At 40.2% G+C, this 144,179-nt stretch overlaps 1 protein-coding gene across 3 annotated transcripts; it reads left to right on the top strand.

Annotated features, from left to right (window-relative positions):
* Positions 1-24,472: 24,472 nt before the first annotated feature.
* SLC7A11 (solute carrier family 7 member 11) lies at positions 24,473-109,234 on the top strand. Of its 3 annotated transcripts, none has more exons than XM_018074187.2 (15): positions 24,473-24,601; positions 37,756-37,897; positions 37,995-38,092; positions 50,935-51,009; positions 53,616-53,742; positions 57,713-57,828; positions 65,477-65,602; positions 67,670-67,769; positions 71,079-71,123; positions 95,428-95,551; positions 96,682-96,785; positions 97,267-97,363; positions 100,653-100,802; positions 102,253-102,430; positions 107,437-109,234. In XM_018074187.2, the coding sequence occupies exons 4-15, from the start codon at positions 50,964-50,966 to the stop codon at positions 107,502-107,504; spliced, it is 1,281 nt and encodes a 426-aa protein (XP_017929676.1). In that variant the 5' UTR covers positions 24,473-24,601; positions 37,756-37,897; positions 37,995-38,092; positions 50,935-50,963; the 3' UTR covers positions 107,505-109,234. The 3 variants fall into 3 exon arrangements, with proteins under 3 accessions (XP_017929676.1, XP_017929667.1, XP_017929662.1); XM_018074178.2 differs by lacking the exons at positions 24,473-24,601; positions 37,756-37,897; positions 37,995-38,092 and adding exons at positions 45,589-45,685; positions 46,156-46,251; positions 47,037-47,134 and having other exon boundaries at positions 50,784-51,009; XM_018074173.3 differs by lacking the exons at positions 24,473-24,601; positions 37,756-37,897; positions 37,995-38,092 and having other exon boundaries at positions 49,925-51,009.
* The last annotated feature ends 34,945 nt before the right edge of the window (positions 109,235-144,179 follow it).

The following is a 144,179-nucleotide window of genomic DNA, read 5'->3' on the forward strand; positions in this document are numbered from 1 at the left end:
ATGTCCCATACTTTAGGAAGTGATGCAAATAAACTGGAGCATAGGAAAAGACAATTCAAAATTGTGGAACAGAAATAACTATGACCCTCGCCCCAGCAGGCATCAAAAGACAGATGTAACCTAGTTCTTGGGAACATGTATGTTCGGAAGTACTTGCCTGGGCAGAGTCTGGGTTTCCAGTGTCTGCAGGGTGAAGTAACAGCCTTTGTGTGGTGATGTCCAGGGACCACAGCCATGGGCTCTCTGAGGGTGGAGTGGTACAACATGAGGTGCAGGAGACAGAACTGGAGTGTTTTGTTCAGTTTTCATCTCTTGACTGAATTCACTAAAATACATTGACTTACTGAAGTGTGACATGGGATATGAGGCAGCTAGGCTTAGCTCAGTAAGGGTGGGGACAGGGTTTGCAGTAGCAATGAGAGCAAGTGAAGTAGTGGGATATATTAGACAGTGACACAAAACAACATGGGAAATATTTAACTGCCATTATCAAAACAGATCTTTCTCTTAGCTTTGAATGCTACACTCAATTCCAGTTGCATTACAGCAGCAGGACCTGGCAGAAATAGAAGCAATGCAGAAGGCTGTGGAAATTATTAGAGGCTAAGGGACTACCAGAGATTTCTAGGGCTTGCCTGACCTAGTTAAGGAAGGAGGATGCAATAAAAGACATTGGAAGTGTATGAAAAATGAACTGGTATGGAGAGGCTCAATCAAATGCTCAGCTTTTGCTCTTTCTCACAACAAAAGAACAAAGGGATATTGAAATTAAAAGGCAACAAATTTAAAACAGATAAAGAGAAAAACATCTTCATGCAACATTTATTTAATCTATAGAAATTGCCAAGGCAGGACGATGCTGTTGCCAATAGCTCGGTTTAGGTAATAAAAATGATGAGACACACATGAAAAGGAGTTCAGTTACACAGGCCAGGAAAAAAGTTACATTATATGAACAATTAATCAGGCTTCAAGGGAAAAATAATGATCAATTGCTGGGTGTAGGAAAAAGTATCTGAGTCTTGAGTTTTAAAGAGACAAACTTCCTCTTAAATTCAGGAGAATTTGGTCTAATTAAGGCTTGTGTGTTTGGCTTCATGGCCCCACCCTCCCCACAGGATGGTATAATTATGAACAAAAGCATATTTAAATAAATACTGCTTGGTGCCTAAACACAGGATTTGATGCTAAAATCTGCCTCTTTTTCTTCCATTGTTTAGGAAAATATTCTTATGAAAAAGTCAGCTAATGCTTGGCTTGACATGCCAGAGTTATGCTGCCCTGTGATGTTAAAGCCAGTTTACAGTCACAGCTTCAGGACAGTTTTGGGCAAGGATCTGGATATAAAGTCCAGTGTTGATTCCTGCTGCTAGATGAGGCTTCCTGCAGGAATGCAAAGACACAGGGATTGTGTGGTAGAAGGAGAGTATTTATGAGCATATTTTTGCTCCTGGGCTGCACAAGCTCTGTCATGTTGATATGAAACCAACATTTTAATTACAAAATCTCAGAACGGAGGCTTTTAGCAGTTATACACTGTTGTACTATGCTTTTATTAATATATAAAAAAAATACATTTACAATTACCTACCCATGATGTAAAATACAGTGAAATTACATTGGAAGAATATAGACCTGCCTGCAATATGTTATTAATAGCTAGTGTTAAAAATTATTTTGAATGGAAAGCTTCAATATTCCAGTTTTTCACAATATGATTGGAACAAGCCACTAAGTCAAAAAGACTGTCTCTTACTGTCTCAGATCTCCTTTATATTACCCTGCCTAATACATGTTTAAAATGTAATTCCTTCATATGGTAGAGTATTTTTGAATTCAAGCTTACATCTGTAAATCATCTTGAAAGTTTTTAAGCATTTTTCTCAAGAGGATATCATTCTGGCTGTTTTGTATGCCGTAATGGTCAGTAGCAATTTAGCTTTCTTCCTTTAAAAAGATTTTTCAGGACCTCATTTTGCCTATACTTGTGAAATGAATGGATATGAAAGTTGTTTTGATTGCTTGTGTGTGAATATATCTCAAAGATAAAACAGTCACCACTGGATTTTCTGTGTCTGTAAAACAAGAAGTCTCACATTTGACAGGCTGCTTATTTGCATCTGATAACTGGCAGTTTCTTCTCCCAGCTCAGTCGTGTCCTGAAGCCTTTATTATCCTGCTATTGTCTTGCAGGTCAGAGGCTATGGAACAAATTATTGTGATAAATGTCAATAGTTAATTTAACTTCCATTAAAATTTTCTGTGTCGTAAACCTTAAATTAAAGACTAATGGCTTCTCTTTTATTATTCTCCATGGCAGTAAAAACAGGATTATATCTGGCTTTGGCTCACAGGGAGAGAATGATGTGACCTGAAAAACTCCTGCAAAAATATAATGGCAGGGCATGGTGGCCTTCTGCTTTTTCATGATTACCTGATGCTCTGCCCAAACTCGAATTCATATTGGAGTCACTTAATTCCTACTGGAATTCTAACTCATTCACTGAGGCTGGACTGGAATCAATGTTTTAAATCGTTATTATCCATTGCCTCTGTGCAGTACCTGCCTCTGTTTGTAAGAACTCTTCAAGCTCTTTCATTCTTTAAAGGAAATGTGCTCTAAAAGAGCAATCCACAAAAACTGTGCAGAAGGAGGAAAGGAATCTATAAAAAACCCCCACCTAAATTAAGGGAGCTTGAGGAGGTGGACAGGGAGCATGTTTTCCCATTGACACCTCTGATTTTGTGACCTCCCAGTAACTATAGAAAATTAGGAGTTTCCCAGAGAATGGGAGGTGCTTTTCTCAGTTGAGTAGGTAATGTGTTAAATAACAACATTAGGGTCTATCTGGTTTTATTGTTACTCACTTAGAAAACGTGAATTTAAGTATGTGAGCAAGTCATTGTCTAAAAAAGTGCTTATTTTTCACTAAGTTTCCCTCACAGTAGGTACTATGGATTCAGTCCATGATTCAGACTGATCATGAAGTGTGGTCACAGGGCACTTTCTTTGATTAAGAAAGTGTTGTATGCTACTGGGAATGCAAGCATACAAAGGTGGATATTTGATGATCATCAGCTTACGAATTAAAGGACCAAATGGCTGGTACAAGTAATGCAAATATTTCTCTATCATCTTTTGATTAGGGTAGAGGTGAAAAGGCTTGTAATTAAGTTTCTGGGAAGTTATATTCACTTACTATTAATTGTTGACAGATGCAGGTATTTTTTTTAGCAATTAACTGTCATCCAAAAGGAAATTTAAAGTTATCTATTTCAAGTTCTCTATTTTTCTAATGTGAAAGTAATTTTAGGATTTTATTTTTGTAATTAAAGGTTTCAGGTTGCCTACATTGACTTAAGGTCTTACTGGTTATGTTGTGCTTTATTTTTTCTGCCTATCTTGATAAATAAATACTAGGCATAGACAAATATGCTATACCTAATATGTTTATGTGTTTAATGTTAATCTCACTAAAAATTTTGAGAATCCTTTGAGGCTTTACTTTTTTAGAAGATAATAATTAAAACAAATGGATGAAAGCTAAGCAATGTTCTGCATTAAACCATCTGTCATATTAGCCTTTAAAGTGAATATTATTTTTTAGCAGGAAGATTATTTTGGTAGAACTATCTCTCTGTACTAATAATGTTTTTACAAACTTTGATTAGCTTCTTGAGGAAATCATACATATTTGATGTTACTGGGTTCAACTCAGTGCCATACAATCTTGAATTTTCTTCTCTGTTGAGAAAGCTCACTTGTTAAATCACTGAAGTTCAGAGATAAAGGTCAGCAAAAAGGAAAGAATACTGTTGTGAATGGTTTTAATGCCGCAAATTTGCTATAGCTGATGATCTGTTGTTTTCTTGTTGCCTCTGCAAATGCCCTGTGACAATGCAAGGTTTCATTTTTCTATTCTCCATACCCACACATTCATTTTTTGTCAGACTGCAGCACACTGGTGAAATGAGGATGAAGCTCTCGGTGGGGTATTGAAGCAAATTCATTTTGTGAACCCAAAAGGTCTGAAAGAGAGGAGCTTTATTTGGCTCCTTCCAGCATGTCTCTATTGAGTTGCCAACAGGTCTTTAGTCAGTGTTTTTCCATGTCTTTTTCCACCTTCAGTCTGTTCAGAAGTTCGGGGTAACCAGAGTACTCCAATTGATTCATCGTAGAGTCCAGGAAGGGTTGAAGAAAACATGAGCAGAAATCCATCCAAGAAAAATAATTACGGGATTTGGAGGAGACAGGTAGGGGGACCTTGTTTCCTGTATGTGTCCATCCCTATGCCTGCATCCCATTACCACCTTGGCTTTCTGCATTCTCCCTGCTCTACATGGAAAGGCTTATTAGTTGAGTCTCTTCAACTCTGGAAAGATTTTATTCTTAACCTTATTACATGTGTAGCCCCTGTGTCACAAAGCCAAACTGATCTCAAACTGGTAACCTGGTCAGCTGTCTGCGGTTTGGATTTCATTTTGTTTTATTGGCATACAGGAAGAATTCTTACAAGGTGGAAAAAACATCAGTGGACTCAATGATATTTTTTTCTCTGTGTTTTAAAATGCAGCATTACAGTGCTATTAAATTTTCAGGATGCTTTAAATGTTTGATCTGAAAAGGGGAAAAACTCATAGGCTTCGGAATGAAAGTAACTGATACTGGAAGGGAATGAAAAAATAAATACTGCAGAAATTTTGTAATACATTTTAATATTCTGGATGAAATATATGTATGAGTAATAAGTAGGACTATAGGTATCTTGGGGTTTGAGCCTTTCATTTATAATGCATCAATTCTTTCTTCTTTTGAAATATACAGGGAAAGTGCTAAGGTAGCCACCTTCCTCCACAATCTATTATTTGAAAATAGGCAATTAGGAGAGCAAATAATTTAATATTAGTTGACAGATCATTAGCCTGTAAGACGAAAAGTAAGACAAGGCAGGAGCCTAAGGAAGCAGTAGTTATATTTGGAGTTGAGGAAGAAAAAAGGTCTTAATAGTGAAGCATGGTAATAGCTAGAGGATAGGCATAAGAAAGCAGAAAATTGCTGGTACACAAAAAATTTGGATTCTGTCTTGTCCCTGAAGCTGAGTCAGCTGCAATCTGAACACTAATTGGCACTCGTAGGCTGCTCTCTCTGCTATTCCTTCATGACCTGGACCTGTCTCGGGTGATGGTGTGTGCTGAGTACCTGAGTGAATGACAGCTGCAATGGGCAAATTTGAGCCTCATTTCCCAGAGGGCTGGGTCTTCATCAGGAAAAACGTGTTTTGAATGGTTGAAAATAGGGTCAAGTCCTGGTAAAGATAAAATAGCTGGAAGATTTAATATGCGAAGATTGGATTTATATGTTCTCCCATTTCAGGAGGGAGGAACTGGGGGAATATGTTGCAGTGAGCCAGGTACAGACTGGAGCTTGAGGTTGAAATGACAATTTCATGGAACTGAAATAGGAAGCTGGACAGCCTCATGAGCCTCTTTTTAAAATTGAGGTTTTCTTTTAGAGAGTGACTTAGGGTGGGTTGTCACACCATCACAAACCTACAGTCAAACTTTTGGGGCTTTCTGGATCACGTAATTTATAGTATGAGACAAATCTTATTACAGATCTTTCATAACAAAGAAAAAAGGTGTAAGAAACACCTGTCCTGCATGTCAAACTACTGCCAGACCCCTGTATGTTAACACCTACCACCTGTGTGAAAAACATTCCAGTAGGTAAGAGCACTAGCAGCAAGGGGATGGGTCTCCTAGGACAGGGAAGAGCAAATTCAGCAGGAAAAAAAGGGGTTTATGTCCTTCTTTCAGGATTTATAATGAGATCCCAGCAAAGACTGATCTGGAACTAACATGTCAGTCTAGGCAAATCAGTACAGTGTATTCTGCTGTTAATTTTAGGAGGGTTAATATTATGTACGATAAATCCCCAGCTAAACAGTCACTACCTGAAATGCAGTTCACTAAATAATACCTTGTGGCTTTGGATGGCTTTTAATTATAATTAACTATAGTTAGAATAATAATTTTTCAAAGTTGGGTGTTTTGTACTTCCCCCCCGTTTTTTTTTAAGGAAAAGGCAAAAAACTTTTTAATGAAATTAAACAGAAGAAAAGTTTGTTCTTCCCTTTTTAATGTTCATTCATTTAATGCTTACCTTTGTCAGATTTTCTTTTCTTCTCTCCCAGTACTAAAGGTTGTCTTTAATTACTTTCCATTTCTTCATGGGAAATTATTAGGAAGTAGAATCTGTAGTGGTGATTAAAACAAATGTAAAGTTTTCTGTATTCCCTAAGAAACCTGGATTCTGAATAGTTTAGAATAATATGCAGTTCTTGAATATTATCTAATTATATGTGTTGGGGTTTTTTTTTAACAAATCCCTAGGAGAATAAAATCACTGCTCTCTTTCTTTATCATTTAAAGTCCCCATTCTGCAAAGACATTTGCATAACAGTTTAATAGCTGCTCACAATTTATGAACTATATACCCTTCTGAGTTTGAAGTGCATTTTTAGACAGGCCATTTAAGATATCTTTTAGATTGCTGGTTAGATATCTAGTTCTGTGAGATCATTTTATAGGACACGGTTTAGCATAGATCTCCTAAAAAATTATAACGCACATCCTTCATTTAAAAATAAGGATATAGAATTTCAATGACATGCTTAGATGACTTTGAATTGAAAAATGGAGGTAAATAATAAACAGATTTATGGAGGAAAGACATCTTTCCTGCTGGAGAACAAGTAAAACAAACTTGATTAAGTTTTGGAGGGAGCCTGTCCCTCTAAAATCAGAATGTATTGTAAATATACTAAAGTATTTGTAAAAAAAAATGAGGCTGATCTTTTAAGTCAAATGACAGCTGACAAGGCTAGGAGCTCTCAGCAACACTATTCCATCTGGTTATTCTGATTTTTTTCCTTTGTTTTATCTTCTCTGTGTATATGTTTATGATTTCTGGAATCTGGGACTTCTCTCATACAAGTCTGTGATTCCCCTGATCTGTTTTCAGTTCCTTCTGACCTGTGCCCTGTTTCTATCCATCAACTCTAACTTTAAAGTCCAGGAGCATATGGGATACCAGATATAGGTATATCCTTCTAGCCAGAGGAATGATGTATTGCTGTATAGCAATTGACATTTTTAAAGGCTATTGTCCATGCATATTTCACAAACTGCTTTCTTTCACTAATAGGAGAGCGGAGTAGAGGAGGAGAGATCTTGTAATGCTGGTTTTGGAAGAAATGAAATAATCTAAATAAATAGGTAAAGCAATAGTTTCCCCAAGATTTTAATTTGAAATTGAACTTTTAACACAATTAACTTGGATTGTGCTGCTTCTCAGTGGAGTGTTGCTTCTGTACACATGTACAAACATATTAATGTATACAAAAATGGCATAAAAGATAAAATCCTACAAGTTCAATTTTTATGTGTTTCTGTTGGCCAGATTTTCTGCATTATTTTGGGTTTTCTCAGCTGCAAAGTATGGGTTGAGAGAAGTTCTGAAGTTCAGGGTATGAACTGTAGCCACAAAACAGGGAACTGAGTTGGGATGGCTGAAATTTTCTAGTGAATGCAAATGAACAGAGATGCTCTGTACTTTTTAGTTTCAATTAAGGGTACTCCAAACTTCTTTGCCTGTTAATTTGTGAGCTGTAGAACTATCTTATTTTTTTTTTTCTGTAAAGAAAGGGTAAATCAGACAACTTTGCTGAAACACTGTCTCAGTGCTGAAACTTCCTGACTTAATCTAAATCCTAAATATTAATCATGTGAGTTTTTTAATTTATAAAATTGATATTTCAGGTGACAGATATTTACCTTTTGCGCCTGCAATGAGCCCTGTAGTTTGTATTGAACTTAAAGACCCCTGGATGGTACTAAAATTGTGGCTGGTTCTGGATGGCTTATGGCAGACTCCCTCAGAGATGCAGTTCTCTACGGTTCTCCACTTTTTTTTTTCCTGTTGTACAGAATAACCAATTTCTCATGTTTTAAACATGGATTCATATAAAACTAAGAAACTATAGGCTAATTAAGGCTTATTGTAAATATCATTCATAGTGGCATCTTGTGTCCAAAGTAGCTTCACCACTGGTTTCTCTCTACCACATCAGAGAATTTCCTGGGCTGTTGACTAGTCCCAACATTTCATCAGAAACCTTTGCAGCTTTCTGCAAGCCCTGACTTCTGGAGGGAAGACACTCATTTTTGGTTAAAAAAAAAGAGAAGAATGTGTTTTAGATCTCTTGGCTCATCTGATCTGCATGGAAAAGCCTGAAAATATGAGCTTAATTCCTCCCCAGTGCCTAGACTACACAAATCAAAGGGATCTATCATGAGAAAAAGATGTTTTTAAAAGGCATGTGAGGAAGGGGATTGTTTCAGGAGAGTTAAAGGCTGACTAATGAATTTATAACGCCAGGAACTGGCAAGACTGTCTGTGTTCTGGAACTGAACTCAACCTGTGCAGCTGGAGGCACAGAAATGACTTCTCCCTTTTATCTTGCCTTTGACAGCTAACAATTTAATCTTCTCTGTTTGCTGTGCAGGTCTGATGCTTTTCCTGGTTAGTGGATTATGGGAACAGAAAGCTCCTGTGCTTGCAAGACAATTACTCTGATCCTCCTATTGTTTGTGTGTTATGAATCAAGATAACCTTTCAGATATTAAACATATGCATTTAGATACTGAATAATTTGATGCTGTTTTAATAATTGTGTGCTGTTCTAATCACTCAGTTGTGCACCCACGTTTCGTTTGGAGGTCACCTTAACACAAGGAGGTGTCATTTGAACAATAATTCGGTGTGCCTCTTTGATCAGTCAGTTATGCAAAGTTTCTTTATTTCCTTTTTCAAAGAAAATTCAAGATATGAGAGGTTTGCAGGAGTCTTGGCTGATTCAGGGCTGGCTAATGTGTAAAACAGCCTTGGGCACAACCATAGTCTCTTCTGATTCTTGTCTCTCTTATACCAGCATGAAAAACTTGGGCAGGAATGCGTGAGAGGGGAGGAGTGGACTGGGAGGGATGGTATCTGCATTTTCTTCAGTGCCTACTTGTCCCTGGATGACTGTTTGCAAAATGAGCGTTATCTTCTCCCCTTTGACAAAGTGGAGATGGTAACTCCTTCTGTAATAAACACTTGTTTGTTTATTCACAATGACATTCTCTTTGTCGCTTCAGTTGCCCCTTTCTCATCACATCTGTTGTTTTACAGGAGCTTCTTTTTCCAGTTTGGTGGTTAGTGGATAGAGGAGAGGAAATGACCTCTCATATCAGGGAGGGAGGCCCAGGCTGGCAGATGTGCAGCACCACCGGCAGTGCAGATTGTCCAGGCACCATCAGATACTGCTTGAACTGCTGGAAGGTTTGGAGAGGCTGGTCCTGCTGAGAAGGACTTGTGGGTGCTGGTGGGTGAGAGGCTGGACAGGAGCTGCAATGTGCACTCACAGCCCAGAAACCAAATGTGTCCTGGGCTGCATCAAAAGCATCCTGGGCAGCAGGTGGAGGGAGGTGATTCTGCCCCTCTGCTCCCCTCTGGTGAGACCCCCCCTGCAGTGCTGCATCCAGCAATGGGGTCCCAGCACAGGAAGGCCCCCGACCTGTTGGAGGAGGGTGACCACATTGATCAGAGGGATGGAGCACCTCTCCTATGAGGAAAGGCTGAGAGAACTGGGATTGTTCAGCCTGGAAAAGAGAAGGCTTCAGGGTGACCTAATTGCAACCTTCCCGTATCTGAAGGGAACTTACAGGAAAGATGGGACACGACTGTTTGCAAGAGCATTTAGTGACAGGGCAAGGTGGAATGGGTTCAAATTGAAAGAGTAGGTTTAGATCAGATAGTATGAAAAAAACCTTTTCAGAGGGTGGTGAGGCACTAGAACATGTTGCCCAGAGAAGCTGTGGATCCCCCATCCCTGGGAGTGTTCAAGGCCAGACTGGGTGGGGCTCTGAGCAACCAGGTCTGGTTGAAGCTGTCCCTGCCCATGGCAGGGGGGTTGGAACTAAATGATCTTCAAGGTCCCCTTCCAACCCAAACCATTTTATGTTTCTATGATGATTCCATGGTGGTGTTTTACTTTAGTCCAGATGAAGGCTTAATATTCAGCGAGATGTGTGTTGGGGTGGTAGCTGAGGCTGTTCCTGGCCTGCCCTTCTGCTACCTGAAGAGCCCTCAGGGCTGCTGTCACATGTCCCCAGTTTCCCCCACTACTCCCTGGTCCCTACAGAACACCTGCTCACATTGACTTGCACAGATGTGTGCTTGTGAAGGAGTGCAGGCCTCCTTTGTACCCCATCACCCTCTTTGTTTGGATTAGGTGCTTTAAAGGTAGGTGCGTTAGTATTCATTCACTGGCTTGTCCTCTCTGCATCTCATTTTCTTGCTTTTCTAAGGGTATCAACTTCTATGAGAAGAGGAAGTAGACAACTGGCCCCACTAGAATTGCTACACAAATTGGCACCATATAATTTCCTTGTTTATGCTCAGATAAACTTTGATTTCTTTCAGTCTTATTGCTCAGATTGTGTGAGTAAAATCTGACAGTGTAACAGAGCACTCAAGACACAAATAGTATGCTTTAACCTAGCTCGAATTCACTTGTCTGTTAAATAAAGGATCAAAAGAGCATGCCAGTCCAAAATCGAATTGCCATGTTTGTAGACCCTTGGTTGCTCTGTTGCTTATCTCTCTGTGTCCTTTAAGTCACAGGAAAACCACTTTTACTTGCACACAGCTTGGCTTCCTCATTGCTTTGGATTTCTAACCCCAAGGTAGTGGAGCTCGTACACACCAAGTCTAGGAAAACTCATTGTCTTTGTACCCTTGTTTATTCTCATTAGTATGTCTCTGATACAGAGATCAAATACTCAGATGGTTAGAAAGAGGCTCAGCTTTATGCAGAACTGTTCCTTGTTCTTGAAGGATAATGGATTAATATTGTCTAGCTCCTTGACTGGAACTATCTCTTTCTCCATCTTTTCTGCTCTGATATTGCACTGTCAGAAGAAAGAGTGCAGTGGGAACATCATCGATAGAGAATACTTAGTCCAGATAATTTTGGTTTTGTGGCTTAACATACAGTGGTTTTAAGTCTCTGTATAAAACCAGTGAGGTATATAGACTGTTAGAGATTCCCAAGGTCTTGGGGTACAGCTTAATTATTTTAGAAAAGAATCAGTTTGAGTATGAGTGTAAATCTCATCGGTCTCTTTGGTGTAGTTCTTGTCCTTCCAAGGAAAAAGGTCTGACATTTCAGAGAAGAAAAAAGTAATAGGAAATGCAGGAAAGCTGTGTCTGCATATCATCTAGAGGATGTTGCAGATAAAGTAGCAACACAATCTATTTATATGTGTATGTTGTCATATTCATGTTAATTTTTTATCACTTTTGAAGTGGTTATATCCTTAAAACAAGTATAGTTGTTTCCAATCTGTTTGTGTTTTTTTTTTAAACTGTGTTCAGTTCTTCTCTTCAGCTTTCATGCTTACACCTCAGACACGTTGCAGTGAAGAAACTTCCTTTGCCTTTGTTCTTCAGTTATGGTCAATTCAACATCAATTACAGCCAGGATAGGCTTCTGACCTCACACAGCATATATGATAGCTCTTGAAAAAGTACATAACACTCAGCTGCTTTTAGGAAGTCCCACTTATAGTTCCATTAAGTCTTTATTTCGGTAGCCTGCAATGAAGATCAACAGAAATCATAAGACTGGGATCAGCATTAGAAAGAATATTAGGAAATGGAAACTTTTGTTGTCTCTCTCAGTTGTACAGAGCTTTCAGGGAAGGATACCTTGCTGAGGCTGCTTTTCCTACCTACCTCACCAAAAGCAGTTCTAAAATAATTTTAATTGTTGTTGTACTTGGAGAGAGTGATTGAAAGCCTCTTAGCAAGTATATTTTTGTTAAGCAGGCAAAAGACAAGGCAAAGACACTCTGAAACTGCTTTCCATTTTACCATGGTAGGAGGTGGAGTTGTTTAGCAATAAAGACTACTAAACAGGCAGCTTACCTTCACACTGTCTCTGTCTTAGATGGCTGCAACTCATGGGAATTCACTGAAGTTATTCCAGGTTTACAGTACTGTAAGAGAAGAGTCAGAGAATACTTAGCTTTAAGAAAATGGAACAGGTTTGCAGTGCTCTAATACCTGGCATTATGTATTCCTAGAACCTTAAAATTATGTGTGTCTTGTAGGAAGGCATTTTCTTGGTCAGAATGCTGCTAATGAAATTCGTTTTAGAAATCAGGAATCCACACCATTCATAGAATCATAGAATTAACTGGGTTAGAAGGGACCTCTGAGATCATCAAGTCGAACCCTTGATCCAGTATTGCTGTGGTTACTAGACCATGGCACTGAGTGCCACCTCCAGTCTTATCTTAAAAACCTCCAGAGATGGTGAATCCACCACCTCCCTGGGCAACCCATTCCAATGCCTGATTACCCTCTCTGTAAATAATTTCTTTCTAATATCTAACCTAAACCTCCCCTGGCACAGCTGAAGACCATGCCCTCTTGTCTTACTGAGAGCTGCCTGGGAGAAGAGACCAACCCCCACCTGGCTACAACCTCCTGTCAGGGAGTTGTGGAGAGTGATGAGGTCTTCCCTGAGCCTCCTCTTCTCCAGGCTGAACAACCCCAGCTCCCTCAGCCTCTCCTCATAGGACTTGGTAAGCTTCCAAGTCTCTGCCACATAAGTGCAGTGATGTCTGGACAAGAGTACATTTTTTTTTTCCAGCCTGTACTGTTTGCTTTTGGAGCTTTTGGATTTCCACTGCCATGGCTTCCATGACACTGTTCATAGAAAGGAAACAGAGACATGCAGATGACATCCAAACTAGATGCAAAGTTGTTATGTACCAATACTACTTATGAGAATGAAACTGTATGTGTTTTGTACAGTACTCAGTTCTTTATAGGTCTGGAAATGGTGGGATATAGTCTTTTCTCAGCTACCATTAAAGCTGACTTTGTTAGTGGACATAAGCTTCCTTCAGAAATCCTTTATGAATCTTTTTGGTAATATCAGTATATATCTGGTAAACCAAAGATTGAATCAGATTGGAAAAAAGCTGTTTGGGATTACTGCATGGGCTGGGCGGAATCATCTGCTGACCTGCCACTGCTTGTGCTGTTACTACCTCAGACAGAGAATCCTCTGCTCCAGATCTGCCTGAGCAACACAGTACAGATGCTCCATTTACTTTTCTCTTTTCCTTTTTCTCAGGTTGTCTGTTTTGATTGCACAAGTTGGGGGGCCTTAAGGAAAGTTACCTGGCGAGATCATCAAAGCTCTGACTTACATTAATAACAAAGTAAGAACATTAGAAGATCTGTATTTTCTACCTCTGAAGGAAATGCATAGGGAGCAGAAGTTACTGAACACTCGGAAGGACATTTAGCTGACAAAATTGCATCCTTTTCAGAAACTTGCTTCTCTGACTAGCATCTAGTAATTTCTTGCATGTCCCCAGGGTCCTACTGGTCATCTTGGTGTGTTTTTCCTACATTACTTGTCCACACAGTGCTCTTCTGTTGCACTGTTAATGGAAACCTTTTCCCTGTATGCTCTCTTGTTAGCCAGCATTAGTTTTTACCTCCTGGTCTGGGTTATCCAGGAGGAAATTGTCAGTGGACAAACTTGTAGCTTGTTTGGTGCCCCTTGGAGAATGCTGCTGTTGTTTTCTGATTATTTTGTTTTTCTACCTGTGGTAATTTACAACAACTGCTGCCCTTGAAAGTAGAGAGCACAAAGGTGAGCCTATAATTATGGCTAAAGGCAGATCCCTGGAATGTTGAGCTTTGGCATAGTGCTGTGGTTTGCATCAGAATTTCAAACGAGGTAAGCTCATGATATAGGAGAAACAAGGCAGGGCCAGGAGCCCATAACCAATCGACTAACCAGCACAAACCCCTGCTTGATCCAAGAAGGGTTCAGAGAAATGCAAACACAAAAGCTTTCTCTGGAAAAATATTTGTGGATGACAGCTAGAAATTTTCTTGTGCCATTGTATCTAAGCATAACTGGTTGATTGAAGTTTGCTTTTTTTTCTGTAGGAAGTGTATGACTACCTGTTCACCAGCGTTTCTTGAAAGGTAGCTGTCAACCTGCTGGGAATTACAGATCAGAATAATAATTTCAGAATTATCTGATCTTTGCTGGATGATGTTCCTTTCCTAATGTTTCCCCTGAGCTTTGTTTGAAGTCTTTTGTGAGTCTTTTTCTTAGATGGAGAAAGGGAAAGAAATACTTGTTTTGCTCTTCGAGCAATCCCTAGATAGGAAAAGGGTTATGAGTATTAAATGTTCTATCTGGACATATTTTCACTCGTTTACTGTTGCTGTTTTCCAATAAACACTTCATTGTAATGACTGTTATTGAAAGCTCTGGCGTGGGATCTCTAGAATTGGCAATAAATATTTGGAGCTTAATGTTAAGCCAGTCTAATGGAAGACAGTGTTTCTTGTTGACTCCAGGAAGTACTGTCTCAGACTTTTGATATCTGCTCATCTTTCCAATGAAATCTGATGATCTCAGTGTAACTTAGATGCTGAAAGTGTTTGAAAAGTGAGAATAAAAGTGGGAACTGGGTTATTTGACAGTAGATCTGATAGAGAAGGAAAAGAGTAATGTTGTAGGAAAGAAGATGTAATCTTAAATATTTACTGCTTTGTCATCATTGTCTCTGGAGTGATTTAATATGGCATAAAAAATAAAATAAAAAAGGTGGGCCAGACACTTCCATTTTATATGAAAGAATAAATTCAGTTGCAATCTAGTAAATGTTTTGGAAAGTAACAGATATTGTCTTGTATAAAAAATCTAAGCTCAATATTACTAACTTTTTATAAGGACCTAAATTTGTACTTTTATTGTATGTTATAAATAATTTTGTCCTTAGTATTGGGTCCACATACAAACAGAAGAGGAACACTTTAAGGAGCAGAATTTGAGATCAGTGTGCTCAGGGTATCAGTTCCACATACTTCCATATCCTTACTGTGTTTGAGTTTTTCCTCCCTAAAATGTTTACTTCCCTTTTTTTGGGATGTCTGTCTTTTCTAGGGTTACTTCTTTGGCTCTCATTCAGATAGATATAACTAAAGAACAGTCTATTGCCTTCAGAATATTCCTTTTAGAGCTCAGCAAGGATACAGTACCTGGGATACCTACAAAAGTTGTTCAGTTGTTTTGGTGGAAGAACAAAGTGTAAAATAATTCTTGTAATTTTATGTGTAAATGATATTATTCTGTGAGTGAAATCACATTGCAGTCCAGCCTTTTCCTGCTAAGCACACAGCTGTAGAAATGAATGGGTAGGTTGTAGTTTCTGTACTGCTCATGTACAATTGGAAGCATGTTTGTGTTCCAGCATTCTCTGTAGTTCAGTACAGAATTCATACTGAGGTAGAAGTGGGTCCTGAGCGGTTTTACAGCCACCAAGACTGTAAAACCAAGAGTTTTAGTTCTGGCCAGTGAGTGGTGAAGAGCCCACGATTCTTACCACCTCCTTGGACCTGGGATTAGAAATTTTGGGCAAATAGTACCAGCCTGCCCACTATTTTTTTGGCAGGACAGAAGTGAAGAAGCTATGATTTATTCCCACATAAACCTGTTTCAGATGTTGAAACTTTTCACAAGGCAGTGGCCAGTCTAATTCAGAGTGCTGTCCCAAGAGCTACCACTGTCCAAGGCACCCACCAAAGCCACTCTACCACTCCCCTCAGCAACTAGACAGACGAGAGATAATATAACAAAAGGTTCATGATTTGAGATAAGGCTGGGAGAGATCACAAACCAGTTGCTATCAAGGGCAAACCACACTGAATTAGGGGATATTGACTGAATATATTACCAATCAAAATCAGAGCAGGATAATGAGAAGTAAAATAAATCTTAAAAAAACACCTTCCCCCCACCCCTCCTTCCTTCTCAGGCTCTACCTCCTCCCCCCGAGTGGCACAGGGGAGACAAGGAAGTGGAGTTATGGTCAGTTAGTTCATCACATGTTGTTTCTGCTGCTGCTCAGGGAGAGGAGTCCTTCACCTATTCCAGTGTGGGGTGTCTCCCAAGGGAAAGAGTGCTCCATGAACTTCTCCAGGGTGAGTCCTTCCTATGGGCTACAGTTCTTCATGAACTGCTCTGGTGTGGGTCGCTTTTCCATGGGATGCAGTCCTTCAAGAAGAGCCTGCTCCAACATGGGTCCCCAAGAGGGACACAAGTCGTACCAGAAAACCTACTCTAGTGTGGGTTCCACTCTTGATGGGTCCAGAGGTCCCTGCCAGGAGCCTGTTCCAGCATGGGCTTCCCATGGGTTCACAGCCTTCTTTCAGGCATCCACCTGCTCCAGTGTGGGCTCCTCCCTGGTCTGCAGGTGGATCTCTGCATCCCCGTGGTCTTCATGGGCTCCAGGGGCACAGCTGCCTCACCGTGGGCTGCACCATGGGCTGAAGGGGAACCTCAGCCCTGGCGCCTGGAGCACCTCCTCCCCTTCCTTCTCCACTGACCTTGGTGTCTGCAGAGGAAAGGAGTGTAATGTTTTTTGCCAACTTTTGTTTCCATTTTGTTCCAAAGCATATTACTGTGCAAACTTTGCCCAAGCTCCTGCACATGTAAAGAAGACCTCATGTGTGTACATAGAGGGAGATACAAATTGAGGGGGGGAAAAGAGCCCCTACTGTACTTATTTTGAATAGCCTAATAATAACATAAATAATCTGTGAATTTGTAGTAGAAATATAAAAAAAGAACTATTAATATCTCTAAGATGCTTTTTGAGACTCTACTTGATGTGTGGATATAGATAGTAAACATTAAATTTATTATTTCTGGTTAGACTTAGAAACACACCAAAACACTGCTATTGCATAAAATGACTTATGTTTAGGGGTGAGTTTGTGCTTGAAGGAAGGACTCAGCCTTTGTGTGAAGCTTAAATCTCCCTGTGCCCATGAATTTTCCCCCAAATCTCTGACCTTTTTGAAGGCTGGAGGAAATTTGCAGGTGAGACACAAATTGGACCTTAGACAGAGAGAGCCAAACCACCCCACTCTGCTGGGGCTTGCTTCCAGGATGGACCACTGCCATCCTGGTCCTTCAGCTGGCAGCTCAGGCTTTGTCAGGAATGCAGAGGTGAATTAGCATCGTACCCCTAAAGCTGCTACTGCCTGTATCTATCTGCCCCATCCTGATTTTATAAACTAACTTTGATGTCAGGCTACCTTAAGTGCGGGGCTGGAAAGTGGGATGAGTTAGGAGTTGATTCATGAGTGGATCAGACATCCCTGCCTTGGGGGCAGCAACATCTGTGAGGCAGGTGGGGAGGAAGGCGGGGAGTGGTAGCAGCTTCAGCTGTCTAATTTTCATCTGCTGCTGCATGTCTTGTTGGAGCCCTGCGGTCACAGGTTGCCCTTCATTAAAATGTCCTTCCCAGACTGAGAGTTGCTGCTCGTTGTTCTCAATGAGGTTGAGGTTTACAGGATCAAAGGTTCTGGCTTTGCTTGACATGTGGCCACAGGCCATATTTGCTTATTGCAAAAGCAGACTCTTCCTACTAGATGAGCTTGAGCTGGGTGACGCTTTCTTCAGCCCTCAGCACATGAAACTCCAACAGCTGCCTTTTCCTCCTGCATTTTCGGTTTTTCTGACATCTTCCCCACCTTACTGGGTTAGTACTACAGTTTTCTAACATGTTTCAGGAAATCTTTTCCCTGTTCATATCTTGAAGACAGCGCTCATTCAGCTGCAGGCAGCAGTGACCCATCCAAATGCTACAAGATTAGCCTGGTCACCTCTTTTAGGGTATCCCTATTGTTCTCAATGTAAGGATCAACTATCATGGACAAAAATCCACTGTATGCCAAATAGCTAACTTAAAAGAATTTAGCTGTAATTTGAATTTGTCTGGTGACTGGCTTCTATTTGTAGGAGTCTCTATGTGGTTTTATTAAAAATGATAACTGCCATTTATGAATGATTTCCTGATGTCCTGCAGTCTACAGGCTGAGGAATGCCAATCATCTGAAAAGTCTTGCCAGCCTCTTAGAAATTTCAGTCACAGCCAAAGTCTTTATTGGTAAGGGAGAAGTTGCTGAACTTTGTGAGTTGTGCTTGTATTTTTCTTGATCAACTTCCCAAATTCAAGTAAGATTGAAGTTGATTTGCCTGATGAAATTTATCTGGTGGCACACTTCAGGACTTTACCTCAACTACATCTAGACTGTGTGCTGGGGTCAACTATGGTATCCTTTGTACAGAAGCTAGATTTTTGGGAGTAAAAGATGGCTTGGGACACATGCAAATGCAGAACTGGGAGAGGGCATGCACTCCTGCCAGGCCTGGTAATACAGATGTAGCTCAAACCTCTTCTGTTTCTGCTTATGATGACAAAAATAGCAGTGCTAAATAGTACTGCCTGTCCTCCTGGTATGAAATCCATTAAAAAGAAAAGACAGATGCTTGTTCTTGTCTTTTATGCTGAAGAAGCTAGTTGTATTGGAAGTGGACCTGAAAGAACCTTGCTGTAGAATGTTGTGGCAGTACATACTCAGCAAACATGAATACTGAGAAAGAACATCAGAAAATGGAGGAGATATGGGTAAGTGGGACAAACTATATTGTGAAAGGTTTTATCAGAAACTGAAATTTTTCTCCTTGGTTCTCTTCATATTTTTTTATTGTTTTCCAACCATTGCATCTTATTTTTATGTATTAGCTAGTGAGAAGCACAGAGGTAGTACTGCTGGTACTCAGCTCCTGCCAGAGAGTAAAATCTGGAGTGCAGCTCCTGTTAACTCCCAGTCACTCTGAGCACTGGAAAAATAAAGATGTAGATGGCCAGAATGGTGCAAGGGGTGGAGAGGTGGGTAGGGGAACAGCAGCAGTGCCAGTGAAGCACATCTAAAACTTTATCCCATCAAAATCCCCATGCTTTTCTTACAGCTAATTCATATCCCAATATTTTAAAGTTATGAGATGCCATAAAGTTCTAAGTTCTAAGATGCCAGATCTAAAGTTCTAAGATGCCAAATCAGATATTCCTTGGCACAGAAAAATATTAGCCCTGATGTATCTCTTCACTCATTTTAGTCTGCTGAGAATGAGCCAAGTGGAAGTACAGGGCTAGATTCAGATTAATTATGCACTAAGTACACTTGCACGATAGTTGGGAAAAATCTGTTCAAATCCCCCAGAAGAATTTGCTAATCTCTGAAATAAAATGTTCCACTTCTCTATTTGGATCTGCTCACTTTCTCTTTTTTCTTTTGTAGAACCCCCTGAAGGAATAAGGGGTTGTTTGTTGTCAGTTAATTTAAACTATTAGCTAGATTATTTCATTATCTCAAATTTATTCAATCACTTGACTTTTAGAGTAAGAAATATTTGATCATGTTAGTAACTCAGGAAAGTCTCCATTTAATGTAGGAGTTGGCGTGAGTTTGGGCCAAATTTTATTTTAGATTGCTTTTTTTTTTTTAGTATGACAGATGTGAATATAGGTCATCAGATATTCAGTCTGTTTCTCTCTCTGAAGTGAGTGTTAGACACTGCATTAGTCAGGTGTGGTGTTGGGGGTGTTCTTACTCCTTCCAGTACTTTCCTTATTCCTATCCTTCCAACTAGAGTGTCTCTTTCTTGTTCTGCCTAAGATTAATGGATGAAGATAACCAAAACATCTGGTGCCTCCCATGGGCTTGCATAGTGTTTAGGGTGGAAAAGGCACCACAGCCATGGACAGGCTTGCACTAGACTCCCAGCAGACTCCTCCAAACCTCTTTTCCACATAACCCTTGTTACACAGCGAGTCCCAGCGTGTCTAATTACTGTACCAAGGGATTACAATCCACAATAATGACCTGCCTTGGAAGGAGAGTGGGGAAGAGGGAAGGCATTGCTATTCCCAAGTCCTGAACTGCCCAGCAATTCTGACTCGTTTTCTCCTATCAGTGTTCCCCAACTTTTGTTTTCATACATTCAGCTTTATATTTTTTCATCTTCTTCTGTAAGAACTGAGGGGCTGCAAGTGAAGTTGTCAACTAAATGTTTTCTTTATCACCTCTGAAGCTTTGTTATTTCTGTGCTCCATCCTTTTCCCCATTCAGATCTGTTATTCTGAGCACGTGCCTCAGGGAAGCGTTACAATAACATATTGACTTCTGCAGCTCCTGCCTCTCTCCTTTCTCTAACAAGCACGTACATAAGTGTGAGACCCAGAGCTGTCAAATTTTTGGCTGTAAACTGAAAGAGGTCTGGTTTTCAGTTAGATACTGCGAAGAGGGTGGTAAAACACTGGCACAGGTTGCCCAGAGAAGTTGTGGATGACCCAGCTCTGGAAGTGTTCAAGTCCAGGTTGGATGGGGCTTTGAGTAACCTTATATATTTGAAGATGTCCCAGCTCATTGCAGGGGAGTTGGACTAGGTGACCTTTAAACCCACCTTTCTAACCCAGACTATTCTCTGATTCCAATATGATTAAGCAGGAGGAATTTGGATTGTGTTTGTCTTATTCAGGAAAGAAGTTGTGAGTGTAGTGCTTTCAAAAGTCATAGAGGAACAATTATATCCTGTGCAGGCAGAATAGCAAAACTGTTCAGTCTCTGATGGTTTAGTCTCTGTTGTGGTGTTTTGGAAATAGCATGGGTATTTCTGCTAAGCACTTTGCATCCTTAAATACTGTAAGCTCTTTGCGTTATTAATTGTCCTCACATTCCGTAAAGCAGGAAAGCAGCCAAAGGTGCATAATCTTAATTCCCAGTCCTTTTATATAATTTAAATAGTATTCAGTGACCTTTAGCTGGAGAATGATTTTTCAAAAGCCTTTTCAAAGTCTATTTTTACATGACATCCATACTTTCAGCTGAGATTTTGCCAAGCTTAGGGGAAGGTCAGGACATTAAATAAAAGAGATCATCTTGCTTCGAGCCACACTCCAATAAAGAAATAAAGTAGATCAATAAAGCATGTTGAAACCATTATAATCCAGATTTTGGAAATTCCTGTTAGCAGAGCACTTGTGGGTATTAACAGAAAATATGTTTTCTTTAAGGATGAGTGGCTGCAATATCTGCTGTCACTCAGTGACTGAGAGCTTCCTCTGAATGCAGATATCATGCCCAACTCAAAAATGTGTCGTTCAGGTGGCAGCCTTGATATGTGCTGTGTTATGGACACACTGGTAAAGGGAGAAATGTCAAAACTCCAGTTACCCTTCAACTAAGCTAACCCTGTTTTGGAAGCTTGGAGATTTTTCACTCAACTGTTTGTATCTATGTAGTCCTGATTAGAAAAACACATTTTCCCCTCTCTTAAGATAAAATGGCAAATTATTTAAACTCTATTTGCTTGAACATACTGATGGACAATAGGGGATACATAAATAAGAATAAAATCATCAAATTTGGTAATATGTTTTCAGTGATCCAAACAACAAAAACAACTTCTCTTCTTAATAAAAACAAAATCCTTTGTGTATTCCCGGAGCAAGGGAATTACCCAGGGAAAAAGAAAATCCATAAAGTGCTTAATGCTTGACTTGTTGTGGTGTATTTCCTATTATAATAATAAAAAAATTCCAATTTCCACCTGCTGTATTTTCTAGCTGTTCACCTTTTATAGACATAAATCTTCAAGAGTAACTTCAGGAAATTGATAGAAGCAACAAAAAGACATCAATATTTGCTTGCTTTTTTTTTTTTTTTTAAGTTTTACTGAGTTTGAGTGGATCCTGTATAAAATATGGTCCATAAGTTGGACATATTGAACTACATCCTAGGCTGATCATCCATATTTCAAAGAAATGGAGAAGAGCATAGAAATGTGGATAAAAGTAATTGATTTACTATTTTTTAGGAAAACTGTTCTATCATGCATTACTCAGTAAGAAAGAAAATCCCAGGTGTGAAACAGTTGCAATACAGTGAAATTTCTTATCTAAAATAATTTTCAGGTTTTAAATGAGCTTAATTTTTTCCATAGAAGGTACTCTTTAAATTCCTCCCCTTGAGATGCTCACAGAAGCAAAACAAATGACTAATATGTGATTAATTCTAAAGTAGGTAGACAAAGCTGTTATAGCACTATACATTTATTTGTTTACAATGTTACTAGCCCAAAGTGTTTTGCTGAGCACTGGCCTGTTGGGTACCTTGTGTTGTAGGACAGGTATTAGCTTCCTATAGCTCTGATAATTATAAGGGCACGAGGTCTATAAAGCAATAAAATTACTCCTCCTGCCAGGTGGGGTTTTTTTCTCCAGGGCAGATGTTACAGTTTGTTATGGTATTTAATAGCTGAAGGATGGAAGCTTCCAGAAGAGACCATTGGAAGTCTGTGAGTGGGGTCTCTGTGAGAACAGAAGGAACTCAGCAAAATGAAGTCAGCCAGCCCCACCTGAGCAGGTGGGCTGTGGGCAGGAAGTTTAATGTATTTTTCTCTTCTCCAATTCATCCCATTATTCTCTCTCATTTTTCATTACTTCTTGAAATTTAACCATTACACGTAGGAGTAGTTAATCCTAGTGGACATCTCAAGGGTCAGGCATTATATGATGTGCAATGTCAGACCTTGACAAGTGTCATTCTGTCCTTCCTCAGGAGACAAGAAGCACACGCAGTCCTTCTCTCTTTGGTGGTGTGCTGGGAACAAAATACATGACCTGTATGTTTGAGTTCTAATGCTAAATTTACAGGACTGACAGTTATTATGGAAGTAGTGCTGTTTGCAGAGTGATCAGACTTGCTCTGGAAACTACTGTCATGGATCTCTAGCTCAACAGTTTCTGAAGTTAATTTTCTGAGTAAAGTCTCAACATAACTGCAGGAACCATTAACTTCTGAGGGGATTTTAACTGCCAGTGAATTTGTTACAGCTTGGAGACATTCCTAAAGTAAATGCAGTCTGATTTCACATGATGTCACATCCAAAATATATTCCCCGAAAATGCTCAGACTCTAAGTAGAGGAAACAAATACAGAGAACTGTTTTTGTTCATCATTTATTAATAATTTTAAACTCAAATCTCAGGTACTTAAAAAAAAAAATCTGTTGAAGATCTCCAACAAAGATCCTCAAATAAGTATTTCTTAATAACTATTGTTCCTACCCCCATTAGCACCTAAAGGAGACAGAAATTAAGCTCGTAAATGCCACAGAGAGAAGATCAGCAAAACCTTTCCTGTTTAAGTCACCAGTTATAAAATGTTTCCCTTTGAAATCGCATCCAAGCATGACAGCAGTTCCTTTCTCAATGGGTTAAGTAATCTTTTGTTATTTGAAAGACTTTATTTCACTGCATACTGTTAGAGGGTGATTTGTTACTTTTCACTATTCGTTTATAGGGACTCCTACTGCAGGAAAGTTTTTAGTTGGATTTTTTTGGATTGGATTTTGGTTTTTTTGTATTCTTTTTTAAAATTCATTTCCAGAAATCTTTAAATGTGAGGTCTTGTAAATTAACCTGTGTTTTCATAAACTGATATTTAGGATTGCAGACCTCTGTTTTAGAAGTGAGGTATAATGATCTATACCTGTGAAGTTAACAAGCTACCAAGCTTGTTAAAAAAATGAAACAGTAATTTACCTTTAAGTATCCAGAGATACCAAAATACAAGCTTTGCACCAGGTTTTAAAAAGTGCAATTCTGCAATCCAAGGGACATTTATCTGCTTTTTATTGTAGAATATTTTTTTAACGTTATGAATAATATCTTTTTTTCTAGGCATTTAAAATATAATTGAAACTCAAATATACACCTGTAAGCATTCTGACAGCAATTAGTCACTATAAATAGTACATTAGTGGCCCTCACTTGAAGTTGAACAGTACGAGATTATTTATGTTCAACAAGTAGGAATAAGACGTTATTTTTTTCCTCCGGAGGAGTATTCCTTGTGATGGTGGCTTTGCAAGCAGAGCTGTCTGGAAAGGAGAATTTACTGTCCTGAGTGCAGCACTCTGCTGCTCTTGGGTCCCAGACTAATTTTGCTCTATGTCTCTCTGTCCAGCTTGGTAACTACTGGCTCAGGAACCTCCACCCAGCCCTCCATGGGGCAGTGGAAGTTTGCCCTTTGCCTCTTTGGCTGCGATTGATTTGCTCAAACACAGAGCTTGCTGTGTACCTGAGTAAACCAAGAGACTCCATTTGCCGGCAGCAGAAAAAAGGATGAATGTCTGGGGCATGACTGATCTCATTGTAAAGGTAGATGTGTGAAAAAGATCAAATGGCCATGGCCCTAAAAAGGTCTTTTTTTCTCTGCTGTCTGTTTGACAGAGCCTATGATGCAATCTACAGTTGAATATTACGAAGCCTACCTTTTGTGACCCGCCAAAGCTTAGTCATCTAAACTGAAATGTTGACAGATAAATACATGTTTTGGGGAAATTCAGAATGGTCATAAGCCCAGGAGAAATACTAACCTGAGGAACCAAAAGATGTGAATATGAACATTCACTTACTTGATGTCCAGGCTTGCTTGAAAATGCTGGCCTTTCTTGGCTTGTTGTATTGCAAACAATTTGTGCTCTCCATAAGAAAAAACAGGTTTACAGCCACAGTCCTGTAAGAAGCAAACATGAAGGTATGGAATTAAAGGTAATTGGATACAAAACCTGACATATCCCAATTTTCCTGTGTGTCACTGCCTATACCTAGGAGTCAAGTGAATATTAATTACTACGATAGCTATTTCTGAATATACTCTATTCTTTAAAAAGCATATTTGGTCCCTCTTTCCCTTCACTCTCTTTGAAAGCATGTGTGTGTATTAGTCATAAATAGCTCCAACTAAAGAAAAAGGCAGTGGGATACTCTGTTTCAGGATGCATCTGTGGAATAGGATTTACCTCTGTGTGTTATTTGTGTTATAATGCAGCTCCAATGTATTGACCTTTTGGCTCTAGGCAAGGTTAAAGATGTCTAAGAGGCTGAAATAAAAGAGGCATAAAAATGTCTAGGAGGCTGAATTGCCTCTTAGGTGCAAAACAGCAGCAGTGTCTCAAGCTGAAAGCACATCACTAATAAATGATCAACTGTTCCCTGTTAATAGAAGCAGTTTGAAGCCCTTCATCCAATTTGATACCTGTAATAGAAGTTCTCAGTTTGGCCCTTGGTATCTAGATCGTGCAGGATGAAAACATGTTAAAAAATGGTGAACTAATACAGCTGCTTGGGATGGTGAGAAGGAAAAATTAATAAGAGAGTATGGGATCAAGGCTGCCTCGCTGTGATTGAAAATTAGAAGTGTTGAGCACTGTGATTTCTTTGGTGGAAATGGAACAAAAGCAATTTTGAAATCTTAACAAATCTGTCTCCCTGATGCTCTTTGTAATTCAAAGCAAATGTCTTTGCTGGTAATTTCTGCTAGTCTCTCGAAACCCCAATAGTTAGGGAGAATAATTTTGTTTGTTTTCTAAATTCTAATCTTTCTTTCTTCTCACTTCTTCTGTACACAGGAGTCAGGGATAATTTGAGGCAGGAAATGCACTTTGAATGTTATAAGCAGTGGCATCTAGGTAACTTGCAGAGGAACTTTGCAGTGTGCCTTGGAGTCATGGATCTCCTTTCCAGATGCCTGGGGGAACATGCCACAGCTGCTGTCTAGTCCAGGTGCCTGGATTTCCTTTTGTTGGACATGAGATGCAGTTGGAACATTGCCATGGAAGCTGCAATTCAGTTCTTTATATTATGCCTTGTTCTGAAGCACTTTGCAATGAGATCTGTCCTTTTGATTCATAAATTTGAGGAACAAATACACTTACCTCAAGGACACTGCTGAAATGCTGTGTGCCCTTTTGGTAATACTGCATTATACAAGTGGAAGAAGAGGAAATCTCATATTTTTCTGAGACAAAATATTGAGTGTCCCAGTGCCAATGGACTGTGATGGATGATGCAGTATCAGGAGTAGTACTGCCACAAGGAATGTTTTTACAAGCTTGCAGTTTGCAGGCAGTGAAAGAGATAAAAGGGAAGTGATTCAGGTACTTAACTGTAGTAGACACCTGTACTTGCTGATAAAAGCTCTGTATGGTTGGCAGATGTGATACAGGATCTATGGGATACCCATGCACAGCTGGAACATCAGCTGAGGCAGAAAGATACCTGAAAGCATTGCATATGGATGAGACATTAGTGTCTAGGCCCCTCTTAAAGCTGTGAGAATTTAACAGTGACCTCCTGGCCCTTCTTCTGCTTTATTAAGATCTTTTGTATGACAGGTTCTGATCTCCTCTTCTCTTACTGAAAGAGTAGTCCTTTATGTCTGCTAGCGCTTTTGAAAAAGTTTTAAAACATCAGCAAGGCCAAATTTGGGGATAACATTTTGGCTATCACCATTATAAGGGAGGAATATCTCAGTTAACACATTTTAACTGTAGCCCTCTTCAAACTCAGAACTTTAATTTCTGTAATAAATAGAAGATATTCATTTTGTATTGGTTTTCAGTTTACAAAGAGGGGCTATGTGTTCTTTAAATTGTTACGTGGGTTTTCTTAAGATGAGCCTAAGTGAATAAATAGGAAAAAATTACAGTAAGGTTTTGAGAAGTTGTTTAAATGGGCATCTCTTTGGTTCCATGTTGTATCAAAACTGTCTTAAAATATGACAGCTGCTACAGCTGATAAAAATAGCAAAAACTATGGTACAGAAAAAGGATGATAAGTTACCTTAGTACCTATACAGTAGTTAACTACTGGCCAAGAGGTACTGTCTGCCACAGGTGAGTAATAGATTAAGTGCATGGCCAACACAATCATTTATGCCTTTGTGTAGTCAAAGCAAATAATTCCATTTTATTTTCAGAAAAAAAAATGCACACATTTATGCCAGTTTTCAAATTAATTGTTTCACATTGAAATAAAAACTAATGTATTGTTTCCCTGGATACAACACATTTTTCCCTCTTAGGACATCAGGATTTAGTCTTGCAAGACTGTAAAGCTGGGTGAAATTTTTCCATGAAAATGGGGGAATAGAGGGAATATGTGACAGAAATAATTCCTGGTTTTGAACAAACTCTTCATGTGAGGACTCCTGTTAGGCACAATGTAACCTAAAGTTATCACACAGGAAATTTAGATGTGTGAGGGCCTGATGAAAATACGGTAAGAACTCTCTTCCAGACCAAGTCAGGAAAGGCAGAATTACTCAGGTAAGCAAATACTGCTTGGAATAATACCTCAATAACTCTGCTTGCTGATGAGGTGTAAGTTTATTGGCAATTATTGTTGTTGTACTCTCAACCCCCCCATTTCGAATCTTCTTTGTACTTCCCAGTTTTTCTTTTTAATTACTTCTGTTCTTTGGTCCTAACATGTAGAAGAATTAAACTAGGCTCTCCAGGCTGCTAGTAAGATCAAAATCTCTAAAATGAAATGGAAGATGGAAACAAAACTCAGTTTGAACAAAAAAAAAAGAAAAATAATTATGAAGAAGATCATACGAAGAAGATGAATCCTCAATTACCACAGCGGGCTGGCCACGAAACTGTAATAACGGGAGGGAAATCCACCCTAGCATCTCATATTTTAATTAAACTGTGCCATTTTTAAGTGCTGCCATAAATTTTACAACCAGATTTGTAAGTCCTGACTTTGTGCCTAAGTCTGATTCCAGATTAGGTGGTGCTGTGTCCTCACAAGTTTCTGTGGATTTATTCAGAATAATTTTGATGTAGGAAAGGACTTTTTTCTCTTGTACAAACCAAACCAAATATAATACAAAAAAGCGCTGCAGTTGAAAGAAAGCAACTGCAGAACAGAGTATCAGTGAGTATCACAGGTGCTACTTTTTCACTTTATGCACCTTTCTTTAGTGTGTCTGTGGTGATGTTTTGTTGGTAGGTAGGAGGAGGTATGTAGACATGAGTAATTTATGCTGCCTCCTGGAACTGGGATGTTCCAACTAGGAGCTCATGAGCTCTTCTGTCTGGAGCCCAAGAAAGGCTATTTGTAAAATTAGAATATTTTATTTATCTAATATTACATTACATATTCTATTAGAATATTAGAAAAAAAACACACAGTAAAAATTTATGCAAGTTATCCTATTGGGAAATTGTCTTAGTTTACTGAAAGCTTTGATTTTAGAAAGAGAACAGGACAGTCTGAAGATAATAAAGTGCCTTCTGAGAGAAAAAACTCATATTGATGTGCTTACTTTAACTTAATGAGTCTCCACAGCACAGGGAAAGACCGAGCTGTACAAAGTCAACTTTGCCCACCCCTGAAATGCAACAGTCTCTTAAGAGTGTGTTAAGAAACTTGCATTGGCAAGTTTCACAGAAGAAATGGAGAAGGGAGGGAGGAAGGTGGGGGAGCAGGGGGCCTGCAGGAACTGCTGGTCATTGAGCCACAATTATCTTAGCAGAAACATAATTATGATGCTGTCACTGACACAGTTAATTTTATGAAGTTGCTACCTGATCTTTAGTGATCCTAACTGGACTTTGAATTTATTGTTTTTTTGAAAGAATCATAGAATCATTTAAGTTGCAAAAAGACCTTTAAGATCATAGAATTCAACTATTAACCTAACACTGCCTTCTACGTTATTAAACCACACTGTTTTATCCTGAGATCTGCTTTCAGGATGACAGAACACGAATAGTCAAGGAGATTTCTAGAGGGCATCAAGAATAACTTCTTGCTCCAAGCACTGGAATGATCTGCCAGGGTGATGCACAGATGGATCTGCTCACCATTAACATGGAAGACGTGGCTTTGGGACATGGTAATCAATCATAGAAGGGTTTGGATTGGAAGGGACTTTAAAAATCACCTAGTTCCACCCCTCCTGCCACAGGCAGGGACACCTTCCACTAGACCAGATTGCTTAAAGCCCCATCCAAGCTGGTCTTGAACAGTTCCAGGGATGGGGCATCCAAAACTTCTCTGGACCATAGCTGTGGGGTCCACAAAACAGTGGCATTCAAGATCTTGAAAAGTGGGAGGAAGGAAAGCAGCAGAGAACAGATCTTGGACTCTGTATTAGCTTTTTAATCAATGACTTGGATGAGGGGGTAGATTCCTTCTCAGCAAGTTGCTGATGACACAAAGCTGAGAGGAGTGCCTGGTACCCCAGAGAGCTGTGCTGCCCTTCAGAAGGACCTCAACGGGTTGGAGAGATGGGCAGAGAATTGTCTGAAATTCAACAAAGGCAAATGCAGGGTCCTGCACCCGGGGAAGAATAAACTCATGCACCAGGACAGGCTAGGGGGGGATGTGCTGGAAAGCAGCTCTGTGGAGAAGGACTTGGGGGTCCTTGTGGACAACGAGCCGTCTGTGAGCCAGCAGTGTGCCCTTGTGGCCAAGAAAGCCAATGGTATCCTGGGGTGCATTAGGAAGAGCATTGCCAGCAGGTCGAGGGTGGTGATCCTGCCCCTCTACTCAGCCCTGGTGAGGTGCATCTGGAGTGTTGTGTCCAGTTCTGGGCTCCTCAGTACAAGGGAGACATGGAGCTCCTGGAGCAGGTCCAGCACAAGACAACAAAGATAATTAAGAGACTGGAGCATTTCTCTTATAAGGAAAGGTTGAGAGAGTTGGGCCTGTTCAGCCTTGAAAAGAGATGACTGAGAGGGAACCTCATCAGTGTCTATAAGTATCTGAAGGGAGGGTGCCAAGAAGATGGAACCAGGCTAATCTCGGGGGTGCCAAGCAAAAGGACGAGAGGCAAAGAGCAAAAACCGATACACTGGAAGTTTCATCTGAACATGAAGAAGAACTTCTTTCCTGTGAGGGTGATCACGCACTGGAATGGATTGCCCAGACAGGTTGTGGAGTCTCCCTCGCTGGAGATACTCAAGGACAGTCTGGATACAATACTGTGCCATGTACTCTGGGCTGACCCTGCTTCAGGAGGGAGGTTGGACCAGATATCCCACTATGGTCACTTCCAACCTTACCCATTCTGTGATTATGTGACTTCAGGAAAGCACCCAGCTTCTGCAGGAAAATGACAGCTGGGATGCCTTGGGAAGTAGCTAGAGGGGCAGAGGAGGTCAGGAAGAGAAGCAGAACCTGTCAGGAGATGTGTTTGTGGAGACATGCAACCCAACACTACTTCTCTTACGTTTTTGCTCACGGATGAATGCACTGAATTGATACAGAGCAAACAGAGCTGGATGTCCAGTCTGTTCCTCCAGAGATTTGAAAAGGACATGATGTACCAGCAACTGCCCCAGGACTGGGATCTAGATGTTTCCATAACAGACAGGGCTGTACATGTCTCTTCCAAAGTGGTGCCTTGCCTGGACGAGGGAGGCAAGACAGCAGACAGGTTGAGGGCAGGCAGCTGGAGCCAGAGCTGTGATGCCCAGAGCATGCCCAGGGCTGGATTTGTGGTGAATCAGGTCTTTGCAGAGCTATGCTGGCTGTGGCTCCCAAAGCAACTAGCTGTACATGGTGGAAATTTTCCATCTTTCTCCATTGGATTTGAAAAGTGACACCATCTCTCCCTTGCATCAGTGATGAAAAAGCATGTTATAACTGAAGTGCAACTGCAGACTTGAGCAATGACTTAATGAGCCACCCTCATCTCCTGTTATATTCTTATTATTCTTCTCCAGAAGAATAATATAATTGAACTATAACATAATTTTGGAAACTTATCAATGGGATTAAAGGGAAACCAGACATATTTTGGCTAGCGTGTGACTTTCAGAGATACTCCACACATTGCAGAAAGTTCTTCACAGGTTGTAGCAGCTATGGAATGCATTTTGAAGGAAAGCTGACTGTATAATTACTTGGCTTTCATGAAACTGCTGCTGCTGTGAACTGTCTCACAGTAATCTCGACACTGCATTGAAACAGAATGTAAATGGCTTTACAGTCCTACATCTTGAAATAGTGGTGCCAGTATTGCCTGATATTACTCTTAATACAAAAAAATTGCTGCCTGACGTGGTTAAAAAAAGGCTGAATGTGTTAGACACTTAATTGTCAAAAGCTATCCACAGGATACAAGATTAGAAGTGCTTATTGCCATGCCCTCGTTGCAATGGTCATGCCTTAGCAGTTTCCTGTTCAGCCAAAAACCTAGCCTTGGCATCCCCTGCCAGAGCAGCAAGGTGACTGCACAGCTTAGCCTTTACTCTGCTTGCTCATGTGTAGCTATTCCCTTGTACGGTGGATTTTTCTGTATCTTTTCTCACTGTATTTATTACACTTTTAGAAGTTGCTGAATGTTTTGACCTCAGTTGCAGCCTAAGCTGATCCTCTTTCTTTACATTCAGTTCTGGTAATATTTACTCTTATTTTGGTGTACTTTTGGGTTGAGGGAGACAGTTTTAAGTACCAAAGGATCAAGAGCTGGGAATGTGACAGTGACAATTAAATGTTCTTTAGATTTTTTCTCCTACTATTCTTTAAACTATCAAAGACATTTTTTTGAAATTGAAAATATTAATCCTAACATGACATGGAAGTAAAACTAAAAACTGCATGTACAATATTGTTTAGTTATCCATAAAGATGATGAATAACTCTGTAACATCATCTTTTTGATTTTAAGTATATTTGAGTGTGTGATGGACAAAGCACTGCTAGAAGCAAAGCTGGAAGAGGTAGAAATGCTTGCTCATGGACCTCAAATCTTTTTGACCTGGCATTCATGACATGCAGTGATAAGCAATTTCCAGAAAGAGGACCCGAGTATGAGGCAGTTAGGGGAAAGTGAGGAATGTATCATGTTATTCTCCCACCTTACAAAATGTCTGTCTCCCATACTTATTCATTTATAGAGTTTTCAGCAGAGGAGCAGTACAGAAGCTATGCAGTGAACAGTAGACTTTAGAAGAGAAATGTTAACTGCTGGTCTGTTTTATGTGTATTTTTGAAAGCAGACTTTAAACACAGGATGAACCAAGCTTTTAGCAGAAGATCTGTTCTGCAAAGTCATTCTTTAAAATCCTGAGGAATATGGTGCAAAGTTGTCTCAGTTTCTGTTAGTGTGTGATTGTGTATTCAAGATCAAAAGTAGGTGTGGAGTAGACATGGAGCGTCACATCTTCATAAAGCTGCAAATGGTAATAAAAAGTGTATTTTTGGAGATGTTCAGTAATGACATTTTAAAGTGTGTTATTGAATATTCTTCCTCTGACCTCTTTTATGCATTGAGTAGAAGTTCCACTACTGCTCATCTGCAGTAACAGTGCAATTTTTCTCATGTATTTTGTCCTGAGGTGTTGAAAACATGGTAATTCATAAGAGAGCTGTGTTCATAGATGGCTTTCACTTAGATAGGTTTTATCTGACACTGTAATGTCTCCTACTTTAGTACTACTGTGACTTTGGAATTTGTTTTTTCTTATAATTTGTACTACTTCTGTGCTGTCAGCAATTTCCCCATTTTACTCCATTTCTCAATTCACCAGTAAAGACAGCAAAGAGCATCAGTGCTATTCCAACTCTATTGAGTTTATTGTAACTCAGTGATCTTCTGCCTTAAAAAGTACTCTTTTTCAATTTTTCATCTATGGCAGAACTTTCCTTTTATTTTTCTTAATTACTGAACTTACTTTATTGCATTGAATGGACAAAATCTGTAAAAGTCTTTTGGAAACTGAATCTCTATTCCAGCTTCTGCTTCTGTTTTAGGAATTTCTTGCAGTTTTCTAGTGGAGAAGGACAAATCTTATGCTCAGAAATTTCTAGTGAGAATTCTCACATAGGAATTTTCGTACTGTCTACAGCTAAAATGGTTGTCATCCTACTAATTTCAAGTAGTGTACAGTTGTGTTTTTATGTATATGTATATATCCTATATTAAATACCAAGGATAGAGAGTTTGGATAGAATTTTGTGCACATGCTGGGTTCATACTCTAAAAAGAAAACATAGAGGATTCATTGCAACAAATTAATTGTCTCAACATCTACCCACAGGTGAAAACCCTGCAGTTTTCTGATACACTGCAAGTTTTCTCACTGTCACCTCTTGTTTTTCTGAATACATCTATGGCTGTTGTGAAACTAGCAGTGCTTATATGGGTAATGATGTTTTGGGGTTTTATTCCTTAAACAAGATCTGCCAAATTTTGTCCATCACAGTGTCATAGTAATACACAGTGATACTTTTGTGTTGCTAGAGGAGCTTGCCATAGACTTGATCTAGCATAACAGTGTCTTGACATACTCTAGAGTACACACAATTACTTCCACTGATAGTTAACAAACCAAAGCTTTTCCTAGAGAGGTGGAGCTTAAAAACAACCAATGACTTCTGACTGTCCATATGGATGTACTTGGTTTAAAGCTGGGCTGTGTAACGATAGATAAGCAGAGGAACTGCACCACCTTTTGTTGTGAGAGCTTTCTGTGGCCCAGAAGGATTGTACAGATGTGTCTGAAAAGCAGAGGAGCTCAGGGATAGGTCAGAAAGACAAGCACAAGAGGGGAAAATGATGACATTTTTCCAAGTTCCTCTTTTCCCTGGATTAGGTGTGCCCTCCAAACTCTCCACTTCTTCCAGTGTCTGTTTCTTCGGTTATCAATATTCTCTCCACCCAGAGATAGGTCCGTGCCAGTCTGTTTGCCAGACTACTGGATTCATTTTAAAGTTAGGAGTTCTTATGTGGATTGGTGGTTCTGTTTCTTGTTTTTCCATTATCTGATGCTGAAGCTTTGCAGTGGGTATACTTTACTTTTACCCTCCTTGAAGTGTTAAGGGGTAGTTCATCTGGCAAAAACCTCATTCTGCTGCCTCTTCTTCTGGAGCTTGCAATTTTATCCCTCTCACTGATGCACATACACGAGTCTTAAATGGGTTGCTAACTAATTGTTATCTTGAAGTGGCAGGTGGTAATTGCTGTATTAAAATTCTGTGTAACTTATTTGCCATGCAGGACTGCAGCAGAATTGTATGTACCTCACCATCAAGTTGATTAGAGATGCCTTAGGCATCATCTTTTCCAAGTTTTAAAAAATTAATCACACGTAGTTTTCATATTAAATTAGAAGAGGGCAAAGGTTGAAAATGAGACAGTTCTTGCAGCACGCTCTACAAGTTCTGCCTCTTTTTATGAACCCAGTGTAACCTCTGTCTGCCTCTGGTGACCCATACCTGAAAGAAGAAAAGGAGAAATATTGTAATGAATCCACTTTCTCCAGGCAGGGTTTCTATTTCTTGTAAAAAAGATGCAAATGAAAAAAATATATACTGGAGTTGCTGTGCGTTCATGCTGACCTTGCCAGCACTGGAGTGACTTAGGTAACATATGCTGGCATGTGTCATGGTTTGAACATGGTGGAGGTGGCGATGCTGTCTAGCAGAGGTGCAGAGTATCTGCATAGTACAAAAAATGACAAATGACATGACCTAAACCTGCAAAAGCACTCGCCTGTTAGTGAATCTCTTTCTACACCAGAGAGTTTGCTATCTGTATTTGGGCTGACAAAGTGATATATTCTGCCCTCCACTGCCAATGGGTGTGGTTGTAACGAAAAAACCTTTTTGTATAGACAGTGTCCTCTCAAAAGAACTGGAATACCTCTCAGAAGTACACAAATTACAGTGGACTAAAGACTGCTTTTGTACATTAGTAATCATCACTCTTTACATAGCTGGTTGCACCAATTTCAGTGAAGATGTGGTGGTCTCACTCAGCTTCCCATGTTATTGAGGAAGTCTTTGGTTCAGGTCCCTCAATAGAGCTGGACAAGAAAGCGTGTTGTACCATGTGGCTTTGTTTTCCATAGTGTTGGGTCCAGCTGGGTTGTGAGAACTGACCAAGTCTTGTTGATGTGCTTACATCATCTTTGGGAAAGGTGCTTTCCACATTGGCAAACAGCTGTGGATGGACACTGGCACTGGAGCAGCCACAGAAGCACGTGTATCCGGGATGAGAAGGTGCCCGGGTGTGCCCATGTACAGAGCGCTCTGAGGAATCTCTGTTGTGTTTGGTTGATTTATATTAGTAAATTAAAGACCTAATCTGTGCTTTAAAGGGCTTGCAGCCTCGAATTCTGTGTTCAGTTTTGGGCCCCTCACTGCAAGAAAGACATTGAGGTGCTGGAGCATGTCCAGAGAAGGGCAACGAAGATGGTGAAGGGCATGAGTCTGCTGAGGAGCATCTGAGGGAGCTGGGATTGCTTAGTCTGGAGAAAAGGAGGCTGAGAGAGGAGACCTTATTGCTCTCTAGAACTAACTGAAAGGAGGCTGTAGCCTGATGGGAGTTGGTCTCTTCTCCCAGGTAACAGGAGATAGGACAAGAGGCAAATGACTCAAGTTGCACCAGGGGAGGTTTATATTGGGTATTAGGAAAAATTTCTTCGTGGAAAGTGTTGTCAAGCATTGGAACAGGCTGCACAGGGGTGTGGTTAAGTCACCATCCCTGGAAGTGTTCGAAAAGCATCTAGGTGTGGTGCTTGGTGACATGGTTTAGAGATGAAGATGGCAGTGCTGGGCTAACAGTTGGACTGGTGATCTTAGAGGTCTTTTCCAAGATAAATGATTTTATGATTCTTAATACTGCTGAAATATATGGGACTACCTAGGGGATTTAAGCTAAGCGAATACAAGAAAGGGGATGTGGCAGGTGCTGAAAACAGAAGTTGCAGGATCCTCCTATGATCCACAGTCATTTGAAGGCTAATAATTGTTTTCCTTATTTTAAAAGCAGAGTGAAAAAAATCCCTTTTTTTGTTACTTACATGAGGGAGGTTTTGAGAAAATTACAAAAATTTTGCATTAGAAAACCTGACGTAGTCTGAAAGAAGCCTCTTTTACTGTTTATAATTCACTAATATGTAATGATTTTCATAGCAAACAGTGATGCCACAAGCACAAGATTATGATGAAAGTTATGAGAAAAGCAATCAATATAAGCAAATTACTTATTAATAATGAGTATGCTGAACCCAACAGACAAAGGAGGATGGACTGTTTCTGTTTAAAACAAAATAAATTGCTTGATAGTCATGTAAAAACAGTGATCAGTGCCATCAGTGTCTCTGCAGCTACATGCTGAGATTAGTCAGTGATTATTTCACAGGATGAGATTTTGGAGTAATCATAGTTAAATCACATAGACTCAGACATGCATTTCTTTCTGCACTGCTGTGCAGAAAGTAAATGTAGTGATTACTTACCTTTTCTTCCAGGCAGCTTGTGCAGTATGATAAATAAATTTATGGTGTTCCTGATTACTGCTGCCAGCTGGTAGAGTCACTTTTGCAGCGGAGGTGGTTTATATTTTCAGGTTCAGCATTTTCTTGATGGTTCATGACAGAGGTTGTCATGCAGCCAGCACATATTTCTTTTGAGCAACTGCATGCAAGAAGCTGCTTATGGACCTTCATCCCTTTCTCCTTCCAAGAGAACATGAAGCTGAATTTTTCTTCCTTTTTATTTGGTTTCCATCTCTTTTTCCCATGTAGCCTACATACTGGGAGTAATAGTAGATCTAGGTATTTCAATGTATAAACATCATTAGCTTCAAAATGAGGAACTGCCAGATTTACTTTGGTCCATAAAATCTGTCTGATTTCTTTTTGTTGTTTAATTTACTATGGGATATATATTGAAAAAGTTCATGGCTGATAATCTGCTGAATTGGTTCTTTTATGTAGAAAACTCTACCTGAATAAGGAGTTTAAGATCTCTGAGAGAACTGAATAGCATTCAAATAGTTAAGGCTTTAAACACAGCAAAAAAATATCTTTTGAAGGATATTATGTGCTCATCAAGGTCTGAAACATAGATAAGCTCTCTGGTGTAAGGTAATTGAATGAAGAATATATTAATTATAGGAAATGGAGAAAAATCCTGCTTATTTTATTATGACATCCAAATTACCCCATTTTTTTGAGCCTTATCTGAGAGCAGAGTAGGCCCATATAAAGTTCACTTGCAGAAAGAAGAGCAAGAGAGGAAGATATTGCATCAAAGCATTAATCTGTTGATTTACAAGTATAGTGAGATCAGTCTCTCACTGTACTAATGTACCACTTCCTCCTATCTACAGCTCAGATTGGCTCAGCCAAACTTTATACTTTGAGAGAGTTTTACCAAAAAAAAGCAAAACACTACTTATTTAAGGCTTTTCTGGAGGAATTAGTTTGAAATATTTAAGCACTACAAAGGTTTCTGACCTAAATGAACAGTGTAAGAGGCCCAGGGGTCTCCTTTAACTTTGGCACTTTTTTTTTTCACTCGAGAAAACTTAATGTAATAGATAAAATGTGCTATAATCGGTCTCTCAGAAGTCCCATTCAGAAATTTATCTTCCTCATCTTTACCTGACCGCTACTTCCTGAGGAATTTGAAGGGGAAGTGTTGAAATGTTCATAGTTTAAGTGTGTACAGATGTCAAATTGCTTTGTGAATGATATTGAACAACGTTAATGGGGGGAAAGCTTCCTATGATAGAAATTAGTGAAGATCAAGATGTGGGGTTTTTTTTCTCTTTCTTTTTTCATATATTTCCTTCAAGTGGTTGAAAAATACGTCTAAGAAAACTTCCCTCTAAACTGAAAGGAAGCAATTTAAAGAGCAACAGCGTGTGGAGTTTTAATATGAGTGGATGGTCTAAAATAAAAGAAATTTTAAGCAAAACTAAAGAAAACATCTTTTTTTTCTTTTTTTTTTCTCCAGAGTTGAAGTATGTCTCAAAAGGTCTTATGCAAATTCATGGTGGAGGTGTGTTCTGGCAATTAAAATAGTGGTAATTCAGATGCAATTTTTGTGTAAAAACTCTTGGGACTGCAGCTGGAGCCAGCTCTCTGTGTCCTGCAGGTGGATGGTGTTTGTTGCAGATCCAATTTGCCAGGCTGTGAAGAACTGCTATGATGGTGGCATTGAGCTGGTGCACAGCAGTTAATGAGGGAAACAGAAATTACTTCTTTGTTGTGAAAAGAGATGTTCCTAGAAGAGAAAGGTGAATAATACCAACTCAGCATTAACCTCAGACCTCTGGTCTCACTTTTTCCACCAGAAAATAAACCTTGCTATTTTTTCTTTCTTTTAACTTTTAGTTGAGAGTCCACCAAGAGAACATCAGGTTATCATGCAAAGGCCTCAACATGAAGAAGTATGAGACTAATTGATTAAACTACTCAAACCTGGAAAAATGGTGAGATCTGCTAGTTACAATGTTTGTTTCTCTGATTTTCTTGCCATACTCCGACAACCTACTGTGTGTGAATAATACTTCTAGAACTGGGCCAAACTGTGATGCCATTAATGCTTTGGAAATGCAGATGAAGGTGAAAGCTGGCCAGCTGATGGAATGAAGCTGCACAGTGTCCAAAAGCAGTGGTGCTGTGTTCTGCCGTGATGAAGGTGTCACTTTGGAGGCTGCCTTTTAGTGTGATTTATCCAAATCCATTTGTATTTTATTTCTGTCTGCAGTGGCTTTGGATGCTAACCCAAAGGTGTTTTTAAGACTGAACGGGTTTTGTTGATGTACAGGCTGGGGATAGGAGAGAATGGAGAGATAAGCATGCCACAGTTGAATTGTGTAAATGAGCAGTTGAGACCCTGAGTTGTTCCAGTGGTTATGTGATTTAATACTCTCTGCATCAAGTGAGATTCACTTCGCAGTCTGCATCCTCGGAGTCTGTTGTGCTAGATGCGTCTGTTAAATGACTTGCAGCTTCCTTTATGTGCTGTTCCAAAAGGGGGAAAATATATAGAATAGGAGGGGAAAAAAAATATTTTATTACAGGATAGAAGGAAGGGAAGATTAAAAAAATAGAAAGAAAAAACCTTGCATTTGTTAGTTGGCTGTTCGTGCTAATCCTCTTTAACACACACGTGACTTCAGCTGGAAAACCTCTCGCATTTTTCAGTCTGTTGTGAAGCAGCGAGCTTAGTGACAGCCATAAGAACCTTTAAAAATCTTAAGCAGTTTCTAGGTCTTCTCAGTGTCACTCTCTGACTCTCTAGGCTGGCAGACAGGCTCTGCTCAGAGACCTAGGACCAAATGATAAATACTAACCCTGCTTCTACATATTTCAGGTACTGTGACTACTGGTTCAAAATGACATGTCGGAAATGGATGTGTGGATTTTAATGCCGTTTTTGAAAAGAGACTTGAACAGAATTTTTATTTTCGAAGTGGAATTTAATAATTTGTAGCATGTGCCATAAAAAGCATACCCTGGAATTCCCTGATTTCAGCTGCTAAGGCACTTCAGGGGAGTTACTACAAGTCCTGAAAGGACAAAGCAGACCATAACGATGAAAGCTTTCCCTCTTGACTAACCATAGAGATAACAAGTAAAAGAAAAAAATGTAGTACAATAGAACTTTATGTCTCTTAAATTGTCAAAGTTGGAGTAGGTTCATACATTGGCGTTTTGCAGTATTTATCCAAATTAATTTTAGATGTCTTGATGAGCTGGATTTTACTACCATATATGCCCAGAGCCACAGACATGGGCTTATTTCAGTTATTTTTTCTTTAACTATGGGCTGACTGAGAACACTTTTATAAATAATTATGATTGATATGGTCTAACAGTATGGACAAACTATATGACAAGGGGTTTAGACCTTAAAATGAAACTATTACCTTTTATAATTCAAAGAAAAGAGCAAAAACCTAGAAAAGGAAGAAAATGGTCAGCTTTGGGTTTTTTATTCCACCATTATTTTTTCAGTGTCATCTAAGCATAAGAACTGAAGAGAACAGCTGCCTGCTTGAAATTATACTTTATGCTGAGCTCAAGTGAAATTTATTTTTATCTCTGGTGGAATCCTACTGTCTTTATTTTGCCTAAATTTTTAAAATAGTGATACTGATGAATTTTCATTTTGTATGATTCCTTTCATATTGTAAGAAATGAGATAGGTAGCTGTCTGGAAACACGAAAAAAATAATTTAACTCTTCACAGATCTCATCAAGTATGAGAACTTGGGTTTTACTGTGTATAAATGCTTCAGTTAGATTAGTTGGGAGTAAGCATAGTAAACCTATAGAAATTGAATGGAGGTTAAAACATGGAAAATATAACTGAAAAGATCTAGTTTGTGAGGTGGTTTTGAGACAAGATGTCGTGAATTAAGAGCTTGTATTTTGTCATACCAAGGTATTGTCTTAAATCAGACTGATTCATTCATGCTGACAGACTCTTCTTGCTACTTGATTTCCAGGTCTTAGACAGTATTAATAAATTCAGTGGCAATTTTAAGACTGTACTTTATAAATGTAAGTGTGTCATCTATAGTTTCATGCTCTGCTTCTTTATCAGTTCAAAAGGTCATATTTAAAATTCACATGTGCATATGAATTTAGGACAAATTTAGCTTTTCCATGTAAAATGGTGCAGTGGGAGTGATTAAAAAGCATCCTGGCAAGTGAGACGTCATAAGCAGAGGAAAAGCACTTTGAGAATGTGACCTTGAGAAACCTGGGAACCTGGTCCACAAATCCTACTACCACTAAAATTCTGATGGCAGGTAGTAAAACTCAGTGCAAATGTTGATTTGTATTTGAAGTTATTTTTTTAAAATGAAGTAACAGTAAAGCAGTGTACGATTGCACTGAGATAAACCTTCAACTCGGTGATATTTGGAAGATAAACCTTACAAAGGGACAATATATGAATGGAAGCAGCCAGGCAGGCTGGGGGAGTGGCCATCAATTTATACACACAACTGCATTTTCAGCATAATTAGCTGTCTAATTGAGCATTATAATTTAACTGACACATTTAAACATGTAATTTATTTGAATGCACACTGCTTGGAATCTATTTATAATGTTTGCTCTTCAGGATGGCATCAGACTTAAGAAGATGAAATTATCCTTCTGACAAATGGAAAAAGACCCAAAATAAGTATATTGAGGAGCCCTGAACACAAACAAGTGTCTGTAATTTCAAGTCAGAAGAGGAGCATGGAAACAGAAAAGTCATGCAGAGAAAGTTAAATACTGAGCATGACTGTAAAGACATGACTTAATTTTAAATACAGTACAGAGATGTACTGCCCTTGGTATTATTAGGTTATTGTGCAAATCTGACTGGTTCAGCTGGCAGCTGGGTAAGAAAGAGATTTTGGTCACTGAGAGGTTTTAAACTACACATCTGTCTTGTCCTTAGGAAAGAAACATCCTTTTCTCAACATGATGGATATTGCTGTATAGATATGGCTGGCTCTTTTCATACCTGAACAGGAACAAGGGCATGTCATCCCTAGACTCTGTCAATAGAGAGAGAGAGTAGCCTGTCAGCTACTTGCAGAGAAAGAAGCCAAAGTCCCTTCATTCACAGTTGCACACTCCCTGGTGAGACAAAATTTCATTTTCTGGGTGATAGCTAAGCACCTAGACCTTCATTATGAAGAAAAAAAACCAAACTAATGCATAGTTGATTTTGTTCCCAGATTTTTTTGATTTATTTTTTTTTTTTAGTTTCAGGCTTTATTTTCTGAACAAAATAGTTGTAGGTTTCCTTTTAACCCAGTAAACTTTTGTAGTTACACCTCATTATATATTTTATGGTGCTGAGTTTGAATCTGCTGCTTCAGTTACAGAAACTGCCAATAAACATATGAAAATCCAGAATACAGAGGCTGAAGCATTCCTGCTTTGTAGCTTTGGAATTACTTCTGCATACTCTGACAATATCCCCTTAAAAATGAAGCATAGTAATACCTACAGTTATGGAATGCAAGACAACTAATGCAAAAGTTTGCTGCCAAAATAGAGAAGAAAACTTTTTAAAACCTGAGGTTGGCACAATTCCTGGCTTTTCTCCTCACCTTTCCCTCTGCTGTCTGCCCTCCCAAGTCAGTAATTACCAGAAAGGAAAAAGAGGAATTAAATGCAAGGCCATGCAAGAGGAAATAAAAATGTGTGAGTCTTTTACCCCCAGAGGAGTTCACTTATTAGGAGATCTGGAAGTTTATAGAGGTGGATTTTGCATATCTGGATAGATGAGGTAGAATAAGCTCAGAAGATAAAACCAAAAGAGGGTATGTAAAAGGCTCTCTCAAATCCTGGAGACACCCATCTATCACTGTGTTGGTGCACAGGTTCCCAAATACAGGGTTGCTTGTGCATGCCATGCAGAAGACAAGAGGAAAGGGAACTCATCCAGGAAAACTTCATTTAGCCTGCATGGGGAGATGAAGGTAGTGTTAGGAAGATGGACTGTGACTCAGAGCATCGTTTCTCATTTCCAGTTCTCTGACCGACAGTTGTAGGGACATTGAATTTCTGTTTTGTTGCCCAGTGTGTTCAGAATAGCTCTTGTCAGGAGAAGCAATATTAGAAATATGATGCGAAATACATTATAGAAAATAAAATTCTTTTCTACTTTGACCTTTCAGTCCTTTACATTGTGTTTCATGGTGATATCCTCCATTCTGTGAAGATTAGCAAGGCTGGCCATACAAAGAAGAGAGTGCTTCAAAAAGCTCTCTACTCTGGTTATAGGATTTGTTGGAACTTTTGGGTTAGTGCCTCTTCTATTCTTCCTTGATGATAAAGCCTTTCCCACTTGGAAGGTGAGGACCAGTGGAAGGTCAATAGAATTACTCCCTAATTACCTGAAATAGAGTAATCATATTTCTCATTCTTACTGTGCTTAGAGAAAAATGAGAATTCCTGCCTTTGTACTTCGAGTCGAATTGACTCTGTGCTGGTGGGAAGGAGATGCAGCATCCCCCAGAATAGGTTAAGGAATGGCACCAATGCCAAAAGGCAACCTGGGAACTGCTGCTTCCTCACCAAGATTTCTGCTTGTCTCTGCACTACTGTGGGCACACAAAGCTGGCTCAACTGACTGGTCACGTCCTCCTCCAAAGAGTAAAACTGGCCCGAGGGGCAGGCAGGACAGGAGAGGCTCTGAATTAAGCTGCTTGGCTTGGTGTAGGCTTAGTTGAGCTATGTGGAATAACGATGGGGATCTGGGTCAAAGAGTGAATTCTGCATTATTCCTGAAGATTCACTGAGACCTGAGCATTCATTACCCCCTGGAAAGGGGCATGGAAAAATAAGGAAAAGTAAGAAGAAATTTGGAATGGCTTCTAGTTTAGTTCAGGCTTTAGAGAGTGTGCTTTAGGTTGGAGAAAAGGTGAGAAATAAAGATCAAAAACTAAAATAAAGCAAGAATTAATGGCAAGATATTCTTTATGTACCAGATTCATTGTTGTCGTGTCTGAGGAGATGCCTTTAAATCTGTTTGTTTTCAGAAAGCTGAATTGGGCTATTTTCCCTAGTTTCTCTGGAAGGGTTTTATAAACTGAAGTTGTTAGTAAAAAGTATACTCAGATGATTAGCATCATCTCTCTGCTTAGCCTATTCCCCTGTCCAAGTAAATATTTTTTTTCTTTAATTGGAATAAATAAAACCCTACATTGGGTAACCTGAAGAGAAATTGATACAGGAGCAGCTCAGTTTCCCCTGATTTAAATTTCTGTGGTACTTTGACCTAATCAAGTGTAAGTGTTCACATGATTTACAGTGCAGCATCTTTCTGTACTCCTTCTCTTCAAGCCTTCTGTATTGCCACAGGAGTGAGTACCTGTTATAGGGAGGTATTGTGCTACTTGGAAATGACTCCAGTTAACTTCATTTACTGTTTTGACTCAAGAGGAGTGAGAGTCTTTTATTCTGTTGAATCCCTCTCTGCCACCATCCCTGTGAGGGGACAGTGAGGGGCCTGGACCCCCTGGAAAAGTGTGAGCAATACTGATTATATTCATTTATTTTAAGGCAAGAGTCCTCAAAGTGTGTAATTTTAGAATCTTCTCAACTCTCTTCTTTGAAGTGCAAGTAAAGTACTAACAAAGAAGAATAAAACTGAGGTTAGTGTCGGTTTTGTTGTAAAAGAGTCTTTGGTAAGAGTAGAGGCATTGGGTAGAAAAGCTTTCTGTCTTAATCTTTGGACTAGATTAAATGTGGGAGGGATGGAAAAATGCTGGAATTGGTGCATTATGCACAGAGTTGAGCTGTTGGCTGTTTTTAAGCTTATATGTGAAGAATGGGTTAGAAATATACTTAGAAATTCTTGTCACTACTTCTTGTTGTCCTGGAGACTGGACTTCTGAGACGCTGGGTAAACTGGACCAACTCACTGGGGAGGGGAAAGAGGGCAGATTTCTGACATGGTAGTTGTTTTGCACAACATTTTAAAGTCCAGAGTAGACAAGTCAGAAATACCCTCATCAAGACTACACACACTGTGCATCTGCTGTACATTGTCTTCAAAATCTTCTTACTAAATGTCACAAAACATGGTAAAATTACTATGCTTGAATAGACAGTGTCTCTGAAGAACAGATTGTGAACGTGGAAAACAGGAACTTCACTTTCAAAGAAGCAGCAGAGGCTGACCTCAGCACTAAGATGCTCCTCTCTATTGAAATGTGAGAATAATATATGGGGCTGCACTAGTACAAACTGCTGAAGCACCTTGGCGATGCTCCAAGCAAGCGCTTTTTCTGATGGAGTTCTTAATACTTCAAGAAGACATAGTATGGGCATTTAGATGCCAATAAAATGATTCCCTGTAGGATCCATAGGCTTCATTTCAGTGCTAAATTACGATGGCAGTGTGAATGATTGACTGCTGAATGATTGACTGCCAATCATTTCTGTGCACACATGTGCTTTTGCTTATCTGCAGTTTAAATCCCTTCTTGTGGTAAACTCTGTCACTGCTTCAACCCTTAATTGAGATGCTTCTGTCCATCTTTATTGATGAAGATGTTGTGCCATTGCTCCTGATGCTAAAGAAGCCCTGACCTGATGCTGAAGAAGGAGCTTATTGACTGGAGCCTGACCTTATTACATTCATGACCTGCACAAGGCCCCAGCCAAGACTTTTTTGGTTTCCAGGCATAAAAACCCCCTACATTAAATGAACAAAAAGAGAAATCCATAGGTGCAACTATTGCTGCATATGGCAATTGTGAGAGGAGTAAGAACTAAATAGGACCTACAAGTCCCATTACAATTATTCTTGGGTAAGAGTGTAGTTTTCTGTTCAGGGAAAATCAAATAACTTTGCATATATGCTCCATCTAATCTAAGTTTATGCAACAGAAGGGGAATGAGCTTGCTTAATATGATGGGAAAGACAGGTGACCTTCTGTTAAGGGTGGGAGTAAGGAACTGCAGTTCAGATCCAAGGGATCTGAAAGATTTCCCCATTGAGTGCTCAGTAAATTAAAACTTTGCTTAAATTCTTGAACTCCCTTCTCCAGAATTTTGCATGCATTATTTTCGTAACAGAATTCACTGGCTGAATCTGCCTGCCACACCCGTGAATTGGGATAAGGTAACCCTTTTAAAAAAAGAATGGTTTGATTTATAGTGAAAAAAAACATGACTCCCAGAAAGTTCAGCACTTGGATAAATAGAAGAGTAATCCAAATGGATAGATGATACTGTATAAATTGTATGAAAAATACAATAAGAGTGAATAAGAAGTTGTTAAAGAGCCAAGTTTAAACCTGATAATCTGTGTAGCTGTGGTATGTTTTCTTTACACTATAAGCTTTTTATCTAGTGTGAAGAATTCTCATACAAAAAATGGGAAAATGGGGTAGAAAGCATGCTCAGTGCTAATTCTGTCTCTATCTTGATTTTTTCCAAAGACAATTTTTTCCTGAAGTGCCAATTAATTCTGTTCACATGCCCAGCCTAGCCTGAGTCAGCCCAAGTAAAATCCTGACTCCCTGAAGCTGCCAGCAATCTTACCATCGTGCCAGGTATTCAGCACATGCAGTTTTGATGGAAATTTACTCTGAGGTCTTGATTTCTTGAGTGTCATGAGGTATCTCAGTGTTTTCATCCAAAAGCTGAGGAACAATAACATAGGGACTCTGAAAATTGTTGTCTTATTCTGCTGATGAGAAATGCAAACACAGAAAATTCAAGAATAATATTTATGTACAGCACTGCTTAGGTTATGATTACATATGCCCTGAATATGAAAAATGAGGTGGTATAAAACACACTCATGTTTTCACACACACAGGCCCTCAGTAAGAATCGTCTTTCTCTCACGAGGAGTTTTCTTGCTTGGTACCAGGTACTAATGATTCCTGTCTGCTTAAAAAAGATCCATTAAACTGTCAAACCATCAGGCAAAATCATCATGTCTTTTGAAATGGAGCTTTAATAGTGAGAAAAATAGGAAGGATTTCTGAAATCCCTTTTTTTTTCTTTTCTATTCCAGCCGAAAATTGACTGGCAGCTATCAGCAAATGGGAGACAGGGAAACTTTCAGAAGTATTTGCCTTCTAGACTGCTATTGTTGTCTGCAGTCTTCTTGGTACCAGATTTCTATTTGTTTCCTGCCTTTTATTGGAAGCTTTTGACTGAAAATATAAGAAATAATATTTGAATTGCTTTTGGATTTCTTATAGTGGTTTTATCTTATTTTTTAAGCCTGTGAGCTGGATGTGTATTTCATTCCTTCTCAGTTTTTGTTTTGCTGCTAAATATCATCTTTGTATTCAGCACAAAGTGGAATGCAAAATAATTAGGCGAGTAATTTGTAAGTCTCCGACTACAAAATAACACTCCCCCTAACATTCTCAGTAATTCCATTTTTAACTAAAGCTTTGACCTGTAGTAGAGATAATAACAAATTGTTTCAATCTTCTCAGAGTTCTGTTTGCATTATAACTTAAAAAACCCATCCCAATCTGCTGAGATTTTTGTTACTTCATGGTGATTTATTCTCACTTAATTCCCAAGGACACCTTAGTTCTTAAATGCTTACAGATTACTTTTTTCCCCCTAACTCTAGTTAAACTCCTCCTCAGCACTACAAAGGGAGCAAAAATCCCCAGTCAAAACTTTTTGATGCTAGATTATCTACATGAAACAAATACTTTTAGGTATTTTGCCATCCTTTGACATTTGAAACCAGACTACCGCCTTCCTACAGGGCTGCTTTCCGAGGCTCACAAACAACTCGGCATTATACAGAGAAGACTCAGACCAGTTTTCTAAACAACATTTTTCATGCCACACCACCCACATAAAAGAGTTTGGGGCTTTCCTCGCCTCTGCAGTCTTGCTGTACTTCCTCTTTTATTCCCGTGTCTCCAGTCAGCGTGGCAATGTGTGGCCTGGAGGCCTGACTTGTGACTCCTTGGATTTGTTGGATGCAATAAGCTGATATACAAATGCCTGGAAGGATTGTCAAGGTATGCTCTCTACACCTAGAAATTGTGGTTTTTGTGGGCTTGAGAAGTGGGAACTCAAGTTCAGGCTTGAATTTTAGGTCCTTCACTTCGCTGTGTTTCTTGTAGCATTAGCATAAAAGGGAATGCTCTGTATGTGTGTGTGTTAGCATTTCCCAAGGAAAATATCAAAATTATAGCTCCTTTTGAAAGATGGAGCTGTGTCCTGGTATCAGCACAAGCTCTACGAGTGTGGTAAATGGGGGTGACCCTGTGTCAGGACTGTTAGGACTGTGAAACACTGTAGTACCATTTTTCTGTGTGATGCTCGAGCATTGAGTAGTGAGGTGCAGCTGACAGAAAGGTTGTTCACACTGTGACAGGTCCTGTGCGCCAGAGCCCACCCATGGCAGCAGGCAACCAGCCTGGGGAGATGAACCTTTCTGCTGGTGGTTTAGGTCTTTGCTGGATATAGGTGTAGGACGACTTGTAGGAACTGGGAAAAAAAAAAAGTGGAGAGAAACAATAAAAGGCTGTGCACAATGCCAGCTGCTACAAGAGGCTGAAGGTTTATTTTCAGAGTATCATTTTTAGAAACATTGCTTCAAATAATTTCAGTCTAGAGAAAACTGCACCTTATACCTTTTTGTTCTGTTTTTAGAGTGAGTTTTTATGGAAGAATGGGGCTGTTCTGGGTGTTGGACAGGTTAAGCCCTGCGTTTTCAGAAGAGCTCTCTGAAAAGACACTGAGCCTTGTCTCTTGTGTTTGCATAGTGGTTCTCACTCTGTGATGAATAATTCAAATAAAAGTGATGGTGGGCTACAAATAATCAGAAGAGATTTTGTGAGTATACTGTGTAATGGGGGCAGAGACAGTTATGAGCCTCTTCCAGCTTCATGCCCTCCTTAAGACTGAGCTCAGGTGATGGAAAATTCTCATGAAATTTCCAGAATATAACAAATAATCCCCCAACACCAAATAAACATTCCCTACCCTGGGTGGAACCGATAATTGGAAGTAAAGCTGGAACTCAAAGGAGAAAAACTGCTCCTATTTTTCTTATTTTTAGTGGGTAGCATTGAGAAGCAGTGTGCACAACAGTACTCACGGGGGAGGCTACAAATAGCGAGGTCAATGAGTGAGCTGCCAGTAGTTAAGAAAAAGAGTCTTCTGCATCCAGCCTTCCTCAGGTCCCACCTTATAAGTTCCTCTGGGAATTTCATGTGGTCCTAAGCTTTGCATGCATGCCATCTGATACCACAGAAGGAGCAAACACCCTTTTCCCTGCGTGTGAGAGCGTTAATTGCTATGTCCAAAGGGCAAACATGTATTCTTCTGGCCAGTGATCAAATGATACTTGAAAGCCATTATACTGCCCAACATTTGTACTGGATGGCTCTTGCAGCCAACTGGATTGCTGGGAGCTGCCTCAGGATTGTCTGGTTATTGGGCTTTAAGTTTGATCTTGGAACCATCTTCCTGTGTAAATAAAGGATAAACACCAGTTAGAAATGATTACCTCAAAGTAGTAGATGTTCGAAGATGTCGTGTTTCTTCATTAAAGAGCCTTTGAAAATTAAAGGTCATCAGCCCAGTCCATGTCTGTAGTTAATGCTTTTTGCTGGTTTGATTTGATGTAGTTGCCTAATCTTGTTGGGGGGCAGTGTGTGAAATGTGCATCAGGGGAAAACAACTTGCCATAGCATGCCACCTGGTCCTGGCTTTGCATGTAACTACTTCCTCGAAAACTGGCTGTGAGAAGATCCCGCCTGCCGTCGGTCTGTGCAGTCACCAGTGGCACATACTGGAGGGACAGTCACTTCCCAAAAAGGTTGGGCACTCAGTGCAGTGACAACAGGAGTGTGGGCTGTACAGGGAAGTAGGAGATCAGCTGCTGAGCATATCAGTAGATGAGGGAGAAGTAGATATGTTCAGAAAACAGGCAAGCACTACTTGACTGCTATGCAGTCAAAATCTACAACCACTTTGCTTTTTACCTGTGTGCATTTAAACCAGATAAGCTTTTTTTTTATGCCTTCTTTTATCTCAGTGCCAACTATTACAGGTGAGTTATAACTGAAAATACGAGGCTTTAAAAACACTGAAGTTTTACAGCTGCAGCGTGTTGATAGTCCTGGATTTCCTCTTTCTCACATGAATTTGAAAGCACAGTTGTGCTCTGAGCTCAGTGCCTGCTTTTTGAATGATAAAATGGTTTAACTTATCTTATTTTCCCTGTCAAACCTAGGTACTAATTAAGCAATACCTGTAAGAGCAGTAACTGCAGCAGTAATTTCTCACTTCACTGATCTAATCTGAAGCCATGAGCAGCTACAATAGCTATGCCACGAAGGATTTTTCCCCTTTGACATATATTGCACAGCCTGTCCCTTGATTAGGTCACAAGTGTTTGAAGGCTGTAGATTTTTTCTTTATTTTGGGGAAATGCACATCTTTTTAACAGTTTAATTGCTCAGGTTTGAATTTGAATGGTCACGTCTGAAACAAATGTACGTATGCATCTGATTACCTGTTTATGGGCTCAGGGAAGCTCAACAAAAAAATCCCATGCTGATTCCTGAGCTGCTGGAGATCCCGTGCTCTAGGGTGTTGCCCTCCTGCTGCCGGATCACACACTCGAGTCGGCCGTAAACTTTAATTATATTCTTTTAAGGAGAAGTGGTGTTGCGGTGTTGCTTACCGACATCCTGGAAACAAGCTGCGCATATGAAAATCACCGTTCTGTGGAAGTAACCCCTGGCTGTTCTTTAGGCTGATTGGGGGGTGTTGCTAAGCAACTCGGGGTAACACGGGGTAGGTCCTGGTCCCAACACAGATTTCCGAATAAGTAACATAGACGTGGGGAGAGACTGATCAAGGGCAACACGAGAAGTTCAGCCCCTGCAAACTTAACTTTTTTGTTAAGAGTTTTTCGAGAATGAAATTGGATTAGACCCAGAGATGACGTATCCTGTTTGATTTCTTTTCCCCTTGCGCTCTGACGAGCTTTATGTTTAGGCAGGCTTTTGTTTCTGGCTGCGAGTTGCTTTAAAAAAAAAAATTGGGAGCGTGTCTCGGGGTGTCGAGGGCGACGTGCTTAGCTTGATTGGCCAGGTTTGGCTCGGTCTGCTTGCGAGTCCTTTGTTCTTCCCACCACCCTCAGGTCAGTTGTGCAACATGCCCCTACGGTTCAAGAAGGAAAAAAAAAAAGGAGGGGGGGTGGCCGGAAAAAAGTGAAATGCTGAGTAATGCCAGAGTTTTCTCAAATGGCTGATGCAAACCTGGAGAATTTGCATCATCATTCAGCTGGAGTAACTTGGTATGACAAGAGCTTAAATACAAGTCCACGCGGAAGCTGAGCTGGTTTCCAATGATAGGGCAGTACCAGCTCACTGTGTGAAAGCGCAGGTGTTCCTGAGCCAGGCTCGGAGCGCAGGAAGGGCTCACATACTCTTTAGGAGCTTGTTACCTGTGCGTAGGAGCAGCTGGAAAGATAAGAGAGGACAGAGGAAGAGACAAAGTAGTTGGCTACACAGAGAGGGGGGAAAAAAAAAAGCCTTGAGTTCCTGCTGAAAACTTTTCTGCCTGTGCTTGCCGTCAGTGTGCTGGTGGCACTGTAGCATGCCTAGGAAAGCTGCTCTGCCCACGGTCTCTAATGGAAGCTACTTGCAGGGGCAAGCTAATGGCAGGTTGTCCTCTGTGGACAGCGGACAGCCAGCCCTGGAGGGAAAAGTTGTGCTGAAGAAGAAAGTGACGCTTTTGAGGGGGATATCCATCATAATTGGCACTATCATTGGAGCTGGCATCTTCATCTCTCCCAAAGGCATCCTGAAGAACACAGGCAGCGTGGGCATGTCCTTGACTGTCTGGACAGCATGTGGTATCCTCTCACTTTTTGGTAAGTCCCTGCAAAGTTTCTAATTGGTCCGGAGGGGCGGCCGGTGGATTATCGTGATTATTTGTCTGATTTTACTATTGGATAGCAAGTCACAGAGCAGAGCTTGAGGACCAATGGGGCTACAGAAGGTTTGTGGAGGGCGCAAAGATCTGCAACCCCTGCCCACCTCACCCCCAGCACCCAGCTGGTGAAAGTTGGAAGCATAAATTATTGTTTCTTATGGGTCCCTAAAGGAACAGGAAAAGCAAATGTTCATTTTATTCCATAAAATGTGCTGTATGTATAATATTTTTCTCCTGTCTGTAAGAGGTAGTTTACGTTTGACTTGTAAGGCCCCCGGCAGCTGGAGATACGGGTCATGTGGCTTGAACACCACTGAAATGTTTAGACAGCTCGACTTAGTTCCCTAGAGGCTAGAGCAAGGTCTGAGAGGAATAATTCCCACTGTATGTAAGCTGTATTGGCATGAAAGGGAGCAAAACAATAACACTAATAACCCCTCTCCCCATCGCTTTACTTCATTCCTCACTCATGATGTTGCTTTCAAAGACTGGGCTACCACAAACACTGCGTTGGAAGCAAATTTGTCATGGGAGTTTTACTGCCGGCCTGCTTATCGTGGGAGTTTTTACTAATTCTGTGTATTCTTGAAGAGTGTTAAATTCTGAAGAAGTCCAGTTTAGTTGTTCAGTACACAAAACCCCCATTCAGAGTGGAAAACCCCACCCCGGCCTCTTCGGGACAGAGGGTTCATTGACCTATTTAATGAGTTAATCTCAAAGAAGCTGAAGAGCGAACATGAATATTGGCTTTATTTAAAACAGAAATGACCTGTTTACTGGCAGGAGGTAAAGAGGACAAATAAGGACTAACACATGTCTGTGTCTGCTTAATAGGTGGAACAGGCAAATGCCACCTTATGTAAGTTGGCTCTGAGTTTTAGGAAGACACAGATGGTTTACAGGCTGAGCCCACCCAGGCCAAACAGACGGTGTGAGTTAGGACCCATTTGGGTCAAATGTTAAATGTGTTGGTACAATGTGCAGCATAATCTGTTGTATGAACATGGAAGTCCTGCCTGTAATCAAAATTCTCCTATCAAGAAAAACCTCAGAATCAATTTGAAACTGTCAGAAGACCTTGGTCTTTTGATTTAGTCAACACAGAGTTTGCTTAAGCACCGCATTTTTGGCTGTAACTGTAGTAGTAGTGGTTTTCTGGCTGTGAAGTAAAGTCTGTACAACAAAAAAGAAAAGAAAATCTCTTTTATCAGACAGAATTTGTAGCTCATTTTCTAGACTTCTAGATATGAAGAATGTAATTTGGCCCAACAAAAGATACTATCTCTTTCTCAAAGTGGATCTCTTACAATTTTGTTTTTCTCGTGTCTTTTTGTTTTTGTTTTTTCCCTCCATGGTTGTTTTTAATTCCTCCATGACTCAATTATAGTTAAATCACACGTTAAGGTCACTTAAGGTCTTGCTGAGGCTGTGTGTATAACAGGTATTGAAACAATTTAACTTCATCCTGAACTTCCACAGAGGAGCCTGGCGAAAGAAAACCCAGCAATAGCCTTTTTTAATGTGGCTGTAGGGATTCCTTTAAGTACACTTTCAGGTAAGCTGAAGAATAGATAAAAGCTGCCACGTTTTTGCAAAGCCCCAAAGCAAATGAGCGAGGATGGAATTTGTCATTATGTGGTTCAGCTTTAATGGGCTTGTACGTGTGATGTTTTGACAACTCTAGTTTTTATCTAAAAGTGTTGTGGCATGAAAGCATGCAAGGAACAGAGCTGAGATGAATTTGTATATGTTGCTGAGCTTAACTCTGTGTTGTACAGTGCTTACAAACTTTATTACTATTTTCATCTGGCTTCTCAGTCTCTTCTGAAAGGGCTGCCTATGTTTATCAGCTTTGGTACACTTCTCTGTTGATGCAGCCCACCCGTGGACCTGAGAATCCCCTGGCTTGGTGACTGAATGGTGGGTCCTGAGCTTTCACTGCATTCGTAGCACACAAAACACTCCACTAGTGTTGAAAAGCCAGGGCTAAGCCACCCCTGAATTTCGTATATAATATATAAGGAATACTTTCGAGGAAAATTCTTAATTTGCAGTTCCCGCTTCCGAATTTTTGCCAATTGGTTGCTTTTGCCCGTGGCTGAGAAGAGGTAATACAGTCTTCAGGATTTTCTTCAGAGGTTGAGCCAGGCATCTCTAAAGTTGAAAGGAGCTGAGCAGCCTTTGACAACAAGCAAATGTGTCAGAAAACTTTCACTTAGTAGTGGAGTCTGGCTGTCTGGGAAGTAGGGTAGCTGGTGTGACACCCTGCTTTGTTGTCCCTCTTCACAAGATGAAGATGAGTAACAACACTTGTTGATAGTAAATAGCTTGTCCAGTGGCTTTACAAATAAATGTAACTTTATATATGTACAGTTTGGTCAACTGCATGTCTAGCTGAATGAATTGGGACTTACAAAATTGATTGGAAAAAATAAATCTATAAAAAGTAGGTATGATACCATGGCAGCTCTGTTGTTTGGCCTGTAAATGTTTTAAAAGGTATTTCTGGATGCCTCTTCTGATACCACAGTTTAATTCTCATAGGTGCCCTCTGCTATGCTGAACTAGGAACATGCATTAAGAAATCTGGTGGTCACTACACCTATATCCTGGAGGCCTTTGGTCCATTACCTGCTTTTGTGAGAGTCTGGGTTGAACTACTCATTATTCGGTAAGTGTAATGTGACTTTTCTGTTTCTTTTCTGATAGGAAAATGTTTTTCAATCATAAAGAAAAATGTCCAATACACGATGGGCAAAACAAATAAAATATATCTTGATCAATTAACTATGTTCTTTTAGTATAGTTGCTTCAGAGAGTTTAGAAATGTTATTTTGCTTGTCAGTATTGAAACATTCAAGATGACATGTATGAGGGAAATAAAAGATTCTAAGAAAACTGCCTGCCACACAAATTAAACTACTTGCTTTAATTTTGCTAAGCTTACTGTATCCATTAATGTCACTAATAAAACCCATACCTAGATACAGTACAGTGAGAGAGGGAAATCACCTTTAAATTTTCTGAGTCTTGGCAGTAGCTTTTAGAGCAGTTACTGTTGTCTGTGGACAGAGGAATAACTCCTGATGAAGCTATTGCCCAGTAGTGTTCAGAGTCAGGAGCACCATGTGTGCTTTATATGTCAGCCTGGATCCCCATTTTTCGCTTTTGTGGGGTGTTGGAGAACTTTTACTGTGAAAAGCACTAGCTGACCAAATAAAGCGACATTAAGTCTTCACATATCTAAAATGTCCAAAGTGTTGTTTTGGTTTGTAAGCCTTTGATGTTGTATAAATGAACTACAATAGAAAGATGCCAGATCATGTCAAACAAACTTTCATAATGTAAATGGATCTTTGTATCAAACTCACATGTGGCCCTTTGAATTTTTATTTTTACAGTACTGCTGATGTTGGAGAGCTTGATACATGTAGAACAGGGCAACTCACTTATGCATAATGACTTTGGGAATGCTCCATCCCCACCTCGGGCTGGTTAGCACTCCTTTCCCCTCTCTTCCTCAATCAGGAGATTAGTCACAAAAGCACAAGCCTCATTTCGGATCACAACTATGTTTACATAACATTAACAAGTTCTAACGTAGATTATTGAGTTTAAAAGTGCTGACAGTGCTGAGTCATTATGAATACATAAATCCTTATGTTGTTTCCGGAGGAAATAATTTTGTGTCAGATGGTCCCTCGCATCCTCCCCACCCACACATAACCTTTGAATTAACTGCGTAATTTCCATCAAGTGTGATGAAAGGGCAAATGTCTCAACTGTATTAACCTTCTGCCAAAAATGAAAATCAGGCAGAGGAACGAGACCTATGTTTTCACAGTGCTGTGAACAGCTATATCATTTCACGTCACAGAATCAACAAAAGAGAGTAGTGTTACAAATCCCCTTCTTAACCTGCACCTTGTTAGGCAGAGGGACCTTATTAACCCAGGCACGAACACCCACAAGAAACCAGGCTTCATGAATTCTTCTCCTCACAAAATAATTATTTTTTTACGTATGACAGTGTCCCAGGAATGTAATGAAAATACTCTTAGTCATCATGATCTGCCCCACACCCAGAAAATAATCATCTTGCATGGGAACGAACATCAGTGAACTCTTTAATCAGCCAGAGAGGCAGCAAGGGAGGTGTACATGTTATAACTTGTGATGATCAGAGCAGCACTGCTGAACCTCTGTGTAGAGTTTTATACCTGACTCCTGCATCAGGAAACTAATTGGCTGCCACTATCAAAGAAGTTGAGACCAAATATCTGTCTGTATTTGTTTTTGGCAGATGAAGTTGTGCAGACACTTCTCAGCTAAGCTGTGTTTTCCTCTCAAAGATTGCAGGATTATCACACTCACAGGCTGGTGGAGCAGTTGCAACCAAAGTAAACATTTCCTACATATATCTCTACAGGCACTACTTTGCTGTGTAGGACACACTTAAACTCTACCCACATACTGATTAAACTGTGCCTCACCTGCTGTTTAGTTATGCCTTGCTCCTCATCCAGTGCAAGTGTGAACTTTTTTTCTCCCCAAAAGTCAGGTTTTGAGTATTTTATAGATATACATACCTTGAAAAGAGCCCCAAACCACTAGTTTTCGAACAAGTGAAGATGACCATGTGACTGCATTGTCTGTAGTCTGTGGTGGCTGCTAAACACAGGCTGGGTAAAAGTGCACTGCCAGGTGCCTGACTCACCTGTGGTATTTGCTGGGGCACTGACCTGCTCCTCCCTTGGTGGCGTTTTGTGTCCTTCCCCCTCAGTGAAAGCTGCTCATGTGCTTTCTATCTGCTGCTGAACACAGAGCTATTGAGGGCTGCCAGCCTGCCTTTAGGATTGTAGTCAGAAGGAAAAGCACAGAATCATTGAAGTTGAAAAAGACCCCCATTAACTCAGCACCGCTGAATCCATCACTAGGCTGTGTCCCTAAACACCCCACCTGCACATTTTTTGAACACTGCTCCATTCTTTGAACTTCCACATCCACTGATTGACTGCACTGCCAGCAACATCTCCTCCCAGACATGGAAATGCCAGAGACAAAGCTATTTATTAGAGGTGTAATTTGGGAGCTATGATTTTAGAAACAGAGTGGTGCAGGTAGCAGTGACTGCTTCTTTAAAAAGGTTTTTCCTTAAAAGGGAGGGAAAAATCCAAGTTCTGGGAAAAGGAGCTCAGACTGAGGAAAAAAAGTCTGTGACATCTCCAAAGATGTGATCTTTCATCTGATCTAGGGCACTTCAAACTATTTTTGGCAGGCTGCAGTATTTAAAAACTGGAGGCCTGGTGATTTTCTTATGTGAGTTAGAAATATTGCACCAAAGTCTGTAAATGTCTGTAAAAATCTAGGCAAAATTTGCAAAACCAATTGCTGGCCAGTGGGAGGAACATCCTCGTGCATGGGAGATGCACATGCAGCAGCCCTTGCTCATCCATGCAGAAACTTTCCGAGGAAGATACTTCTGCTCTTTGCTGCTCTGCAGCTTGGTCCAATGTAGTGTGTGACTTCTGGGTTGAGTGATAACATGAAGAAAGTGGGTTTTGTTTCCAAGGTGAAACTCCCCTGTGGAAAATTCCTTTGTTGTTCAATGGAGAATAACAACTTCTCTGCAGAATTTTTACCCTGCTGCATAGCATTTTTATCAAAGTGAGGTATTATTTTATTAAATGCTGAATATTTTTTCACAAGACATTTGCATGGACTTTGGTTTAACTCAGAAATCCTTTGAGACTGAATCATATGCCCTTTTGTCCTTACAGTGTGTGAGGTGTGTGATAAAGCACAGATGCAACCAGCTGTCCTAAGAAGGGTGAAAGTGTCCTCCCAAATGGAACGTGAACAGACCACTGGAACTGTAATATGCAGACAGTGTCTGATTCAAGGCTAATTTGCTATTAATGCGTGTCAGTGCTAAGGCTTCTGGCAAACAATTAGCTTGTCTCAAGGAGAAAGGCTGTATGAATATTATGGGCATTTCAAATTTGTAAATCCAACAACTGCTTGCTTTTCTTGACATTTCTTGATTTTATGGTAGGTGCTTTCTGTGCTCCATGGATTTTTGCTGTCACTTGCTGTGCTAGGAAATTGTTCGTCAATAAAAGGAACAAATTCTGTTTGTATTTTAGGAAATCCCATTTTAATTAATTTTTTTCCATTGTCTCAGAATTTCATAACAAACTTGGGTGGGTTTTTGGTGCTTCTTTCAGTAAACCAGAATTCTCGGCTTGACTGAAACTAATTTCCTTGTGTCTCTGAGGGGCAAGATATACCTGGCCACTAAAATTCAAACTGACTTTTATTCAGGGTTTCGCCCATGTAAGCCGATTCTGGCTGTGTTCACTTCAAGCAAGTGAATAAAGATTTCTGTTGGTACCTTTCCTTTCTGATTATGGCTGCTTTGCAGCATGGATGTAAGAAGTGGTCAGAGGTGTTGCTGTCAAGACCAGAACCTCTGAGCAATGCTACATTCAGAAACCACGGGACGTGTCAGCACAGTTACCAGCAGGCACCAAAATTAAGGTCCACAGTTCAGTGATAGTGAAGTTACAGCATGATCCCATAAGAATAACATCTGTGGACTACTGCAGATTAATTTTGTTACTTTGTTGTTTTTACTCTAGCCCTGCTGCCACAGCAGTGATATCGTTGGCATTTGGACGTTACATTTTGGAACCTTTCTTTATGCAGTGTGAAATCCCAGAACTTGCGATTAAACTTATTACAGCTGTTGGCATCAGTAAGTATCAAATTTTAGGTTTCAGGGAAGGGTAAAGATTATAGAAATTGGAGGGGAAAAAAAAAAGTAATCGCTCTCTGAACAGGTAGTTGTTTGATGTGAATCATTAATGACCAGGCATCCAGTGCCAAGGGCATCCACATGACATTTTGCCTGGTTATGTGTATTTGTGAACAAATGCATTAGTAAAAAGAACAGCAGACTTTATTAATGGCAGGGAAGATCTATTGCCAAAGTTGATTCTGTTGCCACTGGAATTAATGGCTGAAGTCTCATTATTTTTGTGGAAGCAATTTCAGTCCCTAAAAGATGGTGAGCCGGTGCCAGAGATATGGAAGAATGATTGCCTGCTTTTAAGTGCTTTGCTGTACCTCTGTTTTAGGAGGCAATTGAGTGCCAAGTATGATGCCATGGAGAAATGTAGTTCTCTTGAGTGCAGACAGGCGACATGAGATCATCTTCCCTAGTCCCACTCTTTCTGTCATGGCAATAATCCTTGTCGAGGTGCTTGTGATTCAGGAAGCGGCAGCCCAGCTGTGGGAACAGGACACACAGCTTGATGCATGGTTGTTCCCAACAACTTGTCCTATTCTTGCTAACTTTGCAGTTAGTGTAAGAGGGACCATTTAGGGTGACAGAAAGCTAATATTTGCAGTGGAAAGAGGGAGGCTACCCTGAGTGCAGGAACTTTACGGTGTACCTGGGATGGTGTGGAGGGGGCATGAAATGAAAAAGCAGAAAGGGTGATGGGAATGGGACTCTGGAGCCTGCACCTGTAGCATTAGAGGCTTGTTTCCAGTTCTGTCTGGTCACTGGTGAGGATGCTCCTTGTGGGCACATATTGGCATTCAGCTGTGCTGGGAGGGGAGTCAGAGTAGACCTGAGTAATTAGTAACAGATTGTTCCTTTCAGTTTGCTCAGTGCACATAACAGAAACAAAAGGACTGGAAAAAGGAATTAAGACATGCAAAATGATCAAAGGCCCACAGGAGACCCTTTCAGTTTTGCACAATAATAGGTTCAGATGACTTTTTCTTTCTTTGGGGTAAGGAGTTCAATTGACATTGAAATTTCCAGTCTCCAGGTTACTGTGGCTTTTTGTAGGAACTCTCTTGATAAGTTTTCCCTTCTGCTAGGAGTATTAAAAAATCAGTATGTGACCGCATTTCTTTCTAACTTAATTATGCACAAACTATAGGTTTCATAGGAATAATTGAATTAAGGGCTTGAATTTTGAGGTCAATGACTTTTTACAGCTACATCTGTCTAAAACATTTCAGTGCAGGATAAGGGTGAAACAGATGTTCAGTAACAGTCAAGGTCACTGAGACAGAAGGAATGTTAAGTGAGGACTCCATCAAAGCATTTTGTTAAGCGCGTGTGATTCAAGCACAATAGGTGAACAATTTGAAATATGTTTTTATTGCTTTTAATTTAAGTGAAAAAGAGGTCATAGCAGACTGCTCCTGTACAGAGTAGGTCTGTGGGGTGAGCTGGCACTTCACTGAAAGAAGGGATTCTTGTAGAAAGCTTGCAATGATGAATGGGACAAAGCTAAGGAAAACAGTGACAGGACAGACTGAGGTTTTATCTTTATTCTTTGTAGTATGGAGTTTCATCTGTAGTAGTCATAGAACTTCTGCTACACTTAATCTCAGTGTCTGACTGTTATCCTTGTATTGTAAGAATCAGCTGTTGTGGTGGTAATTGTTATGAATGTTTGGTATTGTGCATGTAGGCAGAGTGATAGGTAAGATTAAGGTGGTGAGCTGAACAGACACTTTGGAGCCCTGAAGATCTTATAATCCAATTTAATGGTGCCAAAAGTAGTGCTTGCTTCCCCTGCAAATTTTAAGTTAATCAGAAAGTGAAATGACATGTCTTTTGTCTTCTTATCCAGGCCTGGTCCCTTCTCTCTCCTTGCCTGATGAGCACTCATTGTGTATCTGTCTTTATTGCATGGGGGAAAGGCAGTGGGAAGCACCATTAAATTCTGTCCTTGGGTGAGACTTTGTTCTAATGTTTTAGTTTGTTGTTTCTCGTTATACTAGAAAGGGCAGGGAGAGATTTTGAAAACTCTTCAGGTGATCCCCGATCCCAAATACAATCACTACTATCTAAACAACTTCTTACAGATATTTGTCTAAACTGGTCTTAAAGTTTGCAGTGTGGGAGTTTTTAAAGCCTCACATATTATTGCAGCCCAGTTTTTTCCATCTTATCACAAGACAGCTTTTCTCTTTCCTTCTCCCCCCTCCACCTAAACCTTCTTTTATGCATCTTAAGCCTATTATTAAAAGGTTGTCTGAGGTGGATGTGCCAGGACTGTGCTGGGGAGTGGCAAATACTATTACTTCTCTACCAGCTGAGAAAAAATATTTCTCACAGTGGGGCTACAGCCCATTCTCCTTCCCATCATTCCCCCTCTGTGCCTCTGCAGTGAAGAAGGAATGGTGATGCAGGGAAGATGTAGATCAGATGAGACTTAAAATGGAACTGCTGGAAATGGTGACCTTTAAAAAATTCCTTATTCTTGCTTTATTATTTATAGAAAAAAGCATATGCTGGGCACAAAACACCCCTCAAAACCATACCTGTGCAGAGCAATCTTGAACAATATGTAGAGGCAAATTTTCTGTTCCACAGTATGCTGCTTCCATTTTTAGTTGTCATTATTATAATTTTTTTTTTTTAACAAAACCAACCAACATATCCAAACATTTGTATCTTGGTAGAGAGAAGGGTACTTATGTGGAGTCTCTTTTCAGGTGCCACAGCTTTCTGGACCTCTAAAGCAAAACCTGCCTGTTCTTTTCAAACTTAGAAATCACTTAAATTCACTTGATGCTTCTTAAGCAAGTCTTCACGAGGAGGAAAACTTAGTCAGATACTGGATATGCATGTCACAGTCTATCTGTCGATCTGACAGAAACTTTTTCTAAATTCAGTCAATTTTAACGGTACCTGAAAGAAGAGGAGACATGTCAAAGATTTTTATTACATCATACATTTCATAGACTGTTAGAGTCACAGAATGGTTTAGGTTGGAAGGGACATTAAAGATCATCTTGTCAGGGGTGGGGAAAACTTCCACTAGACCAGATTGCTCAAAGCCCCATCCAACCTGACCTTGAACACTTCCAGAGACAGGATACTAATTACTACAATTTTTATGAAAATAAATGGCGAGGTAGAGGAGAAAGAAGCTGGATGTGCCCCAGCATAGGGAAGGACAGCTGAAGAAAATGCAAGCAGGAGACCAACCCTTCTAACTGCTCAGCTTTGCTCAAGTAGGACAAAACAGCCCCAGGACACAAAGCAAAAGGGATGTTGTCCACCTTTGTTCTGATGCTGAAGATAGTCTTTTTAGGAGAAAGAGTTTAAAATTAATTTTTCTCTTTCAGTGAAAACTGGTAGATTCCTACATATTTATTGTTTCTTCCAATGAAGAAACATCCTATCACTGTGCCTATCATTGCAAAGCATGGTGGCAATGCAAAAATGCCCTATATTCATATGTTGCTTTATTTGTATCTTTGAATTCTTTTTCTGATGCTAAACTTAAATATAGTGGTAACAGGAAGGGATAAATTGCACTGTGAAAGGTATTAAACTCTTCTATTGATATATAACCTGAGTAGAAACACATTAACTGAACCTGTTCCAATCTTTCCACTTGACCTCCGTATCAGAAAGCAGATAAAGAGGTTTCAGCTATTAAAAACTGTGAAACTGAAAGCTGGTTGCTAACTCACACATGTTTTTACACTCATTTATGTGTATTTTAGGCATTTTATGTAGCAATCATGTATAATTTCCCTCTTTTTTATTTTTTTGGGGGGTCTGCCGAAAAACTCAAATATCCCCATCTTTGACAGTTCGAGGTAAAGTTATGCTCGAAAACTGAGGTCAGCTGTACAGATCTATCAGTGCTTGCTGGCAAATGGTCCAGCCCCAAAGTTTACAGACATGTATATGAGTCTACAGTTAGTTGCCTTTTTTTTTACCCCATCATGGCAGATGTTACAGATGCCACTCTCTACCGCTGACAATTTTCAGACAAACAGTTTAAGTTAAAACATCTCTTGGCTTGCAGGGATAGCAAAAACTGCTCTGATAGGTGCTTTTGTGCCTCCTGTGACCTTTAATTGACGTATTAGGATCTGCAAATTGAGGGTATTATTCGCGTTTTTTAAATGCCTTGACCCTCAAAGTCTGACAGGTTAAGGCAGGGCAGTTTTCTTGGTCTCCTGCTGAGGCAATGATACATAAATTCTTGAAAAGTAGTCCAGGATGTAATGCTTTCTGCTGCTTCTCCCATTAGATTTTGTTATCTATCTATAGCTGTGGCTGTGGGAAGGAAAGAGATTGTGAAAAGCAACATGATCAGTGTTACCATTGTGTTTGATTGTTCCTGAACCCCATTTTGTTCTCCTTCCATGCTCCTCTGGGTTAGCATCCATCTCGTTTTTAGCTAGGTGTTTAGTTTAAGGTAATTTTTTATGCTCCCTATGCAGTTGGCGGAGAAAGAAGGAAAGAGGCATTTCCTGGAGGCATCTCATCTTATCTGGGATAGGCATCTCAAAGAGGTGTTTTTATTCATCCTCTGGAGCTCTTTCTTCACTGAGGATGCAGCCACACTAGATGCCAGACTTCTAGTTAGCAAAGTTAGACTTGAGTCCTCCTTTCACTGCCCTTTTCCTGGGAAACTGCTCCTTCCTTCTCATCGTTGCTGTGATCCTGTATCCAAGTGTCTACAATCAGTTTCCTTAAATATCTCCATCAGGCTTTATTCATAAATGAGGGGTGTTGAACGATGGCCATAGTCCCAAGATATAACAGGACTATGTATGGATCCTAGCACAGTTGTCATATTCTTTTCCTGCTTCTTAGCAGCTTTCTTTGTGACTCTGCTTCCCTGTTGCCTTTCACTACTCAATTGCTAACTCAACTAGTCTGGTGCTGGTACATGATAGCAGCATAAGCCTCACAATTCTAGACAGCTGTTATGCACGTAGAACCTTAAGACTAAATATTATAGAATACTAAAATTATTAATCATAGTATATAATAAAATTAATATATTATATTTATGTATTATATTTCTATATATATTTATGTAGAAGACTGTAAATTCTTATACCATAATAGGTACAATAAGATGAAATTCCAAAAAAATATAAAACTGGTCTCAAATATTCTACGCACTTAAGTGTCAGCCCTGCAACCTGAACTGATACTAGTACAGTCCTCTAGCTCTGCAAGGGACTTAGTCCTGTGGAGGACCATCTAAGGACATTTGCATCAAGGGAGTTTTAGTGATAGGACAAAGGGAGATGGTTTTCAAACTGAAAAAGGGCAGGTTTAGATTAGATATTAGGAAGAAATTTTTATGATGAGGGTAGTCATAAATACTGGTGCATGTTGCCCAGAGTTGTGGCTGACTCATCCCTGGAAGTGTTCAGGGCCAGGTTGGATGGAGCTCTGAGCAACCTGATCTAGTGAAAGGTGTCCTTGCTCATGGCATAGGGCTTGGAACTACATGATCTCTATGATCCCTTCCAACCCAAACCATTCTAACTAACAGCATGTGCCCAAGGCCGACTGCAGGTGTAGCATCCCTTCAGTTTCCTGGTTAATGAAGGTCCTTGCAGTGTCCCTTTTGCTTTCACCATCTGATTAGAAAGCTTCAGATGAAATGTTTGACTGACTTGAACTCATAGTTGGGGATGGAAGAGATTTTAACACAAACTGCTCACAGGCTTCTTTTTCTTTCAAGCCAGTGTAGCTCTTACACAGATTTGATGTTTGTGATCTGTATGTGGCTGGCCAGCAAAAAAGGTTATGAGTTTCCCTATGAGTTGACATTACTGTTCCTACTGGTTCACCATCCTGTGGCATTCTCATATGTGTATCAGGAAGGTGAAACCAATGTGTTAGAAAGCCTGGAGGAGGTCTCTCTGAGGGCTGGATGCTCATGTTACCTGCTCTGACCTGTGTAAGGTAACAGACTGATTGCTGCAGTCAGAACTCCAAGTAAGCTGGATATCAAATTGCAGATACTCTTACACAAAAAACTCCTCCTTGACATTTCCTTGTGTCTGGTCCATGCCTGGACTTCACCTTCTGGCCAAGAAATCTGTATCTGGTGAGATACAGAACTGATTAAAGATTTTGATCTTAAAGATCTTTATTTTGTGGAAAATATCATGCTAAATGATGTTGTGAGTTTATGTTGGCTTGCAAGTTCTTCATTTGAGAGTGGGACTCTCTCTTTCCGAAATAAAACTTCCAGAAAAAGCCTTGTTTTTTCTTTCCTGGAAGTTTTATTTTATTAAAAAATATCCAAAAAATACATTGGTATCTGGATTACTTGGAATTTTCTCCCTTTTCCATTGGACCAAAACTATTTTAAGTTTAAACTGAGAAGATTTTTTTATGATATAGTTTTAGCTTTGCCAGTAAACAGAAAGTGAATAAAAGACTTGGGATAAATCAGTGGGGTTTGCTTCCAGAAAGCCTGTAGTGTGCCAGATCTACAATGACAGCTCATACAAAGTAGCAGCTTGTGCTTTTATGCATCCCGAGATGTGTGATGTGGCTGATGATACAGACAAACTTGTGCTCTTGAGAGAGCTTGAAGTAGGGGAGGATTGAGATGAGGAGCTACTTCATTAGCTCCATACGACGGCAAGAAAGAGATGATGAGTGAACAGGCTTGACTATGTTTCCCTTTCCCTGAAGCAGAGGGGGAAAGGGGCTTTTTATCTAGTGAAATGGCTCCCATTTTACATTCTTTAGGTAAAATTTATTGACTGTGTTTTGTCAGGGTAATTGTTTAAATAAACTAGAATAACTGGCCCTCAAATGATAAGACCTACCATCTTCTTGCCAGTCAGTGCTGTAGTAAATGCAAGAAGATGCTGTTCCTGACCCAGAAGGAGACACAAGCTGATGACACAGGCAGGATGTAAAAACCCTTCTCACTTATCTCTCCACATGCTGGTGAGGTGCAGACCTGGGCTTTGTTTTCAAGAAGGAAAAGGTCTCTATTTCTTCATCAATTCCCGACAATGATGGGCACATCATGTGCACTCTGGCCCTCCTGCATCTCTGGTGGTACAGCAAAAAGGGAGGAGAAAGTGTGGAAAAGAAGAGCAGAGGTAAATAAGGTAGCAAGTGACAAATTTATGCCGGGTCTAAAGAAGGCTGAGAAAACTTAATATTATTATTAATTATTACCGTTCTGTGAAAAATGCAAATCTCTACTCAAACCAGCACAGACAAAGAAATCTGGAGTGACAGGCGTTGGGCAATTAATTTCTTTCATCCAAGGCAGGGTCCTGCCAGCCCATTGTCTACCAGAAGTTGACAGTTCTGGGTCAATGAAGCTGTAATTTGGTGTGAAGGGAGCCAGGCAGAGAAGGGACAGAGGGACGGGCCACGCAGTGGGTCAGGTGGAGGGGCTGAGCTCAAGCCTTTCATGCGGCACGTTGAAGTAGAATGGGAGAAGTAGGAGGATGACAGGAGAAGGTTATTGGGGTGTATTTCCTTTAATGCATCAGGATCTATTGGCTATGTGACCTCTCTGCTGGCAAAGAGTTTTGTGACAATTATTTCTTTCTGACTTTTCGTTTTCCCCTCACAGCGCTGGTGATGGTCCTGAATAGCACAAGTGTCAGCTGGAGTGCCCGCATTCAGATGTTCCTTACCTTTTGCAAGCTTGTAGCAATTCTGATAATTATAGTCCCTGGAGTTATCCAGCTAATTAAAGGTATGAAATGAAAAGTAAATGCTTTTAAAGAGCTTTTATCTTTACCCTCCTCAGTCTTTCCCCACCTGCCTCCGCCAAATAATGCTTGTAGCAGCAAAGTCTCTTAATTAGTCTGTGCTTGCTTAACTGAGGCTCTGCTCTGTCATGTAATTGATTAGAAGTGGAACTACACTGGGGTGAACTGGTGTTTCCTTCAGCATGCCAATGAGTTCATTTCAATCAGACTCACTCTCAATTGAGCAAATGGACTGTTCTTCTCTGTAATTTGCCTTTGGCATGAACTTTGTGAAAGGGGCTGGATGGGTTTTAACGACAGATGGACATACGTGCCTAGTCCAAGCAGAATGTCTCCTTTGATTGTGCTGGTCCCTAGTCATGGTACAGGGCATGTTGTGGGAGAAGGTCTCTGATTTCACAGAATCACACAGTCATAGAATGATTTGGGTTGGAAGGGACCTTAAAGACCACCTAACCCCCTTCCATCGGCGGAGATACCTTCTGCTAGACCAGGTTTCTCAAAGCCTCATCCAACCTGGCCTTGAACACTTCCAGGACATCCACTGCTTCTCTGGACAAGCTGGTCCAGTACCTCATGACCCTCACAGAGAAGAATTTCTTCCTAATATCTGTTTTAAACCTGCCCTTTTACAGTTTAAAGCCATTCCCCCTTTTCCTGTCACTACATACCCTTATAAAGGCACTCTTTTCGCTGACAGATGCTCAGCTACCTGCAGAGACTTTTGCATTACAGCTCTCTCCACAGTTGATGTGACATGGTGACAAGCCCCAGCTCACTCTCCTTACAACAACTACACAGAGCACAAGCAGCCACTCAGTACAGAGGGGCAGAATAGGGAGCACTCTTTAATGAATTGATGGCAGATTTTATCTAACAAAAACTGTCACAGTTGTTGGCTCTGTCCCTGGGGATGCTCCTCTCTGATGACTCACAAGCCCATCTGAGTGAACAGCACAGCGTTGGTCTGTGCAGTGAGCTCCATTACTCAGGGACAGACAGCTGTGGTTAATAAAGACTCTGAAATAAAGGTTTTCCTGTGTAGCATTCTGCTGGTTCACTGTTTTTGTTTTCTTGTTTTCCACTTACTCTCTGGCAGTTGCAACACCATTTCCCATTGCACATTACACATGAAATGGGCAGAATTTCTCTCCGTTCCCATCCACTCCACTTTTCCTTTGGAGCAGGTCAGGCCCAGGTTTGGTTGCGGTTGGATGCCCTGAAGTAGCACAGATAGTGTCCCTGATTCTCCACTGGGACCTTTCTGTGGCTGCAGCTTTTCCCTTAACCAAAAAGCCTCTGTTTCAGTGGGAAATTTTGACTGAGAGCTCAGAAAAAACAGAGCAAAGGGTAGAGGATCTGACGTATTGCTAGTCTGAATGAATTCGGCTTCTTCCTGCTCCATCTCTGTGGAGGATCATTGCTATGCAGAAAATTTGGGATATTGTAGGGACGTCTTACAAACCATAAAACAACTTCCAAATGAATAAGAGCATAGCATGAGTCTTACATTTTTGCATTTGTATATATGTACAATTCTTACTTGATGAAATATTAATACAGTATTAACTATCATGTGGTAGGGAGTAACTAACTTCGTTTTTCAGTAGCAGAAATGTTTAATATTTTGGGTTTATTTATCCTATAAATGTTGTTTCTAAATGAAATGTCAGCAAAGTTACTTCTGATTAAAATGTTGAACAAGTGAAATTTTCCACATCAAAAACTACAGAGCTTGTTCTGCTCTTTCATGTTGATGTAAGTCATTGCTGGAAATGACAGAGTAGTGAATGTCATCAAGCTCAGAATGCTCTGAAACAAACTAATAGGTCAAATTCTGCTATTGCATGGCTACGGACAGCACAAGCCTTTTACAGTTGCTGTCAGATTGTGATGGCAAGGGTTGGGTCAGAAGTTAAGGTCAAGGGCAGAACTTGATGTCAGTGAACTGTAGGGTGATTAAATGTTCCATGGTGTGATATATTTATTTGTTTAAAGTAGTAGGTGACCAAAGAGCTTATTTTTCAATATTCTTTTTGTTGATGTTGCAGGAGAAACACAGCACTTTAAAAATGCCTTTGCGGGGAATGATGCCAGTGTTTTGGGACTACCACTTGCTTTTTATTCAGGAATGTATGCCTATTCAGGCTGGTAAGTGGATGAAACTTATAAGTGTTTGTCCTGAAAACCAATACTAATGTGCTCTAAGAAAGACATTTATTTATATGAAGCGAGTAGCACATTCTACATCTTTTTAAGGGTAGTTCTCACCACTGTTCCAGATGCTCAGTGATTATTCTGCAAGCAGCTCTATAAAAGAAAGATTTTCCTTCTCCTTCAGATAAACATGCACTGAACACAAAAAAATCAGACCACAAAATTAAATTTTCATTAAGTATTTAGATAAAAGGGATAATGAAGATTTAAGTTTTGTTGAACAAGTCAGTAATTACATGAAAAACAAATCTATGATTCTGTTACAAAGTTGTGTGGCCCTTAGCTTTGCTTTGTAAAAGCTGTATTTGAAGAATAAGAAGCAAACTATGATAAGATCAGTGTGGACCAAAAAACAGGGTAAAAAAATAGATTCTTATGCTTCTTGCTCTGAGAGAATTGGACCTCACTCGACAAAAAGTGCAACTGGCTTCCACAGAAGTCAAGTGTGATTGACTGTGAGCAAAGGCATGAGAATCCGCCTTCAGGTATCCTGTTCAGAACTTTCAAGTTATTTCTCTCTTTCCCCAGCAAAGTACACAGCAGCTGGTTTGAAAGGTGCTGCTGCTCTTCGAATCTACCTTTACAATTTATTCATGCCTGTGAGGGCTCCACATTGTGCAGTGCCAAAGGGCTTTTACAGCAGCAGTGTGGGGGGAAAAAGAGACTACAATGCACAGAGTGGGCTTATTTTGAGATAGCTTTGTCTGCAGGTCTTCCCTTTGCTTTCCATAGCCTCACAGGCAGCCAAGTTCTTTACCTCAACACAAAAGGAGAGGGCTGAAAGATAAGGGGTTTATTTATTTAATTCGGAGGGACAATGGGCCGAGCATTGGAGTTCTCTGCCCCTCTGTAACTCCCTGGTTGCAGGAGGATTATAAACATGCACACTGAAGTATGATCAGAACTTTATATATTAAATGGCAGCAGGGGAGGAAACCCAAGAGAGTCCAAAGCCTTTATCTGGCATAGATATGTAAGAAAAGAGCCTGTCATTTTGAAGCCTCAAAGAAATGGAATTTATTATGCGGACAATCTCTAGTTTCTTCCCTCTCTCCCCTATAACCGCCTCTGTCCTCTCATATCTGTGCATGTGATGGTTTCTCACATTTAAAATATTAACCTAAGTGTATGCTTTTTATATGAAAGCAATTTTAAAAGCTCTTTAATATTATTCAGAGTTTGATAGCTGTAGAATGTTGCAACAGAATAATAGTATTTTTGATGTTTCTTTCCCATTTCTTTCCATTTTCCACATAACGGTCCAAACTTCTGCAATAAAAATAATCTTTCTTTTTTTGCTTTATACCTTCTGACTTTCATTTCAAGGTCCTTATTTGCCACTTATAAAAGAAATTAGCAGGAAAAAGACCTAATTTGGCTAGTGGTTCTTCCCAGCTGCCTATTTGTCTTTGTCACCAGCTCAAATTGATTGCCTTGGAGCACAGAGGAGCAGACCATTAAGTGGAGTGTCAATACCCTTGCACTATCAGTTTCATGGGGCTAAATCAATACGATAAGCTGAATGTGAAGGAGTGTTGCAAGTGTTGGTGGCATGTCCCAGGATGCAGGCAGAATTTTATGCATAGCTTACAAGACTATTAGCTTTTAATGATACAGCTTTGAAGAAGAAAACAAAGGCAGTATCTCTTCTATTTGTGGATTCATCCTGCCAAGAACAAGCGTAGACTGTTGGGTATATAAAATGCTGGGTGAAAAAGGACAAGTGAAGAAAGGAATGCAAGGCAACATGTCTTTTCATCAGTAAAAGGACTGATGCTGGGCTGTCACAGAATCGTAAAATCACAGGATGGTTTGGGTTGGAAGGGTCCTTAAAGATCATCTAGTCCCACCCCCTGCCCTTCCCACTAGACCAGGTTGCTCAAAGCCCCATCCAGTCTGGCCTTGAACATTGCCAAGGATGGGGTATCCACAGCTTCTCTGGGCAGCCTGTTCCAGTGACTCACCACCTTCACTGTGAAGATTTTCTTCCATGTTTCTATTCTAAATTTCCCCTCTTTCAGTTTGAACCCATTACTCCTTGTCCTTTCACTACAGTTCCTGATCAAAATCACTTCTGTCTAGAAGCAGGACAAAGACCAGAGAGAAGTAGCTGAACATCTTACTTGTCAGAAGCCATCTCTCTTTTGAAGTATCCCAACCTCTTCTTTTGTGCTTTGTGCACTAGAAAGTTTAAAAACAAGTACTGAGGTTGTTGTATAAGGTGGCAACTCTGGTTTTACAGAATTTCATGCTCAGTCACAAAATCACGTTTTTTAAAAACCGTGAGCCAGCGCTAACTCATTCCACTAACCCAGCTCTGCTCCGAGACTTGTGATGGAGCAAAGCTTTCTGCCAGATCAGTTACTGTTTGTTTGTTCACTGTAGCACTGTTGGCTCAGGTATCATTTGTCTTTCTGTACAAGAGCACAAAGCCAGCATAAGCACTGTATTGACTGCCCTGTTTAATTAGCCAGGATCTGACTTTGTGCCTGTCTCCAAGCCAGGCGCAACTGTGATCCAGCGATGCACAGACCTAGTGCTAATAAATGCAGAACAGAGGGTTCAGTGACCTTGAGGCTTATGTTTGCTTTGTATGCAGGGCTGTGCCCGGTGAGTAGTTCCTGTGAATTCCCATGCAGAGCTGTCTCTTGAGTGCTGCTGGAATACAACTGGAGTGCAACCTGTGCTGGAGAGGTTGTGCAAGAGCATGCAGGGTTAGCAGCCTGGGTTTGTGATTCTATACAGCAAACTAGTGTCAAAGTTCTTGTTTCAGAAGGGTTTCTTCCAGGGTTTGGTTTATTTTTATTGTTAAGAAGTCCTTGCTGAATACTCTGATGAGACTTTTCGCCAATATAACTTGAAATAATAAAGGCTACAACCACAAGTGGAATTTGAGGCATTAGGGTGCATGTGTGTGTGTCTCTGTATGTGTATGGAATTAGGGTAAACCATAATCTGCCTAGAATGTCAAGGGAAAGAAAATAATTTAGTTCCACACTAACTTTACATAGCTTTTGTCTTTTTTTTTTTGTGCTTTGCTGTCTTTTCTGAAAATTCCCTTCCTGAGTGTGAGGATGAAGGAAGGTTAAATCTCACACTCTCTGTAATCCAAATATGGGTCTGCAAAGTCTACTGTGATTAATAGCTGTGCTTAACTAAAAACATCTTCCTGATTCTTTGTGAAAGAAATATAGAATGAAAATCTACCAAGTCCTTATAATATGTTTTATAATTCTTTTCTAGGTTTTACCTCAATTTTGTTACTGAAGAAGTGGAAAACCCTGAAAAGTATGTACCTAACGTTTTGCTTGACTTTTGAAAAACAGTCATAAAATTTAAAATGTTATAAAAGTAGTGATCTTTAGAAATTCTGCATGCTGGTCAAGCTTCTTGCTTTCCAGCAGATCTGGTATCTATTTGAATTGCACCTGCTTGAAGATTTACTGGTTTTGGTCTGTTGTGACCTTGTTATGTATTCTGCTTTTATGTGCACAGAAAGCAGCAAACTAAGTAGATCTCCAGGGCTCCCGTTCTCCCCCTCAGGATACAAGTAACTATCAGTGGCTCCTTTCAGTGGAAGTTACTGGTATCCTGTCAGGGAAATCTTGCCCAAGAAACTTATCTGCTGCAATATTTGTCAGTTTTGCTGTGTTTAAATATTAATCAAATACTTAGTTCTACTTGTTTTAGATGTCTCAGAGATGCGGGATCTTGAATACACATAGCACAGCATCCGATCCAATTAAACCGAACAGGGGATATGAGTTGGAGTCTGTTTCAAACCAGAGATGAATAATCTCACAGCACCTGTCTGTAAAATATGGAAAGAAAAGTTGTCCTGTTAGGGAGAATTTGATTTGTCCTGTCTATTTTGGTAGGTATGTTTTGGTACATGGGGACAGTAATAAAAGATCTGTTAACCTTTTCTAAAAATTACAGAAAATATACCTTGTCAAATAAATTTGTTTTCTTTGAGGAAATTAACAATTTACTTGATCAAAAATTTATGGCTAAATATAATTTTCTTAGGTTTTTAAAATAAGACAGCTGGCTGGGTACCAAATAACTTATTGTTTAAAAGGACCCCCAGCACTGTACACTCAGATAATATGAACCCGAGATGTGTAGAGAAAGAAAACCCCAAACAGCATTGACTGGGAGCATGCAGAAGGTTTTTCGTTGGTTTCTTCAAAGTCTGAACCAAACCTGGTGCTGTTTCATTGCAAGGAAATTGATGATAAAACATGAGGATGGCATGAAAACTGGCAGATTTCCACTGTTTCAGTGTCTTTGAGGTGTCTTGGGTGTTAGCAGGATCTTTAATATGATCAGGGTATGTAGACTGAGGACTGTATTGACTGGAAGCTGAAACCAGACAAATGCAGGTAAAAAATACAGCACTAGTATTTATGACTAATCATTAGCACAGATACCTATGGGTGCAAATGGGTTTTTCCTTGTTAGTCTTCAGTTCTGACAGAACACTTTTTTTTAAACTAAGCACCCCTTGAAGCATAATGTATCACAGCTAAGAAAAGTCGTGTGGGTTCAATTTTAAGTTGTTTTTTTTTCATTCCAACTGGGATGTGAGGGAAGACGACTCTGCGTCTTCTCTGCCTCTGTCTCAGGAGAGCTTCCAGGTTACTCCAAGTTACTCTTGAAGTTATTTGTGCTGCTAGTGAGGATGTAGTACTGGAGGACAAACCACATAACCTGGCTGGTTTGGTGTATTCCAGGATGGCTCTGGAAAAAAACCCAGCTCAATGCTACACGTACAGTGTTATCACAAAGCTGTTAAAGCTTCCCTTTATCATTCTTCTTCTTGGGGTTGCACTTGGAGAGGATAAGGAAGATGCCCAGTATTTACAATCTCCGTACAAATGTACAATATAGAATAGAAAAGATCAAGATTTTAAACATTGCTAAGTAAGTTGCAGGTGATATAGCAGGGCAAATGGATTGCTACAGGCTGTGCTGGCAGAGGTCTCTGCACCACCTGTAAATGGGGATTCTGGACTCCCTTAATCTGAAACAAGCGATTAAATGACAGGTGGAACAGTTTTTTTATCTGGTTGCCACCTATGAATGGCTCTGTTGGAAAGATGTCCTGCTGAGCCGGGGCCTCCTCCACCGCTGTTCCCAAAGCTCTAGGGCAAGGGAATAGTGTGGATTGATCCCAGTGGCAACTTCTCAGCTCCCACCAAAATCAGTACAAATGTGAGGTGAGCTACTAATCACTCTGCTGTCGTAGGCATTTATTAGGACTCAGGTGCTTTTTTTTTTAATTTATCTTTTTAACCTAAAATGCTGTCTTTCCTTTCATTCTTGCTGTGTTAAAGGTTACACTAAACAACCTGGTCTAATGGAAGGTGTCCCTACACATGGCAGGGGGCTTGGAAATACTACTTCAAGGTCCCTTCCAACCCAAACCATTCTATGATTCTGTCATATAGCGCTGCTGTGGAGGTACGATGTAGCTGTTTTTAAAAGGGAAGAGGGAAGTACAGGCTTGAACCACTTAGAGCCTGTAACAGCTCCAGGTGTGCAATTTGCAGTGTTTGTCAATGGTTAGGGATGCAAATTACTTACAGCAACAGAGGTGAGCACGGTGACGTCTTCTGCCCTGCACCTGCCAAAGCAAATATTTGACTGAGGATCAGTCACAGCTCTGTATTTCCAGGTGTGTGGCAGCTTTGGAAGTAACTGAGATGAATGATCAGCTCCATCCCCGTGTCAACCAGCCTGCTTCAAACCTGCAGTGAATGTAGCAGAGTTGTGGGGAGGACAGCACAGTTGACAGCAGAAGGAAGGCAGGAATGCTCTAGCAGAGAGTGGGGTTAGGGCTTTGCACAACCTGGTCTAGTGGAAGATATCCCTGCCCGTGGCAGGGATATTGGAACTAGATGGTCTTTAAGGTCCCTTCCAACCCAAATCATTCTATGATTCCGTGGAACTGGGCCCTAGAATATATCCTGAAATAATCTACTTTTAGACATTAAAGTTTTCCAGCTAGGAATTGCATTTCTTCCTGTGGTGTACTGCACCAGGAAAACCTGCTGGCAGGTTTGGGAACGCAGAAGAGGGGCAGGGAAGGGGGAATGCTTGTGCCCTTGCCCAGCTGACAGCCCCCTTTATGCTCCAACAGAGTGGCTGTTTGTAGGGGCAGAAGGGGCTATGGAGGCTGTGGGAGTCTGTGGAGGTGCAGCAGCCTGTCCTGGGTGCAATAAATTGCAGACTTGGGTCTATAAGTAGGATGAATGCCACGGGCCTGAGGCACTGGGATGGCGATATGAAACCCTAGAGAGAGAGAGCTGGCACAGAGACACTGGAAATGAGCCAAGCGGGGAGGAAGCACCCTTTAAATTATAGAAGGGAGAATAGAAAGTCTTTTAAAAAAAAAATCTGAAAGTGAATGCCATAACTTTCTGAACAGAGTTTTGGAAGTAGTGTTGAATTCTCACTTTGGAAATGCCACAGTTCCTTCTTTTGTATAAAGACATTATTATAACCCCATTATCATAAGATGTAAAAATAGCTGTTTCCGTCTCCTGCTAAACCCCCCTTTGATGTCTCATTTTTAAGCCTGAACTCGTTTCTTTATTCCTCTTTGTTCGAGTGCTCCCCTCCTGCAGCATTAGTAGGACCTGAAGCAACATGAAGTTAATGTTTATTTTACAGGGAGCTGTGGTTGCAGTGTTCACTGCTTTAATGTTCAATTTTTTAAAAGAACCTCTAATAATTTTATTATCAAGAATATGTGGAACAACACTGATGGGTAACAAGAAATTTCTTTTGCTTTTTTGGAAAACTATGCTTTGCATATGCGTGCTGGCTCAATAGGAGTTGTTGTTTGAAATGAAATAACTAAATAATCCTTGGAGCAGCACTTCACCTAAAGAAACTTGTGCAGCCATATCACGTGCACCTTTGATCTTTTTGATTTTCTTGCATCATAAGGATCAGCCCTATACAAACTGAGATCTTACTGTATTGTCTAAATAATAAGTGAATGAAGGAACAGCTGGGTCTCTGAGAGAGAATTTGTCACCTGAAAATTGACAGGAGCCGTGTTGTCTGGAGCAGTAAATTTAGAGGACAGGAAATCAAGCGTGTTGAACTTTCAAACTCATTTCTTATACACAGTCTTTGAGCTCATCTGTATTCTTGAGCACCCACTATGTTCTCTCAAGAAACAGACCCAAGTTTTTTCAATCAAGACCCTAAAAGCAGCTCATGCCCAAACAGCACTTCCCTCCTCCCTTCCCAGGCTGAGCAGAGACCAGGATCAGTGCTCTAACTAGTGAAGAATTTTGACTGTCTCCAGATGAGAAAATAGCAGAAGAGTGTTTTCATATTACAGCAACATCTTCAGAGCTTTGTCAGAGCCACGGCTAGATTGTGTCAGATGCTGGCCAAAGAGAATCCAGCTTTAAAGAAATAGTGCTGCATTCTCACTATGAGCAGATGATCAGCCTGAACACTTCAAGGTATGAAGATTAGGCTCTTGTTGGAAGAGAGATAAAAAATAATTTCACTTTAAGGGGAAGGAAACTAAGACTCAAATTCCTTAATGATTTCAAGGCAGTCTGTGATTGAGTGAGCAACTAGAGAGAGGTATTAATTTGCAGCCCTTGTTTAGCTCAATCACATTATTTCTTTGGCAGTGTAAGTTTCTGTTAGTGTTGTTGAACTTAGGAAATATTTTTCATTTAGTGGTCTTCAGTGTCAGTGGTACAAAATGATAAACTTTCAAAGGATGTGGATTCTGAAAACATTTTACTGCACAGATTACTTTGCAGTTGCAGTTAAGTATAGCTGCTATTTGGCATAATCCTTTCTTTTTACTCTATTTTTTCCATTTTTTCTCCCCTGTTATTGAACCATTTCATTTGCAAATATTCTATTTCTGTTTGTAAAATAACTTGGGTCCAGCCCAGGCAATCTATCATTGTTTAAAAATTTACACAGTGCAAAGAACATATTATTGAGATGTATAGTGTTTATAAGTCTGGTCTCAGATTGATAAATCATGTCTTGGGCTGTTGAAAAGCCAAGAAATTAATTGCTTTGCTATGACCTTGGGGTCTGAGATTAGTCGGTTTGTCTATTAGATTTTTCCAGTGTTCTTCTCACTTCATTTATTCCTTCTTTTCTAAGGAACTGAGAAACAGTAAATGTATGGCAAGTCACCAAGTCTTGATGTCGTCAGACATTTTGTAAAATCAGGATATCAAAATGTTTTATGTAATCTGCTTTTATATTGGTTTTAAATAATGTGAATGTCATTTCTAATTAATCTAATGTGTACCACCCATTTGTTCTAATTATAGTTTAAAGTCCACTTTGCATCTATGAGGACTGAGTGAGAGAAATGTGGTATTAGAAGTGTTTCTTTCAGGATATTTAAGCATTATAGACATGCAGATGGATGGGAGGGGAATGGTGACTATGATGCTACAACTCTTCCAGCTCCCTTTTTTCTTGTAGCCATCTGATTTTTGGCACTTTGCATTAGACTGCAGCCCCCTTCCAAAATCCATCAGAAACATGAATTGCACTGTCACTCACTGCCAACCTACCCCCTCATTTGGGGTCAGATTCCCAGTAATCAAAAAACAGTAAAAAATATTTTCAGTGTTAATTGAGAGAATGCAAACCTTTGCCATTTCTGCCTCTTCGCTTCTTTCTTTCTTTTTTTTTTTGTTATTTTATAATTTAATGACAAGATTTACTCTGAAGAGGAATATTAATATTGATATCAGTAATCTTAGGCACTAGAAAGGTTTATCTGCCTTGAGTTTGAAATCTTTCTTGCCTTATTATACTGCACTTATTCATAAAAGATACATTTGACTCCAATTCGTTTTCTTCATGTCAGCCTGCAGTGCCAAATATTCAGTGCAGAAGTTACAGGATTACATTTTGATATTTTATCTGAAGATAATCAAATGAAACAAATGCTAATCTTTCCAGTATTTTTCAAAGCCCATTTGCTCATGTGAATTCATCAGATTACCTTAAAGGGAAAGCCAGGTCAGTTAAGTGAGAGTCAAGTGAATTGAGTGAGTTTTCCCTCCATATATTATTTGTGTCTTGGGTTATTTTTGTATTTGAATACTTATTCTTCATCATAAAATGATGATATTCTAATTAGCTTCCTCCCAGGTATTTTTATGTTGCTTTAAGAAGTCTTATTCCTTCTAAATTTTACTGTATCTTAACAGCATAACAATCTGCCTAAATTTCCTCAGTTATCTGTGAAGTATCTCAGATGAGGTGTCCAAACACTGGTGAATTCAGCATCACTTTCTATGGTTTATTTGTGCCCTGTGTAAGGGATAAAATCATGTTTTCAAATCTATAAAATCCTTTAATGGGGAGGTGAATCTGCCAAGTAAAGAAAACAAAGTAATTTACTTGCTCAAATGTACTTACACAAAACCAAGTATGGGGTTTGCTATTTGTAAAATGTATGAAAAGCATTTAATTAAGAATATAATTCTGTAGTATTTGTGTGTGTTTGAGAGGGACAAATAGACAATTACTAGCTCAGGGGAGCTGACTCACCAGCATGAAACTGTTCTTGATAAAATGAACTTTACTTTTGCTCTCTCACTGACTTTATTAACTCCTTGCTGTTTGCATGTCTCACATCTTCAGCTCATTCATTCCTTTTTTTTTTTTGAAATGGCTAATAATTAATTTCTGAAAGTAAATATTTCAGTCTTGGATGCATGTTTTTTGATGGGTTCAGATTTCTGAAATCTCAGCATGGGAACTACTTTTTTCCCCTTCATAAACTTATTTTTTTTTAGTTCTTGATGGAAGTTGGAAATTCTCTTGTGAATGGGACATGAATGTTCTGAGTTGCTTTGCCTTTATTTATAGTCTCTTTTCACTCCTCGTTTGGGAGATTTTAATTGTCCTATAGTTTGGTATGCAGGGGTTTCCCAAACTGTGTCTCTTGAAGACCATGGGTATAACTTCAGACTGACAAAACATTGTGTGGGAGGCAATACAAGGTGTTATAAATGACATGATATGCTTCATAAATACAACTTGCTAGTAAGAAAAAGTAATTATTACTTAATTTTGCACCTGATCTCAGCTAATCTTTGGTGGTGGTTTGAGGCAGCTTGGATTCAAAATCTGTTGCAAAACTAGGGAGCTGGAGCAGGTAGTGGTGGAGAGAGGAGAAACACTAAAAATAGAGTCATAGAATGGTTTGGGTTTGAAGAGACATAAAAGATCATCTAGTTTTGACCCCGTATCACAAGCAGGAACACATTCCCCTAGACCAGGCTGCTCAGGGCCCCATGCAACCTGGCCTTGAACGCTCCTGAGTTCTGGCTCCAACTTATTCTCTCATCACTCTCCATCCCATCCACCATAAGATGTGCCATAAATGCCCTAATCTTGACAATCTGTTGGTTGTGCCAAGAAATGATACATTTAAGTGAGCCACATGTGAGACATGCAGACAATTCAAGGGGTGCCACTTGCTTGTGAGCCATAATTGGAGTTTGTCTGTGATAGGATTTGGTGAAGGTCATTGAATCAATAAAATATTTCCAACCAGATGGAGCAAAGAACAGAAACTGTGTTAGCAGCTTGAGTTAAAATGGGAAAGGGGTCAGAATGGAATTGAAAATGCTAACCCAAGTTAAAACCCAAGTAATTTGTTTTTTTTTTTTTTTTTTTTTTTTTTTTTGCTAACGTCAATTATATCAAACTGGATTTTTGGATTTAATAATGTGGATTATCCTGTACTCCTGCAGTGCAGACTTTTCTTTGGCCCTGCAATTTTTAAGAGTTCCAACATTGTAGCTACCATATGTAATATCTCATAATTAACTGAGGGTGCAGATTCAGTCCTTCTGTTCTTGTTTTTGTCACTCTTGGCTGTTGAACACAGATTCCTCCTACCACACCTGGGTGTCCCTTGCTCCACAAGTGCAGTGGGTCCTGCTCAACAGCAGTTCTGTGTCACAAGAGAGAGGAAACAGAGAGAGCACAGCTGGAAAGCACAGCAGCTTGAGACTGGAGTGATCCAGATGTATGCAGAAAGACACTCTGCAAACCTAAATCCCCTACCTCGTCTTTGACAGAGGCACTTTGTGTCTGAGCAGTGCTCTGAATTCACCAGAGCAATAGATGCAGACAGCAGAGGGGCTGGGAAGATGACTCACTGCATGAATTCACCTGTCATCTGGAATAGGGATCACAGAGACCAAAGGCTTCTGCACAGGGAGAACAAAAGGGCTGCAGATTTCATTGGGCACTATTCCTTCTCCTTACCTTTGCAGAGTCAGAGGCAGCTGCTGTGTGTGCTTACTGCTTTCCAGAGGCTGCATGTTTTACTTACGCATTTAGTTAGGGACTGACTTAGTGGATACAATCTACAGGAATTTGTATGTGACACACATTCATCACATATTATTATTTCTTTTTCCTTCTCCCTTGTGCAGTTGCCTTTTTTTAATTTTCTCCTACCCCATGGGTGGTTTTTGTGTTTATATCAGTGCCGAGTCCTCTGGTGCAATTCTACACCATGAGAGAGACAAGAGATGACCCTCGGGTGCAGTTTTCAGACACCAGTATCTTTGTCATTGGAAGCTGCTTTCTAAACACCAGTTTAGCATTTGAATTGGTTCGGCTGCCTCCCAGTCTTTCTATCTCCTGTTTTCACTTTATTATCTTTCTATTTTAATGTTAAGGGAAAAAAAGTGATGTTCTGTTTAGAAATTGACTGTTGTGAAGAGCTACCTGTGACAGGGCTTAAACTGATATGCCAGTCAATATGTGTAAATTAGAAAAGAGACTGATGTAATCTATAGTGTCTGTAAAGATTTCGAAGATGTACCTTGATCATTAATTAGGACAATAAGGATGTCTTATAAAATTGCAGCTGAGAAGACTAATAATTCACTATCGAATGAAGCAAGGCAAGGTCACTTGTATAATTACCTGTTCTAACATTTATATTCCTTGTATGAAATGCTCCTACTCACATAAAAGTCAAGCTGATGGCCCCAGAAATATTCAGGACTAGGAAATGCAGATTTCTTAACTAAGCTTTGAGGGTATACTAAAGAAACCCTGTAGTTTCTTTTATGTATTTGTTTGATTTTTCTGGACTGAATTATTATTTCATACAGTCAAAGTTAACTTATAGCACACTCCTGGCATGGGTGCTTGAGAAGAGTGAGTGGAAAGAACAAAATGGAAGAACAAAAATGAATGTTATAGATGTTGGGTAGATACAATATTACTGTGCTGGATTTTAGCTGTGGATATGTTTATGGAAATTAATAGTGCTGTCTTTACTCTTTTTTTCCTAATTGTCTGATATAGAATCTGATTCTAATTCCTTTTATGTCTCATAAATGTAATAAGGATACCACCAAGACATTAGTACAGAAATCAGGAAGGTAGTCAGCTACCTGAAAAATCAAAGATATTCAGCAAACATAGGTGGAGGATGGAAGGAAAAAGAAAAATTTCAAGGGCAGACTGTAATACCATAGTGATATATGCCAGGACACAGGGTTAGTAGTGGTTCTGTGCCTGTGTATGAGCTGTTGGGAGGGAGGACAGTAAGGCAGGGTGGGAGGGCAGGCTGCCTGCATGATTGTCTCCCCACTAAGGCAGCATCTACTTTAGGGTAATACTTCAGAAGCTATTGCTTTGAAATGTTTGTTTCTGTTTATGTAGACTCTGTGGTTTAAGATAAAAAGGACCAACTTGAAATGAAAATAACTGAATGAATTCCTTCAGAATTCTGGAGACACTTGAAACTTTTTGAAGATTATTTGTTAGAACTATTAGACAGTTGTAAAAATGCATTGTTTGGGCAGGATCTCACCGCAGGAGAATGGGTGGGAGAGGTTCCTGCAGACTCACTGGACGAATGGACATGCAGGCTGGCATGGTGCTTGGCCTTATTTCTTCTTTTATCCAAGGCCTGTAGAAAAAGGGGATCTGGTCTAATCTCATCTGCAGAGGATGAGGATTGAACAACCTGATCTAGGAAAGGTATCCTTGCCCATGGCGGGGGTTTGGAACTAGATGGTCTTTAAGGTCCTCTCCAACCCAAACCATTCTATGGTTCTATTATTTCAGTCTTTTGATTTTTATAAGTGACTGCTTTTGTCAATTTAACAGTGACAATGAGAGGCGTCATGGCCCGGTATGGGTGAAGTTATTGCTTGCAGTGTACACGGAAGGCAAACATCTACATGAAAGTGGATACTTAAGAGACTAACCCTCAAACAGGTTTTCCTCTCTCAAGCCTGTGGCACCTCCTTTGAGGAAGCAAAGTCCAGGGAACTCAGCTGGAGCATCCTGCCCTCCTCCCTCCCCCAGAGCCTTGAAGGTCTCTCCCCAGGGTGCCAGGACTCCCACAGGTTTGCAGGAGCTGTGACTGGCTGCCACAGAGTGTCCTGGAGCACCCCTGTCTCAGAGTTTCAGTGAGCTTTGGTGGCTCCAAGGTGTAAGGATATGATGAGCCCACGTGCTGGCCCCATCTGTCCCTGTGGTGGCTGTTTGGTTTGTGGTGCACAGCATTGCGTCACCACAGAGCTCATTGCTCCTTTCCAGCCCTCAGTGCTCAGTTGGTTTGCTGATGTGATAACCTGTTGAGTGTAAGGTGTGTTTGCTTTCCTTTTGCTGTTTTTTTTTTTTAATTTTATTTTATTTTTTATCATTTTCTGTTTGTTTATGTGAATCATGGTTACTATGAATCAGCTCCGCTAAGGAAGTAAAACAAATGTTTATCCACAGTCTCCCCTGGGGTTGCTGGCAAAATCCTTTACCAGCAGGGTAATGTAATGTAACACAAAACTGTGTAACCTTCGAAGTTTCCATTGCTCTGCATTTTCCTTCATTTTCACCAGCTAAAACATATGAAAGACTGTTATAACATCTATTTCTGTTGCACTGAGGGACGTAGCAGTACCTGCACGGAAGGATGACAGTATCTTCTTTATGGGAAGCCTAAGCAACTCAGCAGAATATTCATTGCAGGAATAAAAATCTCTTGCAAGACTGATGTACTGCTGACGGTCCAGAGCTGTAAAACAGACTGTATTTTACTGGAGAGATGATGGGTCTCTCAGGGCTAGGCAGCTCTTCTCTTGGCCACAGCGAAGGTCCCATTTGACATTTTCATTCTCTTCTGGTGGTTCATTAGGAGATGGCCTGGCTGAAATTGCTGGAGGAGAGGTGAGACAGCAGTGTATTAGTGGTAGATAGAAAGACGAGTAAATTCACCAGATCAGTTATAACCAGATGAGGCAAACCCAAAATTGTGTCGGTAGAGATCAGACAAATGTCTATCTATGTGCTCAGAATGTTAGCCACCACGCTGAGTCCTTTGGGCCAAACATACCAGGCCAAAACAGCAAACGTTTTGTCTGCGTAAGACTTACTGGCTCAGGAAGCAGTTTTTCATTTAACTGTGGTGCATTGCCTCTTTGTATGCTGATGCAATGCCTGAAAGCCTCGATTGTACTCGCTGGTAACTGGCATCAGACCATTCTTTGGGCTGACAGCTGGGTAAAGGTGACAAGTCCACGTGAGGTGGTTCAGAGCAGTCACTGCAGCTCCCTCACAGCCTCCACATCTATCACCTTGGGTCCTGGGGGTGTTACACTCTTTGTGAAAGCAAGCAAATGTGGTTTATACAGCTTCTAGTGTGGGTGGAGACAAACCTCTCCTGGGTTTTTTCTTTCCCACTTTAAAACTGGAGCCTGGTTTCCTCTGACACATGTGCTTTGATTTCTGTATTTACCCAACAGCATTAGCTCTTGTGGAGGTGACTCAAAGCACTCACCTTAATGTTTTGGTCTGAGATTTAAATCTGTGTTTCAAATAGCACCGAAATCTCACTGTAAAACCCAGTCAAAGCCAAGAAATCCCGTATGGAATTGCAGGGGTGTAGATCAGCCTTTGCTTATGGGTACTGTCACTGTTGGCTACAGCCTGTGTATAGAAAAAGGGGTCTCACAGACATTTCTCCTGTTATTTGTAAAAGCAAGCCAACCCCCACTACCTATGGGTATATATATGGCAGAGATGGCTAGTTTAAATCACTGTGTGATGTTCTGATCTGTACTGAAGTGCATCCTTTCCTGGATCCAGAAGGGCATGAACCTATTTTTCCACCTTTTATTTCCTTTTCCCTTTAACGCTGAGCCTCAAAAATGAGAAAGAGCAGGGTGCTAAGGTTGTGTTAGGTAAGCACGACGTTAGATCAGAGCAGGTAGCAGTATCTTGCTTGCCATTAACAGCAGCTTTTTATTACAGCACCATCTAAAACTGCTATAGGCTGATGCTGGCACCATCTGACAGAGGTGGTGAGATAACAGACAGAGAGACAGACAGCATTTTTTAGTGGTATAATATACAGAATGGGAGAATAAAATACAAATAAAGCAGTGGACATCTAAAATTGCAAGGGTAGTATGCTCTTCTTTATTGCACTCATGCACATCAGATTGGAGTTTTATAACTGCACAAACGATTGCTAACACATGCCATGTCATCATGAATACTTATTCTTTAGAACAGCACAGTCAAAATGCCAATAGCAATGGTATTATCATACACAAGGAAACAAATATCTTCCACTTGGTTCAGCCAGCAGAATAACTTACTCAACTCTGACACAGTCTTTTTGGATGAGACATTCAGTGGGGTTGTCTCATTTGATTGTTCAGCTTTAATAGGTAGTGAAATTGCTGGCTTGTATTTAAGATACATAATAGTCGTATCAAAACAAGACAGTTTGGCTTTGTACATCTTTCCTGTAGGTGAGTACATCCTTTTCTGTGTGACAGAAGAATTTCCATCAGAGGAGGATGTTTCGTAGCTAATGAGTGCTGAGATTCTTATTCTCCTGCACATCCCTTCCCTACGTGGTGGCTGTTTTATGTGAGTGCTTATGGGTGTACAGATGTTCTGGAAGCAGGTTCTAGTTGCTTACACTGTAGCTTATACTTTGGTGTTTGGCTGTGAGTGTTTTGGAATTTTAAACACATAGTGACAGTGATATTTTATTTAAGGAAAGACTATTGTTAACTAACAACCCATAAGGGTTTTCAATCATTTAAATTACAGTACAGCCTATATCCATGAACTGTAAACTAAGAGGATTTATATAAGATTATAATGGCTCCAGAGGAGCTGTGAAGTGAATAATCTACATTTCACAAGTTGCACTGCTGTGGTCTATTATGTCAGTCCTCATTCACTTGTAACACTTGCTGTTGAGCAAGTGCAGTTATTTGCATCTTCACCTTGTCATTATGTTTTGTTCATTGTGAAAAAATGGACTATATTATAACAGTATTTAACTTTTTAAAGTATGATGGAATGGAAAATCCCTTGTAAGAGTAGTTTTGATAGTATCACTTGAAAAGACTCAACAGCAATAGAGAGATCTCCATATATCATGAGAATGGAGAGTGAACAGGAGTACTCTGGTGTGACAAGAGGTTCAACATCCGTGTGGGGTTATTTTAGAGAAAAGAAGGATTAGATTCATTCTGTGGTGTAAAAGAATGACAGGTGCTTCTATTTTTTCATATTTGTTTATAACAGGGAAAAAAACAGTTGCCAAGCAAACCCAAATAAAAGTAAAGAAGACCATGACATTCCTTTTCCTTGGGCAAATCTCCCATTAGAGAATAATCTGCTTGTGTATCTAAGGATGAAATGTTTCAGTAAGTGTGAAAAGTAAGCAGAATTGCTTTAAGATTCTTACTTGGTGATTGTGAAGGCCATGAGCAGAGGCTTTTTTTTAGTTACAGGCTATCCCAGACATGAATAGATCCAAGCTGCAGGCCACCATGGTGTTGAGCATTGTCAGAGTCACGATGCTGTGCTAGAAGAATGGCCCTGGAGCGTAATGAATTACATATTTTCTCTGCTTCTAAGAACATAATTTTGCCCACAGTGGCACAAATCCTGCCATCTGCTTTGTGCTTATTTTGGTTACTGAAAAAGCGCCTTACAAGCACTGTTGCTAAACTAACACATAAATTTATGCTGTTCCCCAGAGCTGGTGTTTTTAAAGGGGACCTATAAGAAAAACGGGGACAGAATTTTTAGCAGGGTCTGTTGCAATAAATAGAAAAAGGGGGTTTAAACTGGAGGAGGGTAGATTTAGATTAGATACATGGAAGAAGTGTTTTACAATGAGGGTTGTAAAACACTGGAACAGGTTACCCAGAGAAGTGGTAGATGCATCATCCCTGAAAACACTGAAGGCCAGGTCGGATGGGGCTCTGAGCAACCTGATCTGGTAGAAGGTGTCCCCAATCTTTGCAGGGAACTAGGACTGGATGACCTTTAAAGTCCCTTCCAACCCAAACCTTTCTATGATTCTCTAGGTTTACTTTCAGATTCAGATGTCACAGAGGCTGGTGCTGGGCAGGGTGCTATGGAGTGCCAGGATGTAGGGCTTTTTTGATGGCTTTTTTAATAGGTTGATTCTGTGGGTCAGGATAAGAGGTAGTATGGTAAGTTCTGTATAAACCCTCGTTATTGCTTTCATTTTGAGATTTTAGCATGGAAGAGTAGTGCATTCAGGGTACATTGAACAGTGTGCAATTGCAAAGATGAGTCAGCCTTAAAATCCCGAGTCTCATTGATTATACTGTCCAAGATAATTAGAATAAACTAATAATTCTGTCTATTTCCTGTTGCTATCCAAACTGAAGGGAACTTGATTTGCAGAAAGGTTTCAGGATCAGCTCCCTAAGGTTATGTTTAAGGTTATATTTAAAATTTCTCAATTTGGACACAGAAAAAGGAAAATCCAACCTTTACCGGTGATTTTGAAAGTTGTGCATATGTCACTTCATGACATCACTTCATCACTTCTTAAAAAAAAAAAAGGATAAGCTCTTCTCATGTGCATATGATTGTAGTTCAAGCATTATGAAGGCTTAGTGAGAGAGGATTTCAACTTACTGATATTCTCTTTCTCAAAGCACTGAAGCAATGCAACAGAAAAAGTTGATATTCCCATTTGAATTCCATTCAAGTGCCCCCAGTTACTGCGGGCTGCAAAGGCATATTTCAGCTCACATTTGGAGTTTTCTGGATTTCTCTTCCACGTCAGAGCTCCTACGGAATTATTTCAGTGTGCTATATGGGCTGTCCCACATCCATAGGCAGTCTACTGGGCTGTCCTTAGCAAAAGCCTCATTTCCCTGTGTTCTGCAGAGAAAACAATTTATCTGCCAGACAGCCTCCTTCATGGCAGTGTAGTATTGTTAAGACATCTCCTTTTAATTTCGTTTACACCTTTTTATATCTTTTAAAATGCTAATGCTTTGAGGCACTTGCAGTTACCGTTTTCTCATTTTAAATTCCTTCAGAAGAAGAGCCTATCTTGGTAAATGATATTTCAGTTTCCATGGTGCTCCCTATTACAAGTAGCTGCTCTTTTCATCAGCGAATGGTGCAATTTTCATTCATGCTGAAATATCAATGGTAACATACGGCAGCAAATTATTCCTGTATGATCCTTGGCATTGTGGAAGCTCTCCTGCTCAAAATTAAATGTCAGGGAATTTAACAAGTATGAGAAATCTAACTCTTTTTATGCACGCACACACAGAGAGACATACATTTCTCCTTCCATTCCTCTGTGCACCTAAGCATTTATCTTCCTTTATTACTGTAAGGAGTCATTAGTATGCTATCAACATGTTTCCTAAAAAGTTTGGTTGAGGGGGCGGTGTTCCCTCCTGTACTTTCCCCTGGAGTCGAGTGAGGTGTTTTGTATTCAGGCTGCTTGTTCCCAGACTCTGAGCTTGAGGGGCTCATTTTGGGAATGATAGCAGCCTTGCCAGCCTGCTCCCTTGCATTCCTCAAAGTGTTGCTTTGTCATTTGCAGATGACCTAAAATCAGAAACATAAGTCCTCAGTACAGACAATAGAAATACACGCAGATCAAGGCAGGATCTACTTCCACCCCAACCCGGCTGCCTGAAAACATGCAGGTACTTGCAGGAGTGTGGGGAGGGTGCTGTGACAGGCAGCATGGTTTTTAGTGGGATTTCTCTCATAACCACCCTAATCTCTTTCCCTGTCCATGATATTATTGTTATGTCGTAGCTGATGGCTTAGGTTTCTCAGCTATGTGGCCTGATTGACACATTTCCCTTGTTTATAATTCTAAATATCCCTCCCCTCACCCTGCTAGCTACTGCCAGTGCTCAGTCTTCCCTGAGAAAATGATTCTGTCTGGAGAAAGTAGACCCTGTTCATAAATCACGTGCTCAGGGAACTAATAATTTCAAATTCCCAGGAGAGCCCCCTGTAATAAATAAAACTACTTTTAATACACAATTACATCACTCCCTTTTTACATTTATTTTAAGTCTGTCAGTGTGGTATCTGTCAGTGTGGAGCAATTAAGAGGAAGTTAGACTCACTATCCCATGCTAAATAAAGCAACTTGTAGGAAGCTCTTTGAATTGAGCCTCTACCCCATTCCCATTCATTTCCATACAGGAACTTGGTGCAGGCAGGTGTTTTGTTTTTACAGCCCTATGTCAGGTTTGTGGTTATGGCTTCCTTGCCTTCAAGCAAGCACCATGATTTACGAGTGCTTCTCACTGTGATCTACGCTGCTGGCAGTGCTGTGAGCACTTCCAGCAAATAGATCTTGGAAGAAAATAAAATACTGGAGCTTGTGAAAGAGCAGAGGTGCTCCTTTCATCTTCTGGTTGAGAGGGAGCTGAGCAATAAATGTAAAACCTGAGGTTTTGCATCTCTGGTGGAAAAGGTCACAAACTTCCTTGAATACATGAAAGTTTCCCACAAGTGAAATACAGCGAGGGTGACGTTAAATAGTGATGTTAGGTAGAAACATGGAAGTCGTTCATCAAACTCAAGAGTGACAATATATTTGTATTTGAACCCTCTGAGTTCAGGCTCTGTTGCTTTTTAACAGGACCGCCTGTGTGAGAGAGGCAGACACCCTTTTAATTACAGGTCCAGCCTAAGCCTCACCTTTATTGCAATATCCTAGTTAAACAAACATTGTCTTCTGAGCATCTTCACTGCCATTTCAGGTTCTGAAAAATTAAATGCAAATCCTTTGATAGACATCCTGCTGAGCTGGTGCCCACATTTCCAGGCACCTGGCTGTTCCGTGGTTAAGCCTCCTGGACTCTCATTAATAAGCACACCTGAGTTCCCAGGATAAGCCTAGCTCCATGCAGATATGCCTATTGCAATAGGAAAGAAAAGCCAGAAAAGACTTTTATGTTCTTGGGAGGGATGTAATTTCGGATCAAGTTACAGTACAAAATAAAAGCTGGGTTTGATTTTTCACGTCTTTTGGAAGCAGTTGTAAACTTTGTACTATAAGTTTTGCAACAGAGTTAACATGAAGATGTTGAATACTGGCACTTGTTGGACATATGGAAGCAGAATTGACTGAGAAATCATAGGGGATGATTGATATTTTATGTTTCAAGTCTATTTTGTTTTTCAAGTCTGTATTCCATTTATTTCTTTAAAGAGATTTTAAAAATTAGCCCCCGTAGTAGCTCTGTGTGCTGCCTCTTGTGCTCAGTTTCTGGCTCCTAACAGTGCTCACGTGCTTGCTAAACAAAAAATGGCTAAACAGAGACAACATGAATAATATTTAGTGCTGTAACCTCAGAAGTTCTTTGTGGATTTAGCTGTCATCCTTAATATCTTTTGTGTTGGCTTAGTTTTCTTTGGGAATACCAGAAATTCTATCCACTCCGTGCAAAAAGATTCAGGACCCTGCTTGAACATGAGGGGTGTCTCTGGCTGGTAGTCCAAGTTTTAGAGGAATCCATCCTGCTCTTCAAAGAAAGGTGTTTCATAAGAGGTATTGACTTGACAAGGTAAATGAGCGTGGCACTCTGATGGCATCTGACTTGCCAACCTGAGTTTGTACACAGAGAGATCACAGCCAAGTTTAAATCTCTGTTAAAATAAAGCAAATTCCCTTTTGAGTGTAACAACTACTCTCAGTTTCTCAAGGGCTTTGGGCAGATTTGCTTCTGTTTGAGACTAGCTGGGAGGGTTTGCCTGGAAGAGATGTTATGGAGAAGAGGTTACATTGTGCAATTAATACATTTCTAAGTCTTAAATTTCAGACATAGGAGTATTTATGCTAATTAAGTTTTGAGGAAAGCCTGCTGGAAGGAGTACTGAAAACATTTGAGAAGCTGATAAAATTTCCTGCCCTTTGCAGCACACTGGCAATGCAGTTTGACCCTTTAAAGTCAGTGGGTCGTGGAAGACCCTATTTGTGAACTGTAAGCAATTATAATCTGAACCAGTGAAGTCAAACAGCAGGTAGAAAACAAGTAATTAGCACAGCAGAAGCTCTTTTCTTCTCTTGCTAGATGGTAGAAGGCAAGAAGGTTTTTAAATGCAAACTGTGACCTGATTCATCACTCTGTTATCCTGGTGTAATCCTGCTGTGTCTCTGCAGAAGTCAGAAGTATGGAACCAAAGCATGGAAATGAAGAAGGGAGCCCTCTGACACTCACTCCAGGAGTAACATCCATGGAGCATGTGATGGTGTAAATGAGAGTGCAGCTTAATAGCTAGGATTTCCTTGTCATCACTTCTCCCCTCAAAATCAAGAAGATCAAAAGATGATGAAAAGAAGTGATGTAATTGAGTAGTGTCTGAGCTGCAAGCCCACAGGCAGCAGCTCTGATCTGGAACATAAGGATGGAACATATTGGGAGGCAGTGAAGGGGGGGGAAGGAGTGATCTGCTGAGGGGAACCTTTACTACAATAAACAAAATAATAATAATAGCTTATTGTTGAAGTCGGCTGTTGCTGAGACACTTATTAGCATTTATAAATACGTGGATTTGAGAGGTGCTGTGATGATTCCCATCCCTTTTGCCTCTCTATTCCTGGCTTTGATTCAATCCTTTTAAGTTTTGCATCCTCCTTTTGTCCTAACAGATGGATGAGATTGCAGTTTTTTCATCTGTTGACCTGGTGAGAACTATTTGATCCCTTCAGTGTTGTATTCTGTCTTGTAGGCTACTTTTTGCATGAAAAATACGTGGCAGGGAAAAGTAAGTTTATATCAAAATGTACTGCTTTGCTGTCCAGAATTTGGAATTGCCACAGCTCACAGAATAACTACCTGGTAACAGTGAGAGATATAGGTTGGACTCTGGAACACAACCCTTATTAAGGCAAACCTGTATGTCTTCTAGTCTTGCACTGAAGTCCTGGGAATATTAAATAACCAGGGTTCTCTTGCCACTATCTGTATTTGGTTACTTTTTCCAGTGTCAGGTTATTAGGATAAATTTGCTCTTGTGACTTCTTCTGCCAAGATTTGGCCTTATGACCAGTGCAGTGGATGATTAGATTTTTTTAAGAGTGCCAGAATCTGGAAAGAGTTCATTTGCAAATTTGCTTAGCAGATTGCAAATGGTGAATAAATTATTGCACAAGAGAACTATTGAAACTTCTCTGGTGGTAAATTTTCAACTAAAAAAATATAGCATATACAGCCTCTTGCTCATGAAAACCAAGTAAATGCTTGCCTGGAAATCATGTGGAATTAGGACTTCTCCTCTCTCCTTTTTTACTATTTTCTTTTTAAATTTGTATGTAACTGAAAGTCTCTTCCACTATTTCCCTGGTACAGTAAAGATGTAGTTCAATCAAACTTTATCAGTAATTAAATGCTTTATTTAGACCTTATTTATCTGTCCTGGCTGGTCCCACCAGTGTAGCTTTGTCCAGGACAGTTTACTGGGAGTGAGCATCTGTAAAAACCTGGCTTTGAAATGGATGCAAGGAAAAGTTTTTGGAATGGCCTCTAAACAACAAAGGATGTGGCGACAATGGGTTTCATCCTTATGAACTCAGCTGGCTTGGTGGGGTGTATTTGACTGTGTGTTTGTCATTTTATAGAAAGAACAGCCCTCAGTGATCACAGCTCTTAGTGCTCACTGCTGTTGTTATAAAAGTTGTCATTAAACTGGGATATATGCTGTAGATTTCTGGGAATGTTCAACTGATTTATTGACATTGTTGCTCTTATCCCTGGGTTCTTGCTCTGACTTTCTTTCTCTTTTTCCTTTTATCTTTTTTTTCACTTTTTCCCTTCTCTTACTTGCTCTGCTTTGTGTTTTTCTTTCAAAAATATTTGTGGGAGGTAGAGACGTACTAGAGCTGATTATTGAAGATCTACGATTCTGCAACGCTGAAGGTTAAATCCAAACCCCAGTGGTTATCCTGATTAACTGAACCATATTCCCTAGCTCTTGGGCCCTTTACAGGGTCTAGAGGAAGGAAATTTGCTTCCAAGCCATATACAGCATTGCTTGGCAATGCATTTCAGCCCTATATAGCACAGGATGGGCTAGGTATATTCCCACTGCTGAATTTCTCTGTGATGGTAGGCTCCTTGGTGACTCTTTTTCTGGGAATCATAAGGTAGATGGGCTCTTTGTTCAAGCTGTTGCAATTCTTCATTACAGTTGCTCTGTATATAGGGCAAAAGGGGAAGATTTAGCTTTGAATAGTAGCTAGGAATAGCTACTAAGTCTTAAAAGGTGTAGAGATTCAATTCAATTTTAGTCAACGTTCAGATGCATGGAAATTATCCTAATTGTCTCTTATCTGCTTTTATAAAGACTTTTTAACTATATTGTCAATATTTGCCTGATTCAGGTTTCCTCAGATTCATTTTGTTACTGGTTTTCCTCAAAGCTTTGGGAGAAGAGATGAATATTGCAAAAATACTTTCCTGGCAACAGCTTCCCCTTCTAACCAAGGAGCAGTGTGCTTGAGTATCACCTTGACAGTAATGCTCAAGACATTTCCAAATAATTGTGTAAGTTTGGATCTAATATTAAGGCCAGGCTGGATGGGGCCCTGAGCAACCTGGTCTAGTGAAAAGTGTCCTTGTCCATGACAGGGGGATTAGAACTAGATGATCTCTAAGGTCCGTTCCACCTCAACCATTCTATGGTTGTATGATGATTCTATGATTGGCACCTCAAGGTCTATTCAGACAAACAGCTGTTTTGAAAAGAATTGTTCTTGATTTTGAAATCTATTGAGATTTAACTCTCAGATGAGTGCAAAAGGAAAGCACTGCCCTATAGTAGCCAGTATCCACTTCAATGCAAGTTCAAGTCCTGGACATGTTTTAAGTAAATGAGATATTGCAGTCTCCTGTATCTGAGCACACACAGTGCAATGGTTATTAAACCATTGACCATTCTGAGGTCTTTATCAGTTGGATAAGGTTTCTGTTTTGTTCTAAGATTTTTTCCCTAAGAAATATCTCACTGATATGTTCAAGTTCCTCATCAGAAGCTTTAACTTCGATGAATCAAAATCTCAAAACAGTCTTAAAGTGGAAAATGTGTTTTTCTTGAATTTTCTGTCTCCCTCTAGTGCAAATCTCTCAGCTGTGAGGCAGTTGTGAATTTGCATTACATCAGAAACATGACTTATCAGTGTTCTGACACCCTGTGTTGTGTGTGATTCACAGGATGTAGAAGTGAAAAGGTGAAACCTGCATCAATAGAGGCAATTTAATGGAGAGCAGAACTTTGGTATGGTTTTTCTTATTTACAGAGAAGATTTGGATGTCTTGGAGAATATCTAAAATATTCCAAGAGAATTGGTACAGTGATCCTCCAAGGAAAGGAGGTAATCTTTATTGGTAATGGCATTACGGTTTTTATTCCAGCGCAGTGACTGCAGTTCATTGCAGAGAGTCCGATAATGGGATCCTGTTGCAAATTGGGAACTGCAGAGAATCTAATAATGGGATCCTGTTGCAAATTGGGAACTGCCTCTTAAATTGGATGGATAGAAAAGACACGGTTAAAGCTCTCATTTAGTGGTTTTACATATGGTTTGTGCCTGTCTGTCTGTGCTCTCAGGTGACTCAAGGTCCAACTGCAAATACGGGTGGAGGTGTCAGTGAGAAATGAACCGTACTGTGTTGCTCATCCCTGAAATCTTGAAGCTGGCCTTTTATTTTTGTCTAAATCTGTCACTGAAAGCAGTGGCTAATAAGCAGCACTTGGAAGGGTTGTGCGGGCGTACGACAGCCCTCTGAAGGCTCGCTCCTGCCAGGAGACAAAAGGAGGTGCAGCCTGGGAGCTCGCTTCCCTCAAAAACAAGGACTCAGGAGCTTAGAAGTCACAGCATCCCTTGTGATGCTCCAGGCACTGAGTTATGATTTGCAGGCTTTTTAATGAATAGTGCTTGCTGACTAGTTCTGTCTTGTTTAGGAGTTTTATTCTTCTCCCGAGTGTGTTTTTTATTGTTGGTATTACTATCCAAGGGAGTTAGTGCTCTTCAGCATAACAAGGTAGGACCTTCAGTGCTAAGAAAATGGTCATGTTTGGAAGCATGATTTTCTTTTTCCCCTTAGTTTTGAACTGCTATTTTGTTTTATCAGAAATTAAGACTGTGATTTAAATTAGATATGAATACAAAATGTTTGGTAAGAGTTAGAATGAACAAAAATAGTTTTTAAATTTAACAGTGTGATTATAGTAATTTAAATGGTGTTAGTGAAAATAGTCCAAATTTGCTATCTTTGGCTGGAAACATTCTTTTTAAGGTTGGAGTAAGTGCAGATTTATCCAATAGCTTGGTGGTTGAAGCATTCATCTGTGATGCAGAAGATATAGTTAAAATCACTGTTCTGAGAGGCTTTGCATCCATGTATCCCTGCCTTGAATCAGATGCTAAGAGGATTGAATTCAATTTACACCCAGGTCAGGTAAGAAGCTTAACCTTGCTGGTTGCAAAATATCTGGCAACTGACCCACAAAACCTGTTTTTGCCCATAGTATCAACACAGAGAGCTGCAGTATTTCTTGAGCCCGTAGCTTTGTGGGTTTTCCAGCAATACAGCACCTGCATTCTGGGCTGTTTGCTCTGGTCTTTGCTATCTCCTTCTTCATCAACAAGTACATTCTACAAGCTGACTGGCTTCCCTTTTTCCAGTTTCTTCACCTGAGGATGTGTGCATGAGGTAGCCATGGGGTAATGCAGTATCATGATGTCTACCCAGATTTGGTGTTATGTTACAGCATGATCCTCTTACCTACCTGTGTGTCTGGGTTAATGGGAGTATTTGACACCATGGTTTCTAAGGTGGGCAAGATGTGCAACGGTGATACTGTCCTGCTTTACTTATTTATAAATAAATGCATTTATTTAGTTTCAGTTCAGAGCTTCTTTTCAGCTCTTTACAGGCATACTGATGTAAAGGATTTATTTGAGAAACAAGGACTGGTAGCAAAGAGGATCCTTAAATTCTGACCAGGCTGTGTTTCTTTGAGATCAGAAAAGAATGGATCTTTGTGTTGGTTTTCAGAACACCTTTTCTTTTGATGTGATTACAACAGTCCTTTAGGGCTGTTCTTGTGATCTCTTCTGGAACATCAGAATTCCTAGTTCTGTCTCTCCTTTCTTGCACCTGGTGGGGTGACCTTCACAACAAAGTTTTCTAGATATGGCAACCTCTCCATCCCTTCAAAAGCAGCCTTAATATAGACAACTGGAATCAGACGTGAAGCAGTGAGGGAGTTTGCATACTGCAACTCTTAACCTTGGCATTAAAGGATCAAACATTAGTTTCAGATCTGAATCTTTTCTTGGTGTAATGCAGATATCAATAATATTAAGTGGAAAGAGACTAGAGCAATACTTGAAGCATCTGTTTTTTCTCCTGACTCAAATGTATGCCTGCAGTGTGGCTTTGGACAAATTCACTGTGCCTCTCTTCCTGTTTTTTAAAATTGGAATAATTCTGTTCTTTTTGACTTGCAGGACATGCTATATAAAATTTTGGCATTATTATTTGTTTGTTGTTGTTCTGTCTTTTAGCTATCAGGGGGTTTGTGCTATTCAATACTGTTTGTGCTGTGATAACAGTACAAATTTGTGCTGTTTCTATTTCTGTGTCATATTCTGCTCTCATGTTCCCCTGAATAGTGAGAGAGAGAACTAGGATATGGTAAGATGTGCAAGGGAAGAAATGCACAGAGGAGGAAAGGGCAGAATTTCAGATGCTGGATATTTTGGCATCCAGGGGAGGATGTCAAACGCCTCCAGGTGGTCAGTGGCCATGGAGTGCCAGTGGGTATGTTGGAGATGCCACTGTGATTACCCTCCTGATAGAGAGCTGGATCACCTGCATCTGTCATCTCAGCCTTACTGCTGGTTCAGCCAGTGACACCTTCTGCCTTCCTGTTGGGTTCAGCTTGCAAGTCAGTCTGAGTAGGCAGCTCAAATGGGCCATACTTCTTGTATGGGAAGCACAGGGATCACAGCCTCTCGGTGTCCCAAAATGACTTGTCCCTCAAACATTTTCTCACCTCTTCATTATAAACCTCTTTGCTTTGTCTAGATAGCTTTGTTTATTTTTTTTTTTTTACTGGTGGTTTCTAATTATGATATTTTGGGATCACCAAATGTGCATTCACCATCATTAGTGGCTTCTTCTCATGTCATTTGTTTCATGTTCAGGGACTAGCAACCAGATTGCAAAATAATGAGCTACCTTGTGTATTTCAGAAACATACCCCTCGCAATATGCATTTCAATGATTATCGTCACAGTTGGCTATGTGTTAACAAACGTGGCTTATTTCACTACAATCAGTGCTGGGGAATTGCTGCTTTCAAAAGCTGTAGCAGTGGTAAGTTACAGAAGAAAAATACAAAGCTGTATCCCTGCTGCAGTTGTGTTTGTTGATATATTCTTATTTTCCAGGGGAAAAAATTGGGTGGATGCATCCAATGAGGTTTTTGTATGGCACCACTTATTAGCATACTGGTGAAATAAGTCTGATTTTTGACTGATGGCTGGGATTGCACTTAAGGCCATCAATAACATTTATAAACATAACATTGGACTGTATTTATTTACCTCTTATAACAAACTCAATAGGACTTAAATTTTATAGCTGAGTACATGCTTGAAAAATTCAGTGCTAAATTGTAAGCTCGGCTCCTGGGAAGCAGGAATCACAGATATTTGTGGAAGTGGGAGCTCTGAACTATCTTGTGTAGCAAGACAGTCACGCTGTCTCTGCACAACGTGTGTCCTGAGTATTTAGGAAGGGGGTTGCTGTGAATACGGGAGCTCATTTGGGAAGGAGTTGCAAGGCAACCTGGCTAGGCAATACTGCTTTGGTTGTTCTTGCTGAATTGTGGTGATGATACCGATTTTTATATTTATGGTATCTAAGTCACAATGAGGAAATAAAAAAATTCCACTTCCTTTCCAGTAGTGACACTGCCTGTGGTTATTTCGGTTGACATGGCTTTTGAAAAATGACCAAATTCTGCAGCTAATGGGAGACTTAGAAAGAAAACATTTTGTAAACATGAAGAAAATTGTGCATGTCTCCTGTGGTACCCCAAACTCCAGTTAAGTCTCTTCTGCTAATGAATTGATGGACTATACCACTGGGTAGCATCAGCTGAGTACAATGAAGGCTGTAGAAAAACAAAAATTAGGTATGCAAATCAGACCTTGATCCATTCAGACTGGGTCTTCTTCTTTAGAGTCGTAATGGTCTAAAAAGACATAAGTTATGGCCTGATTCCAGCTCCTCAGCATTGCTTCGACTAGTGATCTTCCAGACATCCTCAGCAGTAAAGGTGGAAGAGCTCAGCTGGTGACACAAAAGAAGAGGCCACAGCACAGCTTTCAGTGAGGGATGCAGAAAAGGACTATAATTAACACCATAATAATTTGCTAATATAGTACAGTTACTTTCCTGTTTTATGAAAAATCACTGTATGTTTCTCTCTCCTCTGACAGACCTTTGCCGAACGGCTGATGGGAAACTTTTCTTTAGCTGTACCAGTATTTGTTGCTCTCTCCTGCTTTGGATCTATGAATGGTGGTATTTTTGCAGTCTCCAGGTGAGCATTGCTGATATTCCTGTGGGTGAGGGCTTGGGATACACAGCAAAAGAAAGCAAGCAAGGGGAAGGGAGAGTAGGGTTCATTTCTTCAGCAGGATATGCAAAATTACTTAGTTGTTTACCAGGTGCGGGGCTTTTTCTCACTTTGTTCCTGTTGACTTCAGTGTATTATTGTTAAAATCCTTTGAACGGTTTGGAAATTAATTCCTCCGAGGATACCCCTTAATTACTGGCTACTTTTTTACCTGTGGAGGAGGGAAACTGGAGAGAAAATATTAACTAATTCCAAACGCCAGTCAGGGGACACATTCAGAGATCACTTTGATTTCTGTATATGGGTTTCTCCTGCTAGTGTTTTCATTCAGAATACCTCAAACAAGACTGAGAAGTGCTGCTGTGCTCTGTGACTTTCATGAGCCACTTTGCGTAGTCACAGTAATGAGCACATTTAAAGTCTGTCCACATTTATTTCCCACCAGGATGTTCTTCGTTGCCTCCCGCGAGGGTCACCTTCCGGAAATTCTCTCCATGATTCATGTCCGCAAGCACACTCCTCTGCCAGCTGTCATTGTTTTGGTAAATCATACAAACAAATGTTCCTGCACTAGAATTCATATTACGGACTTGCTCTGGAGAATTCCAACAGAATCTGGGCACTGCTTGAGTCTCATTTATTAATGTGTACATGGGCTTTTGGGCAGGACAGAGAACAGGAAAGAGAGGAATGAGATTTGGGAGTTGTTCTTATTTTATCATCTCCTCCTTGCTTTCTTGTCGGAGCACTTGACTGCCTATCCCTGCAACGTAATTCATGCCTTATTGCTCTGTATTTCTAAGGAGCTGCTAGTGATGAGCTGGTTCCCTTTCAGAGAAACAAATTCCAGTTAAGCAAACAAAAAGGGTTTCAGTTAACTGAAAGTACAGCTAAATACCAGCATCTGGAAACAACACCCTTAAGGGTCTTTATACTACCTTATAGTGAAAAATGCAAACAATTATACACTAAGATAATGGAGGGGGAACCCTCAGCAGTGCAGTGTAGTGGTGATTAAAAAATGAGAGAACATGTGCCTGGGAAATAGTCTGTGAATTGTCTAAGGAAAACTACTGGTGTTTTAGTGGAAATCCTAATACTGATTTCTAAAACAGCAGCAGAGGTAAATGTTGGCCGTGTGTTAGCATTGCAGACTGATTTGTATGGTAAAATGTTAGGACTAAATGTCAAAATACCAACCTCAAAGTTCAGTTTGCATAGTGCCGGGAAGATTTTCACTTATCATGCAGTTTTCATAAGCATCGATGTTCAGCCCCTCGTTTGGGTTCAGTGGACTGTAATGGATCTGGACAGACCTCTCCCTCTTTAGGAAGTTCCAGCCACAGCAAAAGATGCATGTATGAGTCTATGCTAGTAAGATCAGATGCTTGTACTGGAGTTTAAATCATTTTTTGCCTATAACTCACTTCTGAAGTGTTGAATTTTATATGTGGCCATACAAGCATAGGCTTCCAAATTTTGAAAATTAGGCAATGTGATTACGGTGAAAAGTTTTAATAAAATCAATTTTCCATAAGCATTCAGTTTACATTTTATTTCCTTAGGTGAAGTAGTTATACCTTTTGGGTAAAAGACTGACTATTTTCCATGGAATGAAATGCACAAATGCATTAATATATGATTTTTTTTTGTTCTTAGAGACATTTTATGCCTTTGTCTATGGTCCTGTTACACTAGTGCATTGATTTCCTTTGAAAAAGTCAAATTCTCATATGAAGAGGGATTTCCTTCAAAGATTGCTATTTTTTATCTTGCCTTATTACAAATAGAGCAGTTGCAGGATATATTCTGCATCGATAATCTGTGTTTTAGCATTTCCCTATTTTATTTCTCCTGCCAAGGTCTACACACTGTAAGAAAGGAAAGAGCTCTTGAGGGTAAACTGAGCACGTGTTTGAGGCTTGTTACGTAAAACACCCCACATTTTTAGGAATTAAGAAGTCTGTTAATGTATGTATGATGTTGTTAAAGAAATTTCCCAGTTTGACCATTCACGGGACTCTCTGGCAGTCATACTCAGCACCAGAGACTTTAACTGCTGGAACCGAAGCCCACTCAGTCAGACCAGGTTTCCTCACCGCAGGTTTCCCATATCAGAGTCTCAGATCTCTCATTCCATAAAGCCACTCACGGCGCAGCAGCGCAGGAACAGCTCAGCCTGGTGCCGCTGAGGAGGGACTCCAGCAAAGGAACCCCCTCACAGTCAACTCTCGCTTCCTTCCCAGTCTTCGGCTCCTGTCCCCCTCTCCGAGTTCATCCACTTCGCTGGCATCCCCCATCTTCATCTCCTTTGGCATGCTAAAGTAGGCATGTTCCTTTGACATCTCCTTTGTCATGTCGGCAGTTCCCGGCTCCTGCTGTGTCTCACAGTGTTTATTCACGTGGCCGGCAGTCAACTCTCTTCATCCCCTTTGTTATCCCAAAAGTTGGCAATTCACGGCCTCTTGTCTCGGGCTCCTACTGAGAACTCAATCTACATTTCAATCTGCATCTCAACCTGTGTCTTGCAAACAGATACCTGGACCAGATGTGTTCCTCAGCAATGCCCTGGTATCCCATAGATGTATGTGTAGCAACTCCAAGAAATCATGCAATCTGATTGTAAACCTACTTTATTTTATTTTTTCTTCATAGGTCTCCTTCACTTACATTATCATTAAAACTTGCATTTTAGTTATAACTGATATTTTAAACTTTTAGGGCTGACTCTATAGAGAAGAAATCTTGCCCAGTATAATTCAGTGGTAAAATTTCCTTTGACATTTACATAGAAGCAGTTTGCTTAATGTCTGTGTGTAAAGAACCAAGTACTTTATAAGTCATTAGGGGTTGGAAGACAGAGACCCACATTTGAAATATTGATTCTTCTGGTTCAAATCCATGTTGTCTTCACTTCTTCGAAAACAGGAAAGAGAGAGAGGCTGTGAATCTAGATTATTAATACAAATTAGTTTTCCTGATGTAAAGATTTAGTCCAGTGTTTTACTGCATCTGCAGTTGATTTCAACTGTTGCCTTGTTATAAATCTAAATACTCTCACCGCCAGGATCTTCCCTATTGCTGAAGAATAAGGGTTATGGGGAATTTGACTCATTCCTTCATCCCCAAACGCAAGGACATTTTTTTGTCCAGCTATTACTTTGAAATAGATTCTGGTAGGCTACACTAACCACCTAACTCAAGACACATCTCTCACTTATATGTAAGCTTTTGCCTACCTCACAGACGACTTGTATCTCAGAACAGCTTTCTGATGAGAAAACATATTTATTCTGGTGTCCCTCTCCTTGTTCTTCAGTTGCTGCCTGAGTGACAACTAAATGCTTCTTTCTGCTTAGGAATGTTTGCATTTACAATGTGCAAAAAGTCACCTTTTTCCTTCCACAAAACACCTACAAACCTCTGCTTTCATATGATCACACGTGACCAGAATTTAACTGCTCTTATTTGCATCGGTGATGAGCGAATAAAGCTGCAGTGGGCTAATACACTTGTCAGGTCCCATGGGAATGCTGCCCAGGATGCTCAAGCATTTGGGTGATGCAGTGGGCTGTGTGCCTGTGTATTTGTCTGGGTCACAGGGGACACATTTGTATTGACCATGTGTGGCCACCCAGGACAGATCTATATTGATCCACCATGGTCTCAGGGGACAGCTGTACATCGATTGCATGACAAAGGCAAGCCTGAAGTCTGTGGCACTCAGGTGTGTGCATAAGGCTGTGCTGCTTGTCCCTGTGGAAAAATTTGACATCACTGCTGTAAAATAATAGAGATTGATCTACTAAACCCCTCTTATTTCTTTTTCAGCATCCTCTCACAATGATAATGTTATTCAACGGGGATCTCTACAGCCTCCTGAATTTCCTCAGTTTTGCCAGGTGGCTTTTTATTGGACTAGTAGTTGCTGGGTTGATTTATCTCAGATATAAACGTCCTGATATGCCTCGTCCTTTCAAGGTAACCTCTGCTCTCTACTCTTTTACATGAATTCTTCTCCCTCTTCTCCATTCTGCAGTCAGACAGCAAAGGAACATTTTCTGATGTAGCAAGCTAACCTCTGTTTCAAGAAAAGCGGAGTTAAAAGAAAATAGTCTTGCACTGAATGCTCTCCGAGTGTTTCCCTGCAAGCTCCTCAGCTAAAGGCCTGAATAATTTTGCTACCGAAATTCATGTCAGGCGTAAACGTTAATATAAAACATTTATGTCATTGCCTATCCAATATCAAATACGCCAATTTTCCGTGCAAATAAGTGGTTAGTGCTATCATTATAATATTTGAGACTTGCAGTGGATTTGCAGACACAGTGATTGTGAACCCAGAAAGAAAATACTAAATAGTCCAGCCCACTGAACTGTAGCTGTTTTGGCCTTGATTCCGCCATTCTTCTTGCTTATTTCAAGTACTGTCTTACAAAGTAAGTTGTCCCATTGTGTACCCAGAAAGATAATGTCCATCATCATAAGAATGGAGGAATATATTTCTGTTTAGATGCTGCCAAGAAGTCTGTTTTGTGAAGAGCTAAGAATGTGCGCTGTTGCATTCTTGTAGGTATATCTATAAATAAGGAGGTCAGTGACACAACCTGTTTTGCTTTGATTAAAAGAAAAAATGCTTTGACAGTGCACTAAAGAGGAACAGTAATGCTTTGAGGCATGAAAGGAAGAGAACAATCTCCAAGGAATTCTCCAATTCTCCATTACACTCATAAGCCATGCCTGTAGGCGGTTCCTTCAGAGAGGTGCTAACAGAGTGATTGTAATGGTGTTCTTGAAAATTGAGTAAATAAATTTGATATTGTTACTTTGTGTGCTTTCAACAGTGACGCTGATAATGCTATCAGTCATACAGTCAGAAAGGGCTTTTTCAGGGGCTATCAGTTGCATAACACTATCAAATGTCTTTATCCTAGTCAAATTGGTGTTTAATTTGCTCTCTTCCTGCTAGATTTTGATTTTTACCTTAGGAAGAAAATCAATATGTTCTTAATAGTTTTAAAAGGTGACTTGAGCTCCTGGTTGTGTTTTAAAACGTTTTCTGATGGGTAATTATCAAAGTGGAAATCTTTACTGTGGTTAGAGCTGTTTACTTATCTGCTGGGGAATTAGAGAAAGGACTTTTACAATGTAACTTATTTACAGTCCTTGCGTTTTAAAGGATGTAAAACACTGTAGTATTTTAGAGTGTAATTAAGAGACTTCTGTGGTACTCACTGCACAGCGCTCTGCAGGGCTGGGCTTCTGCAGTCACTGGCATTTTGTGTGTGTGTTCTAGACACCCATATCTCTGCAGAACTGTCCTGTTGGGCTGGGCTTTATCTAATTTACATTTCATGGAACATTAAATGCCTTAGTCATTACTTTACATTGACCCTGTTATTTAATGATTCTTCGTGTGGTTATGTTTCAGGTTCCTCTATTTATTCCAGCATTGTTTTCCTTCACCTGTCTCTTCATGGTTGCACTGTCACTTTACTCTGACCCAGTGAACACAGGGATTGGATTTGCAATAACCCTGACTGGCATTCCTGCCTACTACCTCTTTATTGTATGGGACAAGAAGCCAAAGTGGTTCAGAAAGCTCCTAGGTAAGTCCTGGTGGGACTCCTCTCCTTCATGCTTACTCCAGGAGTTTCTCAGGGCTCTCCGTGTGTTGTGAAATCCTTCTGGTCAATCCTCTCAGCTGCCATGAGCTGGGGATGACAACACAAGTTTCTTTTCAGCACATGCTCTAGCACTGCTCTGCCAGTTGCAATCAATATCTACTGACTAATGAGCTACTTTACAGCAAGGCTATTCTTCCCCAGTGATTGATTTGAAATGACTGATGCTCCTCCCACTGTCCTCTTCCTCTCTCCCTCCCCTGCAAACATATAATTCCTTTTAAATCACCCGACCCCTTCCCCTGACTGTTGTTCTGTGCTAATAGAGACAGTTCTACACTTCTTGGAGAATCAGTTTGGAGCCTCAAGCATAACAGTTGTGATGATAGGATGGGCTTGGTGCTCCCTGCTGAGACCACGCCTTTGTGGACCACTGAGGAGTATTTGGAATAGGACAGGTTCAGGAAGGTTGGTTATGGGGATATTGTCCTTAGCAGTGGCTCCTGACAAAATTGTAGCAAAATATAACATGCCTGAAATGCTTCTATGGAAATTGTTTCTGTGCTTCTTCAAATGACTTTTTTGTGATTTGTCTGTACTATTTCATGCACTGAGAATCATTTGTATACCATTTCTGAAAGTTTTTGAAAGCATATGCGGAAGTTCTGATGTGTTAGAGAAGGATTATTTGGAACATTTCAATCAGAAGTCAGTATAATTTATTATAGCTGCCTATTCTTCTCTCTTTTTTTTTTTTTTTTTTTTTTGTTACTCAGATGGTTAGGTTTCCAAAATGAAGGGAATTTTAAAAACATGAAACAAGACTATTGGCAAAATATTTCAGGAATGCTAGATATTTTATCAAACCAAACCAAAAGAACATCTCTTTTTCTGCAGAACTATAACTCAACCTGTGCAAGTTTCTAACTAAAAATAATTTTTTGTATAGATGCTGAATCAAAAATGCATATTGTCTTCTATGCTGCAGTCTTAAGCAATGATTTAAAATGAGCTGCTCACAAGAAAATAATAGTTTCTATATGTTATTACACTATAACCAGTTATATGTATTTCTCTATATAAATACGTTACATAATTACATCCTATCTGTTGTAGAATCTATGAATTTCCCACTCAATTCATGCTGGGAGGTCCATAGACAATAGGGCAGAAAGTATTTACAGAAAAATATGTTGGTTTAAGGCTAGCACACTCTTAATTTTATATCCATAAAGTTTTAAATTATTTGCAGTGTCCTGGGAATGGGTAGAAACCTCCAGTGCAAATTAAAGCAATTGTATGCAAAAGGATATTCTATTAAATAGTTGGAGTTTAGTCTGTTAATAATTTCTCAGTCTTGACATTTAGGGACTGGGAAATTTTCCCTTATCAAACCCCAGGAGTTTTTTTGTGTTTTCTGTCGTGTCTCAGAGGTTTTGGAATACAGTTACTTGAATCTTTGGCCACAGGATGCCAGTGTTGGACTACATTACTTGGGCAAGAGAAAAAATATTCTCTTTAAGGTAGACTGGATAAATGCGAAGATTTTTCTGCCAGCTGTGACAATGAAGGTGAATAATTTCTAGCTTTTGAGATAGCACAAAATTCTTCTCCTAGAAAGGAGGCTTGGTGCCTGTGTCATACCTATGGATGGGCACGGTGTACTGACTCAGAGGGGAAAGCAGCAGAAGCCAGTCAGTGGGTGAAACAGCTTGTTTGCTTTGCAATTATTATCCCCAAAATAAGAACAGTAGTGGCAGAAAACTGATGCTGACAGTTTTGGGGTGAAGCAGAGAGGAGATTTACTTGTTAAATAAAAAGATTTTCTTTTTCCTCAGAAGAAGCAATAAACCTTCTGTGTGGAGTCATTAAACTGGCATTATTTTGTGAGTGTTAAGGGACCCCCATTGTATAGCCTGAGAACATTTTCTAAAGGCATTGAATGAGGATAAATTCACTTAAGGTACCTCTGTGAGATATAGAAAAGTCATTGGCCAGCTGCAAGCTTGATATTCTAACCTTGAAACAATATGCATTAGATGTACATAGGCATGAAAGTGTAATTCCAGACATGAGGTAAAGGACAAAACGAAAGAATGGTATTGTTGTTTAAAAGGTAGCTTTTTGCCAGATTAACTAGGTAGCTTTCTTTGAGAAGATAACTAGTTTTTCTAGATGAAGAAGAATGTGAGGAATACAATCTCCTTAGATTTCAACAAAGCATTTTGTGTAATACCAGAGGGGGAGTGGGAGCCTGTTAGTCTGCACACAGGACTGTGCTACCAAAACTGTGCCCAGACTGCTTCATCTGCCCAGATCAGTGCGTGGGCAGGCTGGGGTAGGGCTTTACCCATTTGCTAGGTCACCTTGTTGAGGAACTGACAGGTTCAGCTGCCCCGCTGTGCTGTGGCAGGAAGAGGTGACTGCTCCTCATAAACCCTTTATGGAACATGTGTTGTTTAAGCAAAGGTCAGCACTGGTGCAAAAACACGTGGATACAGACCAGCCCCACGTAAGATCAGGCTCAGTGTCCTGAATAAGCTTTGTAGAGATCAGAGGAGAGGGATGTTGAACAGCCACAATGAGTAGTGGGATAAAATACCCAGCCTGAAGATACATACATTTCTGAAAGGGGTTTTAGGCTGATTACACAAGCAGAGCCCCCCATGGATTACCCAAGGAATCCTCTTCCAAGGTTGAATGTCTTCTGTATGTTTTGACTGCCCTCAATGGCATTTACATTGCCCATTCTCCATATGAAATTACTGTATTTGACAAAAGGTGACTTCACAGTTTGTGGGTCCATAGGTTCTGGGCGGTATTTTGCAGCTGGAATAACATTTTATTCTCTCCTTTTCCAAAGAAATTTTGCTGTAGCACCAGATGTGCTGGGACAAATAATTTTCAGCTAGTACAGGCTTCATTTGACCTCTGCTTTCTTGCTTTTTGCAGAACTAATGTGAAAATGAAAAAAGTCAAGCCTAGCAAATACTACAAAGCAGATCAGTGTGTAAAAGGATGCGGCATCAGCACAAGAATGCTTCTGTTTGCACTTCCTCAGTCAAAAATCCAACCTTAGACTCATATTTAAAACATCTATTTCTTTTCAGTGGATTGAATTACAGGAAACTTAAAAGTTAAATCCTGCTTTTTTTTTCATAGCCTGAGCCCTTGCTGGAAATGAGATCTCTTTATATAACGAAATGTCTCTGTCAGGGTTATTTAGCAACACCAGAGGATCACACTTGCTCACTCAGGACAAACTGTGATATGCTCAGTTTCCTTCTCTTGGTCGAGTTTGTGATGGGACACACAGGAAATTATCCTAGCATTTTGTTGTCTCAGATGTCATGTCCAGTCTTACATACATGCATTAAACTCCTGCTTTCTTTCCTCACCCAAACTTTATGTGGTGCTTATGTAGATATCAGGTCTGGTTTTTTTTTATGAAGGTGGTCCCCTGATACCTATTTTCAGTGAATTCTCCTCTTGAAAGGGAAAATTAGGGTTTAAAGTGGAGTGGGGAAGTTATCTGTACCATCACAGTACGTTAAATTGTATTGTGACAAATGTGAAGTTAGTCCTTTGACTCCAGGTAGTACTCTGAGACACTGACTGGAGACAGGTTGGAACATTGTTTAGGGGAAAATACTCTGTATACTGATTTATTCTGAGTACATTGCAACCAAAAAATGCAAAGAAGACCACCAGCTTGTCTGCTCCCCTATGGCTTCATCCCAGCACAGAGCAAAACTGCTGCATGGAAATGGAGGAGTGGGCAATGTCTTGCTGCTGGTGGCTCTGTCCACTTTGGTGAACAGGATATTAAAATCACAACACACTCTAGAGTTGCCCAGGCTTTCCCTCTGCTACCATGCACTTTTCCAAGAGCTGTTACACCATTGCTCAGCTTCATAAAATTCTGGTTATCCCTTTGTTCAGCCTCCAACTTGGAAGAGGTGGGATGGCAGGAGCGAAGCCCTGCTGTTTTTCTGCTGCTGGCTTTCCTCCTGTCTTTCATCCCAGCTGCGCTCAGCCCAGCTCTGACATGCCCACTGTGGGTAGGGAAGGCAGGTGGGAGGAAAATGAAGTCCCTGCAGACTCTCAGCCCCTTTGACACTATCAGTTTATAGTCTAAGGGCAAGCTGGCTTTGCACTGAACTGGTGACATCCAGAGAAAAGAGCAAAAGATGGTGGAGTCTGCCTTAGACAGGAGGTCAGGGAAGTGGTTTCAGTTCATATCTTCTGTGAGTTGCACAATTTTACCCTCCTTGCTTTACGCTGGTGTCAGTGTTGACATTTCTGTGTCATACAAGAACAGACAAGGAAAATCAGAACTTTCTTTTACAACAATTCCTGCTTGTTTAAAATAGGTTACTAAAAAAGAGTGACAAGTGAAAGGAATAGTAAGAGAATGCTCTTTTACTATTCTGTATGTAAATTAACTGTGCCATTTATGAATCATTACCCTAAAAGGAAAACCAACAAAAGCAGTAGAAGGAAATAAATGTCCAGCGTGACAAAAAGACAGCATGAAGTTTCTTTGGATATGTGATATTCTTAGACCTGTGAAGCTTTGTAATTATTATTTCCTTTAATTTTAGGTTTTTTTTTTATTTTTTCTTTTTGCTTAGGCAGGTTTTGCTACAGCTAAATTAACTTGTTTGAACTCTCCTAGACATTTATTTCAACATAGCAAATTGGTTAAAACTAAGCTGTCGTGCAGAGTAGTCATGTTTCAAGATAGCCTTTAAATGCTTGCAGACATTTATTGAATAAGATTATACATCCATGCCTTTCCATTATTATTGTATGTGCATAGCCTAGGATCAGAGGCAAAGAAAACATAGTTAAAAAGAAAAAAAAATTTAATTATATATGTATATGTGGAAATAGGCTGTATAGCAGCTAAGTTTCCTGTCTGCTTCTGCCTGCCCCATCTCCCCCACAAAAAATCCCCAAACTTCCCATGTGTATGCTTTTCTTTGCAGGCAGGGTAACCAGAACATTGCAAATCCTCCTGGAAGTCATCCCATCAGAGGAAGACCAGAAATTGTGATCTTCATGTACAGCTTTTGGCTTGCTGTTTCATTTCAACCTGAAATCAAGAGAGCAGGGAGATTTATCCCCCTTCTCAACATCCTGCAAACTGGAGGAACAAGTCACAGTCGAGATGGAAACCGAGCAAGTCACTTACCAGAACTGTATTTTACAATGCTTTTGCAAAATATTTTTTAATGTGGTTGGTTTATATGTAGAAAGCAAGAACTTGTGTTATGAGGGAACTCGTCTCTTCAATAGTTCTTTTGTTACAGAGTCCTATTTTAACAAACTGTAGGTTCGTCAAGCTGGGATTTTTGTTGCCTTGTCACTGAAAACAGGTTTAAGTGATGTGTAAGTAGTAGTGGGGTCTTCTGTGAAGAATTTATCCTGCTTGCTGTCCCTGGAGTTCCCAGCTCTCACCAGAGAAAGGGTGAGAGAAACCTGCTGAGTTTCACATAATATGTTCTTCCTGTCAAACTGTTTGGCAGCCTGATTTGACTTCTCTTGTCTTGCTGGAAGCCCCAGCACACTGATGATGAAGCACAGCGGTTTCCACACCTTTGTGGTGGCAAGTTCAAGATTTCTTCATTCCAGAGCTCTTATACTATGACTGACAGGAACATCTTTTGAGACTTAATATTTCTGCCAGTGGGGCAGGAAGATTTTAGCATGGGAACAGTAAATTTATGCATGTTTAAGTTTTTACCAGTCTGGAGATGATTACTGGTTTTACCAGTGTTTCTTTGTGTACATGTACACAGGAAATCCAGCAACTTGAGTAATAACCTTCAAAACAGTCAAAACATTTGAATGTGATCTCCGTTGCTGTATGAATATTTCCTATCTGGAAGCGTAGGGTCCTGCAGTTATCAGTCAGGCAAACCCAATTTAAAAGTTTTATATCAGTGTTGGTAGGCAGAAATAGATGTCACTGGTGGGAACTTGGTATAGACATGGCCATAAATGCAGTGCCTTTTTATGAATAAGGTATAAGGCAAGCTACAGCACATTTGTTGATCTGAGTAGGATATGCGCCTGATCTGTGGGCTTTTCACTTAAGCACACTCCAGTTAACTGGGCTTTGGAACACTGAGGAACAGGTGCTCTGCCTGCCTTCTCAGGGGTTTTATCTCAGCAGAAACAGAGAAAAGCCATCAAAACTGATAAAATCAAATTAAATTCACCTTCAGAACTGTTTTTGAGCTGAGCTCTGGCTCAAGTATGAGCTGAAGTTTTGCCCTTTTTTTAAAGAGAGTTGTAGATAAAGAAATTTTTTAATGCTTAGAAATTCAGTTTTATATTGTTAACGACTACTCAACCTTAAGATTAAGGTTTGTTATCATTCTGTTAAGAATATAATACTTAACTATTGAATGCACTACTTTTTGAGCTGCCTGCTGTCAGCAAATCATATGTTTCATGAAAGCTTTTATGGAACTAAGCAGCATTAAACTTCCGAAATTGGGAGAAAAGCACAACTTGTAGCCAGACCACTACAGTAAAGGGAGACTGTGTATTGTATATGTGTTGTATATATCCAGAATATCCTCTGCTTTAAGGGTGTACAGTAATATGTCTTAAATTTATATATGTTTTCCTTTTTTATATCTCTGTGGTAGAATATCACAGAAGTAGAGAAATGCAAGTAATGTAAAAGAGCAGTAATTTAAGACACAGAAAACATTTTGCAAACAATTTTTTCTTTAAATGTTTTCTGTTTGCAGTAACTTAAAAGTGTTATTTGAAACTTTTTGAGACAGGTTTTTGTTTTGACAGTAGATGTGTTTAATTAGTGCTTACGTTTGGGTCAGAGTTCTGTCTTTGAGGTCATCTCCTGCCACCCCTGTTTATCAGGGTTTGGCCTGTGTTGTCATGGAACTTCTTCGGAGTACACAAACTCTAATTCTCTCTGAAAGAAATAAATTATCTGGCATCCTTCAGGAGTGCACCTAACCCCTTCCTCCACTGACAGATACTGAGTGCATGGGATCCAAAGCAAAACTACCCGAAGAGTGTGTGGTGTGTGATTTTCAGCTCTGACTGTTTCATCCCATGTATTCACCCCTATTGTGCCACGTTACTTGAAAGTTTAAATGTAGGCAGTGTTAACTTGTAGAAATAAATGGGCTCCATAAATATGACTGAATGTTGCTTTATTTTCCCATCGTGGTCTTTAAAGTTTAGAAATGTATCTGAAGCCTGATTCAATGAACACATTTTTGCTGGGTTTATTTCATGTAAGGGGTTAATTTGTCCCAAGGGGTATCCTATGACTCATTGACTGTGAAGTTGTATATTTTAGGAAGAAAAAAAAAATACCTGCAAAGTAAAAAACTATTTTCTTGAAAGTGCACAAGGATTCTAATTTCAGGCTTAGTTTCTTTAGTACATGTAATCACAATGCAAAATAATGTAATTTGGTTTCCACTGTATTATGAAAGTCAGTATTAAGGACTTTTATTAGACCTGGAATTATCCTCACAAATGGAGGAAAACGAGGATGCAACATTTTTTTTCGTCATCAGGTTACTTTTTAAGACTTATAAATATTTTCTTCATAGTCATAAAGGAAATTCTTCTAGAATAAAGGATGCATTTTATATATAATATTTCTTATTAAGGCCTGAGGTGGTCAGAGGCTATTTCTGTGGAGATTTTCAGTGATCCTTGATTTTATTTTTTTCTTGCCTTACCTATATATAAATATAACATTTTGTCTGAATGTCTGTGCTCCTTCTATTTGATTTTCAGAGGAAAATCAACCTTAAATTTAAGAATGTTTTTCAAATATTATTCTACAGAAGAAGATAGAAGTTACTTATATCCACAGGGTGGGTAGCTAATTGTGTTGATGCAACAAGATGAAAAGCCTTTTCCATTATGTTCAGTACCTCCAGAATTTTTGATTCAAGCATTAGCCATATATCAGGATCCAGACAGATTTTAATCAGCATAGGTCTTAGAGAAATGGGTGTTGATCTTTTTTTCAGGAGGAATTAGATATTTCTCTTTTCCAACATACCTATCAAATATTGTGTTTAATGGCCTGCAGAGCACAGATGGCTCAGACAGCAGAGCATGGAGCAGATAACACACTGCAATCCATGAAATCCATGCAATCCAGTGTGTGAAGTGTGAGTATGTCTGGGAAGGATACAAATGCCAAAGTTTGAACCCAGGAGGGAGTGGTCAAGAGGAAGGGCAGTGTGTGATAACCCCTGTTTGGTTACAGGGCTGCTGCCTGAGGCTGGGGACTCTTCTGCACCGACCACAGTGTCCGTACAGCTGCTGGCACAGGGAAGGCCAGTAACAAACACCAGTTTGGGAACATCATGGGAACTTCAGACATTTGAACTGGATTGTACTCTTAAACTTACTCACACTCTATACATAGTCTATGCAGGTGATTTTTGTGCAGGTGAGGACAACCATCCTAAAAATGTACACTTGTGCCCATGCTGGGTCTCCCCTTGGCAGGATAAATCTCAGGGAAGGCTAGTACTGCCAAAGGGAGATGACAGGTACCTCTGTGCCCAGAAAGATGCTCTTGTCTGTAGAAGACATCAGTTGAGATGTTTTTTTTTTTCCCTCTTGAACATCCCCCTGCATTCTTTGAACCATGAATTCTTTGAATTCTCTGTGGTGATGAGTCTGGAGTAACTGCAGAAAGCCTCCTTACCTTAAACATGAACTGGGGATTCGTTGAGACTTGGCAAACTGATGGAGTTTTCTGCTTGCCTTCAGAAGCCTGTATAGTTTTCTTGTATGTTAGTTCATGTTTAATTTGTTTTCTGTTGTCTTTTTGCCAAGGAACTGTTGGGGAGCATGTCAACAATTGACACCAATTCTGTTTACATTTCATTTCTTGTTTCGTTTTTATTCAAAGGAACTTTTGAAATAATTTTTTCCTTGAAGTGCAAAGACCCAAATGGATAAAACACCTTTTCCAACAAAGGCTTGACTTTATCAAGAGAGAGTTTGGATCCTCTTTTACATTCCCTGTAACAAGAATGTCTATGGTGTTGTGATCTAAACCAAAGCTTTGATATTTTCTAAATACCATATTGATGATGATCCAACATGGTTATAAAACTGCTGTAGCTGCAGTCAGTTTTATGCTTCTGTAGCTCATTCTCTCTTCCCAATGCAAGCTACAGAACTCTCCTTCTGCTAAGCTTTTTCTACAGACCTTTTTTGGATCCCAGGAATTCACCTACATCTTTGAAAAGGAAATGCCATCCCTTCCTTTGTGGTGCACCTCAGCACCCAGAGCTGTATGTTAACAAGTGACTATAGCTCCAGAGGGGTGCCTTGCTAAGCCCAGAGGTTGTTCAGGGAAAGTTGGAGTCCTGGGTTTTAAAAAGTAGTTGGTTTTGCAATCATCTCTCGTACTTACAATGTTACATAAAACTGTTACCTAGGAATTTTGGTGGATTTTTTTCTTTTATGTAATTTTTGTGTGTGTGTGTGTTTGATTTATTTTTTCCCTCCCCTCCCTGTTAATTATGAGAAGTTAAATGTTACGGGATCTTTTTCTAAATTTACCCTGTGCCTTTGGCTCTGCCTGGAAGAAAGCCATTCGATGCAGTTTCAGCTGCCAATATTTCTTTGCCACTCAGTCATTACAGAGTAATTGGATCTAAAGTACATGTACAATTAGCTGCTAGTAATGCTGACTTGTCTTAATTATGACTTCCAGCTGATTTCTAAGGATACTAATCAATGAATATGCATAGCACAGCATAGCAGTCAGACTGGTAAAGATGGTTAAATCTTTCTGAGAAGCTGAACTTTCATGGTACCTACATATCAAGCTGTTTAAAAGCATCAAGGCAGGATCTCTGGCTTAAAGTGAATTGAGGCTTTCAGAAGGGCTTGTGATGCAGCCCAGGTCACAATGTGTGCAAAGCCTGAGAGGTTTTAGACTGTATAGATGTGTGCATTCTGCCAAACTTGGCAAAATTTCTGGGAGAAAATGAAGAAAATCTTAGAGGTATAAACATGACCTCCTGGGCAGATGATTGTTCTTTCCATTTCCTCAGTGCTTTCTCCTACATTCACCTGACTGAAGACTACAAATAAATTTTCGCTGAAAGCATTGCCTTTCAGTGCCTCCTTCGCAAGCCAGCTTTTTGAGGCATCTGTGTTTAATTTTAAGCTGGGTGCTCCTCTTACCCATCTGCTTGAGAGTTTTTTAGGCCTCATATTTTTCCTCATCTGAAAACTCTCATGTCATAATCTGAGAGACTTGGAGAAAATGTTTGCTACTCAAAAAAGTGTGTGTGTGTGTGGAGGAGCGTAGATCAAGTTCAGTGTAGGAGTGTAGTGTAGATGACACTCCACAGCCCCCAGCCCTGGAGCCTCTAATCCAGCCCCAGAAGGGCTATTAGCCCCTGGCACACCAAAAGCCCCACCTGTGGGGAAGGCCCTGCAAGACCAGAGCAGATAAATGCAATTGCAGAGGTGTACATGTGGTCTCAGCCCATGTATCTATGAGATAGTGCTGGAATTCAAGTGGTGATTATTAATCTTTCTCTGTCCCTTTTCTCTCTCTCTCTCTGCCCCCCTCTCTCTCTCTCCTGTCCCCCCTGATCCTCTCTCCCCCCACCACAGACTTTAGTTGTTTTGAACTAGTAATCATTTTCTCCAGTCCTTCACACACAGAAAACCAGTTTTCCAGGCTGTAGCAGTACTTTAAAAAAGTAGCACAATCACAAGTTAGAGTCACATAAAGCTCTAAAGCGGTTCCAAGCAGCTCCTCCCTTACCAGCTCATACAGTTTTCTTTGCAGATTGGGGCTGGAGGATCTTAAAGCTTATCACGGCAAATACTCAGCTCCTCTTGGGTATCCAGGATATGCTGTAGCATTTTAAGAGAATCCTTGCACTCCAATGCCCAGTGAGAGATCCTGACACAGCCAAGCTGGTGGTAGAAAATTTGGGCACGTGACATGCCCTGCTTGAGGTTATGGAAACTCTGGGGGGATACTGAGAGATCTGGACACTATATGCACAACAATGAATTTTACGATTAGACATCTGTGTATACTTAATTACCTACATATTTTCAATTACCAATGGCTTCATTTAAAAATATCTGTTATCCATTTCTAGGGGGACATTTCAGATTTCCTGAGTTTTTTTCTTTTTCAATATTCTTTTTTTTCTTTTCTTTTTGAGCATTCAGGACAGTTCCCTCAAGTGTTCTGCTTGAAAGCTGGGGCAAGCAAAGAAGCTTTTAAGGGAATTCTCTCTATTTTCACTTGACATACTGTACAGTGCAATTCAATATTCATAAATTACTTTTGGCTGCTGTTAGTATTTCACATCTCTGTTTGCTAATTCATGTGCCCGATATATTTAAAATAAATCATTAAATGCCAGGGGATTTGATGCTTGTTCCACATGCAACAGCTCACTATTGAACAAAACTCCAGTACTTTGTACTGATGCTAAACCCTAGCTACCTTTGATTTTATAATAAATATATGAGTCAGAGGCAGGATAAATCAGAGCCTGTACTGTCAGGTTGGCAGAAATGATTGATCATACCTTTATGAAGGCTCTGCATTTGACTGCAAGTCTCATACAGCCCCAGAGATCATACAAAGGCATCTGTATGATGAAAAGCAGGCTAGCTTAGAAGACAGCATACGGTGCTGCACCAGTGTCATATTTATCGAGTGGAGTATGTATGTTGAAATGCTTCAGGTTGTAGCTCATGGCAATAATTATCTCTTGTGTTGAATCAATCATGACCCATTTTTATTCCTTTACCCATATTTTAAACAAAAATTGTTTTCAAAATCCTTTCCAAAATGGAAATGTAAAACCTTTATCTAAAGCAGACACATGTGAGTAATAAAACACCTCATCTCTGCACTCACTCAGAGTTGCTGTTTTTAGAAATGAAATCATTATATGTTAGTCAAAAGGTTAGGTGGTCACCCAAACACTCCCCCTTCTTCCTGCTTAGAAAAAACCTGTTTACTTGGGTATCAGAACCATTTTAGTCCTACAGATTTGGGTTTGATTTGTTGCTGTTTGGCTCTTGGCAATGGACGTTTGCACCAAAACTCTGGGCTTGAATATTGAATATTGGTCTGAAACCCAATAACTTACCCGGGCAGAGGGGGCAAGAGGCAGTAGCACGTGGCTGTTTCCCTGTCCTGGCCTTGTTGGTGAGGGGTTTGTGAAGCCATCGTAAGAGTGGGACTCGTTTGGGAGCTGCACTCCTGGGGAAATTGAATTTCATTTGTATTATGAATGTGCCCACATACAAACCACAGACTGGTGCAGTATGATGTGCTGGGTTTTTTCTTCACAATTTTTCCAAGATGTTATTTGACATGTATTTATGTTTGACTTGTGTGGCTTTAATTTGGCTTTCTCTTCTATTATGCAAATGTTTTTCTGTACACACATATACATATATGTATGTGTGATTTAGGGCTAGTGATGGAGAGGTGCATTCCTGTGTTCCAAGTTTAAGAAAATCGATGAAGTATTATTTAATGCGCGTCAACTTAATTTTTAATACTATTTCTGAAGTAAATTGCAGCAAGCACATAACCATCCACCATGGAATTATAAATTGGTATAGAATGTGTGGGGAAAAGGCTATATGCCAGAATCATTAGAAAGCTCAGTTCCCCACTCCAGCAACACAAAGCAGTCATAAAGCTGAGGTTGGAATTACACACGGCAAATGGTATACACCAGTAAATCTGGCCCTAGTAATTTTATTGCAAATGACATACAAGGCAGAAAAAGCATTTAGATAATTGAAATTAACACTTTTAACAATGATCTGTTAAAGCAGTGTATAACAATTAAGAGATTCTTTGAAACTCTCTGTAATAAATCTATAGTACTTCAAAATCTATTTTTCTCTGATATAAATGAGATAAAATAAGATGGACCCTCTTTTCCTCTAAGCATGGAACATCTTTTTGGTCAGGTATCATACCAGTCCCTAGTTTGCCAAACACTACAATTGTGCATGGACTGAAGGCTTGTTATTTTGGTCTTGGAACAAAGCTAGATAGAAATGGAAAAGATAATAAAAGGGAGCTACTGGAAAAACATAAAACAGATTTTTCTTTTCTTTTTTTTTTCTTTTTTTTGATTGATGCCAATCTGCACCTGTGTTTACTCACATCAAAGTGACTGTGCATACTGGGTCATGGGAACATAGCCCTTGGGTAAGTAGAAAGGCTGCTGCAAACTATGAAGTCCTTTGGAGTCCTTGTAAGCACTAATGTAAGGTTTTGGGTAATCTTCACTGATACTCTAAGAAAGAAAAGTTTTCTATTTCGTATTTCATCCATACCATGTTTTTCAAAGTTGCTCTTAAAATACAACTGTTTCCTTTCTTTCTAACTAAACTGATGAAAGGGAAGATTGAATCTGTCAGGCAATAAATCACCTTTTTAATCTTGAATCAGTTGTTTGAATCATTGTTTGACCATGTTATTGGCCACTGTCTGTCATTATACTGCCTCCCAAAGCCACCAAACATGGAGACTGCTGTCTGACAGAGCCCCATCCAGGGGGCAAGCCTTTAAAATGCACCTGTGAAGAAATCTGGGTGTCAGTGGAAACACTGCCCTGCATGATGTTGTGCACATGGGTAAAATGTTTCCCTGTGGATTAGAACCAAAACTCCATCTGAACCCCTTTTAAAACTGAGCTTCCTCCAGTATCCGTTGCAGCGGGTCCGAAATAGGTTTTGCTACGTGTGTTCTGTGGAGAAATCTGGCCATCATTTTCCAAGCTATCAATCTGAGCTCTTTCATGAATACCAAATTCATTTCAAAAGAATCAGATTCAATAAAACAATTTCTGTAGGGAAAGAAACAGTGTTGAGAGAGCGAGTGAAATATGGGTTTGCATTAAATTCCCTTTTTTGTCAGATGATAGGGATGCTTCAGAAGTACTATTGCAAACATTTTAAAAATAAAACCCAATCCTCCAGACCTACATAAAACATTTTTTCTCTAATAAAAATAGATAAGCATGTGTGTGAGAAAGAGGGAATAAAGCATTACAGGTGGGAGAACACATAAGAGCAATGCTCTGTGTATTAATGCTGAGCCTGTGGGGAAGGAGTGCCTGCAGCAAGGGAGTTGTGCTACCGAAATTTTGGGATACCACTCCAATATTCATGTTTTTACTCCCAGGCACCTCCAGCACCAGTCTTTCAGGTGCTGCCACTGTGGAGAAATTTGGCTGGAATGGCTTTTTCCTGTCTGGGTGGTGGAAAAGAGAGGCACGAGCTGCAGAAGCAATGCACCTGGGAAAGTCATCAGCCCCTATGGAGATGTGGCCTGTGACCTACACTGTGTGGTTCCTGTCCTCCCTATACCCAGGGGGACTCTTGAATTTAGTGAGAGCCAAGGCTGGGGAAAAATGGGTGGCTTTTGAGAACCCATCCAGAACCCTGTTTGTGACAAATGAGAGCTACTGGAAGCTCTCAAACCATGAAGTCTTTTATACTGAGGTACAATAGACCGTATAAAAGAAATAAAGCCCCAAAGCGAACATATCAGTGCTGCCAGTGTGGTGAGTATTTCTGTGCTTCTGTCTCTGTGGGGGATAATTAATTCAGCTCCCTGAAGAGGCAAACACATCTCAAGGAAAAAAAAAAAAAGGCCTCAGTTCCTGAGGGCAGTTGCAAATGCTGGCTTATTTTAGGAGGCTGAAGAAAAGAAGAAAGGTAACAGCAGGGAGACAGGGCTAAATTGAGGATCAGGAAAGTATGCTAACAGAGTCATCACCTGTAAGAAACAATGAGCAGAGTTCTGTCCCTATGAATTTCCAGTCATGGTGTCTTCCCTATGGAAGAGGCAACTACAGGCTTAAAGTCCTCTTAAAGGAGGATGTCAGAGAGACAGACTTATCTCTCTTTTCAGAGAAAACTGATGGCTGATGGATAAAACCTGAGGGCAGGTAAGAGGTGCCTGGGACAAGTTATATTGACTAGGACTGAGCTGAAAAGTGTCCATGCTGCTGTGGCATTCCTTTTTATGAGCACAGAATGAATGTTCATATAAACCTTTCAAGTTCTCTGTTTGCCTTTCGTATTTCCCCCCATATTTACATTCAGGGAACAAATGCATTTGAGTTTGGGTGACTTCTGCTATGAGGTTTGGTTCATGTGTGTATGTGCGTGTGTGTCCCAGGAGCCTCCAGCCAACAGATGGGACCAAAAAAAGAAGAAAATTGAGACCCAGGAATTCATGTGACAAAGGGGACACACAGCCCAAGACAGGTCATTTCCCAGACAGGCACCCATCATATTCTGCTGTAGGTTCTTTGAAGTGGTGCAGAAATAATTTCCCTTCACTTGTAAATGTGGGGTAAATCTCTGGGGGGAGGGGGAGGAGGGGGGAAATATCCCTGAAGTACTGTGTTTTTAAAGTTTTTCTGTCCTGCCTTTCTTCATTATGAAAATTTAGTCTGGAAATATTTGTAGCTTCCCATCCTGTGCTTAATGCACCTGCAGTTTATGCAAATTAATTTCCTGATGTGTTTTGTTACTAACACATGGACAATGCATTTTTTAGTGATGTTTTTGAAAATTGCATCTCCTTTTTCTGCTAATATTGTAGTAATTAACAAACGGTGGATTTTTGAGCATCAAATGGTATTCAAACATATTCAAGAAATATGGTTTTGAAACCTTCAGTCTACAATTGAGGAATTATATCCATAAAACAATTGTGATTGGTTAAGACAGGCACATGATACTGATTCTGTTCTGCCAAGGCACCTATTGATGTTGTGGATGTCCCATCCCTGGAAGTGTTCAAGGACAGGCTGGATGGGGCTTTGAGCAACCTGGTCTAGTGGAAGGTGTCCCAGCCCATGGCAGGGATTTGAAACTAGATGATTTTTGCCAACCCAAACCATTCTTTGATTTGTGTTCAAATCAGAACAGAACAGAAGGGCATGCAAAGTGCTTCAGTTACAATTAAGCGTTTGAAGTAATAAAATAATATATAAAAAGACAGCAACAGGTTTTGGTTTTCTGTGGTTTGAAGCAAAGTATAATTTGATATACTTTGAACTTAATATTCAAATTTGAGAGTAACTTACAGAGCCCTAATTTAGAAGTTGTGGACTCTATTTGGAGCAGTAAATTTATTTATTTTTTCCTCTTAACTGTGTTCATATTGCTCATTGGGTTCCAAAAGTACTTTGAAATTTTTGCCTGCAAAGCCTAAAATTCAAGTCCATTCCTGAAAGATTTTGTTCATTAGAAAATCCCAAAAACCAAACCAAAAAACCTACTTTGTTTTTATTTTCTGCACTCTGGATACAGTTCAGATTCTTGTATTCTTGGCAATGCTAGGAACAGACCAGGGACTATCATTCCAGAGGCAGCTATCTGAAATCTAGGCAGAGTTATGGATTTTACATTAACAGCCTATTTTGCAGAAATCCTTTAGTCCTCATTAACAAGAGGTCTGATAAGTATCATGATACTGTTGCTTTTTTATTTATGTTTCTATTATTTCAAAAATTGATTGTAACTCAGTTCAGTTGATAGATAGGTTTTCCTATCTATTATAATACGCCATATTCAGCATGCTTTTTTTTAGACAACAATTTATGTTTAGAAGTTGTAGTCCAGAAAATCTTATCTTTCTTCATTTCTTTCTGGTTTTCATTAAATATATTTGTATTAATTGGCAATGCTCAGAGTCCTACATTTTGGTCTGCAGTTGTCTTACTGTCAAAAGCCTGCAGTGTTGTTCTGCTTTTCTTGGTAGTCAGTGTTTGTTCTTGTACACTGTTACAGGGTTTCCTTACAAAGAGATTATTGATAGGACAAGGGGGAAAGGCTTCAAGTTGAAAGAGAGCAGGTTTAGCATAGTTATTAGTCAGAAATTTTTTACTGTGAGGGTGGTGAGACACTGGCACAGGTTGCCCAGAGAAGCTGTGGATGCCTCATCCCTGGAAGTGTTCAAGGCCAGGTTGGATGTGGCCCTGGGCAACCTGCGAAACATCCCTGCCCATGGCAGGGGAACTGAAACTAGATGATCTTTAAGGTTCCTTCCAACCCAAATCAGTCTATAATTCTATGATTACCTCAGCAGAATACTTTTAAAAATGTAATTATTTAGTAATTCCATTTTCTTAATGATATATAACTGATTCTACAATTAAAAAGAATGGATGATCCTGTTATATATTGCTTTATAAAAAAACATTAGGAAAGGCCTGTTATTTTGCTGTGTTATAATTTCATCTCAATTTTTCCTATTTATTGTTCTAAATGTCATACCTTGGGATATGAATATTCAGCCATCTTCCCTCTGTGGTGCCAAAAGTCTTTTGGTAACTAATCCCAGAGCAGACTAAATTCCTTACTGAATATCTCCATATCAAAATAATTGGTATCACTTCACAGATGATACACCAGCTTCAGGCTGGGTTACACCAAAACCCAATATCTTTTGTGCAGTGATGCAGACAATACCTCTTCACATGACCAAAATTTTGCATAGTCAAAACTCATGGGGGGCTTTTTTTGTCTACATACTGTACTGTCTTCTTTTTTTTTTTCCCCTCATGTCCTATAGCACAAGAAGATTTCTCCTGGCAATTCCTTTTGTTTTATTTCTTTTTATTTTAGGAGTCAGATAGAGAAAGGTAAAGCTGTGCAAGGGCTCTCTTCTTTTTGAATACATTTATTTACACATATATAAATGGCCAGGGAAGTACTTTCCTTTTTTTTCCTCTTTTAAATGGATCAAGCTGCAGCAAAAAAGTTATATTCCAGCTGCATGAGCAGCCTTCCAGGAAAAAATACTATCAGATTAAGAGCTAACTTCACAGCTGTGGATGCTGGATCCTCAAAGCTGTATTCGTTTCACTTGCCTCTAACCATCCGAAAAGTAAGTATTTAGTGAGTGCAAGCGTTGAAGATCTCTGCAGTCACTGGAGACAAACTGGTTCTTCCAGGAGGTGATGTGAGCTATTCTGGGGTATGTGGGATGAATTTCTATCTGCCTGCCTTCTGCTTGTGGTGGAGTTGTATTTTCTTGTCTCTCCAGCACAGTTGGACTTTCTTTCTTTCACATTATATTTTTTGACACATCTCAGCTCACAGTGTTTTGAGCACAGTGGTTTTTCTCTTTGCTCCCCCTGGAGGAGTCTGGTTTTCCCCACTGACCATGGAGAGCAGCCTAAGGCTATAGAAGAACATAAGCTACACGTAGAACTTCAGGGCACCTGAAAATAGAAGAGGTAAATCCTACTCTTTGAAGCAGTAGTGACAAACCCAACAAGATTATCCCTCCAACTAGCATTGCATATGCCTGAGTAAGAAGCCAGGATAGTGTGCAGAGGGAGGAAAGCATCTTGCGAGCCAGGGAGAATGCAGAGAAAAGGATGCTTCAGCCCCACTCCAGAAGATGGATTGGTGCCTGTCACTGGGGCAGATGAGATGACCTGCCTTTTGCAGATTTTATAGACATAGAGTTAGGGGAAAATAGTTTTTTTCTTTTTTGCAGAAAACATCAACCCCAAAATTTTAAAGGAGAAGGTGCCAAATATACAGTGGCCAGTGCCAGTGAGTGAGCCTCCAGTTCATATCTTCTGCAGTGCGGCTGGGGCTCTCTCCATCCCTTCTCCTGAGGCTGCTCTGCTTCATCCAAACTCCTTATGTGGTCACTACAGGCAGTGGGAACAACAAGGGCCCCAAGAGGAACACTTTTACAATCAAGGCCATAAGGGATTTTTACTCCCATTCTCCTTTTCTCAGGTCCCGTTCAGTGCAAAATGGTGCAGACAATGAACCAATGGTTTGTTTTCTGAAACAAATAAGCACTTCAGAGAGAAATCTACTGCTTTGTGCAGAAGAAAGGCAGAATTAAAAATATGCAAGCAGTAAGGAAAAGAGGAAAACCTACTGTTTGTTAGAAAAAGGATGCTTTGCAGCCCTAACCCGTTACTAAAGGTTCCCATTCATCCTTGGTCATGAGATCAATTTGTGCTGAAAATTTAGTCTTATACGTATGAATTGAAAGTGATCTTATTAGTGTTTTACTACATCAGGTCTGATAAACTCCCTTATCTATTTCAGTTAAGCTTCTATTGATCCATTTAGAAGATCAATTTGACTTTCATTATTTTTGGGGGGCAATTTCATTTGTCTCAGACTGAAGTTATGAAAAAAAGTGTAATTTAGCAGCTAGGGGATGCATGCACTCTCTCACATATGCATGGAGACAGAGACACCTACATATTTATGTAGCAGAGGTGCATCTATGATGTTTTGAATTTGCCCTTTTGGTTCTTCAGTTCCTGATACTGTAGCTTTGATACAGTCAGACTTTGATGGCTGAACTGCAATATTGCTATGGAAAGAAGAAGTTAATGGGTAACAGAGACTTTCCTAAGTTCAGCTGCAGTCAAAGCTCCATCTGCAAGTTGGAAAGGGCAGTACAAGGGAAAGGTTTTCTCTCCAAAAGAATGTGAACGGTGCTGAAGCAGAGACAGACAGGTGTGAGGTCTAAGCCCTGGATAAATGTCAACTGCAATAAGGTAGTTGTTAATAGGGAGGTTGCTTTCTTCTTTTCTACACAAAAATAGTCAGAGGGAGGGAGCACCTCTCTTGTGAGGACAGACTGAGAGAGTTTGGGTTGTTCAGGCCTAGAGAAGAGAAGGCTCTTGGGAAACCTTATTGTAACATTTCAGTTTAAAGAAGCTTAAGGAGGACCTGTAAGAAAGATGGGACAGACTTTGAAGAGAACTGTTGTAGTTGCTCTCACGGTTTGATTAGTTTTATTCATAAATGAAGGGTATCACCTGTGACCAGGATTTAGTGGCATGGTTACAGCAACTTTATACTTTTCAAAACTGTTAAATTAAAACAGATTCTGTTTAGATTAGATATAAGGAAGAAAATTTTTATAAGAGTGGTGAAACACTCGACAAGTTGCCCAGAGACGTGGTAGAGGCCTCACCCCTGGAACCGTTCGAGGCCTGGTTGGACTGGGCTCTGGGCAAGCTGATCCTGAAGAAGTCCGTACTCATTGCAGGGGAGTTGGACTAGATGACCTTTAGAAGGTCCCTTCCAACCCAAACTGTTCTAAGATATTTATCAGATATGTTAGGCAAGGCCCATAAGTGGAGGGGAATAGGAAGGGAAGGACTGTGAGAAAACTCCCTTTCTGTAAAGTATCTGCCAGTGCTTTTCAGTCTGCCTTACACCAGTGAAAAACAGAAATAGCTCCTGGAGGTGTGGAATAGAGACAAGGTCCTGGCCCACATGAGGGTTCATGTCTTCCACTCATATGAGGTATGTAGTCCCCATTTCCCATTGGCAATGCACGGAGCAGGACTGTGCCTCTCATGGCCACCAATACCAGTGGAAATAAATTGTGCAGGCAAGAAAGAGACTACACTCATGGTGAATTTGAACCATTTTTCAATACTGACATGGCAACTGGGCATCTCTGCACTTCTCTGAAGTGCATGAAGTTGAAGTCCTTGAATAATCACAAAAAGAGGCATGAGAAAGGCCATAGGAAGTACCCTTGCTGTGGTATTTTTCCTTGCTGTGGTATTTTTCCTCTGTAAAGATGTCATAGAGTAACCCCTTTTATTTATAGCTATATTAGCATAAATTCAACTTCAATTTTTCAAAAGCTATTTTGCTATAAGACTACTCTGTGTCTTTACCATTGTCATTCGCACTCCATAGTCAGAGGGAGTTATTAACAGAAGGCCTATAAATTCAAGTCATTAAACTGAGTATCTGTCATTAAACTGAGTATCTGTCATTCAACTGAAAGTAGTTCAGAGTAATAAATTGAAAACATTAAAAACTCTTCCAAACTGAGAGACGACCTCTGGTTCAGAGATCTGAAGACTCTGAGTCACCTAGCAAAGGCAACTGGCACCCTCCACGCACTGTCTCATTTTGTGAATTAAAAACCATGATCATATTTGTCGTGGTTTCCACTGTAGCAAAAGAAAACTGGTGGGAATGGAGTATCTCACCCAATGTCCAAGGCTCTCAAAAGTTTCTAAGTGACTCGGCAGCTGACTCGCTATGGTCCATCTCAACATTTCTGTGGATGCAAGTATTCTTGCCCATGCAATATGGTTGAGTTAATATCATTGTCCTATTTCTAAAGACAGCAGATATTACAGTTTTGCAAGCTGTCTTCTCAGCCGAGGGAAGTTGGGCACATAAAAGCCAGAGTTTCCTTGTGGAACAAGCTTGTTTGTTGCTACAATCTTTGCTACAAGGCTTGTAAAACAGCATACCTCTCTTTTTCAGGAGAGCCTGGCACTGACACAGATGCTAAATTCCTTGAAAGTTTCTTATTCACCACAGTAGATGAAAAGTCTGAAGAAGACTGTGAAATTGCTCGCTTTTCCAACACTATAATTCCACTTGGAGAGACTCCTAGTTGCAGACCTGAGCGCGATCAATACTGCTGCAAGGACTGGTCATGGATTCAACAGGGAGCAGGAGACCTCCTGGCATGGGATCTAGCAATGCCACCTCGCAACACCTAGCAAAATCATACTTGGATGAGCCTGAACTGTTGAAATAACTGATGTTTAGAGCTCTTTGAAGCATGTATTAAGCCTGCCTTCCTTCTTGAAATATTGCCCTTTATAGTGCAAACTTTTGTCAAACGCCTAATGTCAGGAAAAAACCCCTTTCAAATCAAAACACTGGGGTACATTATTACTAGTTACTCATAATTTCCATTGATTAAAATACTAATAATAGTGATTATCATTACCCTACCGTATCTTTCCTTTCCGGTACCATGGCAATTTCTGCACCACATGTGTGCTGTTCAGACAGTTCCTCCTGAAATACTTAGATTCACTGATAAATGTGCAATTTACAAATACAGTTCCCAGCTGAGTGGTGCATTCCAAGTTAGAAAACCACTTCTGCCTCTTATAAATAAGTATGTCCTTAAGTGCTTTTCCAGGTGTGATTCAGACACGTGATATTGGACAGAGCAAGGGTTTAACATAAGTGACAAACCAAGTTAGCAAAAGAATGTTTCTGTCTTGCACTGCTGCTAGAGTTAAACTTTGCAAAACTGGCTTTTTAGTTATCAAAAAAAGTGTGCAGATTAAGAAAGTGAAAGGGAAGAAAGAAATGTTGTAGGACTATGCAAAGATAAGTCATGTGGCTGCTATGAAAGAAGAGTTCTCTTGCTGGAAGTCAATTAAAAAAAACTAAAAAAAAAAAAAAGAGAAAATCAATGAAATAAAGTCTAAAAGCCATCTGGTCCCTGTATGGGAGAAATTAGTGTATAAATGCAACTATCTCTCTCAACCTTTCATCTCTGGGAAAGGTGGAATTTTAAGACATGATATCCTTCATTACTCATCTCATTAGTCATCTTACTATTATAGTTGGTATTGCTAGGCTGGATGCCCTCATTCCAGCTTTTAACCTCTGCTGTTGAACAGGGAGTGACGTTAATCAGTTCTCTCAGGGCTGGCTGTCCTTCTGTGAAATGTCATAAAAAATCTGAGCATATTTTGCGAGAGGTGTGTTATAATCTGGTTATTAAAATTATTAGGGAGATGTCTCTCCCAAATTAAGGTGCAAACGACACTGTATGCCCAAGTCAATAGTATGGATTTTTATTTAACAATAAATGTGAGGTAGAGAGAGATAGAAAGAAATAGGAAAAAGAGAGGGGGGAGAGAAAGAGAGTGACAGAGAGACAGATTAAGTAGAAAAATATCCCCACTCTGTGGATTCCAACACCATTCTGTTGGTCCTCTTCTTGTGATCTTGGTGATGAGGGTCCCAGTCTTGTCAAGATGATGGTCACAGTCTTGATCTGTCAGGTGGTAGGGGAAGCCCGTGGAACACAAAATTCCACAGGTTATATATGCTCAGGTTCAGGTGGGAACGCCCAAGTACCTCCCCTAGGATGGGGAGTTTTACACTGGATAATGTAATACTTTGGATCACGGGACACTTTGGGAGTCTTTGATGGATGAATATCTTTCAGCTACATGTGAATGTCCAGGTACTTCTCTAGAGGGGAGTTTTCACAGCTGAGTCACTTGTGTAAGGACTTAGGCATGATAAAATCACTTATCCCACTTTAAAGGATTTGCCTCTTATGAGCCTCTTCCCTTATCTTGTTCAACCCCCAGCTGTAGCCTCCAGTGATGGGTTCAAACACCCACCTGGGTGGTTACTGCAAGTGGTGGTTGATTGCTTAGGTCATTAACCATTAACAGTCCAGTCTTTCAAAAGGGTAAGGATGTTGTTCTAGAAGACTTGACTTTCAGTGTCAGTTCATTTTATAACTGAGCCTCAGGAACTGGACATTTCCCTAGTGATGTTTATGAAATAATTAACCATCTCAAGTGGCATAGAAATTCATCTCAGGATTAACACTGCTCTGGTTTCTTCCTTTTCTTTATACCACTGGCTGTTTATTCCTATGTTGCTCCATTTCTTTGTAGGGCTTTTACATTTACATACCAGAATCACATTAAAAAAGGGTTGAAAGGGACATCTTTAGATTGTTAGGTCTAGCCTGGAATCTGGCTTAAAGGCTGACACTGAGTGTGTGAGTAGGACAGGGAAGTGGGGATCTTAGACATTATTACCACTTAAGGTCTGTGAACATTTAGGCAGTGTTTGCAGTGCTCAAAGAGAAAGCAAACCTCTCCTGCTGCATGGCATGCCAACATGCACGTGACCAGCAAATAAGAGGATTAAAAGGTCAGAAATAGCAACTAAAGCTCCTATCAGACTCAGGATAATAGAAAAATAAAAATTTATTTTTAGAATTTGGTATGTATAAGCAACCTTCTCCCATGTAACATACAATAGGACAAGAGGAAATGGCCTCGAGTTGCACCAGGGCAGGTTTAGGTTGGATATTAGGAAAAAATTCTTCATGGAAAGGGTTGTCAAGTATTGGAACAGGCTGCCCAGGAAAGTGGTTGAGTTGCCATCTCTGGAGGTATTTAAAGGATGTGTAGATGTGGCACTTAAAAACAAACTTGAAAACATCAGTAGTGGGGTTAATGGTTGAACTCAATGGTTTTAGAGGTCTTTTACAATGTTAGTGACTCCTTAGTTGTCATAAAAAGGTGCTATTGCTGATGGAATAGTTAAGGAGAGTTTGATTCTTAAAACCGAAAGAGGCCATAGTTTTATTTGTAAATATGCCTGTAAGCACCACCCCCTCACGGCAGTATAAGGCAGATTTTCACATTTCTTGAATTTTTGGCTCGTTTAAAGGCTTTTTTTCTTTTTGAACAGAGACACGTGTATGTTTGTGTATATAAATAGTGAATTTTTTTTACGGAAAAATTTTATCAGGAACAATGAATTACTTTCATTCCAAGGCACTAGTGTAATGACCAGGTGTAGAGAACTGTAGAACCTAAACTTCTGGTGCTCCTCAGCAAGAAAAAGTATACATTTTATCACCAGTTTTTAAGATTTATGGCATTGAAATTAAGAGCTAGCTAAACGCTGACTCAGCAGAATGTACTGGGGGCTTGGGCAGAAGAATGCCTAAGTTATTTTTGAGAGGGAGAGTGTGTCACCTAAATTAATACAGAGGAATTGCCTCATAAGTCTTCTCTACAGTTGCCCTGCACTACGCTAGTTGAGGACCGGAGTTCAACATTACACTCATTTTGCAGGTGTGGGGCTGATTCATCTGGTTTGGATCTTCGTGTCATTTCACCCAGGTGAGTTTTAATGACACTCAGGTTATTCAGAGAACCACACTAGCTAGGCCATTAAACCCACCATTAAATCCAAACTCGCTCTTCAAGGACCCTAATTCACGTTTTATGAGACTGTCCAGTGTTGCTGATGACTCCAGTGGAAAATTTGAAATACAGTGTATTCCATCAAAAGAGAAACAAATCTGAGAAATACATAAGAGCGGGTAACATTGCACAATTATTACTGTGGTTTTCCTCTACTTGTAGGGAAACAAAAGCAATTTAATTTTAAAGCACATGCTCACCCTGAGTGTAGCATTGTGTAGACCTGCATTTCCTACTTACTGTGAGCTCTCTAGAGAACTCAATGTTGTAGAGTAGAGCAAGTAGAAAGCAGAGAGTTCTTTTCACAGTCTTGAGATATTCAGAAGCCTTGGAGCTTTGGAGATATTTATTTATTGATTGATTTAGGAAAAAAAAAGAAGATATATGTTAAACTTCTGATGAAAAAAAACTAGGACCACACCCCCCCCCCCCCCCCGAGAAAAAAAACTACAGAAAAAGAAAACTTCTTGAGGAGTTCATGGATTCCCTTACATGTGGCATCCTGCAAGTGGGATCTGGTCCTAGGCTGTGAATCATATAATAATTTCTGTGCTCTCAACAACAAAGGTGCTTTCAGGACAGACCCTACATTCCTGAGGATTACTCCATCTGGCTAGAAACCACTCATACTTCTCAAATCCCCTCTCACAAAAATCAGCATGTTTAAAGAAATTAATCTGAAATTAATAAAGCTAATACAAATTAATAAAAATTAATATATGTTTGAGAAACCAAATCAATAAAATCTTACTTTGCTGGATTTTTTTCTGGCTTGTTTTGCTTAGGGAATTCTCTCAAACAAGCACTGGCATTTATTAAGACACTTCTCTGGTCTGGCTTTGCTCCAGCAAGGCATGGCCTCGTTCCAATCTGCTGTTAATGACAGTACTGGAGTGACACACACCAGTCTACTCATTATTGTGCAGAGGAAAGAAACTGCACAGACTAGTCTATTTAACAATGGGGAAAATAGGTAAACTTGACAGGGTTTGGAAGCAGACTAAATATAGTTAGGCACTGGCAAGTGTAAGAAGCATAATGTAATCACAGCACAGAATTAATTTGAGAAAGAAAAGTGGAGAATGCTTCACTCCTAAGTGGTATCTCTTGTAAGGAGATAGCTGATTTCTCCGGAGGGTTACTTGATGAGGGATTGATATTTTGTTCCCTCAGGTTTGGTTTTTTGTTTTGGTTTTTTTTTGTTTGGTTGTTTTTTTATTTGGTTTGGTTTGTTGATAGTTTTTTTTCCTCCAACAGAAAGTCTTGCTGTTACAAATTATAACCTTCCTTTCCTAAGCAGATGTTTCATTCTTTCTGGTAGGTGTTCAACGTTTTAGCACTCTGTGACAACGCTTTGAATACTAAGAGCATTCTCTTTAGCTCCCAGCATATCTGTTTTGAAATTCATTGCTTGCACTGTTTGTATGCTGAGCGTAACACTACCAGAACAGAGCTGAGATGCTGTTGACACGCTTGAGCAAAAGGAAATCATATAACCCAGGATATTCTCTGTACAGCCCTGAAAGTGACTGAAATCCACCAGAGAAAGCAGCAAGCTGTAGCTCTCTTTTAGAAATGGCTCGCTTTTGAGGCTCCTTTTCTCAAAGGACTGAGCTGACGGAAGACCAAGAAAAACAATATTATGAGTCAAAGAAAAGTCATCTCTGCAGCAGTTCCAAAAACTGGACTAATTTCTGTGTGCTGCTTTGTGGGCTAGTCTCATAACAATAGTTTGAAGATGTTATTTAAATATTATAAGAAGTGCACAGAAGGGCAAGAAGTGAGTGTACCGCAGGGAATTAAATGAATGTGTTATGTATGAGAAGATTGGATAGTGCAGTATCTCCAGGCCTAGAAGGAAGGTGACAGAAGGGAGTCTAATTGCATTATATGGTCCCTAAGGAAATTCATACAATAATGAATGACAGAATGTGTTCACACTTGAAGAGAATGGATAAACAATCCATAGACCTTGTTTTAAAGGTAGAAATTAAAAGTTCAGACTACCCATAAAATGCCTAGTATTTCTTCTAGAGGGCTCTTGGCATAAAACCAGGCTAAAAATGTAACTAATGATACCACATTATATACATATGTGTATGTAGACATGCATATAGGTATGTTTCAACATTTGATGTACTAGATGACCAGAGATGAAAACTATTTGTTAATCTTTCATAAATGAAGCACAAGCTTAGGTATTCCTGTTTACATTTATCAACATTTTTTCACTTCTATTGTGCATGACTTTCCTTCTTTCTCCTCTTTAACTTTCTTAAGCAAGGGAAAGGGAAGAGGAAGTTGCCCTTCCCACATGACACAAGGTTTCATGACCTGATGTCCTTTTTCTGTTCTAGTGCCTTGGAAATGCTGTAGTACTGCAAGAGAGGCCCTTCCTGCCTCCAGGGAGAGGAGCTGTGTACCATGGACACCAACAGCCTCCAGAGGAGGCTCCCCACTGCCTGGAGCAGGAAGGGAGACCTCCTGGTCAATGGTGACAGTTTTCTTTGTGATGATCATGCGTATCCATGCTGTTCTTCCAGTGCTCCCAGGTGAAAGTCAGTGCCTAAGGAAAAAACAGACCTGTCCCTCTGAACAGAAGCAGTACCAGTTGAGTTCTAATGGCAAGTTTGCCTGAGTAGAGTAAGGTCCTCAGGACTGGCAGAAGTTTTGTTATGTGCTCTTTTTGTTCTGCCCAAGAGGAAATAAAAGAGCCCAAACATGTGTCAAACATGCTCTGTGGAGGAGAACAATGGAGCCAAGGCACTCCGGGACAGTGAGGTCACACCGTTACAAACTACACATTTTTTTGCAAAGTGTAGACAAATTGCTATGTAATTATGTTCAGCTGCAACAATGACAGATATGCTTACAGATGAGATAACAATGATTGCTGCAAGCAAAGCAGTTACACAGTTGAGATTTTTGCACTGTGAGGTTATCCTGACTTTGTACATACCAATGTATCCCCCAAAGTCCAGCTGAGCCCAGCTGGTACAGTGTGTTTCAGGCAGAACAAGTGCTGTAGCCAGAGGCACACAAGGGGGCAATTGAACTTGGTATGACATTTGCTTTCAGTTGCTTTCCAACTTAAATAAACTTTTTAAACATCAACCAGGTGGACCTGTGCACTGCAGCTGTGATGCCTGCCCCTTCATGAAGTACAGTAGAGCTCAGTGGCAGGCTGCAGCTGCCTGGCTTGTGCTAGGGGCTGTGCTTGCTCAGCTCTTCTGGTGGCCAACCTCCTGCAGCCCAAACCTCTCACTGCTTGTGAGACTTGCACTTCAGCAATGCTTCTCTCCTAGAATCTCAAAACACTCAGCCAGTGTTAGTAAGTGTCCTGGTTCTGGCTGGAATAGAGTTTGGGTTCATCTTAACAGCTGCTACAGTGCTGTGGTTATGATTTAGTAGGAGAATAACACGGATAACACACTGATGTTTTGGTTGTTGCTCAGTAGTGCTTGCCCTAAGTCAAGGACTTTTCAGTGTCCCATGCTTTGCCAACGAGGAAGTAGGTGCAGAAGAAGCTGGGAGGGAGCATGGCCAGGACAGCTGAATTGAACAGGCCAAAGGAATATTTCATACCATGGAATGTCATGCCCAGTATATAAAATGGAGAGAGTTACCCATAAAGAGGCCAATCACTGTTTGTGAATGGGCTGAGTACTGGTCAGCAATTGTGTTGGGATGAGCAATTGTATAGTGCATCACTTGTCTGCCCTGGGTTTTACTTTTTTCTCTTCTCTTTTCCACCCTCATTACTATTATTGTTTTTGTTGTTATTATTATTTAATATATTTATTTAGTTTCAAATATTAAACTGTTCTTAGCTCAACCCCATCAGTTTTTTTAATCTTTTTCAGATTCTCTTCCCCATCCTATAGTGGGGGAGAAGGAGTGAGTGAGTATCTGTGCAGTACTTAGTTGCTGGCTAGGGTTAAACCATGCTAGTAAGACAGCACTCATCAGCCTTCTCTGAAGGCTTGTTGGTATAGGAAAGGTAGAATAGCAATACAAACAGGGAGCTCTGATGTTCTTCCCTGAGTGTTCTCCTAGGATATTTTAAGGTGTTGCCTGTGGCACAGTGACTCAACTCACTAAGACCTCCAGCCTCCCAAAGCAGTAGGAATTTGCCAGTCAACACTCCTCCTCAAATTTTGCTCCCATTTTTGTAGATTGTTGAATTTTCTCTGCTAGTGGGTGATCTATTTTTTTTCTCTTTAACAGGTTTAATTGGTTCAAGTGGTAGAAATTACCTTGCCAGAACAGTGCCTTGTTTTCAGATATTGTGAGAAGCACACAGAGGATGCTGCTACCTGTTGCACCTCATTGGATAGTGCATCTAAATCTGGAAAGCTCAGAACTCACTGACTGTGAATCATTCCTGGCTGTACAATACCAGCAGGCATCATATTGTCAGAAAATTAACTTTCCATCAAAAAGCTTTAAATGTTGCTTTGGCATATATATCAAGAGAAAGTGTATATCGTCTGTCACTGGTGTCCCTTTCCATTGAGTAGTTCCTGTTCCTCAGAGATGTCACTGCCAAGTGTTCCTGTGCTGAGTGAAGAGGATCTCAGTGCCTGGCCAGAGGCCCATTGATAGGGCATGAAAGGTGGCACAGCTACCATGTGTTAGATGGGTTGCTGCCAGGTTATGTGTCTGTTTGGCAAAACTGAAAACTTTCTAGGGGGACTTTTAATATTTTTGGGATTAAATCTAAACTGATGCACTGATTGATGGGGGTTGGCAAAGTGGTGATTGCTCTGAGTGACCAAAAGCAGGAACTGATTCTCCACTGGAAACACAATTCAACCATACAAAAGCTGTGCTTTATTCCTGGTGATGAGTTCCTGGAGATGAAAGCCATCCATCCCTGTTTAGATGCTGAAATCTTCGGATATTCCCTTTTTGAAAAAGTGTGAGATAGCAGAGGTGTCTGAGTATGTGCAGAGTGAAAGAAGAACAAAAACAAGAGTGTTTTTTATAGTGTTTGTTGTTGTTGTTGTTTTCCTAAGGTGTATTCTGGGCATAAATTTTATGCCTTTATGTTCGTTCTCTGCACAGTAGAGATATGCACAGAAACTTGCCATGGGAAAGGTCATGCATTGGAGGAAAAAAGGTCATGGCATGGGAAAGCAGGATACCTAGGAATGAACTGATAAAAGTGTCTGCTCCTCATGGCAAGAGCCAAAGCCCCTGAAAGGACCTACCCTGTCAGGACCTTCTCTATCCCAGTAGCCCTGGATGTGTTGAGAGAGCGTGAGTGGTGGATGACTTCGAATAGCTCTAAAGATGGAGTAACCACTGGAGGAGTCACTCTAAGGTCACATGGCTAAGGTCACTCTGTAGAAGCCCAGATCTAAGCATGCTTTGTCTCAAATGTTCTTACTGTTATGACAGGAAGATGTGATTGGAGACATGGAGGTGAGACACTGCAGTTCTGAGCCAACTTCCTGCTCTGCGGTGAGACTCGTGCTCAGTTCCACCTCCCCACTTTTCCTCCCCTGCTTCCTGGAGAAGGGCTGACTGTGCAGGTGTGAACAAAGTGGTGAAAGTCTAATTTACATAAGAGGTGTGCACCAGGTTAACTATAAAAGGACACAGATTGGGCCTCCTTGCTCCCTCTTTTCATCTCTTCTCTTTCTCCTCTCCTTTCCTCTTTTTCTCTTTAGCTTTCTTTGTCTTGCAACACCAGCTGTGGACCATCCATATGGCAGGACAAATGTGGGATCTAAGGACTGGTGAGATTGTTTGTCTTCTTCCCTTGCTTTGCCTGACTGAAGCACTGCTATCATATTCTTTGTACTCTGTATGGAACACTGTTTTGGGAGGGGGGTGATTGTGGAGGTGTGCCGTGGCTTGTGTGCCAGCACCTTTGAGGAGTTTGTGGTGGGAGTTGAGAACTTGAAGTGCTGTACAGTAAAAGGTAAGAGTTCCTGACACGTGTCTGCTGTCTTTGTTCAGCCTGGAGAGAATTTATAACAAACATCACGTCCCCTACTGGTGGGTCGTGACACATTCCTGGCATGTCTGCCTTCAGTACTGGGGAATTCTTGGAATCTGTGATGACCATAATGAGCAGAGAGGACCCCTGAAAGGACAGTATCTGTCAAAGCCTCCATCCTACAGACAGCTGTGTTCTCCTGCGCTAACCTCCTCACATATTTTTATGTGACCACATAGCTGAAAAACACACTAGAGCATATGTTTGAAATCCAGGTAACAGAAAGGCAGATTGTGCTGGGAAAAAGTCCAATGTAATTTAAAGAAAGTCATGCTGCTGTAAGATTTCATCACTCAAAGTCACATGATAAAATAAAAAATGTAGAGAGTATTTAGTTTTAATTTAGTAGAAGTAATTTTGATTTGAGGTAGGCTGCATACTGTCTACTGAAAAAATTATTCATAGGCTTTAATTGTAAAAAAGAGAGGAGCCTTTTGCTTCAAAGAGCTCATCAGCAAGCTGTCTTTCCTGTTTTATCAGTAAGCAAAGCTGAGAGCAAATAACAGATGGGTATGTCCCTTAGCGCCAGCAATGAATGTGCATGAAATATAGCACAATCTACCTCCAGTGTGTTATGTTTTTTAACAGTAGTAGTAGGTGTAACGCAGGATGAATAAATAGCACAGATCAAAGATCCTTTTTTTCTACTGAGAAGATGGCGGTGGCTGGCATTTGGGAAATGACCGTATTATTTTGGTGTGATTGTTGAAGCAGAGACAAACAGCTTCAGCACACACATGGAACGAATTTTAGGGGGCAATAGGAGTATGAGAAAGATGTTTATGGCTGGATTGGGATCCCCAAAAAAGAACAAAAGCTCCAGTTATCTTGTTGCCTCGTCCGGAGGCAAATAAGCCTGTTCTAGCCATGGAAAAACTAAGATTAGATCCTCAGGTGGGCTTAGAGCTGCAATGCAGGGATGATGCAGAGGGAGAGCCAGTTTGCATTGCTTGGATGGCTGGATGGAGCACCAGAGGGAGCTTGGCTGTGGCAGAACAACAACCTCCCCGGGGCACACACAGCCCAGCTGAGTCATCAGTGGGTGCTGTGCTAACACAGCCAGGGCCTTTCTGATACTTGTGTTGGCTTGAATAGCACTGTCTGGATTTGTAAATATGTCTTAAAGGGCTAAGGCTGGGGCTTGTAAAAACCAGCATGTTGATTTTAGGGAGCTGTTGAGCCTGCCCAGCGGAAAGGAAGCGAAGGGTTTACTTAGTAATGCCTTACTCAGAAATGATGGAGGGAAAGGTCTCTCTGGGTGTTCAGGGTGCACAGCTGTGAAAGCTGACCAACCCCTCCCTGCTCCAATCAAAGAAATGAACAGAAAAGTCTGAAGAATTGAAGAATCACGGAATGACACCTTCTGTTAGACCAGGTTGCTCAAAGCCCCATCCAACCTGTCCTTGAACACTACCAGTGAGGGGCCATCCGCAGCTTCTCTGGGCAACCTGTTGTATTGCCACCATCCTCACAGTCAAGAATTCCTTCCTAATATCTAGTGTAAACCTGACCTTTTCCAGTCTGAAGTCATTCTCCCTTCTCCTATCACTACCTGCCCTTGTAAAAAGTCCCTCTCCAGCTCTCTTCTAGGCTACCTTTAGGTAATGGAAGGCTGCTCTAAGGTCTCCCCGATGCCTTCTCTTCTCCAGGCTGAACAACCCCAGCTCTCTCACCCTGCCTTCATAGGAGAGGTGATCCAGGCCTCTGATCATAATCATAATCCTGGCCCTCCTCTGAACTCACTTGAAGAGGTCATCAGTGTCACTCCAAGCTGTCTGAGAGCTTGAGGGGATTTTGGTTTCTACCACTACTGTGAAGAGAGAGAGATGCTATCTCCCTGAGCTGGAATTCTTCATTCATTTAAAATTGAATCAGTCTTTGCAAGCAGAGCCAGTGCAGCAGGAGAAATTCAGCATGTCCCTGGGTGATGAGGGAAACACTTGCTGATGAGCACTCCCGGGGATTTGCCATGACACAAATGCTGGGTAGGTCTGTGTGTGTGCAGCTTACAGTAGTTCTGTATATCAAGGAAAATTACAGTTCAGTATTTTCAGCGTCTAAATTTCAGGTGAAGGTGCTTCTGGTGCCAGATGAACAACTAAGTCTCATCTGTTTCTTACTTTCAAATTACAAAATGTACAACTGTTTTGCATACATCCACTACCTGTTAGGTTGTGTGTAGCTACTCAACTGTTACTCTAGCTGTATTTGATAGAAAATGCCAGAGGGCCAGATTGTTAAACAGTGTAAATTAACCAATTCCACTGACATCAGCAAGAATTCTGGGCCCGTAGAACATGTCCATAATCGCACTCCTGGGTGGGTTTAATAAAAAAGCAATGTGAACTGGTTTTGCTTGGTATTCAAGTTATCTTGCAGCTTACAGGTATAAGTGAAGCTGTGCTTGTTTCACCATTCTAAGAGCTTCCCAAACATTTCAGATCACTGCACTGATGTTATGTTGAATGCGAGTTGAATTTCACTTCATTTAAAATTTGTACTATTATATCTGGAAAGAAAAAGAAAAGGAGTCTGGATAGAGGTGATGCAAATTCAGATTAAACTCAAGTTCGGATAGAATTTCACAAGGGTCAGATCCTTTATGTGCTTGGGAACAATAAAATTCAAGGATATCACTCTCCTTCAGATTAGACTTGAAGGAATGTTTTACATAAACCTCTGTGCAAGCAAACAAAAACTCTGTGAAACCAAAAGCACTGGATTTTTAGTTCTTGCAGAATGGAAGAATGGAGAATTTTGTATTGAGTTCATGCACCCTTATAAATGAAAACAAGATGATATATTTCTAGAAGTGAGATTGCAGCATATTTTGAAGCATAATCTTGTAAAGAAGCCACTGTGGAAGTAAAAAAATAAAAACCAAAAACCAAAGCAAGAACCAGTATCAGAGGACCTAAATATAGGTTGTATACATTATCCTGGGCTGAAAATTCTGCTCTGGAAAATAAATGTTAGATGCTTCAGTGACAACAACCAAATACAACCAGAAACAACAACAAAAATAACTACCAGAAAAAGATAAGACAATGGCATAAAAGAGGTAAAAATATTTTGGGAATTCAATGCGCAGATATACACAAAAATTTCCTCTGACCTTTGTTTTTACAGAGGTTTTTACACTTACATTGTTGAATGTATGTCAGCATGACTGTAAAGTTCCTGTACCTATGTAGAACCGGTTTACTGGGAATATTTATCATCCTGTCAGGGTGAAATCTTTCCAAAGTTATTTCAGTAGATTTCTGGTTCACTTTAAATTTTTTTGTTCTTTGAAGGGAATATTAACTTCTCATTCATGTGTGCCAATGAGTAACTTGGATAAAAAAAAGAGTTTCCCTGAACAAGAAATAAAATCAGAGTTTTTCGTTACTACTACTGCATAACTGAATATTACACTGCTATTTGTAAGAGTTATTTGTACCCATTACATATAAAGAACCAACTGAGGCATTATGGGGTTTTGAGGCATTATGAGTTTCTGATAGTAAAAAGAAAAAAGCATGAGTGGTTTATGATATCTTCAGACTTCCAGGACACTTATATATCTGTATCACATTTTTCTAGTTTCAACATTTTCATTATACTATACCACTGTGAGGAGCAACATAATTTTTCTGCATTTATGGCTTGTAGTGGCCAGTTATACACAGGTTTCTGAGGAAGAAGTTCCCCATCAGTGTAATATTTTGCCTATTTTGCCTATAAAAATGTCTTCTCCTTGTGTGCTAAATCCTAATGTTGAGAGGAACTGGGGACCCTGAAGATAATTCTTCCAGAACAGCAATCCTCCTGAAGTTTAAAGGAACTTCAGGAAAAAGAAAAAAGAAATACTGGGTTTATTTATCTGTATTAAAAAAAAATAAATCAGATTTCCCATCAATAAAGGGATTATATATTGTTTTCATCTGCAATTGTATCGATAACATTTAAGAATTTTATAGGTAGCCTGAATAGCAAGAAATACTGAGTTTTGTTTGCAGCATGGGGCTGTTTCTCATAGTCCAAAGACACAGAGCATGGATCATCCTTTGCTCTCTGTGGATGACACTCATGACTGCTTTTAAAGAGCCCTGACTCGATTTTTGCTCAATGAAAACATTTTCAGCAAGTCTTACTGCCGAGTTGGGGACCTCCCTGAAAAGGAGTAAAACACCATGAGACTGCTAATCTTTTCACTCTTTTTACGGTGGTTTCAGTCAAATTGCAGGTGTGTTAGAGAGTTGGGATGATGCTGGACGCGCCTCAGCTGCTTTTTCCTGCCTCCCTGGTTTCGTTCTCCCAGCGATCCCCACTAGATGGTAGCATTAGCCCAGCTGCGAATTCCAGATCCTCCAGGCGCCTGCAAAATGTCGCTGCGATGGGGATTTGCCTCTTCTTTTGTGGAAGGCATCGGTGTTGTTGCTGTTCTGGCGCGCTTCGTGCTGCGTTTGGGGAGGGGTCTCAGCATGAAAGGTGATAACAGCATTTATTGTATGGGTCGAGGCAAGCCCCGGTACCAATCCAGGCTGGGGGATGGACAGACTGAAGCAGTCCTGCTGAGAAGGACTTGGGGGCTCTGGTGGATGAGAGGCTGGATGCGAGCTGCAACGTGCACTTGCAGTCCAAAAAGCCAGGCACATCCTGGGCTGCATCCAGAGCGCTGTGGGCAGCAGGGCAAGGAGGTGATTCTGCCCCTCTACTCCGCTCTGGTGAGACCCCATCTGCAGTGCTGCATCCAGCTCTGGGGCCCCCAACACAGGAAGGACATGGATCTGTTGGAGTGAGTCCAAAGGAGGCCACGAAGATCGTCAGAGGGATTGAACACCTCTCCTATGAGGAAAGACCTAGACAGTTGGGTTTGATCTGCCTGGAGAAGACTCTTGGGACACCTTATTGCTACCTTTTGATACTTGAAGAGGGCTTATAAGAAAGATGAGGACAGACTTTTTAGCAGGGCCTGTTGTGATAGGCCAAGGGAAGATGGTTTTGAATTAAAAGAGGGTCAATTTAGATCAGATATAAGGAAGAAGTTTTTTACCGTGAGAGTGAATCACTGGAGCAGGCTGCCCAGAGACATGGAAGGGGCTCTGATCAACCTGATCTAATTGAAGATGTCCCTGGTTATTGCAGGGAGGGGGTTGGACCAGGTGACCTTTAAGGACCCCTTGCAACCCAAACCGTTCTATGGCTCTCTAGTTAGGGGGGAGATGATGCTCAGGACTTGGGATACACACATGGTGTCTTTGTGCAGATTGGGCTGAAGACTGTCGAGAGAAATAAAGGAGATAAGAACCATCTCTCTAACAGTTCTTTTTTTTACCCTTAGCTTATTACCTTGTATCTTTTGCATATCCTAATTGTTCATCACAATATTTAAGATAGATAGCAGCTAAGAGGATGGTCATTAATAATGCCTCCAAAGGAACCGTATTTTAGCAGTTGTACTTTGAAATATACAGTCCTTACTGATGTTTAAATTTACTGTTTGCTCAGATGCATTGTTTGGGTCAGAAAACCTGGCCCTTGTTCTGCATGTGTTTTATACTTTTATCACCATGACTCTTTAAAATCCATATTTTTTCCGAAAGTACAATTTTAAAATGGAGCCAGGAGTGCAAGCTCCTGCTTTTCTTCTTGAGGTTCAGAGAATACTTAGAACAATAGAAAAATGGACTTCAGTTTCCCAGGCCAAATGTTACTGTTAGTTTTTAAAATATATTTTTCTTTAGAAATTCCTTTCCATTTTTGCTGTCCTCCTGATCATCTTAGGTCATTTAGAGTAGCAGGTATAGCAAAATATTTTGATGACAAGGGATTTGAAGATGTCTGGTAAGTTAAGAACAAACTGTAAATGTTCAGAGGGGAAGGCAGGGTTGTTTTTTTTTTTTGTCCATGAATAAAGAGGTTAAGGCAATAATTTACTGAAGATTAGTGAGGAATAAGGAAGGATTCTTGTGTGTGCAGTCTGTACATTGCACAGAGCATAATGAATGAGACAGGGATCAATGTCCATTCTTCCAGCCATGTCTTTCTTAAATGTTTTAAATTACAGGACCTTCTTGTTTTCAGTCATACTCTTCTTAAGATAGCTAGAAAATGACATAAAGACTAACAGTGAGAGTATGTTAAAAATCCAGATATTTTGCTCAGAAGGTAGGTAGTGACTAAATTGGAGCTTTATCTCAGCCACACTAATGAGAAGCAATTGCAGTGCAGTCTTTAATTACATGATGGTTTGGCCCAGATCTTCCATGCATATAAATTGCTGTAGGTCCATTAAAGCCAGTGCCAGTATATGCTAACAGAGAATGTGACTCCCTTTCTTGAGCAGAGTAATTTTCCAGTGAAGTACATTCATTGGCTTGGATTAAAATAAAGTATTTTAATCTGGTCTACTTAGCCACAGGTGTAGGGGATTACACAAACTTGCCGAGGGCAGTGCACCAGCGTGTTGTTATTATATTATATCATTATAGACTGATCATATACTTAAAAACCAGTATCATCATCCATATGCACAAGGGGCAGAGCTCTGGAACTCATTTTTGGCTTGTGGGTGCCTAAATGTGCAGTTTCCCCAGTCCCCTAATGTGTCATTTTATAGGGCTGCTCTGGAGCCCACTTCAAGTATTATTGCAGCATTTCTTTCCTAAAGCTCAAACATGCCAAGATGCAAATATATTGCTACTAATGCCTCAACTTATTTTTGTTTTGCATCAGCAGTTAAGGGTAAAAAAAGCTAAACCTAATATTTCCATCCCTCCCCATACAATTACCATGATTATAAACACATAACGGTTTTGGATTCCTTGTGCTAATTTGCTGCATGATGCCTGTGAGCACTAAAGGTTGCTATTAAATGCTGACCAGTTTTAAATGCCCCAGCAGGCGGTAGCCTGGCATGAAGGTACTGACTTGGCCACATCTCTCTGCCAGTGAGCCTGCAGTGCTGGCTTTAAGTAGCAGACACAGCAGAGAGGACCCAGGTACACCCCGCACTTGCTGCCATATGCAGGCTCCTCCTGCCTTGATTTTTCATCAAACTTTTGTGTTTTTGAACTTCCTGGAGCTTAATTAATAAACATGACAATGAAGTGAGAGTTGGCACAAAGCCCTCCTCCATCCAGCACATGGGCATAGTAGGGTAATTGTAGTTATTTACATTTGGCATCCAGCTGACTGAACTAACAGCACAGTATCTTTTTTTCCCTCTTGGAGTAGAGACGCTATTAAATTAAACAGGTTAATGTAGCTGCAGCATTTCACCCCCTGCTATCCCTGCAGCCATAGTAAATCTGCCACCTGTTTATTTCCATAAAAATTCAATTACAGCACCGCCAGTTTATTCTTTTTATGTGAGCTGTTAACTTCAGGCAGTTTCAGCCTCAAAGTGCATGGCCCCTTCCTTCCCAAGGCTGATCTTTCTGATGCTTCTTCTTAGCTGGTAGCTTTTTGTTTTGTTAAGTTCTGAGCCCCACACCACATGAAAAGGAGAGAACAGATTTCCGCCTTAGTGCCTTGCCCTGATGGTGCAAAACACACACACACATGCACATACATCTCATCCCAAGCAGTAGGTGTGCACTGTAGGGCACAAGCAGAGAGGAACTGGCTGTAGGACCCCAGCAGCAGCAGTCAGAGGAGGTTAGCAAAACAGGCTAATGACTATGTTAAACCAGACATCTTTTAAAACCACACATAAGTTCTCTCCCTTCCTTCCCCTTTCCCGACTTTCTCCTCTGAGAGAAACAAGCACATCTATCTGTAACAAAGAGGTGCTGACTGATGTCCCCCTTCGTATTTGGGGCCTGATAGGTAAAATACAATCATTGCAACATCATCCTTGTAATTGTAATTGCAATTTGTAATTGAATTAGATGCAGTAAGTGACATGGACTGGCTCTGTGCTGGCTGCAGGTGTTCATCTGGGTGAGACAAGAGCTGGAGGTGGGTGTCAGAGGTTAAGGAGGGAAAGGGGAGGCCATAAAAGTAAGTTGCCTTGAAGACTTGTTTCATGATATCCCTTTGTCCCCTCAGGATCTCAAATGGAATGATAACACTTCTTAATTTTATATGACGTATTAAATGAAATATGAGTACCCTTTTTTTTTCATTTTTTTACCACAAATCATACCATTCCTGAAGCTCACTGTTTCAAAAACAGTCACAGCCTTTCTCTCCCTTATTTCTAGTGGGACAAATAACTTGGAAATGTTGTTCTTCCAACAGTCTAATCTGGTCAGATGCCTGGCTTTTTCCATTTCCTCACTGCTCCCTCCATTCCCTCCTCCTCCTTCTGATTTTGTGGTTAAGAGCTTTTGCTTCTGCCAAAAGCAACAGTTTTAATGGGGAGCCTGAAGGTCAAAACTCAGAGAGAGAAACAGTGTTTGACTCAGAAATGTGCTGTCATCCTTGGTTCTGGTATTGCTGCCAGCACAGGCATTATGGAAATTAAAGGACCCTTTTCTATGTGCTGTTGCTGGGAGAGCATTTAAGGCACTAAGGAGATAAAGGTGCTCTGACTGCAGAGAAATGAAAACCATTGGGTTTTCTCAAGCCCAGGGGATGGGATAGCTTCATTTAAAAATTGCATTCCTGAAAGTGCCTCTTTTAGGACCTATACAGAGATTCAGAGGCTGATTTTGTCCTGTTCCATGTCTTGCTCTGCCCTGGGACACTGTAAGTGGCCACCAAGCCCGTGATTTCTCTGTTACATCCCCTGTAGCAGCATTTGGCAGAGGTACAGGCTGTTCTACACTGAGCAAGGCAAGGAGGGCCTGGGCTGGTGGAGCTCTTGGAAATGACTGGATTTATCAACCAGGCTGCTGTGGCAAAAAGGCAAGTGTTTTTTTCCAAAAAATACCACACTACCAAAAGAACATTGACTTATGAAAATATTGACTACTATTGTTTCCTGTCGCATTATTGGTTTTGATTTTTACAAATATAGACTCACCCTTCCTGAAAATGTTTTCAGACTGGCTTCTTAAGCCTGAAGTCAGTGAAGAGGACATGCTCCAAGGCTACCTGCTCATTCTGTAGTGGCCTGAACGCTTCTGTGACAGGGAAACCTCTCCATTGCACCTTTCTGAAAAGGAGGATGCACTTGCTTCATCCTATTTTCCATGAAAATACTAGTTACAAATCAATCATGCTACATTTGTAAGGGAAAACTGGAGCACAAGGAAGTTCTGCTAATACCAAATAATACAGTTTCTAGCTCATGTGTCCAATAGCCTTTGACACAGACCGTGTCTAGTTTAATATACTTTTCCTTAGTTTTGCATAATTATTATATATGACCAATGCATTACTCAGTTTGTGTTACACTAATAGTCTTTGGAAAGCTCTCTTATTTTTCATTTTACTCTTTTTCTCTCCAGAGTTATATCCCTGGGAGAAGAATTATGCTGTAGAACTTTGTGAAACTATTTAAATTTGTAATGACAATGATATTTTCAAAGGACAACTAAGAGATGATGAATGGGTTTCGTATCTCTATTATGGTATTTTGTCAGAACCAGACACAGGTACATTGTCTTTGGATACCAAATTATTAAACTTCAACACAATTAAACAGTAGGATTTTTTTTTCTTCTAACTGATAAGACTTTTTCAAATAAAATTCTAATTAATTTCTTCAGTCTTGATGATCACCTTCAGCAAAATACAACCAGCAATTTATACCTCTGCTTACATTTGAGCATGGCAATTGACTCGAGTGCGATTTCTTTGCATGCCAGAGTTCAAGTTTGCCTGCTGGTTCAAGGATTTGCATAGCCACATTGAAGTCAGAGTAAACGTTTGTGCAGGAAGGAGTTCTTGGCAGGAGCCAGAGCATCAGAATCCAGTCTTTCTGCAACAAGCAAGATAGCAAAATGCTGCTGTGTTTGTTGTTGAACAGTAAAGGGTTATTTAAAAAAGAAAATTGTGATGATGTGTTTGCTCTTGCTGCAGGTGATCTGGTGTGGCGTGGACTGTTATGAAAGCCCTGGAGTCATAAGGTCATGTTATTTTTATTAATTGACCACAGGTTATATTATAAAGCTTGTTGAGGAAATGATTAAAAAAACCCAAAGAACATTGGACAGTTTCCAATGAAGGATTGGGATTCCAATGAAGGAGAAGGATTTTAGGGTTTAACTGGCAGCTTTAGTATCACCTCTTCATAAGAATGAATAAGTAATTAGTTATTTTACCATTATAAGCAATAGTTATTGTGGTGGAGGAGACACTTTCCACATGATCTCTGAGTAAAAAAAAAGTATGTATTTCTTTAGGTATGTTCCTTGTACCTTTTGTACGGAACAAATGACCCAACAGCCCTGTGAAGCTTTAAAAACTCAAAATTGTTTGCAAGCAGTATGCAAGTACTATTCATCCCTGTTGAAATGTGGCCTTTGGCAGGATAAAATGTGACAACTCTTCAATACAAAACTAAATGACCATCTAGTGAACATAGATTCTAGGGGCTGTAGTAAGGCAATATGCAATTACCCAAACTAACACATGGTCAAAGAAGCCAGAGCCCCATTTTTCTCTAGAGAAACCCTTTGTCATTATGAAGAGCAATACAACTTTGGGTTGGGTTTTCTTTTTGTTTATTGTATTGTAAATATTGTGGTTTGCTTTGGTTGATTCTTTTCACCATAGAACACCATAATTTTAGACCCTTTTTATGCCCTTTTATGTACATTATATTTCTCAGCCACTATCCTTCATGTGTCCTAATCCCCCAAAGACAGTATTAATGCATTTAGTGAAAGTCCAGTCTTAAGTATGGTTTTTATTCTAATTCAAACAGGAACTGTGTCCTGAATCCAGTCATTCTGGAAGGTGAGATGGATGTGCTTTGCAAGCAGTAGGTCACAAGGAC

The sequence above is a fragment of the Manacus vitellinus genome, unplaced genomic scaffold, assembly GCF_001715985.3.
Source record: "Manacus vitellinus isolate BGI_N305 unplaced genomic scaffold, ASM171598v3 scaffold_0_pilon, whole genome shotgun sequence".
Taxonomy (NCBI): domain Eukaryota; kingdom Metazoa; phylum Chordata; class Aves; order Passeriformes; family Pipridae; genus Manacus; species Manacus vitellinus.

Bases quoted from the DNA above. Each gene is read 5' to 3' on its own strand.
- SLC7A11 (XM_018074173.3), top strand. From the start codon at position 50,733: ATGCCTAGGAAAGCTGCTCTGCCCACGGTCTCTAATGGAAGCTACTTG. The intron at 67,770-71,078 runs GTAAGTGGATGA...ATTCTTTTCTAG, and splicing joins ATGTATGCCTATTCAGGCTG to GTTTTACCTCAATTTTGTTA. The intron at 97,364-100,652 runs GTAAATCATACA...TTTCTTTTTCAG, and splicing joins TGCCAGCTGTCATTGTTTTG to CATCCTCTCACAATGATAAT.